Source organism: Sturnira hondurensis, unplaced genomic scaffold (genome assembly GCF_014824575.4).
Source record: "Sturnira hondurensis isolate 20B ecotype Veracruz unplaced genomic scaffold, ASM1482457v3 Scaffold0008196, whole genome shotgun sequence".
NCBI classification, from domain to species: domain Eukaryota; kingdom Metazoa; phylum Chordata; class Mammalia; order Chiroptera; family Phyllostomidae; genus Sturnira; species Sturnira hondurensis.
In genome coordinates this window covers 4,484,926-4,629,104 of record NW_028080827.1, presented here as the reverse complement: position 1 = coordinate 4,629,104, position 144,179 = coordinate 4,484,926, and the positions used below count along the sequence as shown (strand labels likewise).

The window sequence follows — 144,179 nt, the reverse complement described above, 5'->3', positions numbered from 1 at the left end:
GATACACTGTTTAAACTGTTTCATAGTCTTGTGGATAAAGAGATCGCCTGTGGACTAAATGGGCCCATAGCCTGATTTGGTAAATGAAGTTTCATGGGAACACAGCCACGGCCCTGCGTTTACACACTGTGGCTGCTTTTTTGTTGCAGCGACCGCAGGGCCCCGCGAAGCCTGAAATGTTGGCTGAGCAAGGCCCTTCGCAGGAAGTCTGCCCGCCTCTGACACCGAGATGGTGTCCAACTGCACTTCACGCTGTGTGATTTTCCTCCCAGTGCTTCCTTTTATTTCTGAGAATGACACATCTGCTATATGTTTACATACTTTAAAAATGCTTTACGCTTCACCCAGTGGTGGAAGGCACGTGGATGCCTGGGAGGGACACTGTCAGAAACAAGCCCTGTGCGCTCTGATCCTGCAGAGGCTCGGGCGCTCCAGCTCGGTCTCTCCATTTTCGACCACTCTGTCTGATCAGGCAAGTCCCTTGATCATGTGATTCTTAGCTTCTTCCCCACCAATGAGGGATGTACTGGTTGAGTTTGTTACAGAGGCCGGGTATTTGGATCCTCCTTGGGGAAACTGAGGCCATTCTTTGGTCAAGAATGGTTATGAGTTGGGCCAGGGCTGGGCACTTTGCAAAGGCCGCCACAGCCAAAGACTGCCAGCACCCCCAAAGTGTGTTGGAACCCAGAATGGGCCATGGTAATTAGGCCAATCACCCTTTTCCCTCAAAACTGATCTGGAGACCTCAGAAAGAGTGAAATAGGTGTGCTGAGACAGTAGAGAGGCCATGAGAACAACAGAGGAAGGAGCTGCCTTCTGTCCTGACAGCTTTGTGGGGTCTGCCTGTTCCTAGGTCTTTGATCCACACTGGTTTTTCTTAGTTACGGAGAGCTTGTCTGCTTTGGACAACCAACAGAGCTCTACGTGGGCGACTGAAATGTTCTTCTGCCTCTGTGGAGAGAGGGTTCATCATAAATGCATTGAGAACGTGCCACTCCATGGAGACATGTGCCGAGAGTCAGCACCCTGTCACGGTGGGAGCTGGGTGCGTGAAGGAGCGGGCCCAGGCCGGCAGCGGGGATGTCCACAGCTGGGACACAGGCTGGGTCAGGCAGAGCCCTTCCTCCAGGCAGGGCTACGGGGGCAGAAGCCCTTCAGCAGCTCCAGTGCCACCAGCACCATCACACCTGTACGGGATGTCCCCACCCACCTGGCCCAAAGCTTTGGGATCACCCTTGACCCCATTCCCTCTTACCTGTCAAAAAGTCTCTGCCACTTTCACAGAGAAATGTATCCAGAATCCAACGACTTTTCTCTCCTTCCTCTCCTCACTCTCCTGTCCAGATTGTTGCAATCATCTCCCCGTCCCCGCCCCAACTGTTTCATTCTTGTCCTGCAGTTGTTCTCCACACAAGGGCCCTAATGATCCTGCTAAACATCTACACAGATCATCTCTGTTCTGAACCCTGCCGTGGCTCCCACCTCACCCAGAGAAAAACGCTTTCCCGTCTGCAGTGACTCACAGGCCTATGCACTCATGTTAGTTACTCCTCTGGCCTCATCTGCCACCCCTCCCCCGCCACCCTTGCTCACTCTCCTGGCCTCCTCGCCAGATCTGGAACGGGCCAAGCATGCCGCTGCCTCCAGGCCTTTGCACTGTCTGCTCCCCCTGCTGGGAGGTTCATTGACCCTCTCCCGCACCTCCTTTGGGTCTTTGCTCTAGTGCACCTTCGCAGTGAGGTCTCAGGGGAGTTGAGGTCCACCCTGTCCAAAACTATAACACTCTTCACCAACTGATTCCCCAATCCTGCTCCTTCCTCATTTGCACTTATCCCCAAACCTGTCCTCTCCCTCTTTCCCTCTCTCCCCATTTGTACTTATCAAGCTCTAACTGTCTATTGACATTATCTTGTCTCCCTGCCTGCCCCGCTACTAAGCTCTGTGGGCCGGGACTGTCCTGGAACTGTTACTGCTTCAGCCTCCGTGGTTAGCACAGTGCCAGGCACGACATGGGCGCCCAGTGGATCTTTGTGGAATGGATGCACGAGAGAAGGCTGCGTGAAGTAGGGAAATCGGCCTCTGCCACGCAGCCGCGCACCGTGCCGTGTTTATAGTCATACCTGCTGACTCCCCGGCCACTCCTATTCTCTCACGTTTGTTCAGAGTTTGGGATTGCAGGAAACACTATCCTGAATCTCAAATAGAAAAGCCTCACCCTAGACTAGAGGATTCCTTGAGTTACTCCGTATTTAATAGTCCCATGTTGCTTATAGTTCAAATTATATAGTAAGTTTAGTAGCTAACGATTCCTATATGGAGGGAGGTGACAAGTTGGGCAACATTTCTATGAGACTGAGTGGGAAGGGGGCAGGAATGCACAAGCTGCTTCCAGTGTTTATAATGTTTTATTTTTAGGTTGTATGAGCAGGGTGTGCAGATGTGGTATATTATTAGTTATAATTTTATATGCTTGGAGTGTCTAATGAGAATAACCAAAGGGAACAGCCAGCTAAAATGCAGCCACTGTCTCTCCCACAACTAACTGACTTCCCAGGCTTTGCACTGTCTGACTTCAGAACACTGACACAGACGCTGGTGGTAGAAACGAAACTAGAAGTCAGTCTTAAACCTCTGTCTTGACTGATTTAGCAAATAGTTATGATGGGACAAGTAGCCAGTAGCTGCACATTTTATCTTTTTCCCTGAACCAGAAATCGTGCCACTTCATCCCTCCCCTGGCCTGCACCTCCCCGCGGCGATGAGAAATGTGCTCACACCTATGGCTCTCCCATCTGCTCTCTAGCTGGAGCAAGGTGCTTTCATCTTCATAGAAAGATGGAAGATTGTCTTGGCGACCCACTTATCCGGTTTCCTTAGTAACCAGAGCACAGTATTTAAAGTGACGGGGCAACTCTCACTCAGAATAGAAATTGAGTAATCCTGATCCTGGTGCCCCAGATCTGCTCAGGGCCGCTTTAACTTCCAAAGGCTCTTCCTCACCTGGCTATTCATGGGGGCAGACCTCTAACGGGGTAACTTCCTGCAATAAAATCATAGAGAGAGCTCTGGACCTGTGTCCATAGCCAACTCACTCTTGCCAGTTTTGGTGGCCCTGGAAATGTGGAACAAACTCTTTTCACTTAGGAATTTAAGAACATTGTTCTATGTTCTTGTAACTTTAGCAGCAATACGGGTAGGCTGCCCCCAGTTTTCATGCCATCTAAGCAAGAAGCAAGATGATGAGGCTACCCAGCTTTTAGGAAAAGCACAAAGAAAAAAATTAAAAGAACTTTGAAAGCAAATCACTGTTAAAGAACTATGGCCAGGCACCTATTATTTTGCCAGCTTAGTGCATCCCTTCTTGGTGGAATGGCTCTGCCCCGCCCCACCCCACCCACAGGTATGATTTCTTAATTGCAGCAGAAACAGTTAAATGATTCTGGAACCATTGATGGGTCTGGAATCCCGAAACACTTAATCCAGTCTGGGCCCATGGGTCTCATTCTTGGAATTTTCGGATTCGGTCAGGTGGTTTTGGGTGCCTGGATTTTATGACAGTGCCATCCAATGCCATCGGTGGCAGTGAAAAAACAGTCTGGGTCCGTGTTGAGCAGGCTTTCTGACCCTCCGGAGTTTTAGGGCCTCCAATAAATACCCTAATGCCTTTGACTCTCCTTGAGAGGAAACAGTCGTGGTAAGTCAGGCATCATTTCTCCTGTGTGCTGGGCTGTGGCACACGAGTTCTCCGTATTGACTCGGCCATGGAGTGTTCTCTCTATGCAAACACTATGACCATCCTGGGGAACTAGCTTTCACTCATCGTGCATCGAAACACGCTGCCTAAACTGTGAAGGTCCAGGAGGGTGGGGCCTCACTGCTCAGAGGTCCTCAGCCATGGGCAGTTTCTCCCCAGGGGAACTCTTGGCAAGTCCAGAAGTATTTTTGATTCCCACAGCTGGAGAGCTGGCCACTGGCGTCTCTCAGGTGGAGAGCAGAGACGCTGCTGAGTATCACAGAATGCACAGGACAGTGCCCCCTCTCTCCCCACAGCAGAGAATTGTTTGGCCCCAAATGTCAGTAGTACAGAGGTTGAAAAACTAGGCTAACTTAACACCAAGATGCTGGATTAGTCCTGAGTGGGCTCAGGGCCCCAAGTCCGTGGGCATGTGCTCACACGGTGCAGCCAAACACTCTTGACCTCTGCTTCTGGCCCATGCTTAGACATTCTCTAATGTTCCAGAGTGGACTTAGACAGACACATTCAGATCTGGGCAGAACAGGCCTCCCCCTACCCCACTTCCTGAAGAAGAGGATGAGGAGAGTTCACCTCGAGCTTATGATCACATGTCTGTGCCTCCTCCCACACCCTCCCCCCTTGTGTTCTCCCATCACATGTGGAGGCATGTGTGAGCAAATGTCAGGGACACGCCTCTGGCGAAGGCTGTGAGAGAATGGTCCGAGAAAAGTGTGAGTCTGGTACCAGCAGAGGCCTGGACAACCAGCGCTTTGGCCCTGGCCGCACAACTGAGTCTACCAGCAAGAGTGGTGGGGACTGCCTTGTAGGACACCATGAAGTGGATTCCGACCACCTGCCCTGGGGGCGACACCCCTGAGGCTGATGCAGTAAAGCCTCTGCATTTGCTTCAAAGGCTCCTCCAGGAGCCACGCCCTTGGGAGGATCCCTAGACAGGGTCTCAGAAGGGCCTGCGCAGCCTCTGTCTTCCTGGAGAGGAGAACGGAGCACAAAGCCCATGCCAGGCTAAAGAGGGTTCGCTGTCTTGTTAAAATCATCACGTCCTGGTTTGCACCAGAGTCAGGGGTTCCTCGAACGTGGGACTTCATTTTAAAACAAAGACAGTCCCAGATGATGTGTGAAGAGCGGTCACCCTACTGTTCAAAGACATAGGGAGACAGGTCATGAAAGAAGCACCCTTTGTCATGTTTTCATTGAATTACTGGATCATTGCTGCTTATGTGCCCATGACTGAGTTAGGTGCCCGGAGGACTGAGAGAAATACAGGCAGGCCTGACTCATGCAGTTGTGTGCACGGAGCTCAGACCATTTTACAGTGCCAACGATACTCCCAAGCTAAACCCCAGAAGCCCTAAATGTAGACCATGTGGGAGTTGAAATGATAAAATCCCTCCGCCCCGACACACACAACTACAGGAAGCAAGGCGTTTGCAAAGGTAGTGTTTCTGCTGCATGCATCAAAACTGGGCATGTGATTTCCCCTTTTTCCTTGGAGAAATTGCATAACTCAGGTCACTAGGTACACAGGCACAATTTCCTGGCCCCTCCTACCAACAACACATGCAAGTGGACACATACATGTATGCACACACGTGTGTGCACAAGCACACGTACATGGTCTGTTTCTTATCCAAACTCCCACCCCAGTGGGATAGTGAGAATCAAGGTACCCTGCTGGGATGTCAAGCCAGTGGCCTTTGCCCTGCTGGGCTGTGTATCTCTCAAGATAGACACTCTCCTCTCTGTGGCCTCCAGATGCTGACGGCAGGGACGAGGGAACACAGCAGATGCTCAGAGTCTGTGGAATGGAGGCCCAGGGCTGGCAGCTTGTGAGTAAGGGCAACGAGAGCTGAACGCCAGACAGAGTTTCTAGGAGGTAGGGTCTTTGGTAAGGCGAGAACAAACAGATGATTCACTTCAATTCCCTCATTTGCAGATGAGGAAACTGAGGCTTAGGGAAGTGAAGGGGCCTGCCCAAGGTCACTTAGACATTCATAGGCATGTTAGGGGAACCCAGATTTTCCGATCGCCAGGCTTTTGCTACTGCCTCCTCTGCCTCAGAAACTAGAAAATCCTCTGGGTTCTCTGCCACCCCCAATTCTACTTTTGAAAATAGATTCACTAAGGAAAGCTATATGTTCTGGCCAAAATAGCTATGCTTGCTAAATTGGGATCATAGAACTCCTGAGGCAGAGCGTGCAGGACTGTGCCACCCAATGACACTGCAGACACCGCACCTTCCCTGCACCTGGAATCGTCCTCCTACCAAGCGGAAAACAGCACCAGGGCAGCACTGCCAACCAGCAGCTGCCTCTACATCGTCAGCACACTTACCTGCACCAGCTGGAGAGGGTGCCTTGCTCCGGACTGTCTTCTTACCCTTGCAAATGTTCTTAAACCCTAAGAGCCAGGAGACTGCTCCCTGTGGGTGTGTGACAAGAGTCGGAAGAGGAAATATAAGTGCTCTGCAGAAAGATTTTATTCTGGTGTTCACACTGCTCCAGCCAGAGATGTCTGCTGAGTGTCCCAGCCTCTTTTCTAACCTCGAAGTGCCAGGTGTCTCTCTGAAGACCACGCTGCTCTAACCAAGGCCCTTGGGCTTCCAGGGTGAGTGGGCGTGCTCTGGATGTGCAACTATGATACAGCGATGCATTGAATGTGCAAGGTTGTTAGCACCTTGCAAGATGCTTTTGCATTGGATCCTGTGGCAAGTAGGCCAGATATTCCTATTTTATGGACAAGAAACTGAACATAGTTTTGATTCTTCAAATTTATCCAGTGGCAGAGATGAGATTAGAACAGGGGTCTCTGGATCCAGTATCTTTCCACGGAAAATGTAGCAGTCTTTTTTAAAAAGTCTAATTTCTTCGAAATAGACAATACCTACACATCATTCAAAATCCAAAGCGATTTTTAAAAAGCGTGCATTGAAAGGTACGTCTCCTCCCTGCTTATCAGCTCCCCACAAAAGCAATTCCCTAGAGACACGGCCTCCCAGAATTAATCTGCGCACCTATGTGAGTGTGTAAGTAGAATTGAGATGGCTTTTGTTCGCATAAATTTGTGTTTTCCACTGCGGCGTGCGGCGCTGCCTTGCTCAGGGGTCACGTTGCTCACGGGGTAGGGGGCGGGCCGTCTATCCTTCAGTAAAGTGCACCACCACCCCGAGTCAGGCCGCTGCAGGGCAGGACCGGCACTGATCCCATGCACGTGACATAACCTTTCAGACGTGGAAGCCTTGTCATCCGAAAAATGGACATAGTAACTCATAACACACAGGTGAGAAAGTGTGCATAACGTGTTTAATATATAATACATGTGTTTAATAAATGGGGACAGTTTCCTACATGCCTACTATGTGTCAGACACTGTGCTAGGTACAAGAGAAAGGAGATGAATAAAAGGGACCGTTGGCCCTGAAAGTGCTTAGAATTTAATATAGGTGACCCTACCCTAGCTGGCATAGCTCAGTGGATTGGGCGCAGGCCTGCGAACCAAAGGATCGCCAGTTCGATTCCCAGTCTAGTGCACATGCCTGGGTTGCGGGCCAGGCCCCCAGTGGGGGCCACGTGAGAGGCACCCACACATTGATGTTTCTCTCCCTCTCTTTCTTCCTCCCTTCCACTCTCTCTAAATCTTTTAAAAAAGTAAAATAGGTGGCTGTGGCTGTTTCGACTCAGTGAATTGAGTGCCAGCCTGTGAACCAAAAAGTCATCAGATCAATTCTCAGTCAGAACACACGCCTGGGTTGTGGGCCAGGTCCCCGGTAGGGGGTACTCGAGGGGCAACTACACATTGATGTTTCTCTTCCTCAATTCCTTCCTTCCTCTCTCTAAAAGTAAATAAATAAAATCTTAAAAAAATAAAGTAGTAGAAGGAGATGTAAGCAAACAAATTATAGCACAGAAGAATGGGTGGTAAGCAATTAATGCAGGGGGTAAGAAGGTAGGCCTTCGATTCAAACTTGAGAATTCCTTTGGGAGGACAGGCCACCAAGCCTTAGTGTGCACCTACTGATTAATTCATGGGCGTGACAGTGAAAAGAAGGGGATGTGCGGGATCTGGGGTTCAAATCCCATCTTGGACAACTTACTTTACTTGCCTGAACTTCCTTGCCTGTAAGACAGGATTAATGATTGTGAGGATTAAGTGAAATAATGTACAGCACTTAATACACTGCCTGGCTTATGATAGACATTTAATAAAGAGTGATTTTAGAAATTATAACATCTAATTTTATATATGAATAAATGCCGTAGCAGGCATATATACCGGGTGCCAAGGCAGCACGGGGCGAGGGTAAGCATTGTCCTGCCGCGAGAACCGCGACTGTGGCCCCTTCCCTGGGATCCCCACGCGCCAGCCCTGTCGCTGGCATTTCACCCGTGTCTCCGTGCTCACGGCCTCCCTCTGAGGATGGCATCACTCCCTTCTTTTTATGCATTTTTTAAAAGATTTATTTATTTATCTTTAGAGGGGAAGGGAAGGAGAGAGGGAGAGAAATATCAATGTGTGGTTGCCTCTCGTGAGTCCCCTGCTGGGAAGTGGCCTGCAACCCAGGCATGTGCCCTGACTGGGAATCGAACCTCGATCGTCTGGTTCACAGGCCCGCGCTCAATCCACTGAGCTACACCAGCCAGGGCTTTTTATGCATTTTTAACTTTATTGTATTTTATTGATTATGCTATTACAGTTATCCTTATTTTCCCCCCTTAATCCCCCTCCACCCAGCACTCTCCACTCCCCCAGGCAATCCCTCCAACATTGTTCACGTCCATGGGTCATGGGTCATGGGTCATGGGTATAAGATTTTTGGCTACTCCATTTCCTATACCGTACTTTACATCCCCATGGCTATTCTGTAACTGCCTTGTATTCATATTTCTTAATCCTCTTATCTCTTCACTAATTCTCCCCCAGCCACCTCCCATCTGGCAACCATCAAAATGTTCTCCACATCCATGATTCTATCTCTGTCCTTCTTGTTTGCTTAGTTTGTTTTTAGATTCAATTGCTGTGTAGGTGTGTATTTATTTCCATTTTATTGTTCATAGTTTTGATTTTCTTCTTTTTCTTAAATAAGTCCTTTTAACATTTCATATAATGGTTTGCTGATGATTAATCCTTTGGCTTTTTCTTCTCTGGGAAGCTCTTTATCTGCCCTTTGATTCTAAATGATAGCTTTGCCGTGCAGAGCAATCTTGGCTGCAGGCCCTTGCTTTTCATGACTTAGAATATTTCTTGCCAGTCCCTTGAAGTCTACAAAAGTTCTTTTGAGAAATCAGCTGACAGTCTTATGGGTAATCCCCTAGGTAACTAACTTATTTTCTTTTGTGGTTTTTAAGAGTCTCTCTTCATCTTTAACCTTTGGCTTTTTAATTATGATGTCTCTTTGTATCCATTTTGTTTGGGACTTTCTGTATTTCCTGGACTTGCATGTCTACTTCCTTTATTAAGTTAGGAAAGTTTTCTTTCATTATTCTTTCAAACAGATTTCTAATTTCTTGCTCTTTCTCTTCTCCTTCTGGTACCCCTATGATGTGAATGTTGGACCTCTCGAAGTTGTCACAGAGGATGCTTATACTATCCTTATTTTTGGATACTTTTTTCCACTGGTTGTTCTGTTTGGTTGTTTTTTGCTTCCTTATGTTCCAAATCATTGATCTGATTCTCGGCTTCATCCACTCTACTGTTGTTTACTTGCAAATTGTTCTTTATTTCAATTAGTGTCTCCTTCATTTCTGACTGGGTCATTTTTGTGCTTCTGTGGTCCTCACTAAGTTCCTTGAGCATCCTTATAACCAGTGTTTTGAACTCTGCATCTGATGGATCGCTTGTCTCCATTTCATTTAGCTCTTTTTCTGGAGTCTTGATCTGTTCTTTCATTTGAGCCATGTTTCTTTGTCTCTTTGTTTGGCAGCCTCCCTGTGTTTGTTTCTATGGATTAGGTAGAGCTGCTATGACTCTGTGACTTGGTAGTGTGGCTTAATGTACTAGGTGTCCTGTAGGGTCCAGTGGCACAGCCTCCCCTATCACCCAAGCTGGGTACTCGAGGTGCACTCTTCCTGTGGGCTGAGTACACCCTCCTCTTGTAATTGAGCTTTGGTTGCTGTTGGCCGGTCAATGGGAGGGATTTACCCAGGCCACCCAGCTGTAAGGACTGGCTGTGAGCACTGATCACCACCCTCTGCCCTCCTGGGAGGATCAGCTGTGCAGGGCCAGGGTGGGGGTGCTCTGACCTGGTCTATAGCTGTCCACTAGGTGCACTGGCCCTGAGGTTTCCCTGGTGATTCAGGCCAAGGTCAGCCCCGACCTGTGTTTTGCCTGGGTCACCCTGCCTATGCTATAAAGCAATCTGAGATGGCTGCTAATTGTGCTGGGCTTGGAGATTCCCAGATTAAAGCCAAGCTGTGAATAATCTAGGCTGGCTGCTGCTAGTGCAGGGCCTGGGGCTCACTGAGGCCCGCTGTTGCTTATTTGATAGGATTGAGGAAGTTGTGAAGCATGAACTAAGACCAGCCATTCATATGGAAAAGCAGCTTGAGAGGGCCCATAAATTGGGTGGGACAGAGTCTCCAGGGATCTCCAAGGCAGGTCAAACAGTGTTAGCCAGGTTGATGGAGTCTCAGGTATGTCACCAGTTTACTGGCTCCACGGGGGGAGGTTTTAGCTAAGGAACAATGGCCTCTGCTCACTCTGATGTCAGACACTTCTGTTCCTCCCTATATACCACTGGTCCCTTCCAAGCTGCTGCTCTAGTGCTGGAGCTCAGATGGAGTGAGTCTGAGTAGGTGAGTCCAGGTGTGGGTTCTTTAACAGGAACTGCTTGGGGCTCCAGAAATTTCTTCCACCAATTTAGTCCTTGCTGTTTTTTTGCAGCCAGAAATTGTGGAGACTTATCTTCCTGGTACTGGAACACTGGGCTGGGGGTCTGGTGTGGGGCTGGGACTCCACGCTTGAAATTGCCTCCTGAATTTTCATCCACCACATGTGGGTGTGGGACTAACCCATTCTCCATCTTTGCCCCTTCTACCAGTCTGGATGGTTGTGGTTTCTTTAATACCGTAGTTGTCAGACTTCCATTCAGTTCAGTTTCTGATGGTTCTAAGTGATGGTTGTTCTAGGTTTTAGTTGTAATGTTGATGTGGTCGTGTGAAGAGATGAGCCATGTCTGCCTATGCTGCCATCTTGACCAGATGTCCTACACGCTTTTCACAGAAGGAAACCTAGGCTTGGAGAACTTCTCTCAAGGAAGAGGCAGAAATAGAAACTTCCTTCTCGTCATCCTCTTATCATCTGGCTCCCCAGAGAGGAGAGTCACTAAGGTCAGAACATCAGGGGACTGGGACATTTCTGGGGCAACATTTACTGCTTGCTCTTCAGCCTATACTGACTCCTGTCCAAGCCGCTGCAGGGGCCTGGGTGATAGCAGGAGTGAACGGGCAGCTCCAGTCCCCTAGAACTACTCCTCCTGTGAGGGGACAGGCCACCAAGCCTCAATGCACACTCACTGATTCTCTGGCAGTTGTGATAGTGAAAAGAAGGAGGCGTGCTAGACCGCGTACAAACCCAATTCGGGAGGTTATGGGGCTCCATCTTTGCTCTTGCCTCTGCAACATCTGTCTAGGTTTGGTGGAAAGGCTGGAGGGAGGAGGGACAGAGGAGGATGTAATTGGGAAGCTTATTGAATGAAGTGGGCGGCCAGTCCCTTCTCAGCCCTGCACGCACAGGGCAGCCCCTCCGTGGGCCTCCCGTGGCTGCCACTGTGAGGAGCCCTGGATGTGAGCAGCACCTCTCACACTGAGGCTGTGAGTTGGGTGAGTGTGGCTCCTGCCGCCGTCGTCATCACTGTGGTTGTTATCCTTTGCATCACTTACACAGCACCTTCTAGCTCACCTTGCTTTTCCCATCCACCGTTTCACACAATGTTGATGTGCAGCTGGGGTGTGGGTGTCAGGGGGAGGTTGGGAATGGTTCCTCCCTGTTGCTACTTCTCTCACTCTATTCTCTGCCTTCTGAGGTGACTGGGTCAGTGTTGGTAGCCCCATTTTAGATAAGGAAACTGCATCTGTGAACATGTAAGTGACACGCTCAAGTTCACAGCTCATATACTGCTGAGCCAGAAGTTGCGTGTGTAAGATTCTTGTGCTCAAACACTGCGATGTCATGTGCTAATCCCTTCTCAGACCCTGCACAGGTTCTGCCCTCACCAAAGAGCCTCTCAACTCTACATTCCTTACTCGGTGAAACCCCCCATTAGGCCTGAGGGAGTAAGGTCCTCACTGGCAGAGTTCTCCTTCTCTATGTTCCAGGGACACACCTCCACCCCACCTTTGGCTCCTGTTTTGAACTGAATTGTGCTCCCCCATAATTCATATATTGAAGCCCTAACCACCAATGTGATTGTATTGGAGATGGAGCATTAGGAGGCAGTAAAGGTTCCGTGGGGACATAAGGGCGGAGTGCTAACCGGATAGGGCTGGTGTCCCTGTAAGAAGGGACAGAGACATCAGGAGGCTCTCTCTCTCCATGCATGCACAAAAGAAAGGCCGTGTGAGGGCGCAGTGAGAAGGCAGCCATCTGCAAGCCAGAAAGAGAGGCCGCACCGGCATCTTGATCTCGGACTTGTACGAAGATAAAAGTCCATTGTTTAAGCCACCCAGTCTGTGGTACTTTGTTATGGCAGCCCTAGCACACGCTTATGGCTGCCGTGACCTGAATGTCTGCCCTCCACCTCCACCTTAAGGCACTGAGTCTGGGTGATTCACCCAAGTGGTGACCACTCTGCCTTCTCCCATCACTGCTGATGCTCTTCTGTCCCTTGTTTCCCACCTTCTCAGTTCAAATCTCTCCCCTTCCAGTGAGCTTGACTAATTTGGCTGTCCTCTGTTATTTCATGTCCATCAGCTCTTCTCTGGCCCATTAGACATTATTTTAAGACAATAGGTCTCTCTTATTCTCTGATTCTCTTACCATTGCCCATGAGTTAATTACTCAGCATCGGTGGAGCCAGCGTACAGGTATAGAAACATCGGACTTGGAGTCTCAGCTCTGCCATCTTCTAGTAGGAGCCTTGACCAGGTCCACAGGATCGTTGGGGAGTAAATGATCGAGTGTGTGTGGAAGGGATGTGCCAGGTGTAAAGTGCTGATCAAACGACTGTGCCATTGCGATTGTTCGTGGCGAAGGGGTTTAAATGAGCTGCCCGGACAGGTGTCCCCACTGAGCTTCGCACCAACGTTAGGCCATCACTGAGGAGCTTCATGAAAAGCAGCCCGTGAAACTCACTGTGCTGGTAAAGAAAAGCGTGGCTGAGGCCCACAAAAGTGCAGTGTTTATTTTTACAAAAACTCCCTAAAGAAATTTTTTTTCTAAATTTTATTTGTTGGTTTTAGAGAGAGGAAGAGAGAGAGAAACGTCGATAAGTTGTTCAACTTATTTGTGCCTTCATTGGTTGGTTCTTGTATGTGCCCTGACCAGAGACTGAACCCGCCACCTTGGCGTATCAGGACGCCACTCTAACCAACTGGGCTGCCTGGCCAGGGCTAAAGAAATTTTTAAAGACATAGCTTGTGATCCTGAGAAGCGGGTTTGTTTTCATTAGTGAACACCAAAAATTGTTAGAGTGACCATGGTTGCCCTTTCTCCTGGCTGCTTGGGAACTCAGTCTTGAGTTGACAGCCTTCTCGCCCCTCTGTCAAACACTCTATGCAGTCATTGTCCCCTGGATTTCCTTCTTGTTTGTCATCCTCACTAGGTTCTTTAGTGTACAGGACAAAAGAGTAACTTCACAGTTGTTTGCATGGAAATAATAAAACAAATAAATAGATAAAACAAGACTATACTGTTTTGTGTGCTCGCAACTGTAAACCTACTTTGCCCACCCCTGTACTTATTTCACAAGTTACTGGAGGAATACATTCTTGTCGTAAAGATGAAAAGGACTCAGAATTACACAGAACAAAACTTGAAAGTACTCATGTCATATTCATGGTGTAGTACTCTATTTGTACAAACAGCCTCAAACCCATTTGGAATGATATTAGGAATAACGAAGTTCTAAAAATCAAACAGCAAACTTTAACTTTATTTGAAAGCATACTAAGATGCTGGCTATATTCACACATCTTTAATTCTAACAGCAGGTCTATAAGGCAACTCTTGTGTGCCCATTTTACAGATGAGGCAATTGAATGAGGTTGGGGCTTGTCCGAAGTCACAGACAGTAGGTGGCAAAGCTAGGAATGAAACTCAGGTCTGGGATTCAGAGTTTGCGTGTTGGCCGCTTTATTTGCTGTCTGGTTTTTAACTGTTTCCCCTCTCATAGCAAAAAGGAGGATTACAAACATTGCGGAGCTGGGGTGTGTGGATGTGGCTGGGGAGCCTTGTGAATTGCTCTGCCTTAGGGCTCCCTTGCCTCGAGCCACGGGAATTAGTTAGGTGATTCAGCCCAGAACGTTTTTTCCCTTCAAGTGCCAACAGATGGCTGATCTCCTGCCAGCTCCAGAAGACGCAGCAAAGGTCAGGTGGGAGAAAGGCAGCCTTTAACCTTCCACCGCGGACCTTCCCTGCTGATCCGCGGGCGGCAGCTATCCGGGCAGAACACTGCGGGGCATCTCTTTGGCAGAGGCAGTGCAGCGTCTGCGCCCCGGGAGAGCTGGGTAGGGTCTGGGGGCAAGGAATCTGATCACCTCGCATTCCTGTCCCACCTGCGCTCCACCCCCACCCCGAACAATGGCATATTCTTACTACTGTGTGACATGTTTGCCTGCGTCTCCTTCCAGGCCACCCCTTCCAGTAACTGGCACTGGCTTCCCCCTCCTCCTTGGCCCTGGTCAGAGGACGACTCTATTGATACAAACGCTGACCGCTGTCCCACTAGCAGGCAAGCACATTCTATTTTCATCTGAATTCCCAGCATCTTGGAAAAAGAACTTGGCCATTCCTGTCGACCAGACCCCTGACGAGGGAGGAGAGCCTGCAGGCTCCTTCTGTAACCTTCCTTTGACTTGAACTCCGAAGACAAAGGTGAACTTGAGTGCGGCAGGGACACAGCTTCCCTTTATGCTCCCACCAGGCCCCCGGGCGGTCCCCTCTCCGGCACTGAGGCCCTTTTGTCCTGGCGGGGCACCCACAGCCTGACTACCCACACTGTTTAAGTGCAGTTTCAGCGCCCTCGCCCCCTCCCGCGTGAGTCGCCGTGCCTGCACAAGGACTTTTGAGTTTCACGAACGCACACTGGCCCTTTTCTTCTCAGGGCGCCTGCAGCTTTGATGCTGCACGCCTGGCAGCCTGGCACTCCGCGGGTCTGTTTCAGGGAGGCCGTGCGAAAGCGGGGACAGGGCGCTCTTGCGACCGCCGGGCTCCCGGGGAGACGCGCACAGCCTCGGGCAGCAGGGAGCCCAGCGGGCGCTGGCGCGCTCCGGAAACCCTGGGTAGGCCGGGAGGAGCCCGCGCGCGCCCGAGTTCATCCGGGAAACTGATTGTCCCGTTGGAAACAGGCACCCACTGTGACCTAGCGGTGCCACTTCTAAGAACTCATTCTGTATACAGGGGTATCAATTTTTTCACTCTTAGAAACATTCAAACATGCAGAAAAGTTGAAAGAATGGTACAGTGGATTCTCATATCTTCACTATCTAGAGTGTGCCATTCACATTTTGTATGGAAGGATTTAGCTAGAAGAGCCAGCACAATCCGGTAGTGTGTGTGTAGAAACCTAAATGCTCCTGCCCACTGTCCCTGCTTAAATTATGGCACATCTGCACAATGGTACTATCTAGAAATTAAAATAATACAGTATATTTAGTGGAAAAAATATACTGGTGTTTATTTTTTGAATATATATTTTTTGAATGGAAAAAATGTGGTGTTTTTATGTTAAATGAGAAAAAATAAGTAGAAAACCATATGCACAATATTGTTTTTGTTTGAAAAAAAATTATGCATAGGGGAAAAAGCATCCTAAGGTTATATTTTAAAATATTAATAGGATTGCCACTAAATTAGGATATGAGTGGATTTCATTTTCAGCTGGCTTATTTCATTTCTTTCCATGAAATACTTCTGTGTAAAGGGAAAAGGGGGATTTAAAACGTGTCAGCTCAGGAGGCAGGTGGGTGTTATTCTAGCGCCATTTGTCTTTTTTTTTAAGATTTTATTTATTTTTAGAGAGAAGGCAAGGAAAGGAGAAAAAGAAGCAGAGAAACATCAATGTGCAAGGCTGTGTCCCACCCGTTCCCTCACCTGAGACCAGTATCATACTGTGGCCCCTTCGGTTTGCAGACCAGCAGGCACCCAATCCACTGAGCCACACCAGCCAGGGCAGCTCCACTCATCCTGACAGAAGTCCTGGGCTGTCCCAGCCCTTTTGACACTCTCCTGTACTACACTGTCCTGGCAATTCAGAGCTCTTTCAACCCTACACAGTTTTCCATATAGGAGCACCAAGCCCTCCTTCTCTCCGTCGTCCCCACTTTCCTACAGCAAACTGGATTCTTCTCTCTCATTGCTGACTCTTACTTAGGTCAGGGTATTCCTTAGCCACTAAAGAGGGAGAATCCTATCATGCTGTATTCTCTTTCCCCCAATGAAAGTAGAAATCTTCAGGGGTGAAATTACTCTCCTTAAAGAGAGGGCGAGGGGTTAACCCAGAGGCGCTCTGCTGCCCCTGGGCCCGGAGGTCTTTCTCTGTGAGAGGCCTGGCCCAGTGAGGCCCCCAGGGCAGTGCTGCTTCAGGGTGGACTTCCTGGGTGCCTTGAGGACCATCCGGACCATGTTTTCGTCACCACTCAAGCAGTGGCACTTTCAGAGACCACAGTAAACAAGAGCTCATTTTGTGCCATATTTTAGTTTACAAAATAGATTCACACACTCTCTTGCAGTGGTTCCCAGAGCAGTATCAAAGAGTTGGAGATAAACATGGAGTTGCCAGCTTTTTTTTAAAGGATTTTATTTATTTATTTCTAGAGAGAGGGGAAGGGAGGGAAAAAGAGAGGGAGAGACACATCACTGTGTGAGTGCCTCTCTCGTGGCTCCCACTGGGGACCTGGCTCACAACCCAGGCATGTGCCCTGACTGGGAATAGAACTGGTGACCTTTTGGTTCGCAGCCCATGCTCAATCCACTGAGCCACACCAGCCAGGGCGGTGTTGCCAAATTTGACTGCAAAACCGTCTAAAAGAAGCTACTGTTTATGATCACCATGATTTTAGAGTAAAATAGACATTTTACCACACACAAAGAATAGAAAAGACAATTTCAAAATACAAAACAGGTGTATTAAACTGAGGTAACATGGATTCGTAACATTGTGTAAATTCCAGGTATGTGACTTTGTAATCCGGATCTGTGTACTCTATAATTGTTGCATGGTAACCACCAAAAGTCCAGTCTCCATCTGTCAGCACATAGTTTACCCCCTTTACCCATTTCCTTTCCCCCCACTCCCTATCCCTCTGATAATCACCTATCAGTTCGTTATCTGTATCTATGAGTTTGGTTTTGAAAATACAGTATTTAAATTTAATTTTATAAAAACTCTTACCATAAAGTCCACCTCTCCCCCCTAAACATTTAAAATTACCACTATTTTTATATAAACTGACAAGACCTTTTCATAGACAGGCACTGGTTTGGGAACCAACGTGTGGGAACCTCTCCCGAGTGTTTTTGACCCCCATGATCGCCCACTCGCCTCTGTGGGGAGAGTTCCAGGCCGTCAGCTGAGAAGGGGTTGAATTAGGACTCAAAGTCAAGCCCATCTGCTCCAGAACCAGGGGTCCCCCCGTCCAGACTGTGTCGGTGTACCTGGGTTGCCTCCGTGGTTCTAGGGAATAGTTACTTTTCAAAGTCTTGGCTGAACCTGGGTTGCCAGAGTAAACCCAGGGGCTCATGTTTTATCTCTGATGTAAAAATCACTGAACTCACAAGAGGGTACTCACCTCTCAGCGCGATTCCTCCCTAGTTTCAGTTTGCTTTACCGGCAAAGCTATTGTTACTGGTGATTTTAAAGGGAAGAGCATATATTTGAATCCCTGTCTATTCTCATATATTTACTAATTGATTCCTGAACTTCCTCCAGTTTTATCTCATCTGTTGATGTGCTTGAAAAAAAATCATTAAAAAGTCGGAAATGAGGTAAGAAGACAGATCACAGGTCTTTTAAATTTTATACTGAAGCCTTGTTTTACAGGGTCAGTCAAGAATTATTTGATGACCCCAGGAAAAGGTAATGCCTTTATTTTACTTTTTACTGTTACTTAAGGGCTCAGACAGTGAAGTTACATGTTACCTGGTAGAGCTTGTCTGGAATAGAGGCAAATAGTTCTTGTCTGGTAGAAACAATAACCAAAAAGGTTACAGTTTCATCTCTAACTTGGCAAAATTACTTTATAACGCCTCTCCTGGTAGCCTGTAAAGTCCCACCTGAACCAGCTTTACCCTACGGCTGGTTCATTCCCCCTTTGATGAGCTGAATAAAATCTATTTAAAGGTGGTCACTGCCAATACCACTGTAAGATGTTATCAGTCGTCTCCTTCAGTGTGCGCTAACAGTCTGAACAGGTTTGGAGAAGTTGGAAAATGCAGTGTTTGAAATCTGAAGAAGATGAGGAGGGAGAGGGTACAAGGGGTGGAGGGATTAACCAAAATTCTCAAGACAGTTGCCCCAGAATACCTTCATTTTGTCATGTAATTTCTTTGTCCCCTAATATTAGCCGGTAGCATGGCTTACTAGAAGTAGGATTTCTAAGGAATAATGATTGGAAAAGAGGTTGAAAAGCTGGCTGGGGTTAGCCACGATGAAGGATTGGAATTTGACCCTGTGAATCATAGTAGTCATGAAAGATTTTAACCTAGGAACTGATGCAACCGTGTTTTTGAATTAGAAAGAAAGATAATTCAGGTAAGTGTGTATTGGATGGAGGGAGGGAGAGTCTCAGGGAAAGATGACCAGGGCTCAACCGTATGCGAAATTTTGTGGATGGAAAATTCAGGGTAATGTCAAAAGACAGTTTAAAGATGAAGTGAACAGACTTGGTGTTGGGACGTGGGGCACAGACGGAGGAAGGAGTCCGGGACGACAGAGGGCGGACTGGAAGACGCTGCTGGTGACCAAGAGAGGAAGGCTGTAGTTTTGCCCAGTTGAGTTTGCAGATGGTCTTGAAGGAGTTTGAATCTGGAACTCTGAGTCTGGGCTAGCAAGAAAAACTGAGGTTTAGGGGTGCATTGGTTATTCATAGAATTTACGGACGTGTGTATGATTGTTGAAGAAAAACATGCGCTGGGAAACCTCTCCACTACGCCACTGTCTAGAGAACAACGGTGTGGTTCCCCCACAGGCCCCTCTTCAGTTACAGTGTGCCACTGCCACAAACAGCCCACAGAGCAGTGAGCAGGCCATGGCTTTTTAGAGCCACAAATAGCCAACTGCCCAGGACTAGGGCAAAGAATATACATTCCTCACAGCCGTTTCACTTTGTAGAAACGGAGGCTCAGGAGAACAAAGCAAATTCCTTTTTTTTTTAATTTTTATTTTTTAAAGATTTAAAGATTTTATTTTTAGAGAGATGGGAAGGGAGGGAGAAAGGGAGGCAGAGAAACATCCATGTGTAAGAGATGCATTGACGAGTTGCCTCTCACACACTCCCAACCAGGGAGCTGCCCCATAACCCAGGCATGTGCCCTGACTGGAAATTGAACCAGTGACCCTTTGGTTCATAGGCTGGTGCTCCATCCACTGAGCCACACCAGCCAGGGCAGCAAATTTCTGAAATGCCTGTTTCAAAAGCGGAACATCAGACTGGAAACACCTCCCAGCATTAACCCTGCAGTCCTAACAAGCACGGATGACCTGGCCCACACTTCCCACCACTCACGTCCCGCCCTCTCCTGACAAGCCCCACAGGAGCAGAGAGTATGGGATAGTTTGTCTACCCTCTTTTGTGCCCTTCCCCAGCCCCGCTTTCTGCAGGGACCTCCGTGCTCCACCTGCAGGAGCAACGTCACTCCAAGCTCTGCAAATGTAGAGTGCTGCTAATTCCCACGTGTTCATCACCCAGCTTCAGCCATTATCAACACACAGCCAATCTCACTTGCTTCATTTGCACCCCACCTCCGCCACTTTTCCTCCCCTGCCAGATTATTTTAAAGTAAATTTCAATACTCACATCACTGCTTCACTCAGTACTTCCATGTCTATCTGTAAAAGATAAGGACTATTTTGAAAGTACAACTTAGGGAATTTTTAAAAAAGATTTTACTTATTTATTTTTAGACAGAAGGGAAGGGAAGGAGAAAGAGAGGGAGAAAAACATCAATGTGTGTTTGCCTCTCACACACCCCCAACCGGGGACCTGGCCTGTAACCCAGACATATACCCTGACTGGGAATTGAGCCAGTGACCCTTTGGTTTGCAGGCTGGCGCTCAATCCACTGAGCCACACCGGCCAGGACTAATTTAGAGAAATTTTTGAGTTCTGGATTAGAATGTATGGGCTCAATATCCATTCAGCCTCACTATTATTTGGTTCTTCTCCTCCTTTGGGCCTCTGCTCGAATACAATAGCAATGACTATCTCATATGATGGCCTACTGTGTGCCACACACCCATTTAGTCCTAATGGTAATGCCACATAGCAAGTAATACTGTTATCACTTTTGAGCAGTTAAAGAGAGACCAGGGCTTTGAGAGGTGAAGTCATCTGCCCAAATGGCGCAGATAGTGTGAAAGGAAGATTCAGAGACACATTTTGAATGGAAAAATTGTTTGCTGTGTAAGGAGGTTCTGCAGGGAACCCAAACTTTAGGAAGACTGGTGTGCAAAATATAAAACACAATGCTATTAAAAGGGAGAAACGCAAGATCGCCGAGTCCGCGGTTAGTCTGTTCACGGTGGAGGAGCCTCAGCGCTGGCCCTGAGGACGGCGTGTGCAGGGGCCGGCCCACAGCTTCACCCCACAGCCTGCAAAGCCTTCTGGTTGGGGAGTCTGCAAGTTACAAGACAGGCTTCAGACATCATGTATTTGGGGGGCTGGAGTTAGAGGGGGCAAGCCTTCTTCCCATTTATATATTTACTTATTTATTTTGGTTGTTGCTGAGGCTTATTTATCTCAGGGTGCAAAAATTCTTCCCCCTCCCACTCAGTACAAAGTATCTGTATTCGTTTCTATGGCTGCCAAAAGCAAACAAAAATAAAACCACAAATGGAGTAGATTAAACCACACAAATTTAATATTTTAACTTCCTTTAGGTAAGTCCATCCTCAGGCCACGGAAGTTCACATCTGTCCCACACCCAAAAATACATTCACCTCGTGCCAAGGTCCCCAAGGTCTCAACCTATTATAGCATCAACTCAGAGTCTGAAATCTCATCCGTTCCAAAGCCCCCAATCCATTGTCTGTATCAGGTGTGGGTGAAGCTCTGGGGAGGAGCCATTCTGGGGACCTGTGAACTGAGGGCACAAACCATCCGCTCACGAAGTGTAACAGTGGGACAGGCATAGGATGACAGTTAGAGGTGTTCCAGTTCAAATGGGAAGAAAATGGAAAGCAGAAAAAGAGGCATTTGTCTCAAGTAATTTCTAAATACAGTTGGACAAATCCCACTAGGTTTCAAGATCTTGGAATAATTTCTCGGACCTGTGGCTCCGTCCCCTGGGCCATGTTTCTGCTGGCAGGACATTCTCAAGAAGCTGGTGTGTCCCTCATTCATGTCATGGGGATTTACTTCATCAGACAAGTGTCTCATTCCCAGACCTTTGAGAGGTAATCCCACCTCTATTTTTGGCTTTTGCCGCCATGGCTGAGAGAACAGGCCTTAAGCTGTCTAGTGTGATGGAGGGCATTTGTGAGGCACATGCCTCATCTAAGAGCCTTTCAGAATGATTTTATACTCTGACCTTCTGATCTTTCAGAGGTGTCGCGCCCTTGGCTTTTCCTGTAGAGCATGTATTCCTGACAGCAAATCTTAATTTTAGCATCTTTTGAAATATAGACAGTCTGAGAGTTTTCAAAACTATCAAACCCTGTTTTTTTGCATGTGTAATGATTCTTTCCTCAGTTTCTGTCTTCCCTCTGATATTTTACTCCCCCCTGCAGTTGCAAGGAAGCCTGAGATGTTAAGTGTTTCGTTTTTCCTGGTAGAGGTGGGCAAAGGGAAAAGAAGGGTTGGAAATGAAGTTTGGGTTAGCTAACTCAGAGTTCAAATCGGTCCAGGGCCTGGCCTCTGCCTTTTTCTCTTGCCAGTCCGCAATTAGAATTGGATCCTGCTCCTGAGTCAGATGCCTCCTGATGACTGTACTCTGACCCCATGTCCAGCACCCACTCATTCCTTCCTGTGAGGTACCCCAAGCCCACGAACCACTCAGACTGCCATCAGCAGTGGCCTGGATGCACTTCCTGTCACTGCCTGATGCTGGCCTGGGAAGTACCTGGTCACTTCTCAGAGGCCTATAGACCCCACCAGTCTCATGCAGAGGACAGCACCTGCTTTTCCATGGGTCATTATTTTAAAATTAATTAATTAGTTATTTATTTTTAGAGAGAGGGGCAGGGAGGGAGAAAGAGAGGGAGAGAAACATTGATGCTCAGGAGGTATATCCATTGGCTGCTTATCACACGTCCTAACAGGGGACCTGGCTGGCAACCCAAGCATATACCTCGACAAGGAATCGAACCCACAACCTCTTGGTTTGCAGGCCGGCACTCAGTCCACTGGGCCACACCAGCCAGGGCTCCATGGGTGATTTTTAAGCTTCGTATGTGTGTATTATGTGTGTATAATAAAAGAGGATGATGGCCCACACTGACCAAGAATAATTTTATCCTATGTTGCCTTTACTGCACTTGATCTTAGCCAGAAGGCGGAGAAGCAACATCCTATCCTAGTGTTACAGTCCATCTAGGCAGATGGTCTTCTGAAAATAACATGACAGCAGAGGTGCTGCTGTCTCCCACAGTGTCCATTCCCCGCTCCTTCCCTAGTAATAGGCTGTGGTTTTGTGTGCGGCAGGCAGCCATGCGCTCAGACAAAAAGCTCCACTCTCAGATGAACACTTTATTTTCTCCTACAGCTTGGTGCAGCCATATGACTACGTTCTGGCCAATGTGTTGTCACTGGAAACACTCTACTGGGTTTCCAGGATGTGGCTTTAAAGAGAGCAGGCATGTTTTCTGTGTCCTCTCATCCATTTTGCTGCCTGGAATGCAGCTTAAATGGCTGGAGCTCCATCAGCCCTTTTGGGCTATGAGAAGAGAAATACTTTAAGGATGGCCAAAAGCTGATACTATGCCTGGACTTCCCACTTCCAGGGAAGTAAATTTTTTTTGTTTAAACCACTGTTCTTTTGGGTTTTTATGTTATTTGCAACTGAACCCGGCCCTAAGTAACTCATCTACTCTTTACCTGCGTGATGTCTAACTCTTTATATAGCACTTCCTAGGACATTATCTTGTTTTCCCAGGTGGGAAAACACCTGTTTCTAGCTGGTCCTGGTTCCAGGAGAGCCAGTTAGGGCCAACAGCAGCCATCAGAGGGCTGTTTACCTGCAAAGGTGGAAAACTGCAACAACTGTAAACGTTTCGGTCGGGAGGCAAAAGGAAGCATTGCTTCAGTGGCAGCTCTGGGGGACATGGACCTGCCTCCATTGCTGTGATGCGTGGCTCTGACTCTCACAGACTCACCCCTTCCACACCTGTCACTCCCCCATCCTCAAAATGCTCTTTTGGTCTCTGATAAGCGCTTCATATAAATATTGCCTTGTGGGCTTTTTCCCCCCTGAAATAGAGCTTCCACGGTGTTTTCCTCCCCTCACTGATGGGCTGTTGGACTCATCCTCAGGGAAACTTCTTCAGGAGTAGCTCTGCTTTGTGACAGAAATGGTACTCGGTGTCTGGTGCTATGGCACTCTGTTACCGCCTGCTCCGTTTTTGTTCCAAAGTAGCAATTGGCCTACATTCCCCCAGAGTTATTTCTGTCTGTTCCGTTTCCACCTGCCTATGCTCCCCAGCACACCCTTCCTCCACCCCAAATCCCACACTGGGTCATCTTCCAAGGCTGGACAGGCATTTTTGCCCAGGTCCCCTTCTCCCCGACTCCTCTAAGAAATCCTGGGGGGACCCGGCTAATACTATTGTGTCATGTCCCAGCCTGACCCAGCTCTTCCTTGAAGCTGCCTGTTCCTTCCAGGAAGCCCAGTCATGGCTGGCTGGTCCTTAAAAATTGGCATTTTTGGTTCATAGCAGGTGCCCTTGGAGCGGGGATGTCTCAAAGCAAAGGAGGCATATACCCCAGTGGTCGAAGCAGAGCCTTGCTTTCCAGGGAAATGATGTGAGGGGTTAATGGGGCTCTGATGGTTTAAGGACAATAATGCTTTTCTTATCAATTATTCATGCTTTTACTCCTGGCAATCCTGTGAGGTATTTAGGGTGAATGGTATAGATAAGATCTCCAAGGATTCTGAAAGAGAGAGCAAGCACTAACAGTTAGGGCCGAGTGTGAGTTAGGTTCTTGCATGTGCTGGCTGGTATCCCAGCGGGCAGGACATGCGGTTGGAGTGAGTCAGAGCTTGGTTTGACCCTAGACCTGCCCCTGACTGGCTGTGGGGCTGAGACAAGCCAGTAAACCTGGTGGCTTTCTGTGAACTCAGAACCTCCACTGTGGTCTCTCTTGCAGTGTGGAGAGGACAGTCCTGGGTCCTGGACTTGAGCTCTCTGGTGCCCGGGAGGGAGCAGAGCACAGTGGTCATGGCACAGGCTTTGCAGCCAGGCAGAGCTGCTGGAGGGGCCCCAGCATCAGTGCTCCGCCACCAGGGCCCCTGGGCCAGGTCACTGAACTTGCTCTGAGTCTCTGTCCACATGTATAAGGCTACGATGAAAACAGTCCCAGCCTCCAAAAATTATTATAATGATTTTGAAACAAGAATGCAGGTGTTAAAGGGAAAAACCTCCGCAGGCCTCAAATAGCATCAGTCAAGTTAAAAGCCCATGACGCCAAACCTAGATTTCACACCTGATCCAGTTGCAATTTCAACCTTTCCCAGAAACAGAATCTTAATCAACCGGTACGCAATGTTCTGGCCAAGCCCTAGTACGGAAACCTGTCTCACTGGCCCTCTCCATCCCCCATAGAAAGAAGGGGCAACCTACATAATAAAAATCCTTCCCCTTCCATTTCCTCCAAGAAAATATGTCCCCGCCCCCAAACAGTCCTTTCTTTTCTTTCTGGCTGATAGGCCCCTTACCTCACCCTGCATCCCAGAAAGACCCTCCATTTTGTAAAACCCGTGGGAGACCTTTCTCGTTGCTAGTTGGGATGCTGCCCAAATCATTTAATAAAATCAATGAGATCTTCAGATTATTTGGTTGATTTTTAAAAGATTTATATTTATTTATTTATCTTTAGAGGGGAAAGGAAGGAGAGAGGGAGAGAAACATCAGTGCATGGTTGCCTCTCATGCATCCCCTTCTTGAAACTGGCCTGCAACCCAGGCATGTGCCCTGACTGGGAATTGAACTGTGATCCTTTGGTCCTCAGGCCAGCTCTCAATCCACTGAGCTATAGCAGCCAGGGGCTGGTTGATTTTTTTTTTTAACACAGGTGAACTGACTCGCATTCCATAAATAGTAGCTTTTATTAATGTTATTTTCATCATTACTATTTGAAAAAGGTATTCTAATGCCCTGAAAAAAGGAGAAACTTCTGCTTTGCCCACCCACCTACCTGGAATAAAAACCCATCCAGCGAAGGGGCCTTTCCCCGGACTGCGGGGCAGTGTTTTAGCCCCGGCCTTCATGCTGAGAGCTGCCCCGCTAGGCTGGCCTTGAGGCTGTTCCCCAGCTCCCCAGGTGCAGCTCTGGGTTCTCTCACCCCCGTAAAAGGCCCTGGCAGAGCTGCCTAGGAGATACAAGGTCTCAGGGGTTCCCAGAGACAGCGGCAGCCGAGGTGGCCGTGGCTGCTTCTTACCTTATCTTGCCCCACCTGGTTCCCCTCCGCTCCAACCCTCCTGGGACTTACTTCACCCGAGGAATGTGGGCTGGTCTGAGCCCCTGGAGTGTGGTTGGTGAGGTGCACCCCTGGGCGCCCGGCTCCCTTGGGGACCCTCCCCTCCAGCCACAAAGACCTCTGCTAGGATTTATACCAGCCAGGTGGACTTCTATTGTTACAGGCCCACAAAATTGTTACAAAGTTATTTCTTTTTTGGACAATGTTGATGTTCTAATTTATGCAGATTTCTCTCTTAATAGCCTAGACAGGTGTACATAGACTGTAGGGGGTACGAGTACCAGTTTCAGGGGCAGGTGGCCCTTGTTCCAATGGCCTCCCTTTACACTGCCCGACAGGTACTTACGAGCCAGGCACTATGCGGAGCATGGTGCCAAGTGCTTTACCGGAATTGGAATGAGCTCGTGAACCCTCACAATATGTCCAGTAGAGAGCTACTCCTAACACCCGAGGGCATTCAGGCACAGAGTGGTAAAGTAACTTTCTCAAGCAGCGGAGTGTGGGGTTTGTGATAGTAAGGAGTGAGTCCCTGGGAGGGGAGGAGAGAGAAGGGGAAAAATGAAAAAGAGGAAGGTTACTTCACAGTCTTGCCCAGAGCCTGTCTGTTTAGCCCCAGGGATGTGCCTTACAGCTGATTTAACTACACCCGTCAGCTCTGCCAGGCAGAGGCATCTGGGGCCGGGAGAGGAGGTCAGTAAGAATTGAATGCAGGCAAGTTTTCTGAAGATGCAAAAGGGCCTGCCCAAGGGAAAACACATCCTAACAGGTTTGGCAGACAAGACGTGAAGAGGCACGTTATTTCTGTGGGGGAGCAGGAGGCCAGTGGGGAAGCCTTTTTGATTGGTCGCAAGCAACCACTTAATCCAGAACCTGTGTTTGGATCCCAGAAGAGTTCAGGCCACGAATGTCATGAACACACAGGAGCTGTTTGGAGCCTTATGGGCAATAAGATCATGAAGTCAGCGTCCCTGATTCCTGTGGTGGCCAATTTTCCAATGAACAGTTTAGGATGCAAGAGCCTTGGCCCAGCACGAAATGCAACCTTCAGCAGAGATTTTTCTGGTTTCTTCCGGTAAGTGATTTCCACATCCTCCCAGCATTTCAGCAGTTTCCTCTCCTTCATTCCTGAAAGAACCTGCATTTCCCCCTCCTGGCTCCCTGCCTGGCTTCCTGTGTGCTAAGCCTCTTGCAGTTGTCATCACGTCTCCAGAATGCATTTGATAGGTACAGGAAGTTGCACCAGATGGGAGATGAAACCAGCAATCAATAAAAAAAGAACTATGTTTCTAAGAAAAATGCATCACTGGCTTCCCACAGGAGTTATGTGCCATATGTCCTAATATCTGTAGAACAATGGATCTGATTTTTAGCTCTTCTGCTTGGCTTTCCTGGCCATCTCCGCAAAGGAGGAAATAGACCTTTAACCTGCTGCTGCCCAGCTGACTGCTGATTGATAGTAAATGTTCGCCTTTCCTTTTAACCCCTTCATCGGATATCACAAAACGGAATCTCTCCCTCCTCTCCCTCCAGTTTTATTTCTCCTGGCTACTAGCTTAGTGTATTTATGGTGCATGAGTCACCATGCTGCTGCCTGATTGGATAAAAACCAAGCACCCCTGAGCCCATCAGTCAATTACAGCTATTCTCAGCTTCATTCACAGATTTATTAGCTTGCACACACAGACAGAAATTCATTCAGCAATGTTCATTCATAAAAATTTCAACACTCTGCGTACCATCCCGCACATCTCAGCCTTCTGCTGCCCGTGCGCTCCCGCTGCCGACGGAGGCTCTGAGACTGTGCAGGAGGGAGGGGCGCTCTGAGCTCGGCGGCTGCGGGCGGGCGGACGGGCTGGGAGGGGGTCTGAGGAACACGGAGCTATCGCAAGTCCTTGAAATAATGCCGAGCAGCTCCGGTCACTAGTATTCCTGGCTTGTGGCCCGGACGGGGTGCAGGATGAGATCTTTCAAGAGAGGGCAGCCATCAGAATCAGCGAATGCAGGCAGAAGGCCCTTTGGCTTCTTTACATCTTTTCTATTTTTTCTATGAACAATCGTTGGAACAAATAAGGGGTTAATAGGCCAGTGGTTGCCCCGCCCTGTGGGAACCGGAGGGAGCAGGTTTGAAAGTTCCTGTGCGCAGAGGGGTGGCTGGAGGTGGGGGGCGCTAAATCATGCAGCTAGCTCCCTGCACCGCTGGCGATGCGGCGGGACCCGCTGGCCCGTGCTCGGCCGGTTCTGTGCCTAAGAGTTGGCCTTGAGTGATCCCCGCCTCTGCGAGCCTGGACACAGGCTTCCCCAGCAAGGAATCTGAGGCGAGAACACCGGGTGCTGCCGCCTGGGCCAGGGAGGGACTGAAAGCTGGGGAGGCGTTTTCCCTCTGGGCTGTCATCCCGAAGGGTTTGGGAGCAGCGCTGGAGAGGTGGCCTCCGAGAGTTGCACGGGGCGTCGAGGCATTTGTTTTCTGGACTGTGTATCTAGCAGACTACGAGAGGATTTATGCAACCGTATCCTGTTTCAACACTGCCAAGGCTATGCGAGAACGCGGTCAGGACAGCTTGGCAGGACTCGTGCTGTACGTAGGACTCTTCGGGCACCCAGGGATGCTGCACAGGGCCAAGTACAGCCGTTTTCGGAACGAGTCCATCACGTCCTTGGACGAAGGCAGTCCCGGAGGCTCCGTCGGGAGCAAGGGTTCACCGCAGCCTCCCTTCCCCGCCCTGACATCTCACTTGCCGGCTGAAGATGCCACCTTGGCGTCCCAGGAGAGCCCCACCCCACTGTGCACCTTGATCCCGCGTATGGCCAGTGTGAAGCTAGCCAACCCAGCCACCTTGCTGAGTCTGAAAAACTTTTGCTTGGGTACCAAAGAGGTACCGCGCCTGAAGCTGCAGGAAAGCCAGGATCCGGCTCCCAGCAGCCCAGCTTCCTCTGAAACCAGTCTAAATAGGTCGGGGTCTGCACCCCCGCCGCAGCAGGACGTGGTGAGGCACAGGACAACCGCAGTAACTCCTGATGTCTGCCCCCTTCCGGGCCCTGGGGCGCCAACCCCCGGGAGCAGGCAGGACAGGCACTTTCTGCAGCACCTGTTGGGGATGGGCATGAACTACTATGTGAAGGTAAGTCCATATCTATTCCCTTCTCTGCACTCCTAAGAACTCCTGGGGAACGGGGTGGCTTTTCCACTTTCTGCACGGGCTGCACATCATTTGACTGTGGACTAGCTTTGGACAAGACACCGTGCAGCTGGACCGAGGGAAGGAGGGGAGCTGGGCTTTCAGGTTCTGCAGATACCTGGCTTGTATTGGCCTTGGACAACTTTGATTCAAGGGCATGAGCTGGTGCTAACTTGCAGGGCAACTTCTCATAAGGACAGCTGAGTTGGGGCCTTCTTGTTCACCCTGGACCTAGCATTCTGACCAGGAAGGGTCAAGAATTTCAAATCTGATTAGTGACTGATACCTGGTAGGTAATACCGGCCATTGTATTTCTGTGCTAGAGGAATATGTGGTGTGTAAGGAACTTGAATTATTTAAAAACGTTAATTCAGCGTTTAATAAACGTTTCTCAAATCATGGCCAAGTCTGTATAGCCTTATATGAGGAGCTGGTCTGAGGTCTTCGGTGCCCTTTTTTGCCTTTATTGCCTGCAATGTGACAAGTAGGCCTTGTCTGTGAGCTGTGTGCAAAGTCAAGGTCCTTGCTGGCTTTGCATCTGGTCTTGCCCATTCCAGTTCTGGGGAAAAGAAGAAAAGATGACTTGGTGCCTGCCCTTCTGGAGCTCACATGTCAATTGGTATGTTGAGACCAATGAATGCATGTGAAATAATGAGAGAAATATCCTTAGCAATAGATATTTAGAAATTCAGAAACGGGGAAAGGTTGTGGTCTGGCATTCATTAGCACTAGAAACCCTTGGGAGAAGGTGCATCTTGGAAGAGAGGACAAAAATGGATTGGCAGAAAGGAGAAGCCTCCAGGCAGGGCAAGAGGTTGAGCAGAGCCCAAAAGGCTGGTATCACTGTGGTGGCTGCAGGTGAGCATCGCATAAGCTGGGCTTAACTGAAGAGAAGGGGGATGCTGGGGAGGAGCAGAGAGAGAGTGGCTGGTTCATAGTTGGTGCTCAAACAAATACCAGTTAGTAAAGGATAGGGGTCAAGGATAGGGGACCTATCCCGCTCCCCATGGATAGGTCTTGGGGAGGAGGGAGCGGTTGATGGAAGCTCTTAAGTGCTTGTGAGGAGTTTCTAAACACTGACTGGCAAACTGTGACTTGATGAAATTGGTTTCAAAAAGATCAACCTGATGTGGCTGGTGTGGCTCTGTGGACTGAGTGCCGGCCTATGAACCAAAGAGTCGCCGGTTTGAGTCCCGGTCAGGACACAGGACCGGGTTGCTGGCCAGGTCTCTAGCTGGGGCCATGGGAGAGGCAACCAATCTGTACCTCTGGCACATTAATGTTTCTCTCCCTCCTTTCCCCTCTCTAAAAATAAATAGATAAAATCTTTTAAAAAAGTCCAATTTGTGGATTTCTTTGAGATGGATTGAAAGCAGGGAAACATTAGAGATTGGAAGGCCAGTAAGAAAGATGCCCCGGAAGTTTAGGTAAGAAGAATGAAGACAGGGATGAAGGTGGAGGTGTAAGAAAGGAGATGAATGAGAGAGACTCTGAGAAGGCTCGGTTTGGGGGGACGGAGCAGTCATTTCAGGTCATAATACAAATGACAGAACAGACAACACTGATGCAGCAGTGGGCAGATTGGTGAGCTTGTTAGCGCTGTTGAGGGAAGTTGTGGATGACCACCGATGAAAGGGGTTGTAAAGAGTAACAAGGTACCTTCAGCCATAAGCCTCAGAACAAGATTAGTGATGCCAGTGATAGAAACGGAGTGAATTGGGGAGACTCATGTTATTTGCTCTTGACACGTTACATTTAGAGTAATGATATCTGAGTGGTACTCATTTGTAGGTTGGCAGTCATATAAGACTAGCAGTCAGGTGAGAAGTCTCATCTGAAGGTGTACATTTGAGAGCTGACCTAATAACTGCAGTACAGACAGGCAATCAAGATCTCTAGGAAGACCAATAACGAACATTGAAAGGGTTGCAAAGAGAGTAGGCTTGGAGCAGCCTCGGCAAATGGAGAACTAAATGTTCTTCCTTCTCTAAGGAAGATACATTTATGGGACACTCAGCTCTTGCCCTCCACCACAGTGACATGGATCATAGTAGAAATTGTTTCATGTATCTACTAAAAAAAAGTTCATGGGCACATTCTCGTTGGTCAGGCTTCAGTGTCTTCAGTGCTAGGTCCTAACAGGTCAGGCTTTGGTGTCTGCTAGGTCCTAACGGGAAAATGAGTGACTCTCCAAACCCATGGTCTTGGTGCCTGCCTTCCCATCACCTAGACATCCTCTACCTTCTAATGCTCATCTCCTTCCTCTTGTATTGCCTTCCGCCACCCCACACCCACACACCTGCCTGATTTCAAATGGGAAGAGAGTTGCTCTGTGATTCCCACTGTCCCTGGGCAACACCTCCACTGGCCTTTTACATGTGTAATGAGAATCCCAGCTGTCTTTTCCAGCGGTGAGAACTGACCCCAGGAAAAGTACTGGCCCGTGACCCAAGTGAGCCACACCATTTTGCTGTTAGTGACACAAGATAGCAGTTAACACCTCTGTCAGGATGTCAGAATACATGGAAGAGCCTACTTTGATACTTTTCATAGAATCCTAACTTTGAAAGATGTAAGGGTCTCAGAAGTTATCAAGTTCAATGCCTCTGTGGGGAAACTGAAGCCCAGACAAGTGATTTTTTTAAGGCCACACCGGAGCCCAGAGGACAGTTGGATCTAGAACCCAGGCCCCTTCTGTGCCGTTCTTTGCTCTTTCACTGCAGGTTTTCATCCTGGCTGAGATTCTCTTCCTCAGACTTTTTTGAGATGTGAAGCAATTTTTTAAAAAAACTGAAATGCCAACCCAATAATTTACAGTGGAAAAAAACCAAAATTGTGATCCTACATAGAAAAGCGCACACAGGAAGACTGAAACCAAAGGTTACTTGGTGATGATGGAATCAGGGCAGAGAAGGGAGAGAGATGTCCTTAATGGTGGGGCGGGGAGGGGCGGGCAGAGCATAGGGGCAAAACTTTGTGGGCAAAAGGCAGCTGCATATTCTACTTTCTTACACATCATACGACTGCTCCGCTCCCTGCCTGAACTCACTCGTTCATTCATTCACTCATTTGTTCAACAAGTATGTGTATTATGAGCTGATCACGTGACAGGAGCTGTTCCGGGCCCTGGGGACGCATGAATGAATAAAAGAGACCAGGTCTGAGCCCTGGTGGAGCGTGCACTCCAGGGAGGGGACACGGGCCCTGACTGAATAAACGAGCCAGTTCGATGCACCCCGTGTGGGAAGTGCTAGGAGAGCTGTACAGCAGGGGGTTCAGGAAGGCAGTGGTGGGTGCTATGTTTGGGGGACTTAAAAATGGCATAGTTCATTTTGTTTTCTTGCTTGTTTTATCTTCACAATAGCAACTGTGTCTGTCATCTGCTCTGACTTAGCATTGACTTTGAGTTAAATACGCTATTTTACAATGACTCTTCTTTTGGCCTTATGATGTAGAAGCAATTACACAGCTGAAGACACTTCATGAATCCCGAGCACCTATTTTTAAGTCATTTTTATTTAAGCTCAGGCTTTGAACCCCCTGAAGGTCTCAGGGAAGGTGAGTTAGTGAATCATTCTGTGATACATACTGGGCCGGAAATGGACAGCTAGGCCTGAGCAAAGTTGTGAGGTGGGTAAAGTCTATTCAGTAATGCCAAATGGTTTATTTTCACCATAAGATTAAGGCTTGTTTCTTTTTTTTAATATAATTTTTATTTAATTCTTGTTCAAGTACAGGTTTCTGTCTTATATTCCCAACGCTGCCCACCCCCTGCCCCATGCTCCCCGCCTCCCTCCCCTTTCCGCCCCCCACCCTTAGTTATTGTCCATGTGTCCTTTATACTTGTTCATGTGAGTCCATTCTCTTTTCCCCTCTCCCCTCTCCCCTGTTCATGATTCTCTCCCCTCTCTCCTCTGGACCCTGTCAGCCTGTTCCATATTTGAGTGTCATTGGTCGTATTTTGCTTGCTTGTTTGGTTTGTTTAGATTCCTGTTAACGGTGAGATCATATGATATTTGTCTTTCACCACCTGGCTTATTTCGCTCAGCATAATGCTTTCCAGTTCCATCCATGATGTTGCAAAGGGTAGTAGTTCCTTCTTCCTTTCTGAGGCATAGAATTCCATTGTATAAATGTACCATAGTTTTTTGATCCAGTCATTGACCGATGGGCATCTAGGTTGCTTCCAACTCTTGGCTATCGTGAATTATAAGGTCTTCCCAAGTCACTTCATCCATCAACAAACATCCACTTGGAGGTCTCCCAGGTGCCCCACATAGTCTGTGGTGAGTGTGGAAAACATATAGCGTGACCAGTGTGCTCATCTCTCAAATGAGAAGCTCATCTGTGCAGCCTTGAAGGCCCCCACCGCCCCCACCCCCCCGCGCCAGCATGTAATGACTCTCAGCTCCTTCCTCCACGTGGGAAGTATTTAAACTTTCCCATCCCCAACCCCCAAATTGCCTGTGTTCAAAGACTAAATTGAACCCCAATTCAAAGACTAAATGAAGCAGAGACAATGAAATTTACCCCAACTGAGCTGCTGCTACAGGTAGACACAGTAGTTCTCACACTAACCCTCCAAGGGAGGCTGTGTTCTCCACATGAAGACACTGAGACCCCCAGAAGTCTGTTATCCACCCTACACTTCAGCACATAAGTAGCAGGCAGGATGGATTCAAGCCCAGGTTTGTCTCCCCGCAGTGCTCGTCTTCCGGGCAGTCCTGGAGGTTGGTGAATGGAGTAGTGCACCCGCAGGACCACACTGTATGGGATACTTTGTGACAGGACAGCCCAGAGAGCTGGCTGTGTTGCATTCACTTGCATGATTTCAGTCTCCTCACTTCATCCCAGCCCAGCCCAACCGCTTGCTCAGACTGTATGAGTTTCCTAGGGCCGCTGTAACAAACACCACCAACTGGGTGGCTTATGACAGTGGCTATTTCTTCTCTTGTAATTCCAGAGACTAGAACTCTGATATCAAGCTATTTGCAGGGCCGTGCTCTCTCTGAAAGCCCTAGGGGAGGATCTTTTCTACCTCTTCTAACTTCAGGTGGGTGCCAGCAGTCCCCGGCCTTCCTTGGCTGGTAGACACATGAATAATCTATGTCTCCATCATCATGGCTTTCTCTCCTGTGTGTCCATATTCAAATTTCCCTCTTCTTATGAGGACACTAGTCACTGGATTAGGGCCCATATTAATTCAATGTGACTACATCTTAACTTGATTACATCTATAAAGACGCTACCTACTAATAAGGTCACATTCTTAGGTTCTGGGAGTTGAGACTTCAACCTGCCTCTCTGGGCAATATAATTCAATCCATAACAGCCCCCCCAGAACATTTATTGCCATGACTTTGCCCACATAGATGTTCTTGGGTGTTGGGCTCCTTGGCTTTTTACGCACATATGAATTTGTGTTGAGGTGTTTTCTTTGCTTCCTTTGTAAATCTCACAGTGTACTCATACTATCTATCCTTCCATGTCTAATGCCATGTCTCAATACTGAGCCAATAGATTAGCATTGTCTATTGTCTAGATGGGACTTGGCCCTCAGAGTTGCAGTGTTCTGTCTGCCCCAAGTATCTTTTCGGCAGAACAGCACGGGTCTAGGAGTGATGAGATCTAGGTTAGAGTCACCACTCTCACACCTTGAACAAGTCGCTTTACTTCTCTGGTCCTCATTTTCTCAGATTTAAAACTAGAAGTTCAAACAAAATGCTGTCTGAGATTTTGAAACTCTAGGTCTTCTTTTCCACTGGTTCTTAATCTGCTTCTTTTAGGATTTCTTGTGGTTAGAAAATAGATTCAGAACAGTTTCCTGAAGGAAATAATTTTTAACACCTCTCTGTTAACAGAGAGGAGAAGGAATGCCCTGAGTACCCTCTTCTTAACACTGAGCCTGCTTTATCAGTCAAGCAGAAAGGGGTGGGTTATATTGGCACAGGCTCAGGGAGACGGGAGTCAGGGTGTGGAACAGCAGGCGAGGGTAGGGTTGTAGGAGGGCAGAAGGTGGGCTGACCCGTGGGGCAAGCCAGGGTGAGTGATGGCTGCTGGGATCCTGAGAACTTGGCCTTCATCATGTGGTCTAGTCTAGGCAGGCCAGGCTGCGGCTTGCTGTCCAAGCTGAGGACTGTAGGGACAGCAGAATTAGTTAATCCTGCTGTATTTCCTGTAGACAAAGTGCTGAGAGGAAAGGCCCTGTCTCTCACATAGACAGTCTGCTAACTGTCCAGGACACTCCCCAAAGATAGTTCCAATGTTTACACAAAGTAGAGGTGGACCTGAGGTGGGGACCAGGTACTCACAGCTGATGGAGATGGCTTTCTGCCTTGATACTTTACCTCTTTTCTAAGTTATTGGTGGTTAAAAAGGAGGTAGAATGGGTGAGAGTAAGGAATTCCTGCTAAAACTGACAATTTGGCATTGAAGGTATTTTATTTTCCTTCCTGTTTCTTTCTTGGAGCAGATGTAGAAGAAGATTCTGCTAGAGCTTAAGAAAATCCTGGCAGATTTGATCAGTTGATCCTGTTATTCTCTTTAAACCCTCACACGTAGCTCATCTGTCCAGTCCTTGACCACCCATGGTCACTAGAGCATTAACTAGAAGAAAGAGTCTTAGAGATGACCAAGTTCAATACGTCATTTGTAGTTGAGAAAACAGAGGCTCGGAGAAGAGATGCAGCAACTTAGTGGTGGAGCCCAGACAAGAACTCCAAGTTCTGTGAACAGTGCTCTGTTTTCTACCCGTATCTTGCTTTACCATCCCTCACTGCCCATACTGAATGTGCCATGCCAAATGCGTCTACCTGATTAAAATGCTGTGCATGTGCTTTTAAAAAGACCAGAATGAAAACAACTTTTTTAAAATAGAAAAACTGTCTTTAAAAAGCAGTGAGAAGGGAGCCCTGGTGGGGTAGCTCAGTTGGTTAGAATATTGTCCCAATACGCCAAGGTTGCAGGTTTGATCCCCAGTCAGGGCACATACAAGAGTCAACCAGTGAATGCAACCTTCCATAAATAAGTGGAACAACAAAGTAATATTTTCTCTCTTTCTCTCCCTTCCTCCCTCTCTAAAATTAATTTATTTAAAAAAAGCAGTAAGAAGGGAAAAGAAAGCAAGAAAGGAGTGGCAAGGAGCTAAAAGTGCGTTGCTTTTTACCAATTCCCCCTTTTTGTTTGTGGCAGTCCCTGGGGATGGTAACAGGTCCACGGTGGACCAGTACCTGTGCAACATGTGTGGTTTGGCCCCATTTCATTCATCTTCCATGACCCTTTTGGGCGATTTCCCCAATGTGACTTTTCTTTTTCACTTTCATTTTCACAATACTGTAAAGCTGGTACCAGGTCACCACATGGGTTATATTGGACCAACCCTATTCCCCAATATGAGACAGTTCCCAGTGTCATGGTCTCATCATGAGGACAGTGATCTAAATGATGCCCACAGCTCATGAGGCAAGGCGATTCCATGCCCCTCCCCACCAGCAGCAGGATAGGAGGTAGCTGGGGTTTCTTCCCCTCTCCTAAAAGATGCCAGCTTTGGAGCTCAGGAGGTGTGGTCATATTTTCACTGATGTACCAACATCACAGTGACTCAAAGATGCAGGTCTCAGTGCTTACCTGAAACAGGAGAGTTTTGCAAAGGGATATATGGAAAAGTTGAGGAGTCACAAAAAAGTGGGTTTTAGACTGAGAATGTTGATTGAGGTCATAAGAAATTTATTGGTTTCATAGCAATGATGATACATACATATAAATTTGCAACCATTAACTTAGGTGCACAAGAAATGTCATTAAATTACGTACATTTTTAAATCACATGAAATCTAACACCAAGCTCTTTCTTATTTGTTTTTTTTTTAAATTTTATCTATTTATCTCCAGAGGGGAAGGGAAGGAGAGAGAGAGAAAGATTTCATTGTATGGTTGCCTCTTGTGCATCCCCTGCTTGGAACTGGCCTGCAACCCAGGCATGTGCTCTGACTGGGAATCGAACCTCGATCGTCTGGTTCGCAGGCCCGCGCTCAATCCACTGAGCTACAACAGCCAGGCAAGCCCTTTCTTATTTGACTGGCAGGAAATGTTCAGTCAGAAAAGCAAGAAGAAAAAAAGAATCCAAAAAATTAAGGGTAGGCTAAGGAGCCTCTGGGACAACTTCAAATGTACCAATATTTGAATCATAGGGGTGCCAGAAGAAGAATAGAAAGAGCAAGACTTTGAAAACTTATCTGAAAAAATAATGAAAGAAAACTTCCTAAATTTGATAAAGGAAGTAGACATGCAAGTACAGGAAGCACAGAGAGCCCCAAAAAGATGGATGCAAAGAGGCTCACTCCAAGACACACCATTATTAAAATGCCAAAAGTTAAAGATAAAGAGAGAATGGCAGGAGGGGAGGCATGGAGGTGCAAAAGTGGAGGATGCATTTAGGAAATAGCAATTTGATTTGTTTGGAGAGGGTGCAAAGTATATCTAGGAGTTCCGAGGGAAAATAAGATGGACTGATACTACAACAAAGTTGTATATATGAAAAGTTGGGTTTTCCAACAGAAAACCATTGAATACTTTTTAAATAGAGGGCAAAGTCAGAGGTATGTTTTAGAAAGATTATACAGGCTGCAATGCTCAGAGAGGATCCAAAAAAGGGGGACTGGAAAAAAGGGAGCTCAGGTGAGAAGCAGTGTGGGAACAAAGGCAGTGGCAATAACAACAAGGAAAGATGCAGGGCCCGACAGAAGAGGAAGTGGGGCAGCAGGAGGCATTTGGGGGTAGATTCCATTTTGCATGTGCTGCATTCAAGGTGACCTCCAAGCATCTAGGTGGGAGTCCCGAGTAGAAAATAGAAGAGTTAGGACTGAGGCAAAATTATTTCTGCTGCTGTTCTCATCAAGATGCAGGGAATAGACAAGGCCACAAAGGAGAGGGTAGAGCAAGGAGAGAAGAAGGCTTTGAGAGAGCCATATTTAGGTATTTTTTGGAGGCAGAGGATGAAGAGAGGATGGTCATCTAGGGCGGGAGGAGGCTTTCAAGGAGAAAGGTTGGACCAAACTATGTGAGAACGCATGGGGAATTCAAGGGGGATGAGAACTGAGAGTGATGGATTTGGCCTTTTATCTTTTTACTGCCTGTCTCCACTAAGATATTAAATTCGACGGTTGCAAACCAAACATGATTGGATGTGGGCACCCCCACTCCCTCCTCTTGCGTTCTCAGTGAGTGACATCCCCTAGTTGTTCGAGTCAGAAGTCCCAGTCATTCTAGACCACTCTCTCTGTGGTCTAAATGGCCTCCTGTCAATTCTTCCTTTATGACATTTGTCACACACATTCATTTTTATCCATCCACACTGGAATTCCTGATGTGGGGACTATAATAAGCAGCATTTTCAAACTTTTTGTTCAGCTTCATTCTGGAATTACTCTAGTCAAACACACTTTGTGAAACTCTCAGTTGAAACCAGGAGGTAGCTAGTCGTAACACATGGTAGAAAATGCTATTTACTCACAGAAGATAGTCAAACACATCCGTGTAACAAACTCTGAGAAGCAGAGACAACTTTTAGGTGGGTGATCATAAAAGGATTCTAGGGCACATTATGGCCTTTGAGATGGTCCCTAAGAATGAATAGAAGTTTAACCACAGGAAATGTATATTTTAAAAAGAGTATTACAGATGGACGGGGCACCGGTGAGAAACTATGGATTAGATACGAGGGAGAGCACTGGTTTCAGTTTGGTTAGAAGAGAAGCTGCTTGGAAAAGACTGATAGATAAACTGAGGTTTAAGGCAGGTTAGAGCCGGCCTTAGATACCAGGCTAAGAAGAGGTGTTTGAGCAGAGGCGCCAGGAGTCATCTGTGTAGAAAAGGGAGTGACTGGAGGTGGGGGATCCTGCTCAAAGGCTGTTCTAGCAATGGTCACGGTGAGGTGTCCATATCAGAGTCTTCATAGAGGACATGAAGTTAGGAAGCACCAGTGGGGGTGTTTTGGAGGAAAAACGTGATGCAGAGGGCACAGAGTAGGGCAGATTCCAACAGAAGGCACCTGAGGTCTTGGGGTAGCAAGGCCTGGGGCGCGATGAAAAGACTTGCCAGTGAAAGAGGTGAAGGAACACAGGAGGGGAACAGTAATGAGAAGGCAAGAGGTTTGATTTCCGTGACATTGAACTTGAAGTCACTGAGAGTCATCTAGAAGAGAGGATGGCTTCTAGCAGGTGGGCAGAGATCGGGAGAGCCTCAGAACTGGTGGGCACTTTGTGGATCAAGCCAGGTGACCGGGCGTCCTTCCTTACCTGACAATTGTCCTATTACAGCAGATAGATTTTTGGTGATTTTCGAGGGTGGAAGAATGGCGTGTTTCTTAATATTACATTGTAGAAGGCCTCTTTTCTGATGAAAAGGTTTCCTATGTTCTTTTGACACTTAAGTTAAACTTACATAAATGTACTTTTGTTTTGTAGAGTCAAAGTCTTACTCTCAGTTTTATAAATACAATGATTAATATCCCCCTTCATTGTTTTTCACATGAATTCTCCCCGTAGTTTCTTCTCTACCTTCCTCCTTTTAGTTTCTTTACAGTGAGCTCTCAGAGACATCTTCAATGCAAGCTGGGTGCAGAATCAGTTTTATTTTAAAAATCATTTAGAGTTGTCTTATGCACATCTAACATTATTTTTAAAAGCAACTTACCTTCATAAAGTCTTTCCAAAGCTTTTGACCTCATTTTTGTAGAAATAGCTGCCTTTAAAAAAATCCACACACAGCCTCTCACAACAACGCCAGTGGCTACACTGGTACAGAGGGTTCCTAGAACACTCACCTGGCCAGGGGAGCCTGTACTACAAGGGACCCAGGCTGCAAAAGATAATTCTGTAGGGGTTTTTTTTCTGGTCCTTCCTCTTACTTTCTCGGTTTGCTTAATATCTACTTAGATGGTGTGATTTCATTGGTTATTACAGTTGCCATATGTAGGTGTGGCACCAATACAATGGGATTCTTGATGAGTCCACAGTTCCAATGGTGGCAGCAGAAGGTGTGGACATTCTAGCAGCCTGGTGGCCACAGCGGACTGGTTAAGTGGACACCCCTTAGCAGTCCTATTGTAGCACTGTGTGCTGACAGTTCACCAACTTGATTTGTTCATACAGATCCCAGTACATGGCCGATTTTTGTCATCACTTGTAAATGCTTTGTTGCATAGTCACAATCAGTGGGTATGTTTTCTGTTCTGCAAGTTTCCCAGTACTTAACTTGACAACAACAGCCTGTCCTTGAGGAGCAGACAGCGTTGAAGGGATGGCGTTGTGCTTCGTCTCCACACGGTGTCTGTTCTGGAAGAATGATACACAGTGTCCCAAGGCAAACTAGAAAATGAAACACACAACTAGGGATACAGCAGATGTCCCCGCTGCCCTGCAGAATCCTGTCCAAGACCCTGTTTTCAGAAGATGAAGCTGAATCTGCAAATAGAAGCCTATCTCTGGGGATGGAGGTTTAAATTTAGAAACTCATCTATGCCCCTAAGCCTTTTCCTTTACAAAGAAAACCTGTTGCCTGATGTTTGAGTTCCCCCACGCTGTTGTCAACAGAACAAGGGGCTCCTGGTCCTCAGGCTGGGAACATGCTCTCCCACTTACTGGGTAGCTGAAGTGGCTGAGGTCCAGCAAGACAGACCATTTCCTCAAGGAAGGTAAGGGAGTCTCAGCCAAGATTAGCCACCTTAGGAGTGGGTGTCACTGTAAATGTGAGCATGTATGTTATTTCAGAAAACACAGCCTATACATTTGTCTGATGTATTTCTATCGAGAATAACACTGGAATTAAATGCATTCTGGTGTGCATTTTTGGCTGCTGACTGGTCCATTCTAGTGTACAGACCAGCTTATGTAGGGCCAGGAAGGATGGCATCTTTTTTAGGCTCTGGGTTTCTCTTTCACTATTGTACTTCAACGCAGCTTCTAGAAGTCAAAACTAGTCGCATATGAACAGAACTCCCCCCTTGAACAAATGAGAGAAGGTACAGAGCGAGGAAGGGTATTCCTGGGCCGGCGGGGTGTTCTGTCTGCTGCCCCCTGACCTGAGTGGCTTTGCTGGAGAGGATGCAGGCTTCGTGCTTTGGTCACAAATGGAATCGTGGGTGGGATGGAGGAGAACTCTGACAAGAGGCTCACCTATTTTTATTCTAGTTTTCTTTTGGTTTCTGAAATGATGCTAAAGATACTCATCCTGGCTAGATGAAGAGATGCTGGGAAAGAGGTTTTGATTTGAATATATCTTAGAAGTCCTGAAGGTTTGAAACAAATACTAGAACTTCTTAGATTAGCTTTAACTGCTCTGCACCCCAACTCCCCATCAGACACATTATGGATCCACAGCCCCCGGGAGCCCACACGAGCCCGTCTGCGTAATGCTGCCTCTGGGGACCTTGGTTCTCTCACATGTGTCTTCTCAATCCCTTCAAATACAGAGATGAGGTTTTAAAAATACGTTAACCTCTCAGGAGCAGCTACAAGCTGTTCACTCAGAAGCAAAGATAGCCTTATTCAGTACCAGATCTTCAATTCTTTATCTCTGTGTCAAGCAGTAATAAGTTGCAAAGTTCTGTGAACATAAAGACTGAGACCACAATCACCCTATCAGTGTTCAGTGATGGGAGTTTGAGGAGGGAATGTTCAGAACATTGCGCACAGGGAGTGAAGATGGTCACTGAGGAGGGGGAGAGAGCCAGGCAGCAAGGCCCAAGGTAGAACAAAGGAAAGCGATTCTGAGGAGGAAACGGGGAGGAGAGGGAGTAGCAGGAGGAGGAGGAGGAGGGAGGGCTGAGGTCGGCTCTGCCGCGGGAGGCCCTTGGGCCTTGGCAGGGAGCGAGTATTGATCCTGGGGGCCTCCAGGAAGCGTAATGTGCACACTCATGGATAATATATTTATTCATGATTTATAGCCTGCTGACTTCCAGAAAGCTTTTGATGTGGCTCACCTACTAGTGAGTTAATGCTTCCTACACACACTGAGCGACGCTGGAAAAGTGAAAGGGCAGACGCTCTGCGTCATTGCCCGACTGTTTAAGTGAGCTAAGTGGGGGCTGTTTTCTCTGAACGAGATGCCCACAGTTGCCGTCAGCGTCTTCTGGTAGGAATCCCGAGACAGTCAAGCTTGTTCAGTTGACATCACCGGGAAATGATTGAATTTTTCAGGCGATGGAAGCTTCTCCCTTGAGAAGTCTTCTTCAGCTTAAAATATTTTACATGAAAACCAATGTATAGTGAGGATTGTATGCTTCTTTCAAGATGCTTGATAACTGGTTGAAAAAATTCTTTTGAGACAGAAATGCCATAATTTTTCTCTAGATATATGTTTTATTTTTGAAACTTAAAAAAGATTTTATTTATTTTCTTTAGAGAGGGGAAGGAAGGGAGAAAGAAAGAAAGGGAAACAACAACGTGTGGTTGCCTCTCACACCCCTGGCACAGGAGACCTGGCCTGCAACCCAGTCACGCGCCCTGACTGAGAATTGAACTGGCGACCCCCTGGGTCACAGGCTGGCACTCAGTCCCCTGAGCCACACCAGCCAGGGTTGTTTTTGTAACCTTTACGGAGATGTAATTAATATACCATAAAATTACCACTTTAAGTGTCCAGTTTAGTGGTTTTAAGTATCTTTTTATGATAGTGCAACCATACCTCTATCTAATTATAGAACATTGTCATCACTCCAAAAAGAAACTATGTGCCCATTAGCAGTCACTCCCCATGAGCCCTCTTTAGGCCCTGGCAGCCACTGATCAACCTTTTGTCTCTAGGGATTCTCCCATTTGGGACGTTCATGTAAGTAGAATTACACAGTGCATTGTCCTCGGTGTCTGGCTTCTTTCACTTAGCACAGTCTTTTCAAGACTGATGTGTCGTAGCACATATCAGTGCTTCATTTCTTTTGGTAGCCAAATAATATTCCCTCATGGGGGTACACTACGTTTTGTTGATCCATTCATTAGTTGATAGATGCTTTGGTTGTTTCCACTTTTTGGTTTGTATAAGTAGTGCTGCTGTGAACGTTTGGGTGTATGTTTTTGTGGGAGCGTGTGTTTTCGACTTTCTTGGGTCTGAGAACCACCCATGAGTGGAAGCAGCTGCGAGGGAGCTTCCATTCTGGTGTCGTGCTGTGCCGGACCCGGGAGCCCTCTCGGAAGTGAAAGCAGGCTATGGGTTAGCTGCCCCTGAACTCCGAGTCCCCAGACAAATGAGACTTTAAAACTTGTGTCTATAGTTTTACAATCTCTCAGATTTTCCTTCCGCTTAGTCAGCTGTCACTCTTTGCCTTTGACACTGAGCCTGTCTCCAGGAGGACCTGAAACCTTACTTTGGGCTTCTGAACTCCAGAGCAGACAACCTGTTAACACTGCAGCTAAGTCAAGAGTGAACAGACTCGGAGTGAAGGACTGAGGTGCTCTCCTGAGAGAAAAAACACACGCGCAAGCTTTCGTGTTGACTTAATTAAAAAGTTCCACTTGGGAAGCTACTTCTGTGTTCTCAGTCATGTTTAGGACACTTGAAGTTGTCAAGTGTGAGACCTCCGGTTAAGGTGTTGTTGCAGAAAGACTCTACCTTCAGATAATAGGGATTCTTACCTTCGATTGTGACTTTTAAAGTGTTATTTTTGCTGGAATGTAGGAAAATCAATTTAAGGACTGCTGAACTGATTCCAGTCCCAAAGCTTTTCACCAAACCTTCGTTTGGTAGGAAGGAAGCTACGGGGGAGCCCTGACCTCTTGGCTGCCATCTGCAAAACAAGTTAAAAGGCCTCTGTGTGACTGAGGATTGGGTTATTATAAAGACTCAAATAACTGGAGTTTACACAAGACAGAGGTTTACTTTTTGGCTCGCATGAAGGAAGGCAGTAGGTAGGTAGGCCAGGGCTACGTCGTGCTCCCACAGTCTTCAGTACCGGGCTCCCTCCATCCTTTTGTTTGGCCACCCTTAACTCAGGGTTCCCTGTCAGGTTCATTCAGACTGCATGCCCATCACGCTCGTTTCTCAGACAGCAGCAAGGAAGGGCAAGAACGAAAATGGTGCCCCTCAGGGCTGAGATGGCCCTTTTAAATAGCCTTCCTTGAACCCAATGACGTTCTCTTACATCTCGTTGGTCTCTTGGCTTTAAGGGAAAATGGTGGTTTTTAGGGTGGGTGCATTGGGGGTTCCATTATTAAGGAAGAAAAGGGGAAAGAAAGCAGAGAAAGGATATAGGTAGGCAACCCAGAGTCTCTGCTCTGACCTCCTAGGTGCTCACGGTTTAAGACGGGTGAGACAAACGCAGGCCATCACTCAGTGTGATGCCCAGAGCTGGACCACTTCAAGGTCTGTAGGCCTAGGTTGTTGAAAAGGGTAATTTCTGGTGGTGGATGAATTGTCCATCTCATTTCTTCAGTGAGAGCCACAGAGGACTTTCTGGAGGATATGGAATTTCAGAAAAATGTTGAAGGGAATGATGCTATGAACACAGACCTGATGGGAATGGCTGGTCTTGAGCCATTTGCATGGTGTCACCTATTCTTGGTTTCCATTTGTGTACTCACTGATTGCCATTGGTCAGGGGTATTCAGGGCAGTGGTTGAAGGTTTGGAGTATAGGCAGTGGCTGGACCAGGAAAGGAGCTTATTGATTTCCATAGAATCTCAACTCTAACTAGACTCCCATTATTAGCTATTACCACCAATTGACCTCTTTCTACCTCTAGAATCTTCTTCACATTCCTATCCTTTTGAGTGCTTACACTGACTTACATGTTCTTGTACAAAGTTATTACTTAATATAGTAACCAAGAGTACTAATAATCTACTTCGAGCAAATAGACTTTAAAGAAAATAGAGATCTTTCTTGTATTCTTTTCTTTGTGGTCAGCTAAAAATGCTAAGATTTTGAAAAAAGTTCCAGTTACAAAAGAAGCAAAATAAACTTGAGATTCTATTTGAGTTGTTTTCTGAAGGTGTCACTTTAAGTAATCTATAGGCATTATTTGATTTTTATTCACAAATCTGCATTAGAATTTGTTGAGAACTCGGTATCTGTGATAGAGGAAACAGGTTAGCAATTTTCTATACTTGTTTAGAGCTTTGTAATGTTGCATGAACTTGTTGAAGTGATTTAAATGCTTCAAAAATAAGAGGGTTGGGGCAGACAGTCTTTCTCAATGCAAGGATTTTATGAGTCTAGGGTTTTCTTTTGAAATATTGACCAACAGGTCAGTTCTTTCTAGCTCTGGTCATTATACCTCTGCGATTTGATTCTGAAGCAACCAACCCTGTGGTCACCGAAACCATAAGATTTTGTTGCTATTCCACCATAATGTGTCCATTTACGCAAACTGATTATTTTTATAAATATTCAGGAATCTCCAAATATTATCCAGACATATGAAAAGGGCAAACGTTTCTTTCGGCATTGAAGGTTATTTGACTTGGGCACTTGGGAGACTCTGACTCATGATTAAAAAGTTTATTTGAAATCAGGCCTTGCACACTTCATGGATAGTCTCCACCTCTGCTTCCTCTGCGATCTCTCCATTGTCTCCCTTCTGCCACTGTCAACCTTTCTATCCTATAGAAACTGCGAGTCTGTTCCATCCTTTAAATAACCCCCTCCCCTTAGCTAATCTTTCATCTTTTGTTAAAATATAATTTTTTAGAAGAAAAATAAGAACAAATCATTATGCTCACTGGTTTACCTCTTCACCTCTACAGCACACACTAAATCCCCTCCTCTCTGGCTTCTGCTCCCCGGTTCTACTCTTCTTGTTCCACTGATGCCGACAGGTCAAGCCAGCAGTTGCCAGATTCCAGCGGCCATGTTCCAGCCCCTCAGCACAGTGGTCCTCTCTGTGCCCTCGGTTCAGTTAACAGCCTGTTTTTCCATGAAGCCGTGTGTGCCCTTGACTTTCACCACATCATAGTCTTCTGGTTCTCCTTGTACATTTTGGCTACTCTTTAGTGTCTTTGTGGGTTCTACTCCGTGTGTCCTTTAAATGCTAAGTGACATCTGATAAGCCACTTGATTTTTTTTTTTTTATCCATGACAAGTAGAGAGGTTGGAATGGATAATCTCATAAGGTCCCTTCAAGCTCTGATTATCATTTTAGGTCATATTATCAGGATTCAGAATTCACTGACTTGAGCTACAGAAAACTCTTGTGTTCCATGTAAAAAGAAGTGTAATGGGAGATGATTAACATTTGGGCTGTGATTCTGCAGAGGCATATTGTTGGCTGATTCTTTCAGAGAAGTCACAAAAGCTGAAAACCAGTACGACATCACTCACTCAGCAGTTTATCACCATGTGGAAGACTGGCTAATGCCAGTTGTGGTTTCAGCAGAACAGAACAACTAACCATTCATGCCCAACTTCAGCACTGTGACTTGGAGGGGGTGGTTTGAATGAGGTTCTTTGGCCACCACGACCTCTAGACACGACCACACAATGAGCACAGCTATAGTCCCAGAGAGCTGGGGAGGTTGAAACCACCACCATACAGGGCTTCTCCTGGGACATAATGTTTGACTAAGCATGGCAACCGATGACTAAGATGTTGACCTTTTCCATCGATCTATTTCAGTGACAGTTAAATGGTACCCAGTCTTTAATAATTTAGTGACGTGTATTACTATCCAAGATTTCAGATTATTCCCAGAGAATGGGATTTAATTTTGTGGGCATGGATAGGAACAAATGTATAAGGGAATTTTCATTTCTAAAGTGGGGTGGGTGCAGATACTGCTGGGTGGGGAAAAGGGGATAGAAGAGACAGGTTGATGGAGCTGAAAAAGGTTGTCTCCCTTGTGTTAGTGCTTGCACATGCCCTCATTTGTGGTGTGTATTGTTCCTCCAACACTGCTTGATTCAACCAAAAACTCTAGGTCCTGGTACAACCAAATACTCTAGGCACCCAAGGCTGAGTCAAATTTGTGTTATTTGGGGGTGGAGGGTATAATTTATTTAATATTTTTGAGGAGCTCAGAACTGAGAAATAAAGTCATGAAAATCCAAAGATATAAGATTTTAATTGCATTATGGGTTGGCAGGAGAGACCACCCCCCGCCCCATAGCTATTAGGTTAGATTACCTTTCCAGCTTAATTGGACAAGGATACAAAATGTAATTGGTAGGTCATCTGGTAAGCCATCTGCAAAGGCGTTGCCTTGGCTACAGCAGCAACCAAATTAAGGCCATAGTTAGCAAGACAGTGGATACGTTGGACCACTGAGACAGTAGGGAGGGTCCTATGGCATAATCTTGAGCGCACGCCCAGTGCACCTTTGTTAGCTTCTGTGGGGATGCACAGGTTGCTGCCTCTTGGCCTCTCTGAATGGGAGCCTTAGAACACCAGGCGGGCACCCAAAGGCAGGCCGGGGAATTGCATTAACTTTATCTGCACAGTGGTGGTACTGGCATTTTGCCTCACCTTTCAGAGCAAAGGACATCCAGCAACACTCTCTTGGGAAGCAGATTAACTTCTGTGAGTCACTGCTTTTCCATCTCATTTATGATTCATGACCTGGGCTGTATTTTTAGCTTGTATTTATTTGGGTCTGAAAAGTGGGCTGGATGCAAGTGTTGTTTGGAAACTTATGGAAAGATGAGGAGAAATTGGTATCATACTTAAGCTGAGGTATCCTGAAATGTGGTTATAGTCATCTGACATTCCGTGAACATTTACTGAGAGCATACTGTGTGCCACATACTGTGCCAACTCTAAGGATGCAAGGTAAATGGCACCCAGCTTCCAGCCCCCCAGAAGCCCATTGAATTGTGCAGGCAGACAATTAACTAGGTACTAAGGTACTGTAACTGCTGCCTATAACCCCAGCCATATCTTTGGACTCCAGTCATGTTGAAGAACTGGATGTTTTTGGAGCATCCTTTACTCTCGCCCTTACCTCTTGCACATGCTGTGCTCATTGCCTGGAAGTACCCTCCCCCGCTCCCCCCCCCCCAAGTCTCTCCTTAGTTGGCCTGTATGACTCACAGCAGCATCCCTTCTTCTGAAAAATCTTCACTGATTCCCAGAGGCTGGGCCAGAGACTCTCGTATACACCTTGTATCCCAGTGTTTATCGTGCTCCTATAAATAGTGCTCTGGATTCCGGTCCCTTCACAGTAGAGGCTTATCTATCAGCTCTCCAAACTGGGAGCCAGGTGAAACTGAAGAGGATTGGGAGAGAAACATTGTCGTTGCAGTGTAGTCACCGCCATTTGCTGAGCCCTTCCCATGTGCCGGTGCTATGCTCAGCACCACACACACGTTAACTTTTTTGAACCTCATAACGGCCCTAATGAAGCAGATAAGTTATGGTTCCTATTTTATAGACAAGGAAACCGAGGCCTTGAGATGTCAAATTATTTGCCCAAGGTTTCTCAGCTGGGGCAGGCAAAGCAGAGGTTCAGAGCCAGGCCTGCCACTCAGAGCCCATGCTGGTAGACTGTGGCACCGTCCTTCTTCCCTTTCATGGTGACTGTATCAGTCAGGGTGGACTAGGTCCCCCAGCATCTCAGTGGCTTACACAAGTAAGGATTATTTCTGGTTTATGCTATGTGCCCACAGCAAATGGTCTGGGGGTGTCTAATCTGTGCCATTCTCCCTTAGGAGTGAGCTGAGGGAGGCTCTGACTCTACGCTTCCCAGTTGCAAGAGAAAAGAAATGTGACTAATCACTCCCCCACTTCGAGAGCCCTCTTGACTATCCCTGATAAGTCAGGAACCATTCCCAACCTCAAAGGGACAGTAGAAGTCCAATCTTACTATGTGCCGGGAAGGTGAAACATTGGAAACATTTGTGGAACAGCACTAAAAATGCCCACGTTGCATTATATAAATACAGGACTAGGACAAGTATGCAAATAAAAGCAAATGAGAAAAATAACGTATATAGAGGAAGGAAGGCCTTCCAGGGAATAAGAGGAGGTTTGCCTTTTGACCCCTAGGTGTCTAATTAAACAGCTATTGGGATCAATTATTCAGTTGTTCTTCCTGTAAGCTGCAGCGTTAAGGCTTCCCCTCCTCAGAATGCATTAACGCTTTGACACAACCTGAGATTTTTCTGGCTCCATCAGGAGAGAGTTGCTATTTCAAAAGCGACTGAATCTGAATAGGTCCGTCTCCCAGCTCTCACTTCCCTTTTGGGGAGCCAGTCCCACCAGGTCAGAGGCTTTCTCCGAGAGCCACAGAAAGCAGCATCGCTGGTCTCCTGGGATCACGCCTACAGAGGGACAAAGATCTCTTACACGTTTCTCGTTTCTTGGTAGGTTGGGACGCACTGCCAACACGTGCTGCTCCCCACCAAGGGCTTAGCTTGAAGCTATTGGCTGTGGCTTTTGAAATTCAACATTAAAATTGGATATAAGATACCAGGCCCCCAAGGAGTTTCTGCAAAAAGCACACTTGGACAAGGCGAATTGGCACTTGTACCACACAATTCCTGTCTTTTGAGAACACAAAGGGTGATCGACATGGCGTGGAATGAGTGCAGTGCTCACTGCCTTAGGCGGTGCAGGCGGCGGTCCTTCTTCAAGTCACTCCCAGTTCGTACAGAGTAGAAGACACCTGCCACCTGTGGAGGCTGCCTGGCTTTACCATTCTATTGTTCCTTTTCTTCATGGAAAAGTAGTTTTATATATGGGGGGAGAGAGGGAGATTAGACGGCTGCAGGAGAGGTACATTGTAGTACATTCAGTGGGGAAGTTTTTATTTTCTTAAATTTTTTATTAAAAAAAGATTTTTTTTTATTTTTAGAGAGAGGGGAAGGGAGGGAGAAAGAGAGGGAGAGAAACATTTATGTGAGAGAGAAACATTGATTTGTTGCCTCTCATATGTGCCCTGACTGGGGACCAAATCCACAACCCAGGCATGTGCCCTGACCAGGAATTGAACTGGAGATCTTTTGCTCTGTGGGATGACAACCCAACCCACTGCACCACACTGGTGAGGGCTTATTTTCATTTTAAGTATCTCCACCACCTCTACCCACTGTGGAGCATGGATCACCGTAGGGCATAAGCATCGTGGGGAGACTTCTCTTACTGACCCAGGTACCATGAGGGAATTGCTGTCAGCAGATGTCTCACCCGTAGGATGAAATGCACTTGAATCTGCTCAGCCGGTGTTCACATCTCTGTGTCCTGTCCTGTACCTTTCATAGAGGCAGGGCTTGGCATCTCCCCTAGATGGTGAACTTCTCCAGGCCAGGCAGATGACACTGAAGAGCACGGGTGTAAGCGTCAAAGCCATCTGCGTTCTCTCCATCAGCCAGCCCTGCAGCCCCTGAGCAGACCACTGCATCTCGAGAATCAGTTTTCCCGTCTGTGAAAGGGGTACCTATTCTCATCAGTACTGTGCCAGCACTGATGAGAATAGGCACAGTGTAAATGTCTGTGCGGAAGCACAGGATCTCAGAGGATTGCCTCTCTGGCTGTGCCCAGTGACAGAAAGAGCCACTCATGTCTCCTGACACAAGGGTGTAAAGTTCTTGGGAGAGGTCACAGCCTTCCAAATGCTTTCAGAGTGTTTTTTGCCAAGGAAATGGCCTCCATCTGAGCACGTGTGTGTCTGCTCAGGGCTGCAGGTAGAGAAGAAGCCTCTCTCAAGGGGAGTAGGACTGTTGGTATGAGCTGCCACAGGGCCACCTCATGTGATGCAGATGGTTGTCATAGTTTCCATGCCCACAGACACCCAGTACTCTTTTCCAGATGAATTAGAAGGTTATTTCGGACACTTGTAGTATATTGGAGTGCCACTAAGGTGTCAACCAGACCAAGATTTTTCTTGTTTATCTGGGCCCTCAAGACACTAATATGTGAGATCCTGAGGCGTTCATTATCATTGTCAAAAAGAAACCTTTCTTCTGAGTCAAAACTTTCCTTATTTAATATCAAAACCCCTTGTACTCAGATGTTATCAGTTCTGCTTGCCTTGGAGGGACTAGGAATGGACTTTGAAAAAAGGGGGCGCTCTCTCCACCTGCTGTGGGTCATGGAGTCTGCTTAGCAGGGAAAGCACAGCAAGGTGCGGGTTTGGGCGGCATGACAGGCTTTGCTCCCTGCACGGCCCTGCTTTGGTTTGGTCAGGAAGTCGGAAGAGGGGGATCTTGCTTTTGGAGGAACGAGCAGAACACCCAACTTACCTTTAGAGGATTCCATCTTTGTGAGCATTAAGGACTCAGAGGGTTGCCAGGACCTCAACTATGAATGAATGAACAAATCCAGATTTGTAGGCTTTTGAACCTGGAGCAGAAGAAGGAGCTTTCAGCAGAGTAGATGTTTGGATTTTTTAAAGAAATGTTCAATTCAATCAATCAAAGTTTATTTTGAGGGGCTACTGTGTGTCACACAGTATTCTAGGTGGTGGGGATAGAGCAGGCCAGTTCACTGCTGCTAAACTTCTAGCGGGGGAGATGGCACATGCGTGCATTCACACACACACACACACACACACACACACACACACACACACACACGGTACTGCCAGCATTGAGAGCTCTGAAGAAAAACACAAGGGAGCAGAGAATAGCAGAGAGAGGGAAGGTGTCAGCAGCCCTGGGCGCTTGGACAGCAACTTTCAAAGGTGCTGTAATATCACTCGAAGGAACATCAGCGTTGGGCAAGACCACCTGTGCCTCTTCCACTTAGACCTGTCTCCCTGAACTCCCTCTAAACCTGAGCTCCCGTAGAGCTCCCCTTCCAGAGGCGGGGTCCCTCGTCCCCACTGTCTGCCTGCCCAGGTCTTCACTAGCCTGGTGCCGCACTAAAAGCGGAACGGACTTTCCACTCCCTCCCCACATGATGCAGCTTTTGACTCAAACCTAGCAAAAGGAGAGCTTTGACCAGCTTAACATCAGAGCTATTTCAACTGGCAATATATCCCTTTAAGAAGGAACACATTACAGATGGTCCAGTTAGGATGCAGGTTATTTTGAGACTTCCTGAACATCATTTCTTGGCTACTTCATTCAGATAAATCATTTATTGCCCTGTAAGAGGTTCTGGGGATAATGATGACTAAGTCTCGCTCCCTGCCCTTGAGAAGCCCACAGTTCAGCAGTGGGTGTAGACATTTAGATAGATAAATAGCCACACCACTGGGTGAGTGCCACCTTGGGGTATGACAGAGGTGCTCTGGGAGCCCAAAGGAAGAGCAATGAGCTCTGCCCCAAGGGTGCTGAAGGAGATTTCACGCAACTGGGACAATTTCTGATGTCTCACTCATGTATTCATCACTCATCCACTCACAAGTATTTCCTGAATCATTCCCATCAGGGCCACACACTGCCTACAGAAAGCAACCTGTTATTGTTGCTTTCTTGGGTACTTGGTAATAACTCTATTGAGAAATAATTCACATACTGTACAGTTTGCCCATTGAACGTGTACAATTCAATGCCTTTTACTGTATTCACAGAGTTGCGTGACTGCCACCAATATTAGAGCACCTTTATCAATGTCCAAAGCAATCTTGTACCCTTTAGCAGTCTTACCTCATCCCCTCAACCTTCCTGCCCTCCTTTCTAGCTCTATAGATTTATTGTTTCTGGGCACTTATATAAATGAAGTCATACAATATGTGGTATTTTGTGACTGCCTTCTTTCTCTTAGAATAATATTTTCAGGATTCATCCATGTGATAGCATGTATTAGTACTTCATTTCTTTTTATCAGCAAATATTATTCCATCGCATGATATAGCACTTTTTATTGATCCATCTACCAGTTGATGGGTATTTGGGTTGTTTCTACTTTTTGGCTATTATGAATAATGCTGCTATGTACATGTGTATGCAAGTTCTGGGTGGACCTATGTTTCTAGTTGTCATGGGTGTACATCTCAGAGCAGAATTGCTGGGTCAGATGATAATTCCAAGTTTCACCTTTTGAGGAACTGCCAACCTGTTTTTCCCAGTGGCTGCACCATTTTACATTCCCATCAGCAGTAGATGAGTGTTCTAGTTCCTCCACATTTTGCCAGCACTTGCTATTTTCGGTTTGTTTTTTAAATTATAGCCATCCAGAGAGTGTGAATTAATATCTCATTGTAGTTTTGAGGTGCAATGCCCTAGTGATGAACAGGACTGCGCAGCTTTCTTTTAATGTGCTTATTGGCTCATTGTATATCTTCTTTGGAGAAATGTCTATTCAGATCATTTGCCCATTAAAACATTAGGTTACCTGTCTTTACTATTGAGTTGTAAGAGTTCCTTATATATTCTAGGTGAAAGTCCTTTTTCAGATATGTCACTTGCAAATATTTTCTCTCAGTGAAGGAGACCGAGACACAGAAGAGTCAGAGGGTAAACGTGAGGAACGAGAAAATGCTCTCAAGACAACCAAGGAAAGAGAGGTTCAGAGTGAAGAGAAGGTGGCTAGAGGCCGTCGGTCGGCGGAAGCCCCCGACGGGGGAGCCGCTGGTTCACTGGCGTGGACTGTGAGGAGGTGGTTGGTTTGCTCGGGCAGTTTCAGTGGAGCCCGGAGGCCAGAACACCACTGTCATAAGTTCAAGCATGAGTGGAACATACGGACAATGTCTCAAGATTTTGAAGAGAATGTTCTGTCCCCTCTTCCTTTTTTTTTTTTTTTTTACATGGGAAGGACTGGAAGTTATTTAAAGATGGCAGAAAAATCTTGCAGCATCTTCAGGCCACCTTGGTGGCCTCTATCATTGTTGAATGCTATTGCATGAAGGTCATACCCTCGTCATACTGTCCTTGCGTACAGACCGGTCTCAGTGTTCTGATCGTTTTTAAGTGCCATTCCTTCTTGTCTGAGCATGCGCAGGGCCTGTGCCTCATACCTCCTCCTGAACAATTTTTCTGTTCTCCTGTTGCAGGGCCAGGCACATTCTCAGGGAGGCAATATGCCCACAGAAGAAGAAAAAAAGGGAGGATCTGCTCTGGCCGATGTAGCTCAATGGATTGAGCAAGGGCCTGTGAACTAAAGGTTCCCGGTTCGATTCCCAGTCAGGGCACATGCCTGGGTTGCAGGCCAGTTCCTTGCAGGGGATATACGAGAGGCAACCATACACTGATATTTTTCTCCTTCTCTCCTTCCCTTCCTTTCTAAAGATAAATAAATAAAATATTTTTAAAAAACAGGAAGAAAAGGGGATCTAATTCTACTTAGTGAGTAATAAACTGTGGTTCCTAGAGGTTAAGTGGTGGGCTTTATTTAATTTTTAACTCTAAATAGTACTACCTACTTATTTTTAAAAGTATAAACAATACAAAATGTGAAGTAAAAAATGAAAGGCTGCTTCTCTCCCATTCCCAGAGGTAGCCACGGTCAATATGTATCCTTCTGTATCCTTCAGACATTCTTTCTGAGGATGTAAGAATACGTCATTCTGTACAAGAGGCAGAATGAGAAGTTTCCATGTCTCTCCTCTTCTCTGAAAACCTCCACTAATTTCTTTTCTGGAGTGCAAAGCCCACGATATACTTGGCTGTGAATACAGGCTGTTCACCTCTCCCTGGGAGCAAGTGCTTGGCGCTCAGACAGGACAAAGATATTATTCCTGCCTTGGGGGCGTGAGGGAGAGTGAGGTGCGCTGTCTGTGGGGTGCTGAATGGGGAGGCTGTGTGAGCGCTGCGGAGCCCCGCCACATTCCCACCACCCCGTGTGTCTCTGCTAAGAACCTCCAGTGTCCTCTCCTCGTCACATGGTAAGGAATTAGGGAGTGTCTCGCGTGCCACCTCCCGCCGTTCCCAGAAGAGCCTGTGTTCACGCCTGTTCTTACCAGGTAGCCCCCAAGCTCGCCGCCCTCTTAGCCACCTGGGTGGCACAAAGAAAAGTCGGTGGGAGCCAGCTGGAGGACCCCTTCTGTTTTTGATGTCTCTGCTATACAAGACTTCTACAACGAGCCCTCCAAATGCACTGTGGACTCTAGAATAAACCGTGATGTAGTCTCACTGAACACATGAAACTGAGCCAGGGACTTCCTGTAACAGGCCTTAATTTCCTCATCTATTAAATGAAATTAACAACAACGACTAACCCCATAGAGAGAAAAGTCATCTTTTCCACACTTGCCCTGTCCTTATGGGGATGGGCTGTTTAAGAACACAGACCATGCCTTAGGTAGATCCACATTTAGTAAATGAATGAGGGGTAGTGTCACCCCCAGTTTATACCTAAATCAACAAACCTGACTTCTCCCTCAGGCCTTGACATTCAGCCACTGCCTGCTTTTGCAGGTGGAAAGAAGTGGACAGATTGTCGTTATGTGTTGCTCGTCCCTGCTTCCTCACAGCAGCGGTTTCTGAGCGAAGGGGACCGCGTAAGTCGACAGGGAGGCCACGTCCATTCTGGCTCTGGGGGTAATTGTGGCCACAATCAGGCTGTGACCCCCTCCCTGCAGTCTGCTCCCAGGGGCTTCGTCACATGTGCGCAGGGTGGAAGGGGCCAGGTACTCATGGTCACGATGACCTCAGGCCTTGCTACGGGTGGCGGGGTGAGAAAGCAGAGGCGCAGTTTGCCACCTCACGACTCGCCTTTCTTCAGAAACTTGTTTTTCTCAGTGAGGCTGGCAGGAGGTGTCACCTGTGCTGACAGGCAAGCATGCGAAGCAACGCAGAGGTTTTAGGGGAGGGGCATCCGAGGCGATGCTGCCTTCTGCCTTAGAAGGGAAGGCCCGAGGGGGGTAGCACCATGAAATGTGATTAAGGAAAAAACCTTTGGAAGACCCCCTCTCTCGCCTTCCTCTGCTCGCCCTCTCCACTGAAAATCCCACCATTGGCGAGTCACTAAGTGGGCCAAGAACTGCCCGGCTTAGGCACCGCCCCTCCCGTGGGAGGGTTCGTTGTCTTTCAGGGCTTCTCCCCACAGCGCCTGAGGGATGGTGCACTGTTCTCCCCTCCCCCCGTGTGACTGCAAAGCCCTCTCTGTTCAGGTCATTTGTTGCCAGTCTCTCAGATGGGAGGACAGCACACACGGAGGAGATGACAAAGGAATGTAGAAACCTTGCAAAGGTCATCTTCCTCGTCTGGAATTCCCGAGTCTCCCCGAGTCCCCTGCTCTGTACTCCTCACTTGTTCCCAGTCCAACCTGCCTTTCCCTCGGTCTCTTCTCCCTTCCTTTGCTCATTTAAAAGATACTATCGGAGTTGAACCGTAGAAGCCGTATTCATTCTTTCATTAGATTTCCGCGTCCCAGGCACTGTCCCAAGTGATGGGAAGACAGGGGTGATCGTGGTCCTTACCCTAAGGGTGCTTACAGCTAAGGAAAGAACACAGGTAACAGGTACATTAACAAGCAAACCTGGTGATCCGTCAGTGGTGACGCAGGTGACAGCGGGGAGATTCTGAGGCAGTGACATTGGAATTAACACCTGGAGGATGAAGAGGAGTCAGTCCCGCAAAGTAATGGGGGAAGAGCTGGGCAGAGCCGGCAGTGTGGGGAGAGGAGCAGCGAGTACAAAGGCCCGCCATTTGGAAAGAGCTGGGAGTATCCGGGGAGTAGAAAGAAGGCCCATGTGGCAGCAACGTGCACGGGGGAGAGTGGCACAGTGCGGTGGAAGGGGCAAGCAGGGGCCAGACAACACAGAACCTGGGTTTCTAGTATTGTACTTGTTTTGATAAATGCCAGGAATTTTAAGCAATGGAGAGGCACGTCCTGATATTCATTTTGGAAAAACCACTCTGGCAGAGTACGAAAAATGCAGGTGCTTGGTCACATTTTCAAAAAACGTGCCCTGGTGGGCTGAGTCACCTCATCTGAAATCGAGGATTTACACTGAGGGGAAAGGATGACAGCCTCCTGTGCACTGACGAGGACTTGGAGGCGCAGGTGCAGCCGGGAACTGTTTCCCATCCCGCCCGGGGAGCCCATTCTTTCCAGCATGGAGGCACAAGAAATAGGGAAGCAGGAGGCAAATGCTGGAATGGAAGAAGATCCTGAAAGGCAGGAGAAGCCGGAGCAGCCAGGGAGGTCAGGAAAACCATCCTTTCAACCCGCCTTGGCGTGGAGCTTGGACCATTTCATGACAATCTCATTTCGTGACGACTCTGAGGCGGGTGCTCTGCCGTACCCCCTAAATCTAGCTTTCCTGCCTTACCAAGTCTTATGCTTCATTGAACAGGAATCTCCACGCATCACTTACTTCCCTGAGTTACTCAAGCCTTGGGAGGACAGAACAGGACATCAAAACAACGTTTTTGTGCCAATACCAGAGACCCAAGAGGAGCGTGGTGAACAGGAACCTGGCTGGGAATCACTAGGTGGTTGTCCTGACCCAGGCCCTGGCCCCAGCCCTAGGCTTCAGGCAGTCCTTGGGGGACCCACGGGTGCTTAGGATGCTAAAGCCACAGAATTTGTTCAGAAATGTTACACAGAGTGTCTGGGGAGGCACCCCTGGTTCCTGCCATCTTTTCATAGTGCTTCTGCCATTTCCAAGCAGAGGGAAGCTGGATGGCTTCCAAACAGTAAATATGCAATTTTGAAGGAGCGGACAGATCACTTTCAATCAGAACGCTCTGCCGTCAGTGCTTCGAGCTCCTATTCTAAGAAACCCTTCTCCTCCTCAACTGAGGTTCTGCTGAGAGGATTGACTCCCACAGCCTCACCTGGCAGAGCTGCGCAGGCTACGACGAAGTCTGCATCCCCAGGCTCACTTCCTCTCCACGATCCCAGAATCCAATTTTAAGCTGCCGGCTTGTTATTTCCTGTGTACTCCACCAGTGTCTTTCAGTCAATGGGTCCCCAAGCACCTCATCTTCCCCTGCCCTGACTTTCCTGTTTCTGGTAGTGGAATCACTGTTCCCTCTGCTACCCAGGCTAGAAATGTCTGAGTCATCCCTGACTCATCCTTCTCTTATTCTCTACGGCAAATCAACCACCAAATCACGTAGTATCTATTTCCGTGATGCCACTTGAATCTGTCCCCTCCTTCCTACTGCCACCAGCCCCTTTCGGTGTGGGCTGTCATTACTTCCCTCCGGGCAGGCACATCTTCCCTTACTCCCTCACTATTAACCCACCTTCCCGCTGCTGCTGGCACAAGGCTCCTCCAACCCAGACTGATCACATCCCTCTCCCACCAGCAGGCTGACGTGCCTCCCACTGCCACCACGTTACGTATCAGCCACCTTTGAGCTTTATAAGTGACAGTTCCTTTTCTAATACTTCATGTTCGATTCGCTCATTCCTGGCATAGGATATGTTTTATCTTTTCTTGAACTCTCTTACATGATTTTGCAAAAAATAAGATCTTATGTTACTAAATCCTGTATTATCTGTATTTATATGCTTGTTTTATCTCTTTAGAAGATGCAGTGTTTCTGTGTTATTAGTCTCACATTTATTTTTACTTTCTCCAATAGTTTTACATACCAGGTGCTGCTCTTAGGACCCCTGTAAGAAATGATTTACTCTCACAAATATTCTAATTGTATCTAATTGCATTTTACTGGTGACAAAACTGAGATACAGAGGTGTAGAATACCTTACTGAGGTTCCATAACAAGTAGCAGAGCCTTGATTCAAATTCACAGGGTTGGACCCTGGAGCTCAAGATCTTAACCATTGAATTCATATTTGTCATCGTTACCTGCATTCTTAACGTCATAGTTTGGCTTTCGCTGATGTTGTATAACTGAGCTGAGGTTTAAGCCATAGGCCCATTAATGGTCAGAAATATCAATGGTAGGCAGGATTTGTAAATGTAACTTGGTAGCAGGAACTGATTAAAGGTGTTTCTCAGGAAATAACTCTAAAGCTAAGAGATATCTTTGTGCTGCTTTTCCCCCACCTGTTCTTTTTTTTCTTATTCTAGTACATGGGCTGTATTGAAGTGCTACAGTCGATGAGGTCACTGGATTTTGGGAAGAGAACTCAAGTTACAAGGTAAGAGAACAAAAATGGGAGGGGCTTTAAGGACTGTTTATTTTATTTTATTTTTATTTTTCATTATAGGAGCACGTTTATTTAGAAAGTCACAGAAGTAGAAAAAGTGAGCTAGCTGGGCTGTGTGGGCTCAGGACAATGAGTTACAAGTCAGAAGAACACTTTTTTTTTTATAAAGTCACAGGAGTGACTGGAAGGTAGAACATAGTCCAGTGACTTTGGGTACGTGGCTGTATCTCATAATGTGAAGGATTTTCCAGTTCTGCGTCAGAGCACCTGAATTTTATACATGAACCGATAAGATGGCATCGTCATGAAAATAGCTGCTCTCCCAGGGACCAAAAGCATTTAAAACCAGGCCCAGAAATTGGACCTGACAGAGGCCCTGTTGACCCGCTGGAGAAGTAGCTGACAAGAAGAGCAGAGCTGTTTCTCATCTTCCATTTTGAAAATGATGTTCATTTCACGGGAACTCCCCATTCCCTGCCCGTGTCCAGCCCCTGGCACCCACCCTTCTACTGTATGTCTGCGAGTGTGGCTGCTCTGGTACCTCACGGGAGTGGAACCGTACAACACTGGTTGGTCCGATTGGTTTCTTTCACATGGCATGATGTCCTCAGTGTTCATCGCTGAGCCAAACAATATGAACATTCTGAAGCCTGTTGGTGTGTATCACTAGGTTGTTCTGCAGAAGAACTATACTAGATGATACTCCCCCCTCCCAGCCATGCACTTATTTTTGTTGGGATCCATTTTTTAGTCATTGTAAACTTGCAAGTCTGTGTTTTCCTATTGTTCAATAAATGGGGAAAGGCTTTTTTTCTACGCTATGAAGTTTCAGTGTGTGACTAACGTTCACACCCAAGGGGAGGCCTCTGGCATTGTTTCTGGATATTGTTCTTTGTAGATGTGTCTGTGCTTGATTTGGGCTTGGCTGATTGTGCTCTGGGCAGATTTGTAGAAGCCTGAGGTTGGTGGTCTTTTTTTAAATTTGGTGGTGCGGAAGGCCTCCCTGAGGAGAAGCCATTTGAGCTAATCCTTGAATACAGCAAGGGATCAAGCCACAGCAGTGTTCGGAGAACAGAGAGCAGGCAGAGGAGAGATGGCCCCGCGCCCTATCGGTCCATAGCATCAGCACGGATGTGGCCTCAAACCTGGGTAGATGGTTTGGTAAGAGTGTGAAGAACGCACATTTTTTCCCAGGAGTGGATACAAAAACATGTCCAGTTTGGCTCCAAGTCAGAGGAGTGAGAGGCTGTCTGGATGGGAGATTCGTAGGTCAAGATGCCCTGTGGTGCAAGTAGCTTGACCTGAAGTCAGCAGACGCCAGCCCCGTTAGCCCAGGGGCCTTGTCTCTGGCAGGGCTAGAAAGCAGTGGAGCTGATTTCTGCACATCAGGGTTAAACACCAATCTCCCTGCTTCAGAACTGCGTGTTCTAGCCAGTCCACTCCCAGCTCCTGACCTGCTTCTCTGGAGCTGGATGAGTTTGAGATGCTGTATCTGGTAGCTACCTGGACTCAGCGGGGATTCCCTGACCCGGATGGGGGAAGGAGAAAAACCACCAAGGAAAGAGAGGTAGAAGACAAAGAAGGCACAAAATAGGTATGATCCACTTTAAGGAATCAACAAAAATGGAAATTTACTGAGCAGAACAGTTATCATGCAGAATTCAACTCCGAGTTTCTTTAAGTAATGAATTCCATGCTGGTATTTCACAGAAAACTCAACATGCAAAGGAAAGTTTTATACTTTTTTCCCACAGGAGCTCACACATGTATTGCTGACATTGGGAGTGATCTTTGCAACTCTTGGAGACTCTAGGTCTTCTAGGACCTTCTACAAGTGGGTATAAGCTTAGGTTTAGTGCACAACAATAGGCCTTCCTATATGTTACCCAGGTGGGAACATTTTGGGGGGATCGGGATCTTTTCTTTAGGCCCCTCTCTCCTCTTAGTACTAGACTGGTGCACTCAGAGAAGGATGCAGCTCACAGCCATGTGCGTGAGAACAATGTGACCAGCATTAGAAAATGGTTCAAGTTCCCCCAAAGTTCTAATTTCCACCCTGCTTCCCAAATATTTATTCTTCTTCTGTCTCTTAATGTTTCTTTCTTTATCTCATTTTCCTCTCCTCTCTCAGCTTCTATGTATTTTGACATTCATCCACTTCTCAAGTTGCTTTATTACCGGTTATCTTAAATGTTATCATTAAAACATTACTGCTGAATCAAATTTCCAGTGATTTCAAGTTTAATTTTCCCATCTGGACTAAGTTGCATTTTGCTCATAATTTTACATAGTGCAAGAAAAAACACTTCAGTGGACTAGTTAGAATTCCGAGGGAAGGAAGTTTGTTCCGAGGGACCACAGGTGTCAGAGAGACATAAGGTCCATCAGGCGTCAATGCTAATAAACCTGTGTAATGAATTGCCACTTCGACATCCAAACAACTTATCCAGGCCAATGTCCCCCACTGGTAAATGGTCTTACCATCCCTATCCTAGTTTACACATTTTTCCAGATAACAGGGAGAGGCAATGTGAAGTTCCTGACAAGAGGGGAGGAGCTATGATTAAGACCCACCAAGGTGACTCAGCATCTGAAGCCTAGGGGAAGGTAGAGTAGTTTTTGTTTTCGTGAGGGGCCTGTCTGCCACCGGTTTGAGGGCTGGATCTCCGGCGTCTAGAACACAGAAAGCACTCAAGCAGAGTGGCACAGGAATAAAAAGGACAAGAGGAAAGGGCCACTGCACTTTCGTACCTCAGCCCAGATTTAGTCCTGAGATAGCCCTGGAGTGGCCGTTACCATCATTCTGCCCTCGATTCCCACCCAGGCATTTAGCTTCTTGACTGAGTGAGGACCAGATCTCAGTTTTTAGTATTTGAGTATTCATGCAAAAAGGCAAAGCAGGAGGTTTTTCTTAATAGTAAAGAGAAGCAAGATCATTAGGAAAACGAAGGTTCACAGCCACAGTTGTCCTGAAAATGACTGGAAAACGATACTGAAAGGAAATGAGGGAAGGGGGAAGATGGAAATCGTGCTGAGGATGATACAGTCATCTGTACTTTCCTATAAAGACCTTCTCCTTGTGAGTTTAAAAACAAAGCTAAAGAAGACAAAAAACCTCATTTGATCCAAAACACACACACGTGCAAGAAATCAGGTCTCTAAAACCTAAAGCCTGAGTACCCTCCCTTGAGTAACCATCCGTGTCATGCAAAGAAGTCTCTCTCCCCCTAAGGATGCCTCCTTATCTGTGTTTATGTGGGGACCTGCCTCAGGCCCTGAAGGAGGAATAAACCCGTCAAAGGCAGACACTGTGCATGGAGCTGGTGGGACAGGCTTGGCTTCCAACCCTGAAGAACATACCTTCATAGCAAACTGTCAGTGGGGACATTTAGTTCACCACCACAGGGCATTACACAGGGCAGGGCAAAATTGGTTTCTGCTTGCTTGTAGAAAAATAACACATTGGCTAATAAATAATACAAAATAATAAAATAATACAAAACTAAACTCTGTGTCCTGCATGCTCACACCTGGACCTCCGTTTGCCCCACCCTGTATGCCACAAGGGGTAAAGCACGTTGTTGGTGGGAGGCACCTCCAGGTCACTGGCTTACTACTCGGTCATTCTCCATTTTTTGCCTTATATGTGTAACTCTTATTTGTTAAAAAAAAAGAAAAAAAATCAGACAGACAAAGTGTGAGGCACCAGCACAGAATCTGTCTGCATCGTGCTCCAGGACAGCTGGGAAGATGCGGCTGGCACGGAACTCACCTCCTCCTGTGATTGTCCCTGGACGTCTCTGAAGAAAAATGGAGAGCGGTTAGAGAATGGGTAGTGAGTGTTCACTTTTGGAGTCCTGGCGTAAGATTCGCTTTCTGTAGCTGATCCTCAGGGACTGCGTGGCGTGGACCATGTATTGCATCCATTCCATGGGGGACTAAAATCCTGGCTAGCATTTTTTTTGTACTGCTGCTGTAGACGCTGCAGGCTGTGTAGGCGGCTTGGTACTAGGTAAAACGACAAGGACTCGGAGACCCTAATTCAGAGGATATTGTAATTGGACTAATTTCCTGTTTGAAATGTTATTGCTCCTGAGCAGTGATTCTGCAATTTAGTTCATGAGCTTCAAGTTGTGATTCTTTGGCTTCAACAGGACATTAAAGGCAGTTCTTCAGAGACAAATGCATATTACTTGTGTGTGTATGTGTGTGTGTGTGAACAACCATTAGATAGATTCAAAGCAGGTCCAGGATGCAGCTAAATGTTTACCCCAAAATCTGTGCTTGTGGTTTCTCAGATATGTGAACATTAGAAAAGAAAGTATTCTGTAGAGGTCAAATATGTTCCTGTAAGGTAGCTACATTAATAAATTCATTTGAGTGCAGGCTGGCCTTTATCTAAATCTGAGAATTGTAGTAATGGGATTGGTTGCAGCTATGCATGGGTAAGTGTGCCTTAAACTTGGAGGAACTGTGTGGCATCTGGTGTGTATGTGTCTGACTTGTGAAGAGTCCGTGGAGTTGGGAGCAGGGTTGCTGCCCACATGACCTGCAAAATGAAGACCATCGGAGCGGGGATAAAAGGCTGAGTCTGTTAACTTGCCGGGCAGGGGAACATTCCCCAGTGAGAACTTTACTGACAAGAGTAGTAAGCATAAGCAAACTGAGGAGTTTTAAAGTTCTAATTCGTAGTATTCATGCTAAGAATGGAAAAACATGTACTTTGGCTGAGATGGGATGTACATGGTTGGAGAAAAAAAAGTTTCACTGTTCATTGGTCAGGAAAGAATGTTAAGATGCCAGTAAAGGTCTTGTGTTCTAGGGTCAAGGTTCATGACCTTTGTCAGCTAGTGAGAACAAATACGGAGGGGGGACTCCCCCCAAAAAACCAGAATAATCTCCTGGAGGGAAGGTCCTTGTAATACAGGCTTCTCCAACTACATGAGTGTTCTAGGAACCCATCTGTATCAGTTTACCAGTTGGCGCTGTTGCGAGAGGCTGTGTTTGGCTTCAGTGAATGTTTTTTGAAGAATCTTTCAGTGCATTTGCCCATATCATGATGAGTGATTTACCAGGGTACCTGCCCACGTGGTATTGAGTGTTCAGCAGTTTTGGATCAAAAACAGCATGACCCTCATGCCCGACCTTCCCTGTTCACCTGGTCTCACCCTGAGTGACATTTTTTGTTTCCCTGGATTAAAAAAGTCCTCAAAGGGAAAAGTTTTTCCAGTGTGGAAGAGGTGAAACAAAAAACAGCAGAAGCATGAAGAGGCATCAAAATTGACAAGTTCAAAAACTGTTGTGAGCAATGGAAAAAACATCTTGATAGGCATATTGCATCAAATGGAGAGTACTTTGAAGGTGACTGAAGTTTAAACATCTAAGAATAAAACCACAAATTTTTATAATAAATTTTGGCTTTGGGGCTCCCCCCTCATACAATAAGACATACTAGTCGAATACTCCCAGGTAAACACTGGTGTTAGTGGAACAACTTCCTTTCACATGAGAGTAGGTGTCAGGAAGACCTTGCTGGAGGTTTTGGTGTGTGTGTGTGTGTGTACAATAACCACCTCTTCTAGCTTCATGTTCTACTGCTCCTCAGTTCCTCACCATCTGTTTAGGACTGGGATCGCACTTCTCACATATCTAAGGTGAAGTGGCCAATTCAAGTCCTTTTAGAAGACTTCAAAGATCTTGTAGTACAAGGCATTTCTAAGCAATTGGGGAGAGTTCTGAGAGCACGACAGAGTCAAGTGAAGAAAGAGAGGGCGTGAAAGGCAGCAGCACCCTTCTCCTCATTTAGCATGTCTTTCACATACAGGGAAGTGCACAGTTACTATGTGAATGGACAGGTCTAAGGCCAAGAGTATGGTTCCTAAAGCAACCCATAGAATGTGAAACATATTTGCAAGCCATATATATGATCAAGAATTAGTATGCAGAATATATAAGGAATTGTTACAACTCAACAACAAAACCAAAAACCCTATTAAAATTGCGGAAAGAACTTGTATGGACATTTCTCTAAAGAAGACACACAGATGGGCAATAAGCACATGATAAGATGCTCAGCATCACTAATCACCAGGGAAATACAAATCAAAACCACAGTGAGATAGGATGTCACATTCATTAGAATGACTATTTGAAAAAAGAAACAGAAAATAACAAATGTTTACGAGGCTGTGGAGAAGTTGGAAACTCTTGTGCATTACTGGTGGCAATGTAAAATGGTGTAGCCACTATGGAAAGCAGTATGGGATTTTCTCAAAAAAATTAAAAATAGAAAAATTAAAAATTTTCTCAAAATTTTCTCAAAAAAATTAAAAATATATGGTCCAGAAATTCTGCTTCTGGGTATATACCTAAAATAATTGAAATCAGGAACTTGATCAGATATTTGTATACCTATGTTCATACAATAGAAGCATTATTCACAATGACTATAGATGGAAACAGCCCAAGTACTGATTGACAAATGAACGGATGAATAAAATGTGGTGGCCCAGGTTGGTGTAGCTCAGTGGACTGAGCACAGGCCTGTGAACCAACGGGTTGCCAGTTCGATTCCCAGTCAGGCACATGCCTGGGTTGCAGGCCAGATTCCCAGTCGGGGATGCAGGGGAGGCAGCCACACATTGATGTTTCTCTTCCTCTCTTTCTTCTTCCCTTCCCTTCTCTCTAAAAATAAATTTAAAAGTATTTTTAAAAATAAATAAAATGTGGTGGATGCACATGCACATGCACTGGAATATTAGTTAGCTTTAAAAAAGGGAATTCTGCTAATTGTGACATGAGCGAAACTCTAGGGTATTACGCTAAGTGAAGTAAGCCAGACAATGCATGGTATTACTTTCATGTGGAATCTAAAAAAAAGTTGGAGAGAAAACAATAGTTTAACTTGTAGCAACAGAATTGTATGGCAGCTGCCAGGGTGGAGGATGGAGGAAATGGGGAGACGCTGGTAGAAGGGCACAACTTTCGGGTACATGGTGATGGAGGTTTGTGGAGCGTGGTAACTGTGGATGATAATATGTGTTGTATAACTGAAAGTTGCCAAGATGCTAAATGTTAAGTGTTTTCACACACACAAAAAAATGATAAAAAGGTGATAGTGTTAATTAACCTGACTTATGGGAATTTTTTCATAATGTGTACATCAAGTCATCACCTTGTACCCTTTAAATATTTTCCCATTTTATTTGTCAAGTATTCCTCAATAAAGCTGGGGAAAGGGGGAAGGAAATCCTGACACCTGCTACGGCATGGATGAACCTTGTTCTCTCCCTCGGGTTGTGCCGCTACAACAAAATGCCATGGACTGGGGGGCTTATAAACAGCAGAACTTATTTCTCACAGTTCTGGAAGCCAGAATGTCTTGAGCACATGACCAGACGTGTGCCCAAGCTGCCCTTGCCCCAGCTGCACACGTCTGGCCATGCTCTCCTGTGGCAGATGGGGCTGAGGAGTTCTGTTTGATGAGAGCACTGGTCTCATTCGTGAGCTCCTAAAGACCCACCCACGAATAAGGTCTGCGGTTCGGATTTAAGCATACAAGTTTTGGGGAGACTCACACATGCAGACCACAGCAAACCTTGAAGACTAGCTTACACCAAAAGGGGGATTTCTTGAAAGGATGTTGGGGCAGCTCATGGGACCTGAGGAGCAGCGAAGGATCCTGTGGAAGGATGGGGTCTGGGCTCCCTGAGGCCTCAGCAGCCACGGTGCAGAGACTCCCCATCTCTGGTTCTCTCAGTGCCAAATATCAAATGATCAGGTGAACTGGTGGTCAGGGTCTAATCCTGGATCCGTCGTCTTTGGCCAGGACAGAATTGCACTGTGGCAAAGCGGTAATTCCCTAAGTCATGTCCTAGGAAGGGGACTGGCTGAGGGAGAAGGAGGCGGAGGAGAGGAAAAAGCAGGAGGAGAAGGAACCTTGTCAAATGGAGGTAGTAGATGTGGCTCAAAATGGATTTCCACCTCAAAGGGCAATGAAGAAATTAGATCCATTTCTTTGGACAAGACAGAGATAGAGCGCGGGAGTGGGGAGATACTGGGACTGAGACGACTTAAGTCATCCCCCAAATGGCTCATTAAAATGTAAAGTTGGCAAAGCTGTTGCTCAAATGTCTCACATTATTATAGCTAGTGCATTAATTTTAGAACATAATTAGAAGGAGCTGTGTTCTGTGTGGTGACAAACACATTGAGACCACACGGGTAGCATTGTATTTGTTTTTGCCCTTTTTCTAAGATGTAGGGCATTTTAAAAATATTTTAGTTATCTGTAGAGGTTTATAAAATGATTATTATTTTTTGTTCCATGACAGATGATTTACAGTTTCTATATTTTATTTGCCAAAAAGCCATTGGTCAGGAATGAAATTCCCAATGATAGCATCTTTTCCATGGAAAATATGATCCACTTTATGGAGTGGTTTCTAAAAATATGTTGTAGCTAAAATCAGGGCCTGCTGGTTTATCCATATGAATACATAAAAACTCACAGATGTGTAGATATTATCACACATATGCGTACACTACAAACACACATTCTCGAATAGATGATATACATGCATACATTCACTGGCCCGAGTGAGAATAGTTAGCTGTCTGTCCCTGTCCGAGTATGGGTGGCAGTGAATGGCCTCAAGTGTTTGAGGAGAAACAAATTAATTCGGTGCTTAAAATGCATGCATGTTCAAGCCTCTGCATTTTGGGGAGACCTCGTTATTTTTAGATCTGACTACAGAATGAAATAGCTTTATCCAGTGACTCCCCTCTACTCCCCCTGCCCCAGGCTGTCTTCACAGCGCGTAGAACCAGATGAGAATGCATTCAAGTATCTTTCTGCCTTTCGTGGTGTATTTTGGCTTCGTTTGGGAGTTAGTACTGAATATTTGTAGCACACCAAGCAGTCTCAATTGTAGTCTGCAAACATTCTCCAGGAGCAAGAGAGTGGGTTTCCAGTTTTGATTTCGATGGACACAGTGCTCACCTTCTGGTCTGATAATTTTGCAGTGCAAGTAGAATAGGCCTTTGGAACCATTGTTCTGGAAACTCTCATGCTGCAGTTGCATGGGAAGCTCTTGAGAAAACTCAGAGAGTGCCCTAGACTGTGTCTGGCCAAGAAGGGCTTGGGTCCCCTGTGGTTCTGTTTCAGTGGAGCAATCATGAGGGCCCCCTCATGCACCACCTTTGGGCTTGAAGGTTTCCCGATCCTTGGGCCTAGTCCATGGTCTGGCAGTTGTCAGAGCCACAGTCCCTGGGGCATAGTCAGATTAATAAATATTTATTATTAACAGAGAGGCTTCAGGGCTTCTCCCAAATATTGACATGACTCTGGGGGTGTTGAAGGCCCCATGCTCACTGCTGGTAGTCAGAAGAACTAGACAATCTATAAACATGGAATCTGGTATCCTTAACTAGGCCAAATTCCAGAATGAAGAGCTCTTAGACAACTGAGTCAGGTCCCTGGTTCCATGATAGACTGTCTGGCACATGGGTACCATTTATATATATATTACTGAACAAAGGACTAAAATTAAATTCACCAAAGATGCTCCTTTTGGTTCAGAGAGCCTTGAGGGTCCAAGGAGTTGATTCAGATGAAGAGTAGGATTTCTCAATCCACATAGAACTGGCTAAACTTCGACTACTTTCTAGTTCAGGGACCGGAACATGATTTTCAGTTATTAGGAAAAAATGTATAGAGCAATTTATTATTAATTAATAGCTACCATCATCAGCATCATCATCATCACAGAAGTTAGCATTTATAAAAGAGATGTTCCTATTAAACCTATTGTGCCCATGAGGATACTGAGACATTGCAGAACTCACCAAGGTCTCCTAGCAAGTTAATACGCGGTGGATCCCGATATCGTATCTGTCTGACTCTTGTGTATTGTGCCTCAATCAGAATGAAAACATTAAGGAACAAAACTCAGGGAGATGCTGAAAGCCAGAAGAGACAGAATAAGGAAACACTACATCCTCAGGCAGGAAATGGGCCTGATTCAGGAAGCCAGATCCCTGGTTTGTGAGTTCCCTCTGGGAGACTTTTCACCCAGCTGCTCATGAATCAGTAGGTATGGACACTTCCAGTGTCCTTTTCTGATCTCTGCCGAGGGAAAAAAGATATCGTGTCGGACGGTGGTTCCCAAATTTTGGCCTGCCAGAGAATCAGTCAGTCACCTGGAGGGCTTGTTGAAGCAGAATGTTGGGCCCCACTCCCGGTTTTTTATTAAGAATTTGCATGTCTGGCAAGTTCCCAGATGTTGCCACACTTGGAGGCCCCAGGTGTAAGGGGAGCCAACCCTGGGGTTTCAAAATGTGGTCCCCAGTCAGACCACAAATCATACGGACACCCCTGGTTTTGAAAAGCTGGTTCCCCAGAACATCCCAAACAGCGTGAGGTTTTTATTTTGTTTTGGAGAGGACAGGGGAAAAGCCTAGGGAATTCCAGAGCAGCAAGTTTTAATTCTGCTATATGCATGTGTATATGTATATGTATGTGTATGTGTATATGTATATGTATGTGTATGTGTATGTGTCTATGTATGTATATGTAGCCAGAACAATCAAGATACAGTTTTTTTTGGGAAGAACGAGCTAGGTAGAAGGCACTAAAAATTCATTAAGGGCTAATCTCAGCCTGAGAGTGTCTTAGATAAAAAGAGAGCTTTGTGGCCGAATAAAAATGCAGGACAGTTGGTGCGTGTCTTCACCTGCCATGCAGATGTGTCATTTCCTGCCGGCATTCTCCTCAGTAAAGCTGAGAAAGGCCTGATGGAGTAATGCCCAGCTCGGACCCCTTTAATTAAACATGGGTTGTGTCTTGTGAGAGCTGCACCTCGTCTAGGAAAATGTGTATGTTCACGTATGTTTGCACAGTAAGAAGGTGGATCTTTTTGATCCAGATCATCTGAAGTGCTTATGAAATTTCTCTGCAGATGATTTTTACACTGTCATCTGTGACAACACAGATTCTTGAAAAGAAAGTTTTGATCACTAAACTTACCTGCTAAAGTTGGACTACAAAAAAACAACAACCGTGTCCTTTAATTAAGTGTGTGTGCCAATGTAAAGTATCCTACCTAATTCAGGCAACAGCTCATTAGCAAGAGTTAGGCTTGTTTCTGGACCTAGAAAGAGACTTTAGATGGAGAGTTAAATGCAAAAAGTTTACTGGGAGGGCTCTCAAGATCTCGCCGGAGTGGGGGGGTGCAAGACTGGGCAGGAGGCCGGTCGAATGCTGATGCTGTCTCAACAAAGGCTTCAGCAGATCTGGTGGGCAAACAGACCAGGCCTTAGAACCCCATATTGACTGGTCACTGGTTGCCTCCTGCTTCTGGGGAGGGGACACATCTGTAGGCAAGGTAACTGCCTCAGAAAGAGGACACTTTCTGGGAACTCAGCCATGAGCTACTAGCAGTGAACACTGCAACAACTGTGAATGAGGACTTCTCTTCTGAACGAAGTGTGGGTTAGAGAGGAGGACAAGGATCGTACCTACTTTCATGCCATAGAGCTGTCTAAACGTTTACGTACTGAACACACAATATGTCCAAGGAGGCCTGCCATGTGCCATGGGTTATCTAAAGAAAATCAGATCGGCCTTCTACCTTTCTAGAAACTTGTACTAGCCATTACTGTTTGCATGACAGGCACAGTTAGACCTCTTGTACAACGTAGTGTCTGAAGCATTCCGGCTATAACACATAAGAATAATCTGCTGGGTATAAGGTGTTGTAAAAAGCAGGTTGGAACAAGTTATTTTTTTTTACTTTTTATTGAATGTATTGGGGTGACATTGGTTAATAAAATTATAGAGGTTCCTGGTGTGCAATTCTATAATACATCATCTGTGTGCTGTATTATATATTCCCCACTCAAAGTGAAGTCTCCTTCCATCGTCATTAATCCCCACTTCACCCTCTTCTACCTCCCCTCACCCCAGACCCCGTTGTTAAGCAGGCAGAAATTATAAGGATAAAGCAATGATAATGGCTAGCATTCATGGAGGCCTTGTTTAAAGCACTATTATTCATATTTTATATATTTAAAAAATGGAGACATAAAGAGCTTTAAAAACTTGCTCAAGCTCACAGAGTTTGCAAGAAACAGCTAGCTTTTTAGCAACGGCTGTTTGATGGCACAGCCGGCTAACCAGCTTCCCTGCACTCTCTGTTCTTCTAGAGCAGTTACAGATGAGCGAAAGCCCCTGACTTCTTTCCTTTTGTCATTTACTGTAATCTTGCACTTTTGTTTATGTCGTATTTCCCCAAGCACTTTGTGCTGGAGTATGCACATCATGTCACATAAGGAAGCTTAGTTGGTATTTTTTAGAACGAATTTTCATGCCCCCTCTCTCCCGCCACTGCATGATGGCAGGAGGGAAAAAGAAGGGAAGATACTAATTTACAGTTTGTGCAAGGAGTTCCATAATCCTTCTATCTGCATGGCACAAGACTCACGTCTTATAAAATCTAGCTTCCCGTACCAAGAAACTGAATAAGACCACGTCCAAAAGACATATGAATAATCTTCATCTGTAAGGATCGAAAGGTTGTGTCGTAACAGGTTTCCTGCCATGCACAAGTGAACAGCAGACCTGACCCCAAAGCCTCTTACATTCATTTCCTGTCTTTCCAGAAGAAGGGCCAGCGAGCCACAGCCTGCCAGCCAAATCCAGCCTGCTGCCTGGTTTTGGTTTTGCCACCTTTTGAGCCAAGAATGGCTTTTGGCATCTTTATTTGTTGGGGGGGGGGGGGAATCAAAAGAAGAGTATTTTGTGAATGTGGAAATTACATCAAATTCAAATGCAAGTATCTACACATGTTATTGGCATACAAGTACACCCATTTGTTTATATATTGTTTGTGGCTGCTTTTGGAACTACAACTGCAAAGTTGCGTAGTTGCAGCGGAGACTGTATGGCCCACAAAGCCTAACATTTTTACTGACTAGCCCTTTACAATAAAGGCTTGTCCAGTGCTGGTATTGAGTGTTTCGCAGCCCTCGCTCCATTGGAAACACTTGCGGGAGCTTTTAGAACTCCCAGGCCCCAAGCCCCACCCTGTACCAGTTAAGTCAGTGTGTTCAGAGATGAGACCCAGTCTTCAGGATTTGTTAAATCTCCTCCATGTGTCCCCATTGTCCAGCCAAGGTCCAGAGCCACTGCCTAGAGCATCCGTGCATTTTGAGGGGCAGATGGACTAGGCCTCTCACCATCCAGGCTGCCAGGTGGTAGAGAAAAAGCAGGTCACTCATCACAACCTGTGTGTGCCAGGGGGGTGATGTGAGCAAAGAGGTTCAAGACCTCCAGATGGTTCACTCCCCAATGAGAAGATGGCAGGGATGAAGGGAACCAAGGGAAGAGGAAAGGGTGGATTATACCAAATATTTATCCCAGCGTACCGAGTGACTAAGTTGAAGATAGATTTGTGCCAAAATAGAACACCATCCAATGTGTGGGTGATGTGGCCTTCCTCCCTTACCCTAGCCACTAGAAACAGGTGACCTAATTCTGTAGCACCCACTAATGCAACCATCCGGCCGGAGCTGTAGGGCACAGCACCAGGCCTCCCGGGTGGTGAGTGCAAGTGGACGTGTTCATCAGCTGTGTGGTCCATGAACTGATCAGCTTCAGCGTCACCTGGGAGGCTTGTTAAACTGCAGATTCCCAGGCCCCAACCCAGAAGTATAGAATTAGAATCTGTAGAATCAATCCCAGGAATCTGCATTTTAACCAGCATCCCAGTTGACTCTTGAAAACTTTAAAGCTCGATCACCACTTACCCAGGTGCTTACACCAGTGAATGCCTAGCAGGTGTGCAGGCGGCACCCGTCCAGCTGTTACTTCCCACAGTGGACGCAGCTGGGTAGGCCTGTTACTGATTCCTTCCAGAGGTGCACACGCACATTAAAAATGGTGGAATAAATAAATAAACTCAAATAAAGTCGTGTGTGAGTGTGTATATGCCAAAAGGCCCTTAAGGTTTTTCTTTTAACAATGGTGGAAGTTGTACACCAATTCCACTGACTTCTGCCTCCCTCAGTACCTCCATGGCAAACTGTTTTAAATATCCAAATCACTCCAGTCTTTCTTTTTTGACGATAGGCCTAACTTTTGTAAGTCGATCAACATTATTTGTAGTGAAATGTGGTGAATACAGTGAGTGGCTAACTTGGATCCGTTTTGTTTTTTAAAAAATGAGCTTTGACTCTTAAGTGACCACACTGAATGATTAGTACACTCTCCAGCTCCAAAAGATGTACTTTCATAGTATTTAGAATGTTTTATCTAAAACAGATTAGTTTTAGAAAAATCCAGTTTATCTTAAGGTAAAGGAGAAATCTTTTGGATTTACAAATTCCAGTGTGTTTCATATGAAATCAACCCCATTTCTCTGGCATCGTTTTCATAGGGCTTACATATTTTGAAAGTGTATAAGTCATCAGTTCGCAGAAACAGGTGTTTGCGTTTTGAAATATGTGATTCTACTACAGCAAATTGTTGTGAGGACGGGAGAAAATGATTCTGTTTCTGTTCGCTGGAGGACACTTGTTGGGGAGGCGCCATACGGCGGGCCGCGGGGGGGGGGGGGGGCGGGTGTCCGGCATGATGGTCTTTTTGCTTTGTTAAAGCACGATTGATGGGTCTGATGCATCAGAGCCAAAGGGCAGAATGATGGAGTGGACAGAGCAACCCGTGTTTTGCGATTGTTGGGGCAGGTAGAATTGCAAATGTACTTTAGAATCAGATTTTAAATATGATTCAGGCTGAATGGAGCGGTGTGATAAGTTGGTGTGAGAACAGATGCTGTGGGCAGCACTGGAGGGTTTTCTTTGACCACCCTGGGACCCAAGTGCCCTTTTCTAAAATGAAGGGATGTATTTTATGGGCCGAGTCTACCCTCCTAGAGTGCCTGGGCGATGCCCCCGATAGCAGCACAAAGGGAGTTTGAAGCTTTCCGTTTTCAGCCGTTCTCTGGGCACTGACTGCGTTCATTGTGTGCTTATCGCCGTGGAGGCCGGCTCCTGTTCCAAAGGGCCCTGTCCCAGGGCTCGCACAAAGTTCTGGGATGACTTCGGTTTCACCAAGCTGAGTGAGGCTGGACACATGGATCACTGAGCCTGGATGTTCTCAAGGCAGAGACTTTTGAAAAAGGTACTAGTTTCCGGAGAACAATAAGGACAACCTAATACCATGCTGATGTGCAGTCTGATTTACAAGTCCCCTCACTTATCACTATGAAGGCTGTTCGAGACCTTCAAGTGACAATTGTCCCTTCCCTATTGGTCACTGATGTCTTTAAGGATTCACGTTGGAGATGACAAGGGAGGGGAAGTCCCCTGGGAAATATGGGTAAAATTGGGAAAATTTAGGCTTTGTCTGCCTAAATCTTTTTGACCATTGTTTTGGAAAGGCTCTGGCTGTGATGAAGATTTATTCTCATTTCTGTTGGCCTGGACAAAACTAAAGCCGCTCCTTCACTGTGAGTGCGTGCATGGGTGGCGGGAGGTGGAGAGCGCCGCCTGTAACCACTCCAGTGGGCCATTTGCCTGGTTTCGTGTTACACATTTTCCGGCTTTCCTATTTACTGAAGAAGTGCATTTTGACATTCACTAGAAACAATTTGTCCCACAGCCCCAACCCCCAGTAAATGCTCCACTTTGTCTTGGATTGCGATATTGCCTTCCAAACTTAAAAATAAAGGCGAGGGGGGAGGAGTTAGGCAACACTGCTTCCACAGGAGCTTAACCGTTTAAGGGTTAAAGACACAGAAAAATTGTGACTTCAGTACTGTAGCGACCGTGGGTCGACGAAGAAAGGTGGCTTTGTTTGCATGATCAGTTTGGACTCTGTGAAGACAGACAAAATATCTTTTTTTGGTCTTATGGTGTAGGCAGGGTTTTATATGCTTAAAAGCAAATCTTCAATTGCATTCTCATTCTCTTACATCAGCCCACTTCTCCCCTCCCCGCTCATGTGGCCAAACAATAAACAAAGTGGCCACTGTTGGTGTTGTGGGCGTTCCTCCCGTGCTCCCTCTAGCACAGGCTCCCCGGGTGGAAATCTTCCGCCCTTTAAACTCCGAGAGTTCTGCTCCTCTAAGGGAAGGTGTTTGCTGAAGGTTTGCTAGCCGGAGCATATCTCAGAGCAGGTCACTCCGAAAAAGGGTTATGCAGACATGCAGGCTGCTTGGGCCGCTGGGGGTGGCAGGGGCACCCTCAGTCCTGGAAGAAATCCCTGCGTGGGGTTCTCTGTTTTCTTTTTCCTCAGCATTTGTAAAGTCAGTGCTTTAGGTCGGAGGGGATAGCTGAAACTTCATAAAAGCATTGAAAGTACTATTTGTTCTTGAAAATATTACAATCTCTTGGTCCTGGACTCAAGGAAAGAAAAGATCTTTGTAAAGAAAGGCAGTGAAATGCGGGCATGTGTCTGTCTTCCCCGGCTGGAGTTTCAGGAGATGTGTTAGCCCTGACATCAGCAAAGAAAGCAGAATTCGAGAAGTTATTTTAAAGCAGTGCTTCTTAACAAGGGATCTGTGGACTCCCAAGAGGCTCACAAATGGTTTTCTGGGGGTGATGGGTGGGGGAGGGGTGGGCCGTCTGACTGAAGAGTTTGTAGGAACAGGCCTTTTACTGGAGAGAGAGTGTGCGACTCTCTTCAGAGTCTCAAATTAATAACTACTTTTTGATATTTTTTCTGTGTTCATTGTGGTAAAATACATATAATGTAATATTTACCATCTTAACACATTTGTAAGTGTATAGTCAGTGCTATTAAATAAATTCTTACTGTTTTGCAGCCATCATTACCATCCAACCCCATCATTTATTTTACCTGACAAAACTGAAAGCCTGTACCCATTCCACAGTAACTCCCAGTTCTCCCCTCCCCTCAGGCCTCTGGCGACCACCAGTCTCCTCTCTGTCTTTATGATTTCGACCACTCCACATACCTCCTATAGGTGGAATCATGTATGTTTGTCCTTTTGGGACAGGCTGTTTTCACTTAACATAGTGTCCTCAAGGTTTACCCACATTGTAGCACATTGCAGAATTTCCTTCCCTTTTAGGGCTGAGTAATATTCCACTGTCTGTATGTACAGTACCACAATTTGCTTATCCATTCATCTACTTATGGACACTTGGGCCGCTTCTACGTTTTAGCTATTGTGAACAGTACTGCTAGGAATGTGGTGTACAGTAGAACCACTTTTTAAAAGCAAGTTCATAAGCACAAGTTTCCTCTTTTTTCTTCTGAGCAAAGTTGTCTATCAAGAGAACTTGAGTTGCAACGGCAGAGATGAGTCGTTGCAACAAGTGAACTCTAAAATATTTCCTGTCCTTTCCTGGAGAAGTTTTCAGACTCTGGTGAGCCCTTATTCACTCTTGCTCTCCCTCACTTTACAGTCTAGCGAGTCACAGAGGACTTGTAGTTCCCCTCATATTGTGATCATTTACGTTTTGGTTTCCTTGCACAGAATCTTCCTTCTGTGCAGAATTTCCAAACTCTACTCTGCCAGGTAGGTCCATCCTTCCAAACTCTCAAGAGCTGCTCATGCTATAAAGCACTCACTTTAATTCAAATTCACAACTGTACTTTTTGTTAGAACATATTGACTGTTGGTATGAGACTAAAAAAAATAATGTCTGGGAAAGTGCTCTATAAAACCACAGGGTACTATATAAAAAGTAACAACTTCTAATAATAGCTATTATTATACTTAGCAGCATCAATGCCCACCTTTGTTTCTACTTTTATTGCAAACCTTTACAAGGAACTTTTAGACCAAAGCACTCCAGTAGACCAGTAGGCTCTCATGGAGTAAAGGGCCCGATAATACCATTCTTATAAATACTTCTTTATTAAATACCAAAACCAGAGTGGGGTGCCTGCTCTAGCTATTTTGGTACCACCAGAGCCCAATTTGGACCACTTACATATGCTTCATCAATTATTGATTAATCATTAAGATGACTGAAAACATCAACCAACCATACAAAACAGTCCAACCCTCTATATTATCCTCTGTTTTGCTGCAGAGACAAAGTTTGGAATTCTAGAGAAACAATACCTATAAAATCCCAAGAAAATATGCTAAATCAAAAAGTCATTCTGTCTTTTGGTTGCAGGCAATTTTGAAAAAAAGCAGACAAAATAATACCTTGGGAAGAGTTTCATTTATCCAGAAAAAAAAAAGAATGGAACTAAAACATACATTATAAATCAGAATGATGCCTAGAATTTGGGGGAATTCTGCTAATCTCTCTCTCTCCCACCCCTCCTCTGACTGCTCCTCCCTTCTAAAACATCTCATAGAAAATATTTTCATGAAATACAATATATATATATATATATATATATATATATATATATATATATAAACATAGTGTGTGTGTTAACATAGTTTACTAATTTAAACAGTGATCTCTAGGGGATCTGGAAAAGAGCTTAGAGATCTCCATTTGCTTTGTGAAAAGTTTAATAATATGTATCGAAAGCCACAGGACGAGGGTTCATGTTACGCGAGTGAAAGCTCGGAGGTTATGAATGCTGAGTCCCAGACACAGAAGCTCTTAGCTCTAACTGCGTTTCTGGAGAGGAGGGCGCCAGCGTGTTCGCCACTTCCATTAAGGAACAACTACTTATTTTAGTGGTGCCTTTCTCTCAGGAAGTCCAATATACAGTAAGGCAGAAAAATAAGCAAAGGAGGAAATTTGTTATTGATTTTCTTTTCTTCTGTGAGATTACGTGAGAGCTCGATGGCTTGTTGTAGTAATTTAGTCAATAAGGCTCCATGGGAGACCACCCGGAAGTTCACTTCTCTCCCTATCCTTTCAAACTTCCTCTAATGCCCAGTTCTTAGATCTATTTAATTGTCTTTGGTGCTGAGATACTATGAAGCTTTTTATTCATAGTGCCCCAGAGAGGATTATGCTAAAGGTAAACTGCAAAATATTCCCGATCAAATTCTGCCCCTCCTTTTTGCTTAAAAATCAACAACACTCAAAACCAAACCTGAAAATACAAGAGTGAAAAAGAGATGAAGGTGAATGGTGGAACTGCTTCCGAATGTAGAGCAATTTTTCAGCATTAGGGTGTTGCTGGGTTTTCTCAGGTTTGAACTGCAGAAGTACCAAGCATGATATTTGCTCCTACAGCGGGGCAGGGGAAGGCCGTTTACTTCAGAATCCCCATTCTATGTGTGTACATTTCATTCATAATACTTGCTAACATTTGTTGAACATTTGCTGCGTGACAGATGGTACGCTAAGTCTTTCTATGGTTTTTGTTCCCTAGGGAAGCAATAAGTCGCCTGTGTGAAGCTGTCCCTGGGGCAAATGGAGCCATAAAAAAGCGAAAGGTAAATATCGGTGTGGTTTTCTTGTTTTATATTTTCCCAACTGTGGGAAAGAGGATATCAAAATAGTTGTTAGTCCGTCCCACCAGATGACTTAAGGTCCAGAATGGCCTTTATTAGTTGGCATGATATTAGAGATGCAACTCAAAGTTGCGCCCATCCCTAAACTTTTCCCGGCTTGCCCGACACTGTCTTAAATGGCAATGCCGAGAGTGGCAGTGGAAGAAGCACCTGGTTACGAGTGGGAAAATCTGGGGTCCAGGCCTGGGTCTTTGTTTTCATTTTAACATGGTCCCTCCTCTCTCCGAGACTCCATTCTCATTCCTGTAGTTACAGTGCTGAACCAGATGACCAGTTGCGTGCCTTCCAATTTAGACTTTTAACATCTAGACTTTTCCAGTTCCTTGGCCTATTTTCAAATGGGAACATGGGTGCTGGCAGAGGTGAAATGAGAACACAGCCGTAGAAGAGAACATGGTGAAGGAGCACAAGTTTTGGTGTCAGACAGACTTGGGTTTAAATCCTGCCTCTGCCTCCTCCTTTTAAAAGAACAAAAGTTCAATCAAGTAAATTTGAAGATGGAATTGGCCTTATTGAGTGATTCATCAGTTGGGCGGCATCCCATCTGATAAACAGAGAGGACCTCTGAGCATCTCTACAATTTAGAAGGCTTTTGTAGGCAGAAAACTGTGATGGAAAAGAAAGCTATTAGCAAAAAAAGACCAAAAGAAAGTACTGTTTTAGGCAAGGTTACCTTCCACTAGGGAAAATCAGGGGTCTCATCAGGCAGATTGCCTCAGTTTCCTTTTCAGGGTGCTGAGGGCCCATGTGAGAGATTACCTCATTGGGACTCACCAGGAAATTTCAGATTGGCAGATTAAGATGCATTTCTGGAGAAGGTCTGAAACTGCAGTTAGGTCAGGCATCAAGTTTAGGTTCAGGGTCATGGGCTTTAGCACAAGTGACTCCATTTGGGGCCTGTGGTTCTTCTCTTTAATACTACTAACTAACTGTGACCTTGGACAAGTCACTTCATCACTTTCCCCTTTGGGTCCTTGGTTTCCTCATCTGTAAAGTGGGAGAAAATAACACTTACTTTATACAGTTGTGTACGAATTAAATAAAATGGTATCTACAGAGTACTTAACATAGTGTCGGACACATCTGAGACTTTCAATAACAATGGTAATTAGAATTATTGTTATTAAGCTTTTAAACCTAGAATGTTTAGTTGCTTTGAAAAGTCCAAAAGATATGTGAAGGCTCTTAAGATAACTATATAAATCATAGAAATGTGAACTGTTTAAGAGGGAAAGAATTTTTAGGTATTTTCTAGTCCAGCCATCTCATTTGGCCAGCTTCTAAGCTGTGGTTCCGAGAAGGGACTTACCTTGTGTCATTAGGATGATGACGATCAGAGCATGCTGTCAAAGCCAGGTCTTAAGATTCCCATCTTCGTGCTCTATTTCCATACTACCCTGCCTCGTTATCATTCTGCATCATTCCTCATCATTTTGCATAGAGCTGAACCCAGAGTAACTCAGAATGACTCAGATGAGCCCCATGGTAGGGAACACTCTGAGAGACGGCCTTTGAAGTGGGACTGCCTATTGCTCGTTTCTTTGATGGAACCCATGGCCTCCAGCATCCTCCTGATTCTCAGAATTTCTATGAACAAATGCGTCAACCAGATGATCCCAAGAAACAGGCTTGTTCACTTAAGACTTTCTCATTTCAGGAGTAGGGAGCCCACACACCAAAACATAAGACAAAATAAACCACGCTGTTATTGTTCCAGAAAGTACACTTTTAAAGAATAAAATAAGAGAATTTTAATTTTTATAAGCTAGCATTTATCGAATAATACATGCCACGGACTCTCCCAATCATTTAAAAAATGTTTTATATTTTCTTTTCCCCCAATTAAAAAAATTATGGTAAAATATATATAAAGTTTACCTATTTTTAAGTATACAGTTTAGTGATATAAAGTACTTTCATGTTGTTGCGCAGTCAACACCACCATCTCCAGACCTCTTTTCATCTTGTAAAACCCCCACTCTTTACCCAGTAAATAACTTCCCATTCTTCTCTTTCTCCATTCCACTGTGTGTGTGCATGTGTGCTGGGGGGAGGAGAGAATGAGAGAGAGAAAGGAATTCTGCTTTATTGGGATAAAGAAAATAGGCAACAGGAATCACACTTCATCCACCATTCTACTTTCTGTCTCTATGATTTTGACAACTAAGTACTTCATGTAAGTGGACTCACCCTGTATCTGTCTTTTTCACTTAGCATAATGTCCTCAAAATTCATCCATGTTGTAGCATGTTTCAGAATTTCTTACTTTTTAAGGCTGAATAACATCCCATTGTATGTACATAATGCATTTTGTTTATACATTTATATGTTCATGCCCACTTGGGGTGCTTCCTCATTTAGCTAACGTGAATCATGTTGCTAGGAATACAGAGATCCAGACATTTGTTCAAGTCTCTGCTTTCAGTTTTTTGGGATGTATCACAAGAAGTGGAATTGCTAGTCATATAATAATTCTATTTCTAGTTTTCTGAGGAACTGCCACATCGTTTTCTATGGTGGCTGCGCCATTTTACATTCCTAGCAGCAGCGCACAGGACTTCCGTTGCCCCAAGTCCTGGTCAACACTTGTTTGTCTGGACCAGTTACAGGTCTATCCAGATTTTCTATGTGTTCATGATCTGGTCTTCGTGGGTTTAATGTTTCTAGGAATGTGTCCATCTCATCTAGGTAATCCAGCTTGTTGGCATCCAATTGTTTATAGTACTCCTAATTCTTTTTATTTCTGTTGAATTGGCAATAAGGGCCCCACTTTCATTTCTGATCTTAGTTATGTAAATGTTCTTTTTATTAGTCTAACTAAAGGTTTGTCAATGTTGACCTTTGTGAAGAACCAACTTTGGGTTTTGTTGATTTTTTCTTCTCTTTCTATCCTTCATGCTCCAGTCTTCATGTTCTCTCCTTCTGCTAGTTTTAGGTTTGGTTTATTTTTTCAAGTTCCTTCAGTTGTAAAGCTAGGTTGTTGATTTAAGATCTTCCTTCTTTTTTCTTTTAAGATTTTTATTTATTTATTTGTTTATTTATCTTTAGAGGGGAAGGAGAGGGAGAGAAACATCAATGTATGGTTGCCTTTTGTGCATCCCCTGCTGGGAGTTGGCCTGCAGGGAACCAGCCTGCAACCCAGGCATGTGCCCTGACTGGGAATCGAACCGCGATCCTCTGGTTTGCAGGCCCACACTCAATCCACTGAGCTACACCAGCCAGGGCTTAAGATCTTCCTTCTTTTTTGATGAGTTTAGAACTATACATTCTCTATTTAAGCACTGCTGCATCCCATACGTTTATGCATATTGTTTTTCATATTCTTGGTCATCATAAGAAACGTAGACAGCAACCTTTTCTTTTCTCAACACTCATGGTGTCCAAAAGGACTTGAGAGTGCAGTTGGTCCAAACTGTCACAGGAATTCCTGTCATGTACACCAGGCCCCGACTCCCAACACTTGGGGAGAGAGGAATGTATGAGAAAAGTTCTGAGGGCTCAGATTTCACTAGAGAATTTACTGTATTCTAATTTTTAAAAACTTTTTATAAAAAAGTCATTTCATGTCATTTGACTTATTTTTTAACATTTAAAGAACATTAATTCTGTAACAGAAATTCATAACTTAAGAGTGTTGTGTGTTCTTTTTAAAGCCTCCAGTTAAGTTCCTATCAACAGTTCTTGGCAAAAGTAATCTTCAGTTTTCGGGAATGAATATAAAACTGACCATCTCAACATGCAGCCTCACCCTGATGAATCTTGACAACCAACAGGTAAGATCATGGATGTCATTTATAGATTAACATGTTATCTATTTCTCTGGAGGAGCCCGGGCATAATAAAGAAAATAAAGTTTCAGACAGACCATACCTAATTTACTAAGGCAGAGGGGAAAAAACCTGCAAAGGATTTATACATACCAAAAATTGGAACAGCATTCCTAGCCCATCACAGGGCCATCTGACTGCTTGCATACCTTCCCTTTACCTAACTAACTGCAATAAGAACCAAGGTGCAAAGAATATAGCGAATATCATTTGGCAGCTTCTGTCTTTGAATCAGCCATTTATTCCTCTCCACCAGCCCTCTGTGAAGAAAGAGCAATTTCATTATCAGAATTAAGGACAGAGGAGGGGTGATATTCGGGTTAATGTTCTGGCTAAGTGAAATTTAAGCAGAAAACATTTTCTTACAACCCTTGAGGTTGAACGCTTTAAAAAATGTTATTGTAGAAACATGATTTTCTCATCTCTGATGGTTTATGGTTCGCCTGAGTTTTCACTGTTAACCTTAGTTCTCAAAGAACAGCACTGTTGATGTACAAAGGCGCTGGGCTGTGTACCTTCAAACAGGACACGTTTTGACCTGCTTTTTACTTTTTAAACGAACTTCCTTATATCAGCTTATTTATGTGGGTTAGTCTAGTTTTTATCTAATTTGCAGTGATTTGAGATTTTTAATATTTAAGCTTTACTGTACAAAGTGCTGTTGATCAGGGACTCATGGAAGGTTTAATGTGTACTGGGCAGTGCTAACACAGCAAGCTTTTGAGGTCACATGGGTTGAAATCCTGGCTTGGCTTTGCTATGAATGAGCAAGCTACCCTACCACTGAACTTTCCTCATCAGTGAAATGAGAGTTACAGGACCTGCTCACAGAGATTCTGAGGGGATGGACTTAGCAACTGTACGTCTCACAGGGTCATTTAGGGGATGAAGTAGTATCATGCGTGTAAATCACTCAGCACAGTGCCAGTCATATGATACCCATTATTGTTATTATTTATTCCAACATTCTTCGAGACCTTTTCATATACTCAGTACTTAACAGGGGAAACATACTGTATAAAATGATAGAACTGTCAGTAATATATAAGTATAGTTATATACATTCTGACTTTCATTTTTTGCCAAAAAATTCAACTGTGGTTTTGAGGGTTGCTTTATTCTCTAACTGCAAAAGCAGAATAAGATATATTGATTACACAGTAGTATAAATCATCATGGAGGAAGTGCTTAACATGAAACAGGTCAAAGCAGATTTCTGTCCAGTTGGGCCCTCACTGATTATTCAAAAAGAGGTGTACATACCAACGGTAACCAGCGTTACCGTTGGTATGGCGACAGCAGAACATTGGGGGCTATACTTAAAGGTGCAGTGTTTCAGGGTGGAAGGTAAGACATTCGTTCAGTATTTCAGATGCTTTGCCTTCAAGACATTTGTAGATTTAAAATTTATTTTTAGTTTCCACCCATGCGCATGGCACCAGCAATGCTTAATCCTTTTCGTTATGAGATGTCATTGAACAGGGGAGCCCTCGAATTATGAGTATTGTATGGTAGGAGGTGGAGCTGGAGCCAATATGGCCACAGCCTGATGTGTGGAATCTAATGAACATTTCAAAAACTGGCTTTTTGCAGTGTGCCTGTGGAATGAGGAATTTAGGAATAACAGGGTTGTGGTCGGTATAGTTTCCTCTCAGAATTTCTCCTCCACTACCTTTTTCTCCAGGTCACTGCAATGAGAGGTGGCGTTGTCACACGCCCATAATCATTCTGGCAGGACAGAAGGGATGGTGGGCTTGGGGGGCTTCTGCTACCGGTAGTTGTGGCAATGAGGTGCCTTTGGGAATGCATCACACCTTTTCTTCACTGGTGACATGGAATAGGGTTGTGATCAGCTCACTGCTGGAATGGGGCCTGAAATTACAAAAATTCAAGTAATAGGATTCCTTGACATACTTTAATACAGTATTTTAGGGCCTTAAGCAACACTGTCAGTCTCAGTAATTTCCAGTTACTATTTCTTTATTCATTTCTACATCACCTACCACAAACTCTAACAGCTACTGAAACTGAGAAGGGTAACAAAGAGATAAGGAGGGTAAAACAAGCAGAAAATAGAGACGTCCGTTAGCCTCACATATTGACGAGGCCAGGCAGGTAGTGCAGTGTTTAGGTACGAGAAAAAGCAGTGGTGCAGACGCAGTGGTAACTGCCGAGTGCCACCTGGACTCCGTGGCAGCAAGACGGTGGAGAACATGGCCAACCGAAGACCTTCCCTATATAAGGGTGAATTGGACGCTTTCCCATGTCAGTATAGGTCAGGAACTGCCAGATGTCCCACTCTGGGGGGTGGGGGGAAAGGTAGGGACAAATAGAAACGTGTGAGTTTTACTGCTTTCTTGATTATGAAGTGTTGGTTTTTAATTAAGAAATAAAAATTATCAAAATGGATGAAAGACTTAAATAGATCATAAAAATCCTAGAGGAAAACATAGACAGTAAAATTTCAGATATCTTCTCTAGCAGTATTATCTCCTAGGGCAAGGGAAATAAAAAGAATAAAATAAACAAATGGGACTACATCAAATTAAAAAGCTTCTGCACAGCTAAAGAAGCCATCATCAAAATAGAAAGGGAACTGACCGCATGAGAGAACATACTGGCCAATGATACGTTGAACAAGGGTTTAATCTCAAAAATACATTAAGAATTATAAGAGTCAACACCAGGAAGACAAAGAATACAATTAAAAAGTGGGCAAAGGACCTGAACAGACACTTCTCTAAGGAGGACACTCAGAGGGCCCAGAGATGTGCGGAAAAAAAATGCTAAGCATCACTAGCCATCAGAGATGGAGATTAAAACCACAATGAGATACCACCTCACACCAGTCAGAATGGCCATTGTTAAGAAATCAACAAGTGCTGGCGAGGATGTGGAGAAAAGGGAACCCTAGTGCACTGTTGGTGGTAGTGCAGATTGGGACAGCCACTAGGACAAACAGTGTGGAATTTCCTCAAAAAAATTAAAAATGGAACTGCCTTTTGACCTAGCAATTCCACTGCTGGGAACATACCTGAAGAACCCTGAAACACTGATTCAAAAGAATATATGCACCCTGCCCTGGCTGGTGTAGCTCAGTGGATTGAGCACGGGCCTGCGAACCAGATGATCGAAGTTCGATTCCCAGTCAGGGCACATGCCTGAGTTGCAGGCCAGTTTCCGGCAGGGGATGCACGAAAAGCAACCATACATTGATGTTTCCTTCCTCTCTCCTTCCCTTCCCCTCTAAAGATAAATACATAAAATATTTAAAAAATATATGCACCCCAATGTTCATAGCAGTGCTATTTACAATAGCCGAGATTTTGAAACAGCCTAAGTGCCCATCAGTAGATGAGGAGATAAAAAAAAACTGGTACATTAACACAATCGAATAATATGCAGTACAAAGAAAGGAATGCCTACCTTTTGCAACAGAATGGACGGAACTGCAGACTATTAAGCTAAATAAAATAAGCCAGTTGGTGAAAGACAAATACCAGATGATCTCACTTATAAGAGGGATCTAATGAGCAAAACAGAACCAGAGGCACAGAATTATGGGACAGACTGACACCTGTAAAAAGGGAGGGGGGAAGCAGGGACTGACTGAAAGAAGGTGAAGGTACTAGTCAAAGAACATACATGAAGGACCAATGGACATGGATAATGGTGAGGGGACTATGGAAGTAGGGGCAGGCAGGGTGGAGGGGGGCAATGGAGCAAAAAGTGGGACAACTATAATAGCATAAACAATACAATAATTAAAAAATTAAAATTAGCCCTTGCTGGTGTGGCTCAGTGGATTGAGTGCTGGCCTGCAAATCAAAGGGTTGCTGATTTGATTCTTAGTCAGGGCACATGCCTGGGTTGCAGGCCAGGTACCCAGTAGGGGGTGCGCAAGACGCAAGTGATGTTTCTCTGCTCTTTCTCCCTCCTTTCCCCTCTCTCTAAAAATAACTAAATAAAAATCTTTAAAAAATTAAAATTAGAAGTCTGAGCCAAACAAAACAGACTTGTGTCCTTATGGCAGCTGATGTGGGATGTCTGATTTAACCAAACATTTGTAATATTTATGAACAGATCCTGAAAATGCTCCTGAAATCACACTACATACTCATAAGCTTCTTTAAGTTCCCTCTCCCATCACAAAATCAGGAACAGAATTTCCCCAGAATCCTTTTAGTTCCCATTTAATGAAAATACACATATATCTAATTATCCCTGTTTTCAATTCAGGGCCATAAGGAAGAAATATTAGATAATTTACCTAGTTACAAAGCTAGTAAGTAGTGGAGCCTAGATTTGAATCAGGTAGGTTGGTTCCAGACTGTGATAAATATATTATAAGAGTACACCCCTAACAGGGGTGTTCAATATGTTACCATTTTCTACCTTCAGTAAATTACCAAGTATTAATTTCAGTAGTCTCTCAGTTCACTGCCTATTTTTAAGAGCAACAATCAACCATTCCATGTCAACAGCAGAATGCAGTTCTTTTTCTGCAAACAAGCCTTCAAACCCAACAGGGAGTGGTTTTCTTTTCCCCTTCTCTTGCTCCTGTCAGTCCAGAGAAACAGAATCACACCTCCAGGTGTGCAGACCTGTTTTTTCTGAGCCTATTTCCTGACATCTTTATCTGGAGGTAGATGCAGCTGGTCAGTTCATTGTGTACTGGCATCCTCTTTTTCTTCTCAGAGTACGGTTAATTCACATCACACAAGTAACTGACTCTTCATCCACAGACTCATGTCACTGCAGCTACAGGCTGTCTGAAAGTGTAACCAAAGAAGTGAGACAGGATTAAGTTTGTTACCTCCTATCTAGTCTCCCCATCTCTCTCTTCCTCCCCACCAAACCAGTGATTATGCTCATCCTTGTCAATCTCCATGTTTTAGAGAAAACAAATCCCCTCTGTAAGGCTCTGAGTTGTGTTGTATTGGATGTGTCTTTTGCTATCATAATGGAGCAGGAACATCTAGTACCTTTTTACTGATCATATGACCTGCTAATATACTGTTTTACTGGTCACAGGCTTCTGACATAATTATCAGAGAACTTTAGAACCCTAATAAAATAACCATAGCAACATGTTCATTAATTTCCCCAGGTTAGCAAATTCTCGTATAGGAATTTACTAAATTTAGTTTCCACAAATTAAGTTGCAAATCATGTATTTGAAGCTGGAACACTTTACCTTATAGTGGTTAAATTTAAATAATAATGTGGTTGCAATAATACATTGAAAAAGCAGGATACAATAAAAATAGTATATATGGAATACTATTAGCCAACCAAAATACACAGAACAAGAAATTTTATTGTCTAAATGCTGGTGAATAAACAATAACAAGCTTAATTAAAGGAGGAGACAGAGGGAAACTTCAGAAATTTATGGACAGGTTTAAAACCTTTATAGGTTGACGGCATAATTGTTCATAATGTCTTTTTTCAATGTAGGACATTCCTTTTACTTGACAATTTCCACTTAACCCTTCTTAACACTTCTTTTGTTATAAAGTTCAACCAGTTTTTTTCCCTGTAAAGTTCAATGGAAACCAGAGAGCTAAAACAAAATTTCCCTATTAGAAATAGTTTGTTTTCTTTGTACTTTTACATATATTTTTAATGTCTGAATCTGAAAATTTAATAAGGATTTATTTCATTTCTGACTTTTAAAATATGATCAAGATAATGAATTTTCTTGAATTACAGATCACAGTAGCTTTACTATTGATCAAGATATATGTACAAATACAATTTCATATGCCCTTGGAAACATGTTAAGATACATTACACAAGATACATATTTCTTTCTGGGTTTGCTTACCCTCCTGGAATACTAAGAAGGGTCACTTGTCACACACTAAAAATTTAGCCTTTGATAAGTGTAGCTTGGACAGATCACAAAGTGGAACCTTCAGAGTTTACTCAATTGGCTTTCTGTCCGAATAACTCAAAGACATCTGGTGTTTTCAGTTGGACACACTACTTTTCCTCTTGTAATTACTATCAGTAATTAGCTGTTGTACTAGCAATTTGTCTTGGTCTTGACATATTCTTGGGAAATCACTTCTTATGGATATATGGAATTTTCCACAATGCAAAGAAAATATTCTGGATGGATAACAAAGTCAAAGCCATAGTGTTTAAGGATACTCTTGAAAACCAGTTTCAACAGTCCTAAGATCCTTTTTCTTTAACAATTTTTTTCTTTTTCGCAACTGTACAGTCACTGCCTAGTCTATTCCGCTAAACAGGAAAACATTTTTTTTTGAAGATCAACTTTCTCATTGGCACATGACTATTTGAAATAAACCCGAGACAGTGGAATTTTGGATCCCTCCTCAAGTAGTTTCCTCCTCTTCAACTGCATTTAACTACTCTCTATCAATAATCTCATCACATCCCAGTTCTTCGGTCAGACGATTGACAACCATAAGTGAAAAAAGCTCTTCGATAAAAGCCAGCTGATCAAAAGGGGTCTTCTCTTGATGCATCTGAAAACCACCGTTCAGGGCTGATTCTCCCGCTCTGGGTGTTCTCAGAAACATCTTGTTAGCTTCTTCGAGGGCCGTTGATACTCTGTAGCCTGCAGCATTCAGCGGCTCCTCTTCTGGATAGTTGTAGTCATCCTCCCAGTCATCGAAGTCCTCACCCTCGCTCTCGAAGTCAGGACCAGCAGCCTGGCCTGGCTGCTCCCCCGGGCCGGGCTGCTTAGCAAGGCCTGGGTCGCCCACCAGCCCCGCCATTGGCTGGGCCCCCTCCTCCTCCATTAGGCCGTCCTCCTCGAGCTGTGGCCGGGCTCGGTTGCTGGACGGATATTCGGATGGCGCCCGGCCCGCACTGCCTACCTCCATCCGCCGAGGGTTACTCTCGCCAGGCATCACATCCATCTGCAGGTCATTGCTTTCTTCATACAGCTTGGACAACTGGTGCATTTCCGACATGGTACGTACGGGAAGCTCAACCTCCTGCAAGGCGTTTTCAGCTGGATCCGAGCAATGCTGCCGTGTGTTTGTGCGCGTGCGCAAACGGCGCAAACCTCCGCGTCTGCGTGACCCCCACACTCCGCCGCCCACTCCGCGCGCGCTGCTCGGGATGGAGTGGTTGGCTTCTGGGAAAGGAATCAGCTAGGCTTGGTGGTCTATGTTTTGTATTTTAAGATTGTGCAAAGCAGGAGCGTCACTTCGTCTCCCTTCTACTTAACCCCTGTGCTGCTTATGATGTTACAAACCGGGAAATAGGTGCCTGCTGTAACTCACTCTATCGTCCTCCTTCCTCCCTCCACCTCTGACCATCGCGTCTGCTCCGGGTTTTAACTACCTGTTGTCTGTGGTAGTGGCTTCTAAATCCACACTTCCAAAGCTCCCAGTGTTCTCAACCAGAAATCAACATGTTAAGAACGGATCCTCATTAGAAAAAGTTAAATTCATATCTAAGCATATTATCCGTGCTCTTTTAAAAAAGTTGTAGTGAGGAAATACTCGGTCCCATTTCTTTTTACAAGAGAGAATTTTTCATTATTATCAGTTTGGTGTGTATTGTTTAAATCCTTTTTCTTTGCATTTACAGAGATATTAAATTCTCACCGAAAAATCCCGCTTTTTTATGATGTCTCACGTAACTGTCTTCAACTTGCAAAACAAACATCTCAGCGTTGTCTTGAAGTTATAGCTTTGTTAGTATATGTATTTTTTTCATACCGTTCCCTTTGTGTACCTATGCTATGGTTGACCTGTGTAAAAATAATTTCTGATTTTTTGATACTATAAACTGGCTAAATGAATGTCCACGTTTGCCAGTATTTCTCTAGAATAAATACCTAGAAGCAGAAACGTGGAGTCAGAGAGTATGCATACTTTAGTTGTAGTAAATACTGTCAAATTGCTTTCTAAATTTGCTGTACAAATTTAAGTTCTAGCCAACGGTGTTTGAGAATATCCACACCCTTGCCACACTTGATTGCACTGAACCTGACAGTTTTGTCAATTTAATGTCTCTTGCTTTATTTTGAATAGTCTTAATTTCTTGAAGATTATTTTTCAATATATTTATTGAGCATTTGCATTCTAAAAATTAACTGGTCTTATTTTGAGTTTATTTTTTTCTTATTGATGCATACAAATTTCTTATAAACTCTTATATTGAATACTTTGTTTTACATGTTACAAATGTATTCTTATTTACTGTTGTTTGTCCTGTTTAGGGGTCTTATACAAAAGTTTTAAAAAGAGTCTTTATATAATCTAATTTAAGGGATTTTTTTGTATGTTTTTTTCTGTATACTAAAATGGGTTTTTCCTGTCTCAAAGATCAGAAGCATAATCTTTTATCGGTATCCTGGTATATTTATAAACCTTTTATGAATTGAACATTTATATAGATTATATGAAGACAGGGTTTATTTATATTTTTCCCTTTGTGTGTGTGTGTATGTGTGTGTGTATGTATGTATCCAACTCCACTAATCTGATCACTTGTACTTCGTCTGTGTGATGCAACATTTATTATAGACTAAAAACCCATGACTGTGTGAGTCTGTTTTTAGACTTCATATTGTAATGAATTTCTAGTTTTATAATATGCTTTGCTATTAAGGAAAAAGTCTAGTATTTTTGTTCTTCAAAAAAATTTCTTTAGCTTTTTTGCACCTATATTGTTCCATGTAAATTTTAGAACAGCATGAAACATTCCCTGAAGGCATTGGTGGAATTTTTATTGGAATTGCATGGAAATTACACATTAATTTAGGGAAGAATTGACATCTTTACAATATTATCTTCTAATCCATAAAGGGAATATATATCTTTTTACTTTTTAGTTGTTCAGGTAATATTTACACCCTTTGACGAAATTTTCAAAAAATCTTTGAGCGATTCCTCTAAGATTTATACATAGATACTTTTGTAAAATGTGCCTCCCTCTACCCTCCAAGTACAGTGTCTAATGGGCTATTGCTGATGTGGAGGAATGACATTGATCTTTGTGTATTGATTTGTTTTTAGTAATCAATTTAACTGAAATGTAAATAGAGAAAAGTGCACATGTCAAGATTATCACGAAATGAACATAGTTGTGTAACTACTTCCCAGATGAAGCAACACCATTTCTTCCCAGAAAACCTCTTGCCGTCTCTCTTTTGCCCAGAAGTAACCACTGTCCTGACTTCAAGCAGAATAAAATAGTTTTGCCTGTTTTTGAATCTGTAAATGAAACCATGCAGCCTGTATTTTTTGTGTGTCTGGTTACTTTTGCTGAAGAAACATACTGTTGCTACGTGGTAGTTCATTGCTAATATCACAGTAGTCCCGGTTGGGACCATTTACATTTGTGCTCTGTTATGAAAAGGGCAGTGATTATTTTCCTTAAGCATGCCTTTGGTGCACATATTTATACAGTTCTGTTGGGTATACATACATGTGGGAGTAGAATTGCCTGGTCATTTTCTCTAAGCTACTTTAGTATATTCTGTTAAACACCAGTGAAGATGAGATTAGTAAATAGGTGCACAATTGGTATTTAAATGAACCTTGAACAGTTTGACAAATACAGTATGACAAATACATCTCTGCAAATTGGTCGTTACACATTGGGTATTGCAAACAAGTAATCCTAGGATATCATGTAAAAGAGATAATCTTGGCTAAGTTATGCAGTTCACTTGAATAATCTTACTTCATATTGGAAATCTTAATGTTAGTTCTTCAGGATAATTTTCATGGCAAATGACTGAAACCCACTAATTTATATAAAGATCCACACTAATTTATATAAAGATAAATTAATTAATAAAAAAGATAAAGGGAGACAGGAATTGTATTGGTTAATATGATAAAACAATGTTACCATCAGACTTTATTCTATTTTTAATTCTCAGCTGATTTTCTCCAGAGGTAAACTTCATTTTTCCGGTAAAGTTTTCCCATGTGTCCGCCAAAGATGGCTCCCCCAAATTCTGGGCTTACATGGTCTTTAATGGCAGAGAGAGAGATACCCTTTCCTTTTGTCCCTATCCCGTTTCTCCTCAAAGATACTGATTGGCTCTGATGTGTTCAAATATTTTCTGATTGGCTAGACATGGATCATGTGTCCACCTGCAAGGAGAGGGCCAGTGAGATGGGCATGTCAAACCCACCTGAATTTCAGGGTCAAAGTGAGAAGATTACAAAATGTGGGTGGGGTGGTTTCAAAGGACGCCGTCCGAGCCAAAGTGAAACGTGTGCCTGTTACTGTTAGATTGTGTGTAGCTAGGACTAATTAATTTATAGCATCGTACATGTTTAATTTGTTATGTTTTCCAGATTATTGCAAATCATCATATGCAGTCTATTTCATTTGCCTCTGGAGGGGATCCTGTAAGTATGGATTCATAAAAGTTCTTTTTATAAGAGGTAAAAGAACTTCCACGTAAAGCATGTTAGCCACTACCTGTCCTTTCCAAATCTCTCATTAGAATTTGTGAATAGCTACATGTAGCAGGGAGTCAAAAATTTGGTTTTGACAAAATATGTCCTGTCACTGATTTTTAAAATATTTGGATTAGTAGGTAAGCTAATAATAATACTCCATTGTGGTAGTAGCTACAGAGTTATAATCTGAGGAGCTTTTCATAGATAACATCACAATCAGGAAAAACAAGTATGTCATACATGTGTTGCAGTCCTTCCTGAGAATTCTCCACACAGAGTTCCAGGCAGATACTACTGAACATTTGGATTTGGCCTATGAGGGGAAGCTGATCTACCATACATGGCAACTTAGTCTAATCTAGAATGAGCTACCAGGGTTGCAGAAATTTACGGAGGTAACACTCAGGTGGGATGAAAACAGCAATTTCTCTCTACCGAGAAGAGCAGTTTGTCTCTACCAAGAGGCCACGTGGTGCTCATATCCCGTGAATGGTACTCTCTCTGCAAGCTTACTTTGCAGAGTGGAGGGTCATTCCCTGATTTGATACCACATCATTTCCAGACTAGAGCAAAAGCAGAGGGGTGTTAAAGCTAAGAAGCCTGTGGCCGAACAAAAAATCTGTTTAAACTGAGGGACTCGAGGGAGGACTTTGCTCCTCTGTGACATCATGGCATCTTTCTACCTGTGAACCTAGAGAAGGCTAGAGGCGGGCAGGATCTGACTTTTGTAATGATCGAACATCAGTAATGCCAGGAAAACACGGCGAACACGTGAAGTCCTTGTCCTTACTGACAATTTGTTGCCCTCTTCTTTGCACTTATTATTAAAGAGTATGTCCTTCAGAAATGAGGCAATGAAATCCACTTTTTAACAGTTCATTTTTTTCTCTCTCCACCACATTCGGTTCTTTCTTCCAAATGAGGAATAAAATTTAGGGCCATAAATGGTAGGACACATATCTTAGAATCCCAAGAGAGGAATGGAATGGTAGTAAAAGCTAAATCTGGCAGCTGGTGTCACTGCGGGGTTTTGACTGATTTGGATCTCGAGGCTAAATATTTAAAGGAAAAAAAATCTATCCTAAAAACAAATGAAGTTCTGAAGTTTCTCTGTGTAAACATTGCTTCCTTTACCGACTTCTAATGTTTAAGCAAGTTCTTCCACTTGGACGTTGGCTGTTTTGTATGTAAAATAAATACAAAAAAGAAGTTAAATGCTGTTTAAATCAGCTCATTCTTTAAAACATTTTGGTAATTGCTGGCCTCCCTATTGGCTACCAGTGACTCACAGTACTTACACATGTCAGACCTGACAACCTGCTTTTAGAGCTTCCTCGAAACTTGTGGGAGAAAAGCAACCTTTAAAGGATTTTAAATCATTGGGTTTTTGTTTCTTTTATTAGTGGATACTTAATTTTCCCTTTAGGCTTCACTACTTCCTCACCTTTCAGCTTTAAGTATGGTTATTTTCAAGTGAATGTTTTAGTTCCATGGTGCCACCCCTGAAAAATAAACCAAATTGTAGAGTTCCCCCTTTTCCCCAAGAGACTTCACAGATGGCTAATTGTGGATTCACTAGCAAATGGGACATGTGGGGTGCTGCCACTGAGCAGCTGCAGCGAGAGCCCAGGACCGAATCTGAAGTCTGATCCTGCGGCTCTGTAATCAGGCCCCACGGCGACACCAAGGACGTGTTTGGTAGCAGAGAGAGTTGATGGAATCCAGCCTGAAAAGGCCTGCACTGTCTTTTCTCTTTCTAACCCATTATGGTTTGATCATCCATGAAGGAACAAAAATACGTTCCTTAAGATGCTTTAAGTAATGAGTCCTATAAATGGAGTGTGAAAAATAATTGTTGCTGTTTGCCTTAAATTTCCCTTTTCAAGTTTGAAGGGTTACAGTCCTCATATATAGGATTGGTGTCCAAATCCTTTTATTTACCATAAGCATTTCTCATAAGTATGCTCTCCACGATGTCTGCTGTAGTTCTCCAGAATCTGAATTATTTTGAGACTGTCTTCATGTGCCTTTAGTTCTCTAGTTCTTTCAACCCACCGAAGCATTGCCCCTACCAAAAACGAACTGTAAAGAATTCGTGGTCCCTGTGGGAAGGTTTTTCGTACTGAATGGAGTGGGACTTTGGTGCTTTCTACAGCTGGGGCGACAGCCTGCTGATTGAAATCAAAACCGTGGCCACCACAACCTTAGTAGTAGAGGTCTCCCAGTGAAGTGGCACCCTCAGGTCAGGGAGGTAGTAGGGCAGAGTGCCAAGCTTTGGAGTCCAGTAGTCTTGACTTACTTATCCTGTTTGGGCTACAGGGTCCTCCCCTGTAAACTGGGGAAGGCTTACCCTTGCCTTGCAGTGTCTTGAGAATTGAGTGAAATGATGTGTGTAACTGATCCTGCCTGGCACAGAGTGATAATGGACAACTATCACCAATGTTGCCAACACACGCCCATATTTTTTTAGGATACTCACTGAGATAATGTGCAACTTCACAGCTAACTGGGTACAAAGGGTCAGAAGCTGTCTCCATGGCCTAATGGAGAGCTCTTCTTTCTACCCGGTTTTCTCTAAAGTTTAAAGAATGCTGGGTATTCTTCCTTACTTTTCATGACCCTTGCTCATCCTCACCCTTGCTTTCTCCTCAAAAACAGTTTACTTATCTTCCTTCTATCAGCCCTGAAGACAGTTCTTGGTAATGCTTCTGTATCTACATTTACTTGATCCATTTCAAAATGTATTATGAGTAGGACCATATTAAATGCATTTTCATAGAGTTTCTCCCACTATTTGTGCTTTACTTTTAACATTCTTTAAACCCTCCCAGACATTTACAAATACAGAATTTTAGAGCTGTAAGACAGTTGGATACTCTCTGGAAGATGTGGACATGAAGGTCTGGAGAGGTGCCATGGACTCGTTCCTGGCGTCTAACACACCAGACAACATCGTGGGCATCCCCCCACTCTTGTAATTTTAAAAACAGCAGCCAAGTCCCCAGGGATTGTGGCTTTCCTTCTAAATTAATATCGAACAATGCCTATAGGTAGGAACTTATTTGTATATAAGATATTTCAAGCCTTTTATCATTTTACATGAGAGAAATTCATTTAAATGTGTTATTTTTTAAATAAGTCAAAACAAATTATGCTGATCCAGAGACCCTGTTCCTGTGTAGTTCGTTGTGGATTATTAAGTGACTGTCCTTGAGGGTATCAGAGACATGGGCTTCTATTTCCTGCCAGTAGATGTATCTTCCTTCTGGAGAATTATACTTCTGATCTTCAAATGGCAGTGTGTATTTTTTCCCTGAGAACTGAGATAAGAAAAAGCATCTTTAATTATTAAAATCTTATCATTCATCCATCACCTTACTCCCTTTAGTACACATCAGAGTTACCAAGGGGCTTTTTATTTGTTAGTTTTTCCAAAGTTAGCAACACATCTTTTTTTAAAAACATTTTTAAAAATATTTTATTTATTTATTTAGAAAGAAGGGGGAAAGGGAGAGAAACATCAATGTGTGGTTGCCTGTTGCACAGCCTACTGGTGACCTGGCCCAAAACCCAGGCATGTGACCTTTTGACTCTCAGGCCAGCATTCAGTCCACACTGAGCCACACTGGCCAGGGCACATCTGTTTTTTGTTTTGTTTTTTTTTTCCCCCCAAATGGCTTTTCTTTATCCTGATCAAATAAATGCTTGTATTTTTGCTTTATTGTTCCTTAAGTTAATTTTCACTGTAAGTGCACTTAAGGAGCAAGCTAATTACCACAAAATCGAACATTTTTCTTTAATCTGTTTTTTTGGTGTACGTGGTATCTACTTGGACAGCTGGGAAATCATGATCCCACGTCCTTGTTTATGAGCCTCTGTGGTGGTATAAGCCCTGGTGTTTCACCCTTCAACACAGGAGAGAACCCCAGTCCCTAACCGTTTTTAAAGCATCTATGTCCTATTATATTTCCCACTTCCCTTTTAAGAGAAGTTCTCTTTTAATCTTAATGATTAAAAGGCACGGTCTGCCTCTAATCTTTAACCTTCAGATTCTCTACTTAAGGGGCAGAGAACATGGACCCCACAAGTACTGAATTATATAGTGTATATTTGTTTATGCTTCCTCCTAAGATGCTTTTCTTTTCTCTTAATATTAATATTTAAGTCCTTGCTTCATTTGCCTCGGTATCATGTCAAATGTACTTTTATCTTTCAACAGTACAATCCATTCATTTTAAATGCAATTGTTTTCCCTTTTTTATAGGATACTACAGACTATGTTGCCTACGTAGCTAAAGATCCAGTTAATCAACGAGGTATGGAAAGCAACTTCTAGATTTTCTTAAGAGCTGATATATACCAACTTTAAAAAGTAGTGAACAATTATTTTTAGTATACAGAGTGATAAGGATCACCAGAGTGCTGTATTGGGTTCTGGAAATATTGTGTAAACTTGAATTGGAAATGAATCACTGAGCACAGTGGAAAAAATACACAGGAGGAGTTTAAATCCCAGTCACTTGAGAGACCCATAAACCAAAGTCTTATCTATTTGTTTAATCAAAAGGAAAGCTGTTTTGGCTCTGACAGGAAGGGCCAGACATCTTCAGTGGACAAATGAATTACTGATGAGACTCAGGCTTGTGGGGTTATTGGCCTGCATGGGCCTCAGTGTGTGTGTGTGTGTGTGTGTGTGTGTGTGTGTGTGTAGCTTATGCACTTGCAAGGGCCTGGCACATCCCTTGGAGTGTTTGACTTCTCGTCATTTTGATCTCAGTCTGAATATCTCTTCTCCAGAGAGACCGTCTTTGGTTGAGAGCAGCTCCTATTTCCAGTTTCCGTATCCCACTCTGCTGCATCGTAGCTCTTTATTTTTTGTTTTGTTAACACTTCTCCCACATTTTTATTTTATCTACTCACTTATTGATGTGTTTACTCACTAAAGGCTCCAGGAAGGTGGGAACTATTTACCTTTTTCAGTATTTTTTCCTCAGGCTCTCATCACAACGCTTAGCACATAGGTGGTACCCAATAACTATCCTGTTGAATGGCTGAGTGAATGGGAGAGTGAGGTGATTGGATTTCTCATCTCAGGATTTAGCACGGTAGCCCAAGAAACTCACCTCCTAGCAGCACTTTGGGTCAAGAACCATAAGTTCCTTAGGTCATTGGACTTCTCTGTGCAGACATGGTTATTACAGGTACTTATCCCTAACTCTGGGTCATTCGGACTCCTCTTAGGGATGAGTGTTAGGACACTTCTCCTCCTTAACTAGAACCTATTAGCCGGGCAGCATTGTCTGCCATCCCAGGAATAGAGTTTGCCCCAGGACATTTATTAGGTATATATGGAGTGGAATTTGGAAATTCAAAAAGCTGTAAGACACAGAGGTTGAGGTTGAAATGTATATGGCATGCTCGGGAGCAAATGAATGGAACGTAGTAGAATGCAGATTGCATATGGAGAAAAAGAGTCCAAGAGGCACCCAGAGGGCACATAATCCAGTGGGCAAATGGGTGGGGCATGCCGTCCACAAAGCAGGCTGCAGCAGATGGATTCCGAGAGAAGCCTTAAGGCCGGGAGATCCAACAGCAGGAACTGTTGAGATGGTCGGAAATCAAGTGAGGGCCAGCTGCTCGCACAGAACCTGGCATGTACTAGGTGCCCAGTAAATGCTTGCCAAAAGATCATGGCCCTGACAAGGTGGAGAGGAAGGAGCAGGTGGTGGATACTAGGCAATACTTCATTGAAACTGACTCACTCTTGAGAACAGGTTATGGTCAGAGTGGGTAGAGAGACAGGAACTAGTGAAGGGGAGGCGGGGGTGTGGGACTGGAACAAAGGGTGCCAGAAAAGAGCCACCTCCTTTGAATAAGCCTGAACCTCCCTGAAGAATAACTGCATACTATTTTTAGGAAGGCCTCTGAACAACAAAGTCTTTTATCTTTATCCGGAAAAGGACAAGGTGAAAAGAAGAACGAATCAGGAAATCTAGATGTTTAGTGACTCTGCCATCAGTCACTGACTATCTCTGGGCATGTCGTTGCCCTTCAGTAAATGGTGGTGCGAAGTTCAAAGTTAAGGCAGGTGGCTGAGGGTAGTGGCCAAAGAGGATCTACATGCTTGCAAATATCCCCTTTGCTTAAGTGAAACAGGAGAAGCAGAGCAAATGATGTAGCTCATTTACTTTGAAAGGTCATGTGTTGGTGTTTGAGTAATTCTTCAGAGCTAAGCTGCTTAAATGGGATCCACAGGGACCCTGGAACAGGGATTCTGAGAAGACATTTATGAAAACTGTGGACTGAGTTTATGGATGGGATTTGAGAGACACTAACTCTCAAAAAGTTCAGATAGGTTTCAGGGGTTTTTTTTTTTCCCTCTCTCTAGCTTCAGACCAAAGAGAAAGTAAGAAAGATGTTGGAGCCAAACAGACTGATAGGAATCCTAATTCTTCTAGCATCTCACCATGCAACCTTTGTCAAGTTGTTTCCCATCCTGGAACCCCAGTTTCTTTAAGTGGGAGTGATGGTAACTCCTCACTGGTGGCGTTGGAAGGAGTAACTGAGAACACAGAAAACATCAGTTTCTTTCCTCCCTCAGCTCATCTTCTTTAAGACAACAGGTCTGTTAGTAGACAGGTGACTTGAAGACATAGTGTAGTTTTCTTGGATTAAAAAGGTTGTACCTCCCTATCACTTGTTGACCCTTTTCCTGTCCCCTTGACCCTTCTCTTATCTTGTCTATTAAAACTCCTGTGAGTAGCCACTCTATTCTCAACATACCCCTGCTTGTACACCCCTCTGGGTTTAAATCCTTTCCCCTTACCCGAACCTCTGAGCTTGAATTTCTGCACAGAGGTACTGACACAGCTTTCAAGGTTATAAACAATTAATTATGTACTAGTATACAAGAAACTGAGCTAATCACTGTGCAAGAAAAACAATTCCTGGTGGCCACCGTGGGCTCATCATTCAGTGGTGGAGAGAAACGTAACCCGTGGGATGTGCATGGGGAACAGGGAACCCGAGAACAGTGCCTGGAACACAGCTGGCACCAAGTGCAGGAGAAATGAAGGAAGACACAGGTCACAGAGCCATGTGACGAGAGCTCCGGGCTGTGTGTTTGGATGATGTGCATGTGCACATGTGCCTGTGCTGTGTGTGTGCACATGTGAGTAAGGGTGGGGGTACACAGGAGGGAGGGGCTGGCCAGATAGGCCGGAAACAGACTGTGGAGGGTTTTGAATGCTGGTCAAATGGTCATTGGGAACCTTTACAGATTCTGAACTTCATAAAAATTATTCTGGCTTTGGTCATTCCATTGCAATTGTAAAGTGACCATTTTCTGGCATTTGTATCTGCAGAAGTGAAATTGGGCAGAGAAACAGTCTGGAATTACAGAGTCCAGTTCAGAGGACACCTCACAGTTCTAAATGGCCTCGGGGGAGGGAGGGACCATTTGGACAAATTTGTAACCTAACCGTACTTGGGAAATGCTGAGATACTCAGTTGGTGAAGAGATAGAAATCAGTCCGGAGGATTTAATGAGGTACTGTATGCAGTACACATAGCTCAGTGTCCGGCCTATAGTAAGTATTCAGTGAATGGTAGCTATTATTATCTCATGTGATTTGGAACAGGGATTTTTACAAATAGGAAAAAGATAAAAACCCTATGGAAATCTAGCCGCCCCCATCAAAAAAAGAAATAGCTACCATTTACTGTATGCTCTTATATGCCAAGAGTATTTTGTCTGCATCGTCTCATTTCATCTTCACAGCAGCCCTGGAGGGTAGGTATGAATACTGTTCCTTTTTATAAATGCCAATGCTGGACTTGGGAACAATGGGCTGGCTCTCCGGAGCTCGCCCAGCCAGTTAGCACCTGGGCCGACTCCAGACCCTGAGCACAGTTTACAAAAGAGCATTACAAAGCACCAAGAAGTATTTAATTTTTTTGTTTCACCTTACCGCATTCAAAGAAACATAAATTATAATTAGCTATCATATTTCATCATCAACTCTCAGACATGGATGAAATGGGGTGTAGAGTAGTAGGTACTCCTGAACACTTCTGGTGGGGGGTGTGGTCCGAATGTTTTGGAGAGCAGTCTGACAGTTTGCATCAAAACTTTAAAAAAAGGTAAATACTTTTGGACCAGCAGTTTCATTTTTAAGGAAATAATTAGGGCAAGAACAAAGATTAAGCAATAAAGATGATTGTCATATATTATTTATGTAATGGAAAAATAAAATTAATTCAGTATTCCTGAATCACAAAGTATTTAAATAAATTCATAGACTGTACAGTACTACACAACTATTAAAGCTAGTATCCTAGAGGAATAAATAATGGCATGGGGAACATATTCACAGTATTATTAAGTGCAGACAGCAGATTCTGAGACAATGTATGTAGTATGATCCCAGGTAATTTTTGGGAAGTAGATCTACGTGGAAAAAGGGCTGAAATGGCACATGCCAAAGTGTGAGTTGTAGCTATCTGTGGATAGTGTGACTTGTGTAATTTTAATTTCTTCTTGGGGTCTCTTTATCTAAAACTCCTACAATGGATAACTGTCACATTTCTAAAAGGAAAAGTATTCTAAATCTTTGAATAAATACAGAAAATAATGAAAACAAAAGGACGATGTTATAAAATCTCCTTGGTGACTTTGGTTCATTCAAGGGGAAATGTTAGCAGGCAGGAGGAGTCTGGGGGTGAGAGGGTGATGGTGGTAGGCAGAGGCAGTGAGAGAGAGAGAGAGAGAGAGTGAATGAGCGGAAATACATTAGATCAGGCCTTCTGTGGGGGGTGTTGGGAAAACTACAGCTTGTTATCCCTAAGGGGGAGTGAGATCAGTAAAGGAGGAGCCCAGAAAGAAGAGGGTTGAGGGCTTCAGGGAGCAGAAGAAGAAGTCAGGGGAGCCGGTGGGGAGCCAGAGGAGTAGTCAGGGTGAGGGGAGAAAGCCAGGAGGTGAGTTGAGCACCTGAGGAGGAGGAGGAGCAGGTTTCTCTGGGAGAATACACTCTAGAATGTCCCATACTAGAAAAAGAGTTAGGGGAATGAAAGTGGAAAATGCCATTCAGTCCAGCAGTTGGCAGGCCATTGGTCACCTTGGGAAGCGGGTCATCCATGGACCGATAGAGCCAGGCCTCAGGGATGAGGAGGCGAAGCTGAGAGGAAGTGAAGATGAGCAGGGGAGACCGGGCTTCCTGCTAGTGATCCTTCATGTCCCCCTGTCTCCTCCTTGCTTGCTTCACTTTTAGCATCAGTGCATTCAAGTTGGTGCGGTTGCCACTTTTTTCCATTTTGGCTGGGACCCTTTAGGGAGCTCTTCACTTTGTAAGAGGCCTTTTCTGTAGGAAAGGGTAAGTTCCAGAAAGAATGTTTTTAGTTTACTCAGTGACTAACACAGACTGCCCCTGTAACTGCCATCAATGAGGAGATCTCATCACCTCTTACTCCAAATGTGTAGCAGTCCAGGAAGGTTTAAATATTTTCTCTGAATCTACTCTGTGAAGAGGACCTGGTTTACCTGGACTACCTAGATACAGGAAGGCCATGGTTCTGAGTCTCTGAAGAAAGTTGAAAAATAAATATAAAAGATTGTTAAACCAATTTAAGTTAGCCCATCCATTTAGATTTATGATTATAGTTATAAAATACATGATTAGTGTCCTTGGTTACATTAGTTAAATGTGGACTGACTTTTTAAGGGGCGGTGGACTCCATACTTCAGTCCCACTGCACCATCTGGTGTATAACTTGAGGAACTGCACTTTGGAATTTCTTGTTTTCTTGTAATAGCAACAACAAAACCAGGAACATTTTTTATTTAAGTCTATTAAAAAACAGCCCTGGCTGCTGTGGCTCAGTGGATTGAGCACTGGCCTGCGAACCAAAGGGTCGCCACTTTGATTCCCAGTCAGGGCACAAGCCTGGGCTGTGGGCCAGGTTCCCAGTGGGGGGTGTGAGAGGTGGCCACTCCACAATGTTTCTCTCCCTCCCTTCCCCTCTGTTTAAAGGAAAATAAACAAAACCTTTTTGAAAAATTTAAAAAACAAATATAACAGTAAAGCAGAGACTGTTATCCTCTAGGAATAGTGACTACAAGTGACCGCCTCTTGTTCATGGCTCTCATTAAAAAACCAACTGTAAAAGATGGAAGAATTTGAATCTAAGGTTCTCTTAAATCCTGCTTAGTATACGTAGTGCCTGATACCCAAGGGTTTAAGTGTGGGTCTGTCTGGCTATCAGGATGAATGAAAAGAACCCAGACGTGCATCTGATTCTAGACTTGGACGTCAAAGCTCAGGCCCCCAATGCAGTTACTATATCACTAGAAAGTCACATTCTTTTGGGAATTGGGACTTTTTATACTTGTCTTTCTTCCTTTCCATTAGCCAAAGGTTGGACAATTCTTGGCCAAACTGGCTGCTTATCTGAGTTTTTGGAGATGTGCTAAGAAAATGGGCATCCCTAAATGTGATTTAGAGCCTGTCCTATGCTGGCCCATGACCACCTTAAAAAAGAACCAAGGCTGCGTCGCAGAGCAGCGCCCTCTGCAGGTGGGGAGGCTGCACGGAGCATCTGCATAGGGCCAGCCCCTTCGTCCAGTGTCGTTTCTTTCGTGGAGACGGGCATCACTTGTTTTTCTTTCCGTTTAGTCTTCTCAAAAAAGTAATACGGCAGTAGCAACGTTATCCAAAACAAAGCAGGAAATTATATTGCAGGCATCATCCAGGTACAAGACCTAAACCTCAAGTATCAGAATCATAAAAATTGCCCTGGCTGGCATAGCTCAGTGGATTGAGCACGAGCCTGCGAACCCAGATGATCACGGTTCGATTCCCAGTCAGGGCACACGCCTGGGTTGCAGGCCGGTTCCTTGCAGGCTAACTACCAGCAGGGGAGGCCAGCAGGGGAGGCCAGCAGGGGACGCACAAAAGGCAACCATACATTGATGTTTCTCTCCCCCTCGCTCCTTCCCCTCTAAAAATAAAATCTTTAAAAAAATCATAAAAATTGAGGGAAAGGAGTGTATGAGGGGAGTGTATGAGGAGCAGTAGCACAAGGCTGTGGGGCTTAGTTGGTTCATTCATTCCTGTGAGCCCAGAGTGCCCTGCTCCTCAGAGGGTTTAAGGTCCCGCGATAAGATTTCTGTAAAACAACGAGGCACTTCAAAGATCCTCCAGTGCCCTGTCTCAGCAGGTGAGGACTTTGCTGTAGAGCAACCTGCATGGGGTCACACAGATTGTGGTGTCATTGGAACCTGAACTTAGATCTGAACCTTTTCACAGAGTTCTTTTAAACAGCCTTGTTCGCTTATCCCTCTCTTGGGAGGCACACTTGGTCTCCCTTCCTCCCTCCCTTCCATCCATCTGTCCATTCATTTGTGTTTGAATTTTCTGCCTCTCATTATCTTCCCCATGCTTATCTCTAGACAAAACCCTTGATCCTGAGAAAAAATAAAGTTACAAAAATATTTATGTCCATTTTGATATAATTTCTGGGCTTTTCTTCATTTTCAATTGGATCAGGAACTCATGAGATGAAAAACAAAATAATTCAAGTGAATTTCTTTAAAAAAAAAATCATAATGTACCACAACTTTTTTTGGCTCAACTGGAGGCTGCATCTCTAAGGGCACTTTGTACATCTGAGGCTATGTGGCCTGCCCGGGAGGGAGGAGACCATTCCCACAAATGGCCCAGGCAGCCATCTGTTCTGGCCCATGCTGGAAGCACACGCCTCACCGTGGGGGCTCCCTGTAGGCCTTATTTTAGTACAATTGAGGATGATGTCTCACAGTAGAATCATTGATGCGATTCAGGGAAATCAGTATTTACTCAATCAAATCATATATATCTTTTCAAAACAATTTTAGAACATATACACATGGGTCACTAGGTGAAGCCACTGTAGAGAAAGAGAAGGGCTATATAAAATGTCAGGCTACAGAAGGGTATAAATTTATAGATAGTACCAATTGGGTTTTCAAAACTGTCATTAGCTCCTAGTCTACTTTAGGATCCAAGTTGCTTCTTTGAATGGACAACTTTATAAGAAATGGTCAGTAACTCTGGGAGTTTAACACCTAGTGTTGTTTGGTTTAGTCATAGCACCCGGCCCCCCGTCCCTTCCAGAACTGTTCAAAGGCATAAATTCTTTAAATCGACATCAAGCTAACCTGAAATGACTATTATTTGATTTTTTAAAAAATCTTTATTTATTTTTAGAGAGTAAAGGGGGGAGAAAGAGAGGGAAAGAAACATCAATTGGTTGCTTCTCGCATGCCCCCAACTGGGGACCTGGCCCCGCCACCCAGGCATGTGCCCCACCCATGAATCAAAACTGGTGAACCTTTGGTTTGTGGGGCGATGCCCAGCCCACTAAACCATACCATTTAGGGCCTTATCTGATATTTCTCAATATGATTATCAACATAAGACTACTGTAACCTGCTATTATAGGCTTTGCAAGCTCGATCAGATGTGAATGAATCGGCTTACTTTTGATAAATACAAAATTCTTTCCAAGACAATGCAAAGCATAAAATTAAGTTTCCAACTCAACACAGTTAAATTAGTTTGTAAAGTCAGGTATTAGTATTGTGTCCCAGTGTTGGTGTTAGGGTCCCCAAAACCCACGATGCTTCCCCAGTGTCTAATCTGGTTTCCTATGCACTCACTTTCCTATTCTCAGAGAATGGCTGACAGTTTTTACAGCATTCTTACATGTATTTGACCATTATTAAGCTGTTCCTCATCCCTCAATTGCTCAGGCTGCGCAATCCTGTATGTGTGTGTGTATGTATATATATATATATATATATATATATATATAGGATTTAACATTTCTCACAAGACGTTGCTTCTATCTTGAAGTCATCCTCAGGACGCTAAGTCATTGTTACGAAACCCCAGATTCAACTAAGCCTTCATATTGCAAGGCCCTAAGCACAACACCATACTCCCACACTCTATTCAAGGCAAGAATGACATTCCTGATGGTGGAGAGATGATCTTACAGTTCCCAAACACAAGCTCCCAGTTTTACATACGGCAGCAGATTTGCTAATTTGTTTGTGATATTCTGTCAGCCGCCCCTTCACGATTTATTTCTCTTGTTTGCTTGTGAAAACTAGCCCTTCCCAGTAACTGCTTCTCAGAGAAAGTGTCTAATAAAATTGTGGTATCTTCTGGTAATGTCAACGTCACAAAATCTTGATTTCGATGCTTATTGGAGACAGATGTTTCATAGGGTTTCAAGGACCGGGGTTACCATAGCATCACTGCCGGCGACGAGGGGGCAAAGGGATTGGCTAGAGGAGGGGTCTTCTCAAGCCTCCGTTCACCAGTAGGTCGCACCCCTTTGCGGGGAGAGGGCTGGGGAGGTGTGGAGAGTTACCTTTTCTCAATCTTCTGTAGCATACTGTGTAACGACCAGACTGAAAACCTAATCTTCCCTGAAGGTTGCTGTTCTAAGCATTTCTTGTATTAAATTTGAGAGCTAACACTGAACTTGAGTGTTAGTCAAAATTGTCCCACTTTTATAAAAACGTGGTCTCAAAATACCTGCCGTGAGAGCAAAATTTGTGTTTTGAGATATTTAGATAGAAAATCTGAATGTCTTCTCTTCGTTGCATGTGAAATGGAAAGTATTATTATGTCATTTCATTGCTGGGTAGAGCTTGTAAACCTCACCCTTTTCTTCAACTACCAGTTCATGCCTTGGAAGGATTTTGTTTTTATATAATCTGCTTTTATGAAAAGCCTGTTACACTTTTCTCGTGTGTCCTTTTGCAGCCTGCCACATACTGGAGTGCCACAACGGAACGGCCCAGGAGGTCATAAGTACCATAGGGCAGGCTTTCGAGCTCCGGTTTAAACAGTATTTGAAGAATCCTTCTTTGAGTGCTTCTTGTGAAAGGTCAGTCAGGGGTTCTATAATTAGTTGACTTACTATATCTTGTTTACTTTTAAAATTAATATGGCACTTTAAAGTTGACTAATGAAATGGGTAATTTTCTTCTTATAAATAGGCAGCTTCAGTACAAACTAATCGTAACATTTTATATTTTTGTTCCATTCGTATTTGTCCAGATAGTTCCTCTTGATCTGTAACAAATTTAAAGGAGACACTAAAAGTGAGAGGGGATCAGCCGTGTTTCTCTGACGTTACACAGGACCATGAATTGATTAAATAGCATCATAAAGTAATAAACATCAATAAATTTCTCAGATTTGTTTTAACTCCAAATCCCTAGCGTATCAGTAAAAAAAAGTCAAGAATAAAGAGCAAAATAATGAGTCTGTTGCAAGGATTCCTGTTAGTTTGTTGGTTTGCAATGTAAATGTAAATCAGCCCCGGTGCGGCCCAAGGTCCCAGTTGTTCTGAGGCCCAGACAGGCTGGGGTGAAAGCCCGATGCTTTCAGGCCAGTGGGATGCGTGAGGCCCCTGGCTAACAGAAATCCCACCTGGGAAATGGAACTCTAGGGCACTTTTACATCCATTTCTCCCAGTACTTTGTCACTTTGAGTGGCGGTGCCCTTTATGGGGTGGTCAGTGTAGCACAGGAGAGGTGGTGACCGGGAGGACTAGGCGTTGACTCGCCCCCAGGGCAGCGCTCTCTGCTCAGCGCTGCCCCTTCCTGGGCGCGTAAGGAACCCAGCAGAGCTGTGCCTGTCCTCGCAGAGGCAGTTCAGTCTAAAAGGACTGGATCTGTTCCTTTTCATAAGAAACTTTTACTAATTCCGGTTTGGAAGACAAGTACATTTATTTTTTTGCGCTGTTTCAATTTTGAAAACAATGCATGTTTACATCAATCTATCCTCTTGCCACATATGGTTGTAGTACTTCTTAATGTCTGAATCCTGTATTCTCCTCTAGATCTGTGCAGACGAGATAGCTGGCCATAGCCCTTTAATTTTTTCCATCTTGGTTTAAAAAACTGGGCCATGTCCTCTGCCTAATATCCACATTTTCTTTAGGCAAAGCATTTATAGAATGGCACAAAGCATGCTGCAGCTACCCAGGAAAACTGAGCATTTTTATATCCGATTAACAAAGTGCCTTACACTCAAGGATTTCATACATATGTGTGTGTGTGCGTGTGCATATATATATGTATATATATATTAACTACTGGAGGGGGGAAGACACAAAAGCATCACCCTTGGCATTTTGGTTGGCTTACCCCACTTTAATTGTCTGCAGAAATCTAAACAACTCAGCCATCTGGTTGCTTCCACCCAGATGGTCAACATGACTTAAGCACATCTGTAAATTTACAACAGGAATGCAAAGTTTTTCAAGATGATTTGCATGGTTCCGATCCCTCTGCATCCCCTACAGCATTTGAATCCCCACCCCGCCTCTTGGGGATTCTTGTTTTCCCTTACAGGGGGGAGGTGCACGTTGACGACCGCACGGAGGAGAGAGAAGATCACGAGTATTACAATGAAATACCAGGAAAGCAGCCACCTGCGGGTGGCATTTCAGATGTGCGGGTCAAAGTTCAAGCCACAGAACAAATGGCTTACTGCCCAATACGATGTGAAAAATTGTGCTATTTGGTAAGTGGATGTTTTATTATTATTGGAACTAGCAATGCGATTCTGTCTGTATCATTAGAGAGCTTAATTTGAGGGTTTCCAAATGCTATTTTAGAGAAAATATCATCTTCCTCAGCACAGAGCCAGAGGGTGAATCATTGGTGAAGCCTGGAGTAGATCATTTTGACTCCTAATTCCCCAGCCTCAGCCCCAGCAGCTGACCTCACTTCTCAGTTCGCTGGGAACCATAGGGCAGTTCAACGTGTTATCCTCAACTCCACGCTTTCCCATCTCCAAGTCTTCTTGTGTTCCCTTTGCTTCCCTTCCTTAGTTACTGTCTCCACAGCTCATCTTTCCCCTGAGCTCCTAATCCCGTCCCTTCCTACCAGTTCTGTCCGTCAGCCTCTGTCTCAATCCTTGTTCTCCCTTTGTCCGCCAGTTCTTTCTCTTCTGTTTGCCAATGACTGGACTCCTCCAACCCAGCTAGTACTGCCCACTGCCTCATCTGCCCTCTACCCACAAACTTCTAGGAAAAAAACTGTCTTTGCTTCTGTGTTCAAGTCTATATTACACTTTTAAGATCTGAACTCTACTTGACAACTTGATAGAAATTTAGTTTTACAGTGGTCACCAATGGTTTATTGCTAAATAAATTTCTGTTTTCAATATTCTGAATTTGTCTCCAGCATTTGATACCTGATGCTTTCTTCTTCTTCTTCTTCTTTTTTCGACCTCTCCTGTTAGCCTCTAAAATGTTTTCATTGTGTGATGCTGATCTTGCATCTCAAGTTGCTGTTTTTCCTTTTTTGTCATGTTTTCCAAATTTTATTATGAAAATTTTCAAACATACAGAAAAGTAAAAAAAATATACAGTGAACACTCATATACTCATCATCTAGATTCTACAATTAACATTTTACTCTAATTGCTATGTTATCCTACGTAGCCATCTACCATCCGTCAGTCCATCTCATTTTTGATGCATTTCAAAGTAAGTTGCATCTTTTTTGTGTGTCTTGTATTCTTGCATCCATCCCCTCTTCTGGGAGTCCAAGCCCCTGCTATACCAACAAGAAAGCTCCAGTGCCCTGCCCTTGGCCCTGACTTCTCCTGAGGCCTGAAACCTATGTCTGCCCTCCTGCAGCTTCTCTGTTTCTAGCTACTGCCTCTCCAGCTGTCATGCCACAAACATTGCGTTGCTTGTGTATGTCAGAAGTGAACTGAGCGTTTTCTCCTGGACTCCAAACCAGATTTCTCTACTGATTCACTCATGTAAACTACAGCATCGCTGCCCTTTCCGTAATCTACACAGCCTTTCGTGTTTCTCACACTCTGAGTGCCATTTCAACAATCCTCCAGACCTAGGGTTCTATCCCAAAAATATCTTCTGAACATACCCAGCCTTTTGCATTCCTATTGCCTCTTTCTAAGTTCCGGTCCTTACTTGCCCGGATGATTCTGAAAGCCCCTTATGTCTGATTTTACTCCCCCAAATGGTCCTGCACGAAACTGTCAGATTCATCATTCTAAAGCAAAGACACTCCTTCTTGAAAGCATCAGTGGATCCCATTCCATTGCTGAAAAGAGCATGAGATTTTTAAGTATGGAAGGTGAGCCTGGCACAAACCTCAGCAGAGCAGGGCTCCGATCTGCCACTTGACGGTTAGAAAGAGGTTTGCTACATGGCCAGCGTTTATGTAAGTGTCCTGGAAGTCGCCCTTTCTTGCTGAGGCTTGGACTGCGTCCTGGAATGTGACCTCCCAAGCAGAGGCAATGTCCCTCAGGACGCGAGCCCCACAGTGGCAGCCTTGATGACCCTCGGCCCGATCTCCGCGGCTCCAGAACAGTGCGCTGTTGGAAGGAGCCCAGCCTTTCCCCACCCCACACCTCACTTTTCCTGTCTTTTTTTAACCACCATCAGACACTCCCTGGGTCAGAAAGTGAAGTTGTCTGCTGTATTCTGCTGGGAGTATTATTAGAGTTGTGTTTGTTTTTTGAAGTTGAGGAACATATGCTACGTTTGTACATGTTTCACGATGTGTCATCCGCACAGCCCGGGAACCCCCCGTCCAGCAGCGTGTATGAGAACTGTTTGGAACGACGCGGGGCGACAGGTAGGTGCGGGCACTCGTCCCTGGCCGCCCCTCTCCTTACTCCTTTATCCTTGCCTAAGGATGTTTTTTTTTTTTTTCATTGCTGAGAGAAAGAGAAATGTGAAAGAGAAACATCAATTGGTACCGGGGGGTGGTGGGGGGAGATGTGAAAGGGAAACATGGACTGGTTGCCTTTCTGTACGAGCCCTGACTGAGACCGAACCTGAAACCTAAATATGGGTCCTGATGGGGAATTGAACCTGTGACCTTTTGGTTTACAGGATGATGCTCCAACCAACTGACCCACACCAGGCAGGGCATCTCCTTATTCTTTTTAAGGGATGTGGTCATGTGTGGACCCTCCTTTTAAACACTTCATGGGACAGGGAGGTGTATGTAACTAAACACGTACTAGTTCAGCAGCAGGCTTCCCATGGGCTGAGAGACGCTGACTGCCATATGTGTGTCACCTGAAGGCCTGTGTTCCTCCTTCTACCACGCCGTCCTTCTGCCTTATGGGGTCTTTCACTGCCTTGACATCATGAAAGCTCTTACTAAAGAGGTGCTTTCTTTGCTCAAAACTTTCTTTGCTCAAAACTTTCCCCGCTTCAAAGATCAGACAGTAGGCTAATGTGAAAATTAACGCTTGTCAAAGCCATTAGGATCAATATAAAACCTTTATTTCTGCTTAGCAGAGGCAACAAAAAGAAATCTGAACCGTGAGAGTCCCGATTATAGTTTCTGCCCGCCCCCCTCAGGCGTGCTTTTCCACAACACCCGATGCAAGGCAGCAACTATCAGACTGGAAATATATTTTCATAAAAACAAGGCATACTGACAGGGAGTCCTTGGAGTCTTATAAATCATTGGAAATATTTATTTATTTGGGAAGGAAAGTTTCTCAGCTTTACAGGGGGAGATAACTGGGCAGTGTAAATAATACAGAGGACGGTAGAGTTGGATAACCACTTAGGGATGCTAATTAAACTAGCAGGAACTGGCCGTGTAGAAGGTAGTTGCTTCCAAGGATACTTTTGTATTTCTTAAGGAATTGTGCCAATGTAATCTATTGTTTTTTTACTTTTATACAGTAAGGGAACATGAGGATTTATTGTTTTTTGGTGCAGCTCTAATTACCACTTTCATCCAACCTGCAAAAATAATAGGAGTAGTGAGCTATTGCAGTATTTAAAATTCTTCCAACACATGGCTTCTTTTGATGAAATGAAAACTTCATGCCATTCTTTAAAGTCACGTAAAATTTTAAACTAATTCTTAATATTAGTTTATTGATGGTAAATGTAAATGCCTTTTTAAAACTGCTCCCTGAGAGGCATCGTTCCTCCCTCGCCCTCTCTCCCTTTCCTTGCTCTGGAACCCCTCACCCAAGGACCCAGCAGCCAGGAGCACAGCGCACGTGCCTTGTTGTATTGTAACATTTTCTGCCTGCTGATGCTCTCTTGGAGTCACACCCATGCCCTGTTTTTATCTCATTTTATATTCTTTATTTATTCAACAGTCCACCCAGTGACTGTTGTCCAGTGGGTCAGGCACTGAGCTACAGCACTGTTTCTTTGAATAAGCAGGCCCCCCACTTCTAATGGGAACCATAACGCTAGGAAGCCCACTCCCCACACCTCAGTCGCTGAGGCTCTGAGGGATAGAAAGACTGCTCCAGGGGCCACAACACCTGTGTGGCTCCTCCCACTGTGACAGGAAGGACTTTCCTGCCTCCGTGTCCTTTCATCCACAGACACTCAGACACCAGGTGTCCTGTCTTGGGGCCCTCCCACGACTGCTTGGGCACATGTTTAAACAGTGATCTGAAACTCTCAGCTAGTGAGCAAATTCATAGCAGTTGCTAGAATAGCAAATAGGTATTTTATGTCTTTTCCCAGAGATTCATACATAAGCATTTGAGAGACACCTATACAAATATTTTCAATACGGTTTCGCTTTTTCCTCCCAAGACATTTTCTCCCACACTTGAATTCCAGAAGCAATAGGCTTCTGGTTGTTGAAGGAGTTAATGGTATTTATTGCCAGCTGTATAAAAATATCCCTATCCTTAGTAACAAATTCCCTTATGGAAAAAATAATTAGCAAAATAGAATAATGTTTCCCAGCTTTCAAGTTAAAATGGAAATGTTGGTATTTTTAATCAAAAAGATGTTAAATTCCCACAAACCCTAAGGGCTCATACTTAAAAACATTGGTACTTACAATATATACACTGTGCGTGTATTTATTTCCAGCCACAAATCTTCTCTTAGGCTGGTTGGGTGTGTTCTCAGAGGAATGCTTGGCACAAAGAACTTTTGGAATGCATCATGGGTGGCACGTGTGGTTAAGCCTCATCCACCAGACGCTTCACCCTGGAAAGATTTTAAATTTGGGTACAGGGTGAGATATCTCTTTTTTATTTTTTAAATTTAAGACAAGACTGTTGACTTAAATATAATGGCACGTTTGAAAAAAAAAGAAGGGAAGTTTTAAAGACAGACCGGGTGTCAACATTGGCGCTTTTGTGCAGCCCCCTGGACCGGCACACTTGATGTGGTCAGCTCGTGTCAGGACCCTGCAAGGGGCAGGCGGCTCAGCGCCTGGTGCTGAAGGCTGGCTCAGGGTCTTTAGAACATGCTGGGGTCGAAATGGCGAGACACTCGTCATCTGTTCACTCAGCTGGCACACGTTTTCCTTCTGGGCATCTACCAGGCCTTGTAGATGAAGAAGATACATGGATGAGTCAATTCTAGTCTCTCCTCGAGGACTCAGGGAGTCTGTAGTCCCAAGGGCGAGACAGACAAGTAAACAGGTATCTACAGCATGTCAGAGACTGGCACCTTGCCCAGCCTGGGGGAGGGAGGAACTTAGGGGAAGCCTTCCTGAAGGAGGAGGATCAGAGAAGAATCTTTTTTTTTAATCCTTACCCAAGGGTATGTTTATTGATTTTAAAGAGAGAATAAGGGAAAGAGAGAGAGAGACAGACAGACAGACAGACAGACAGGCATTGATTGGTTGCCTCCCAAATGTGCCCTGACTGGGGATTGAACCTACAACCTAGGTATGTGCCCTGATTGGGAATGGAACCTGCACACTTTTGGTGTACAAATGGCACTCCTACCAACTGAGCCACCTGGCCAGGGCAGAGCAGAATCTTAAAAGGTAAGTGGAAGTTAGGTAAAGAAAGGAATGGGGAGCATGTGACCGCCACAGATATGTATCAGGTGCAGAGGTCCAGTATCAATGAATAGATACACAATTGAGCATTGATAGGGAGTATTTACTGAATGCCTACTGTGGGCAGGCACTATGCCAGGGGTGTCAAAGTCATCTTCACAGGGGGCCACATCAGCCTCATGGTTGCCTTCAAAGGGCTGAATGTAGAGCTCCTTGCCCCTAGTTAAGGAGTAGTTACATTTATATAGTTCTAAAATTACATTCGGTCCTTTGAAGGCAACCGTGAGGCTGGTGTGGCCCCCGGTAAAAATGAGTTTGGCACACCTACACTATGCTCTCACCACATTCTTTCACTTAATTCTCACAACTGTATTTTAAGCTAGGCACCCCCATTTTACATATATGAATACTGACACTTAGGTTAAGTAACATGCCTCAGGCCACACAAATACCACTGGGTTTTGAAGTCAGGTTCGTGTTAACTTAGAAGCACACTGCTTGCAAACCCTTCAGATCATATTCCACTTTCAGTAAATTTTTATGAGCAGACACTCCTAAATAAATGATAATTCAATTATGTATAAGTTATCAATACATACACTAATATATTATGCATATACCATAAAACATACAAAAATGGAAAGTTTCAGAGTTAATGATAAACATTTTTTAAAAGTCTTGCTAATTACATTGGCTGAATACCATCAATAGATAATATATCAAGGCTTCATATACATTTAAAGCATTTATTGATAAAGAAAATTGATATAAATCTACATTCAAATCTTAATAATTTTAACTTTTGGTAGGTCAAAGTTTGGATCAGGTTAGATTATTCTTATTCATATGTTCTAATACATCTAAGGAGGAGATCGTACTAAGAAAAATAATCTTCAGTCCTTGATTTCTTTACAGTGATCATTTAGCCATGTATCCATTTGTGAAAGTAAGTATAGTTTAAATTAGATAACACATTTCATAGAGTAACTTGACCAAGCAAATGGGAACTGTCATATGTTGTAAAATGCTGCAAACAAATGAGATGACTGGTCAACCTTTCCTCCGTAGAAAACCTGGTCCTTTCTCAGGGTATCCCATAAACAGATTATGACATGCCACAGGTGACACAGCATGCTGATAGACAGATGGGGTGGGAAGGAGGACCAGGTAGTAAGAACCATTGTCTTCTGATTGGGCTTCCCCTAGTGGCTGTTCTCCTGGGTTGCCATTCTATGCGTTACAAGAATCATTGCACCATGTGAAATTCAATATGAGGTCAGTTCTGTTTGGACCACGTGGAGGGGTTTTGTAACTGAAACAACAGAAGGATAGATCTTGCTTTACAGTGAGACAATGGAATGTCAATGCCACTACTTCATGTCATCCTGTAGTACACACAACCACAACTACAAAATGTACTAGTTGCAACAGAAAAGCAAAAATATTGGATCCTGGCATTCTCAGGACAGAACCATCTGGATGGTACAAAGTACTTTAACTACCTGCCATCAGGTAGTGAAATATGGTGCTAATATCCATTCATCCAGTAACTATTTGTCGATGCCATTTTATATGCCAGGCATGTGCTAGGATCAGGAGTCTGCAACCATGAACAAGAGAGACAGGATCCCTGTCTTCATGAAATGTGCAGTCTAACATGTAGCACACATGTTAAAAAATTATAAGCAAGAGAGCTTGCTGCACTTGTGACACGGGCTTCAAAGGTCAAGCATAAACTGCTCGGAAAGCAGAGAGACTTGGTCTAATCTGAGAAGGTGAGAGAAGGCTCTCTTGAGAAAGTGATGTTTAAACTGGTACCTGAAGGGCGAGGATGATGGAAAGGGGGAGAGAAGAGCATGTCAGTCATAGAAGATGGCCTCACGGTGGAGATCATACTGCCAGAAGGCCAGCATGAGCCCTAGCACACACTAGGGAGAAGAGTTACAAGGAAAGCTGGGTGGCCAGGAGTAGGGCCTGGGGCTTGTTGATGATCATGATCTTTATTTGAAGATGCAATGGAAAGGAATTAAAGGGTTTTGAACCTCTGAAAAATATGATCAAATTTTCAGTTCTAAAATAGTCATTTTTCACACTGGCTGTTGTGTCTCAGTGGATCGAGTGCTAGCCTGCAAGCGGAAAGGTCACCGCTTCAGTTCCCAGCCAGGGCACATGCCTGGGTTGCAGGCCAGGTCCCCAGTTGGGGCATGCTAGAGGCAACCAGTCAGTGTATCTCTCACATGTTGATGTTTCCCTCTCTTTCTTCCTCCCTGCCCCTCTGTCTAAAAAGGTCACCCCTTGGGGGTGTGTATGGAAGGCAACTAATAAATGTTTCTCTCTCAACACCTATGTTTCTCGCCCTCTTTTTCTCCCTTCCCCTCTCTCTAAAATCAAAAAGAAAATAAAATGTAAAGCAGTTATTTTGGCCATAATATGTAGAAAGTGGAGGAGGAGAAGACAGAGTAAGGGGGGAGGAGGACATAACCTGAAGACTGAATGCTTGTTAAGTAACAGAGTGAACCTCAGGAGTTGCTGCAAGGCTGAGCTGGGCAGGATAAAACTCTGGGCATAGAGAGAAGAGAGACTTCCCACTCTTAATCATTTAAAATGAAGTATTCGGTTTTTTGACAAGGAGTGTAAATGATTGCTATTCATGTTCCATGTGGAGGGGGTGTTTTCTTGCTTCCTGGACTGCAGCTCAGAGCAGTGTCGTCTGTGGGTTGGTGCTGTTTGCTGGGCAGCTGGCCTTTTCCTGCCGGGCTGCTCTTCGGGGCCTTCTGGCCCCCGTTCTGTCTGTCGTCAAAGCAGTGGGGCAGGGAGACCAAGGAGAGGGAGCTTTCCCTCAAAGACCAGAGCTTCTCTTATTCTTACACATCAAATCTAAAGGTCAATATTTGATCCTTTTAGGGGTTGGGGTGGCTTTTTGCTTCTTATCAATTCTAGACTGGAAGATGATTTTATTATTATTTACAAAGCAAAGCATCATGCCCTGATCACGACCACTTGCACAGGTAGTGCCCATGAGAGAGGGGTGCAGCCCCAAAGAGACACCTCCCTGCTGAAGCACTCGTGTCGAGTGGATCTCTTCGACGACCCCTGCTACATTAATACACAGGCTCTTCAAAGCGCACTCAGTCCCGCCCGGAATCAAAGCTCAGCTCAGCCAACAGGCAGCCTGTGGTGCCGTGAAAGTAAGTAGCAACTTTCTGTCTGTATTAGTTTCTTGTGGGTGCTGTACAAATTGCCACGAACCCGTTATTGCCAACCGGGTGTCTTAAAATAACAGGTATTTATTGTTTCATAGTTTAGGAGGCTGGAAGTCCTAAATCAAGATGTTAGCTGGGTTGGTTCCTTCTGAAAGCTCTGGAGAAGACTCTGCTCCATGCCTTTCCTAGTTCTTGGCTCGTAGACATATCCCTCTGATCTGTGTCTCAGTCTTCACGTGGGCTTCACCCCAGGGTCCCAGAGCTCCCTCTTCTTTCTTGTGTAAGACAACAGTGTCTGAATGTAGGGTCCACCTAAATCCAGGAAGATCTCATCTCAAGATCATTAATGACATCTGCAATTACCCTTTGGTCACCCAAATTAGATCACATTCACAGATATCGGGAGTTAGGATTTGAACCTGTCCTTTTGGGGTTACTATTCAACTTACTACACTGTACAGAAGACTCATTTTCAGGGAACTAAAAGGACTTTTTCTTACCTTAATCCCCCACCACAATAACTGTTAATAACAGCTATTAACAAAACTTTGTGGAGATGTTAATGGATTTCAGGGTTTGGGGACTTGGACTTTGAACCATCTTTGCAAGTACCTTAAATTGACTCCCAGATTTTGGTTCCTACTCTGTGCTCTTGCTAAAGGAAGGATGACTGTCAAAGCCAGGAGATACTTTCAAAATTGTTTGTTTGCATGAGGACCAATGGCCATGATTTCAGTTCTGTTTATTGATGGCATTAATTTTATTCATTTCAAACCCCCTTGGTAAGTCTTTTATGTAGACTAGAATAAGATGGCTTCTTTTAAAGACCATATTCTGTGAGTAGAAACAATAAGATCTTACTTAATCTTAAAATATATCACTTGCTTGCCAAATTGCTTCCAGGGATAAATGCAGAAACGTAATATAAATAAATAAAAGGAAAAACAAGCCAAAGCCTATAATCAACTGAGAAATAAATAAACAAAACATGCTTTTCATAACATATTGAAGCATGTTGGATTCAGAGATTGGCTAAGATGTCAAATTCAGTTAATTACAAAGATGGAGAACCTGTCACTGAACAAGTCTTTTCACTAGCCCAGGCAGCCTTGCCAGAACTGCCAAGGGCAACTTTACAGCTAGTGTGGCCAGACAGCAAGGTTAAACTTAAAAGGAGATTTTGCTGAGCCTTGCCTTAGCCAGGTCACCCTAACTGTCCAGACTAAGAAACAAAGGTCCTCGTTGCCAGCCAGGTGGCAAATGGGCCATCTCCTTGCCAGGTTTCTAAGGTCACTTCTGGCTCCCAAACATCCCTGTAGGGTTCTCTGGAAGTAGATGCTGGGTTGGGGCTTGTCATGCAGGATCTTATTGGGACCCAGGATTCAAGTGCAGAAAACTAAAGCCTCAAAACCTCTGGCTGAGAAAATGTGTAGGGATTGCAGTGGCAAGAGAAACTCCCAGCCTCACAGGAGAGTTTGTTGGAGAGACCCACCAGGTCCTAGAGTGTACACAGACCCACCCACCTGGAAATCAGCACCAGAAGGGCCCAATTTGCTTGTGGATAGTGGAGGAAGTGACTGAAAGCCAACTGAGAGCCGAACAAGCAGCATTGTTCCCTCTAGGACCCCTCCCCCATATACAGTGCCACAATGCAGTCACATGGGTGGCCCCACCCTGGTGAATACCTAAGGCTATGCCCCTTACTACTCAACAGGTACACTGAGACAAAGAAATATGGCCCGAATGAAGGAACAGATCAAAGCTCCAGAAAAAATACAACTAAGCAATGAAGAGATAGCCAACCTATCAGATGCAGAGTACAAAACACTGGTAATCCAAATGCTCACAGAAATGGTTGAGTATGGTCACAAAATAGAGGAAAAAGTGAAGGCGATTAAAAGTGAAATAGAGGAAAATATGCAGGGAACCAACAGTGAAGGGAAAGAAACAGGGACTCAAATCAACAATTTGGAGTAGAAGGAAGAAATAAACAATCAACCAGAACAGAATGAAGAAACAAGAATTAAAAAAGATGAGGAGAGGCTTAGGAACCTCTTGGACAACTATAAACATTCCAACATCTGAATCATTGGGGTGCCAGAAGAAGGGGAAGAGCAAGAAATTGAAAACCTATTTGAAAAATTATTGAAAGAGAACTTCCCTAATCTGGCAAAAGACTTCCAGGATGTCTGGGAAACTCAGAGAGTTCCAAAGAAGTTGGACCCAAGGAAGTACACACCATAGTTACATTATCCGAGATTAAAGATAAGGAGAGAATCTTAAAAGCAGCAAGAGAAAAGGAAACAGCCACCTCCAAAGGAGTTCCCATAAGACCATCAGCTGATTTCTCAAAAGAAATCTAACAGGCAAGAAGGGGCTGGAAAGAAGTATTCCAAGTCAGGACAGACAAGGACCTACTAGAACAGGAAGAGAATCACAGAAATGGAGATCACATGCAGGATTATCAGTGGGGGAGTGGGAAGGAGAGAGATTGGGAAAAGATACAGAGAATAAGTAGCATAAGTGGTAGCTACAAAATAGACAGGGGGAAGTTATGAATAGTATTGGAAATGTAGAAGCCAAAGAACTTATATGCACAACCCATGGACGTGAACTAAAGGAGGGGGGAATGCAGGTGGAAGGGGGTGTGCAGGGCAGAGGGGAATAAAGAGGGGGAAATGGGACAACTGTAATAGCATAATCAATAAAATATATTTAAAAAAGAAATATGGCCCAAATTAGGTGATCTGATTTACTCCTTCATTCTCAGCTGCTGTTTCTTTATCATCAAGTCTCTAAGGTGAAAAATGTTCATAACTCAAGCAAAGAAACTTTGCCTTTTGTCATAAATGATTTAATAATGGGAAGAGGCAAAATTAATCCATAACATCACTCCTGCCATTGGTGGAAAGTAAGTCCTGCTGTATCCAAAACAGTAATGTCAGTATGTGCCTCCACTGACTCTAGCCTTCTTTGTCATCCTTTTCTGCTCTCCCTGACTTAGTGGAAACAAGTTTAATAACCTAGGTCTCTAGTAGTCTTTCAGTCTTTATTTCTTACTAGGATTTAATATGCGATAGCCCTCTTGGGCTTCTTGCTACCCACCTCAAGGTTAATTTTAGCCTATCGTTACTCCCTCCAAAAATTGAAATCTGGCTCCAAAGTATAAGTAATGTTGACTTAAGAAAATTTAGTATAGATAGAGTGGGGATAACTTTGTACATACTTTTCTGCAAAATATCTTAAGTAAACTTCTAATGTTTCCTTCTATTCATGTATAGCTTATTTAGGCATACTTAGCCTCTCTTATCATGGAACTTAGTCACGTGGCCATACCTAGCTTCAAAGGTGCTAACAAAGTTGTTGTAGTTGCATGGCCATGAACCCAGCTACACTATCATGTAATGGAAGGGAAAGTAGACATCGGTGAACAACTGTCTCTGCTGCCTTTCTGCCACCCAAATATTCATGAGCTCTTCTTTTCACATAGAACATATTTGCCCTTTCCCAAAGGAAGACATCGCAAATATCCCATACGATTACAGCATCCAGGTTAAAAGTCCATGACATTCAAGTGATGTGAATCCTCTCCATCAAGATTGGATAGGCATTCTTATAATTTAACAAGCTGTCTGCCCTCCTCCACAACCAGTAAGATAAACACAGTACATAGTAACGTTTACAAAAGGGAAGCATGCAGAACACACAGTGGTCGCTGGTTTCTGGTGATGACCAACTCCTGCCAGGCAGTAAATGTGCAGGCTCCCTGAACTGGAAATAGGAGGAGGTGATTTACTTGGACTCTGGTTCTGCTTTGGGAGAGGACCTCTTTGTAGTTATCCGCGGGCTGAAACTGTGCCTTCTGGGATATTCCTGCCATTATCCTCCATGTGTACATTTAGAGTAGATGTTGGAGAATGTGTCTTTCCTGGGGGCTTCACGACTTTTACAGCCTGTTTCTTGTTGGATGGACTTGAAAGATTGGGGTTTGCTTTGTAAGCCAAACAGCCAGAGACCAGAAGAGATTGTTATTTCCGTGGCAATGAAGTTTACCAAGAAACTTAGTAGGATTTTGCTTTATTCACTGAAGAGTCAATTCTGCATGAAATTTCCAAAATATTTCTTTATTATCCCCTATTGCCTGAAGGATGACCTCTGTCTTTGTTGTTATTGGTATTTTCCATCTTCTTTCTTCTTTTCTTGATCAGTGTTCATTGAGATTTATTAATTTAATTCATCTTTCCAATGTTACACAGGTTTTGCTTTCTTTTTCTCCATTATTTTTCTTGTTTTCTGTTGTATTTATTTCAATTTTTATCTATGTCTTCTGTTTTTTACTGGATGTCCCCTTCTGTTTTTTTAACTGGATGTCCCCAAATAGAAGATGTCCCTTCTATTTGCTTGAGATTAAATCTTCCTGTTCTTTGTAGAACTTCTGCATTTTCTCCTTTATTGTTTTATTTCTATAATAAAATATTTATTCCACTTGAGCTTTGTATTTTACATGAAGTGGACAGGGGTCTAACAATGTTATCTGTGTAAAGGATTTAATTTTCAAAACACCATTGACTACATAATCTCCTTTTCCTTTAATGCCAATCTGTATTATACTAGATTTCTCTGGTATGTAAATATGTTTCTGAGCCTTTTATATAGGTTACTATTTTTTCTATTGGTCCATTTGTTCTATAACAGTATAGTAATTAATTTATGGTAATTAGTATGGCTTTGTAACATATCTTAATAAACATGTAATTATTTCTGTACATTACAGATAATTTTTCTGAACTTTTAGATATCTTGTTTTTTTAAAATAATTTATTTATTTTCATAAAGAGGGGAAGGGATGGAGAAAGAGAGGTAGGGAAACATTGATGTGTGGGAAAAACATTAGTTGGTTGCCTCTTGCATGCCCCAAACTGGGAACCTGGCCTGCAACCCAGGCATGTGCCCTGACAGGGAATTGAACTGGCAACCTTTTGGTTCATAGGCCAATGCTTAATTCACTGAGCCACACCAGCCAGAGCTAGACATCTTATAGAATGAACATATTTTCCCCTCAATAATGCAAATAAATTAGTATTTTATAATTTTCTTGTGTGTGCCCAGTAATCTATAATGATAAATAATATACAGTTGATTATGGGTTTTGGGACTTCCAGCCAAGATGGAGGTATAGGTAGATGCACTTTGCCTTCTTGCACAACCAAAGGAAGAACAACACACATTTAAAAACCAAAAATAACCAGAACTGCCAGAGACTCAAACTGTGTGGAAGTCTGACAAGCAAGCAGTTAAAGAAGAAACATTCATCCAGACTGGTAGGAGAGGCGGAGAAAGGTAGCTGGGGTTGAGAGGACGTGTGACAAGGCAAAGGCTGGTAGAATGAGTGCGTCCACATTTGTGTGCAGGTAAACTGGGAGGAACAACTAGTGAATGAGAGAGACAGAGTAACCTAGGGTTCCAGCATGGGAAAATAAAGCCTCAAAACCTCTGACTGAAAAAACCTGTGGGGGTTAAGGCTGCAGGAGAAACTCCCAGCCTCACAGGAGAGCTTGTTGGGGAGACCCCGCAGGGTTCTAGAATGTACAGAAACCCACCCACCTGGGAATCAGCACCTGAAGGGCCCAATTTGCTTTTGGGTAGTGGGAGAAGTGTCTGAAAGCCAGCAAGAGCTGAGCAAGTGGCACTATTCCATATCAGACCCCTCCTCCACATACAGCACTACAGCACAACCAAGTGGGTTGCTCTGCCCTGGCCAATACCTAAGGCTCCGTCCCTTACAACATAACAGGTGTGCCAAGACAAAGAAATATGGCCAAATGAAAGAACAGATCAAAACTCCAGAAAAATACAACTAAGCAACGAAGAGATAGCCAACCTATCAGATGCAGAGTTCAAAAACACTGGAAAACAGAATGCTCACAGAAATGGTTGAGTATGGTCACAAAATAAAGGAAGAAGTGAAGGCTATGAAAAGTGAAATAAAGGAAAATGTACAGGGAACCAACAGTGAAAGGAAGGAAACAGGGACTCAAATCAACAGTTTGGAGCAGAAGGAAGAAATAATCAACCAACCAGAAATGAATGAAGAAACAATTCAAAAAGATGAAGGGGAGACTTAGGAACCTCTTGGACAACTATAAACGTTTCAACATCTGCATCATAGGGGTGCCAGAAGAAGAGGAAGAGCAAGAAACTGAAAACTTATTTGAAAAATTATTGAAAGAGAACTTCCCCAATCTGGCAAAGGATTTCCAGGATGTCCAAGAAACTCAGAGAGTCCCAAAGAAGTGAGACCCAAGGAAGCACACACCAACACATCATAATTACATTACCCAACATTAAAGATAAGTAGAGAATCTTCAAAGCACCGAGAAAGAAGGATACAGTTACCTACCAAGGAGTTGCCATAAGACTGTCAGCTGATTTCTCAAAAGAGACCTTGCAGGCGAGAAGGGGCTGGAAAGAAGTATCAGAAATCATGAAAAGCAAAGGTATACATCCAAGATTACTCTATCTAGCAAAGCTTTCATTTAGAATGGAAGGACAGAAAAGGTGCTTCCCTGATAAGGTCAAGTTCGAGGAGTTCATCATCATCAAGCCCTTATTATGTGAAATGTTAAAGGGACTTATCTAAGAAAAAGAAGATGATCAAAAATACAAATAGTAAAATGACAACAAACTCACAACTATCAACAACCAAACCTAAAAAAAACAAAAATGAACTAAGTAAACAACTAGAACAGGAACAGATTCACAGAAATAGAGATTATATAGAGGGCTATCAGCAGGGAAGGAGAGGGGGAGAATTGAGGGAAAGGTAAAGGGAACTAAGAAGCATAATTGGTGGGTACAAAATAGGCATGGGGGAGGTTAAGAATAGTGTGGGGAATGGAGAAGCCAAAGAACTTATATCTATGACCCATGGACATGAACTAAGGTTGGGGAATGATGGTGGGAGGGGGGTACAGGGTGGAGGGGAATAAAGGGGAGAAAAAATGGGAGAATTATAATAGCACAATCAATAAAATATGCTTTTTAAAAAGGAGGCGCTCTGTCTCCCCGGTGGTCAGAAAGGCCCCACTTTTCACAGCTGAATGTTCTCTGGGCTCCTTTCCTGCTCTGGTGCTGTAGGCCAGAGAGCCAGCCTGGGGTTTAGACCCCACACTTCTCAGGGGGAACCCCCAGCCACTGAAGTTTTCTTCTGGCACTTCAGCTGCCACCCGTGGGAGCCCAGCCAGTCCTCTCATGTCAGCTTCGCACTCCATACCAGTCACATTGCGGTCAAGTGTTTTCTTCCATCTATCCATGGTTATAAGGCTTCTCTCCAGCTGGTGGTCAGTTGGTTATCTGGGCTAATTTCTCTACAATTCAGTTGAAATTCCAGATTGGCCCTGGGAGGAGGTCAGTGTAGCTTCCACTTACTCTTCTGCCATGTTGGCTGTACTTGATCTCAGTGCTGCCTTCACAATTCACATTGGGTTGCTTTCTTTAAATGTTTCATCCTTCCTTTCTCATTGGTACTATTTGCAAAGGTTTATTCTAGATTTTATTTCGTTCTGTTTCTTAAGCTATATTATCCTTCTCAGAGGTTTTGCCCATCAGATGCATATGGGTGTGGATATTCATATCTGTCTTGTGCTTTCCTGCAGTTTTGCTTATGAACAATTTGTCTCCAGTTGCTAATGGGAACTCTAGGATGATATGATTACTTTCTTCCATGGTTCTTATCACTTTTGTCTTTTTTGCTCTTAGTTAAATCTAGAGTGGCTTTCCTTGTTGCTTCTTTAACCTTCTCTACTTCTGAGAAAATGTCAAGTCAATAATTTACTGTATTTTGCCATGTATAATGCTCACTCATGTTCTTTGACCAAACTTTTAGGAAAAATATCTCTCATTTTAATTTTTAATTCAATTTATTTAATTCAATTTAATATAATTTATTTATATTTAGATACTTGCCTTTTGCATTATAAAGGAATTTTAGCATCTATTTTTGAACATATGGATATCATTATCATTATTGTTTTCTAGAGTTACACTTTTACCGCATAAGCAAATAAAAGAATTAAGACATTTATATAGATATGGAATTAGTATTAACCACATATAATGTTCATCCTTATTTTTCCCTCAAAAATTTGGACAAAAACATGCACATTATACATGGTAAAATATGATATTAAATATTGTGTGGGTATTACATATAATATCTATATTTCAGTTATGATTATCTTTTCAGTTAACTTTCTGTAAGGAAAGGACCATGATAGTAGATAATGCGCCACCGTGTTAAGAGTGGTTATCTTTGGTGACAAGACCATAGGTAATTAATTTTCTTTGTTTTTCCAAGATTTGAAAGAATTAGCATGTGTAACTTTTTAAAGGAAAACAAAGATTTATGCATGCCTGTGAGGTATTCTCTTTTAGTAGAATTAGATTTTCAGCCAGTGTTTGGATGATTGAAATCTAGCACATGTGTCTTGTCCTTTTGCTAATTTGGGGAACTGTGTTAGGAAAACATTGTCCAGACCCTTGGCTGGCCTGTGATTTATTACCTCTTTTCAAGATGATATAATGTCTCTTCTTCTTTCGTTGTGAAGCTCCCCATCATAATATCAGAATAAACCAAAAGCCATCATGCACTAAGAGGTGTGTGCCCACACACATGCATGTTTCTCCCTCACACGCAAACACTTTCTCTCTCCCTTACATCAACACGCATAGCCACTCATTGGAAGCTCCCTATTTTGCCTGAAAGCAGGCAGCATGAAGACCAAGTACAAGTGTTATTTATCAGATCTAGACGCATTACTTCAGGTTTTCTCCAGCAAGGATAGAAAGACTTGATTGTAGGGGAGAATATTTATGGACACTAGATATAGACTAAAGGTGTTTTTAAAAGATATATTTGTGAATGCTGCAGTATAACTGTGTTATATGGAAATAAGTTCTTAAGCAGGGACAAAACAATAACATATTAACAGGAAAACTGGATTATGTTGCAGAGCGTTGGTTTCCTGTATCAGTGACTTCACAGGACTGTCATGTGTAAGTGCTAAACTCTGAATCCAGTGGGTTTCTTATTTGCGAGACCCTTGCATAAGGACGTGTAAACAGCGCTTTGAATTTATAAAGGTGAAAGGTAATATATTTTTTTGCGAGAGGTCCTTTGCACTTGAGAAGACAAAGTCTGATTTCTGTGTTGTTTTTTTGGTAACTTTTCCATGATAAACATGACTTTTACCTGGGTTTAGACATAAGAGTTTTGTTTTTACTTCTGGAGATGCTGTATGTCATCCTGATAGCCTTGTTATCTTCTAAGGACCTTTGTGGGTACTACAGAAGTAGAGTGGCTAGGCCAGCTGTGAAAATGGAAAGATTTTCACATCCAAGGTAAGAAAGGGCCTTAGAATGTGGTGATTAATAACCTAGCATTGAAGTCCTATCTCATTTCAAATCTCAGATCTACAACATAGGAGCAGTGTGACTTTGGGTAAGTCATTTAATCTTTTTTAAAGATCCACTTTCTTGCCTATCTAATTTTGAGAGTCAACAAAATAAAATGAAAGAATTGAGCAGTACTTGTCATACTCAATAAATGGGAAGTTTACAATGATTATCACTGAGTATCATTAGTATTATTAAATGCTACCTGAATGTACTTTGTCATCCCCCAGTGCTCTCTCGCTGGATAACATTTACTCTGCAGAGCCTTGGGGAGCTGCTCAGCCCTGGCCTTCCTGTGTTTTGCCTTCTTTTACCCGACTGACTCTTTTTTTTCCAGGCAAGTGAATGATACAAACAGCAGAGTAGTCCTTTACTAGGAATACTATGAGGTTCAGCACAGGTTTGAAGTATTTGGTTAGAAGTATCTCTGAAGCAGACTAGTAATTTGGTTTATTCTTAAAGTTAAATGCTAAAAAATTGTCACAGCCCAAATTAGGCATTTCAAAGAGCTTGGGAAAGTCTTAGCAGTTATCTATAATCCAAATAAAGCATAAGTCTCATTCTCTTCAACATACAGCCCCTGGGACATAAGGAGCCTCTGGCCACGGTTATAAAAGCAGTTCTCATGGGTCAGTTCCATGTCTCATCTGAAAGAAAAACTCCTGCACCTGGATAAGCCTTTCATTTCCTGCTAACAGAAGCCAAAGGCAATGTTTGGATCTACCATTAAATTAGAGGTGGTTGGAAGTTCAGAGCACAAAAACCTGATTTGTTCCAGCAACAGCATTATTTAAATAATGCCTGGCACATAGTAGGGCCTCAAGTTATAGTTGTTGAGTGAATAAATGATTGAAATGGATGGATGAGGAGGTGACTTGGTGATGTCTCTTTTTGTATTTTGACTTCAGAAGCACCAGAAACTGTTCAGCCAGGTGCCACGGCGCAGCCCGCCAGCTCACTTTCTTTGCCACACATTAATCAGCAGCTTCGGGATGAAGACTGCTACCATGGCAAGTTGAGCAGGAAGGCGGCAGAGAGCCTCTTAGTAAAGGACGGGGACTTTTTGGTTCGAGAGAGTGCAACGTCTCCTGGCCAGTATGTGCTGAGTGGACTACAGGGAGGCCAGGCCAAACATCTTCTTCTGGTGGATCCTGAAGGCAAGGTATTACGGACTCCTCATTATAGTCTTTACAGGATGTTGTGAATACTCTGAAGGATAGACCCCAAACCGATGTTGGAGTGTTCAAGGCTAAGGGCTTACTTTTTCTTGAACCCTCCAACTGGAGCAGCAAACCCTAAGTAGAGGTTAATGGAGGGGTTTGAGGGGAGCCACCCTGTGGGGATCAAGTAGGGCGCAACCTCTTTCTGCCCCTCTCAGTTCAATTCCGTGAATTAAATGAGTACTTACATGGAAGTACAGGGATTCACAGCTGGCCATTGCTCAGTGTTACATACTTTGTCCTTGCTGTCAGGGTGCTTACAATTTCATAAAATAGATGCTTAGAGCATTATGTGGATGAATGACACAGGATGGTTCAACCGAAGCATAGTTGTGTTTCTCAGGGTAGAGGAGTGCTGCAGGTGGAGCAAACTAAAATGCTTCTTGCAGGGTCTGACGTGTAAAATGAACCCTGAAAGAGGGCAAAATCCTACAACAGGGGGCATTTGGAGTGTAGGAAAGGAACCACGGGAGCAGACAGAGCAGTGGAATGGCATTAAGCTGCTGAAAGATGTGTGACTGGGGCAGAGGATGCCTGTAAACAGAAATGACCCCGGACTGAGAAAAACAAAATGGCAATAGTGAGTTCTTATCAGTAATTACTTAAAGTGTAAACAGTTTAAGTCTCCAATCAAAAGCTATAGAAGAGTTCAATGGATAAAAAAGAAGACTTAACTGTATGCTTTCTGTAAGAGGCTGTTTAGATTTAAGGCCACACATAGGTTGAAAATGAAAGGATAAATAAAAATAATCCATGCAAATGGTAACCAAAAGAGAGCAGGGATGGCCTTTTTTTAATCAGACAAAACAGACTTTTAGTCAAAAACTGTCAAATGAGACAAAGAATGACATTATATAATGATAAAAGAATTAATTCACTAGAAAGATATGATAGTTATCAATATATATGCACCTAACATCACAGCACCCAAATATATGACACAAACATTAACACAACTGAAGGGAGACATAGACAGACAAACTATACTAGTAGGGAATTTCAGTACCCTAGTTTCAATAATGGATAGAACATCCACATAGAAGATCAGCAAAGAAACCGAAGACTTGAACAACACTATAGACCAAATGAAACCAATATACAGATCATTCTACCCAAAGCAGCAGAATACACATTCTTCTCAAGCACCTTGGAACGTTAATGTTAGACCACACAACCTGGCATAGGTTATATGTTAGATCACAAGATAATTCTTACTAAATTAAAAAATTATTGATTGATTTGAGCGAGAGAGAGGAAAGGAGAAAGAGAAACACTGATGTGTTGTTCCACTTATTTAGGCATTCATTGGGTGGTACTTGTATGTGCCCTGACCGGGGATAAAACCCACAACCTTAGAGTGTTGGGACAATGCTCTAACCAGCCAAGCCACCCACTTAGGGCAAATCTCAATAAGTTTAAGAAGGCTGAAATCCTACAAAGTAACTTTTCCAATCACAGTGGGATGAAAGTAGAAATTAATGACGGAAAGAAAATTTTAATTTTTACAAATATGTCTAAGTTAAACAACATACTCTTAAATGACCAATGAGTCAAAGAAGAAGTGAAAAGAGAAGTTTGAAAATATTTGGAGACAAACTAAAATGAAAACAGAGCATACGAAAACTATGAGATGCAGCAAAAGCAATATGAAGGAAAGTTGATAGTGATAAATGCCTACATTAAAAAAAAACAAAGGCCTCAAACGAACAACCTCATTTTACACATGAAGGAACTAGAAAAAGAAGAGCAAACTAAGCCTAAAATTAGCAGAAGAAAGGAAACAATTCAGATTCGAGCAGAAATAAATGAAAGAGAATAGCAAAATAGTAGAAAAGAATCTACAAAACTATGAGTTGGTTTTTTGAAAGGCAAACAAAATTGACAAGACTTTAGCTTGGTTAGCTAAGAAAACCAGAGGGAAGACCCAAGTAAAGAAAATAAGAACTGAAAGAGGAAGCATTACAACTGATGGCAATTTGCAACAGCATGGATGAATCTTGAGAGTATCATACTAAGTAAAATAAGTCAAATGGAAACGAATAAGAACTGTATGATTTAACTTACATGTGGGCTATAAAAAAAAGCAACAAATGAACAAACAACTGATGCCCTGTAAATTTAATCATGAGGGATTACCAAGAACAATTATATGCCAAGAAACTGGATAGCTTAGAAGAAATGGATAAATCGTAAAAACACAGTCCACTGAGATGGAATTATAAAGAATTAGAAAATCTTGGCAGATGAATTACTAAGAAGGAGATTGAATCAGTAATCAAAAACTTTCCAATAATGGAAAATCCATGACCAGATGGCATATTTGTGGATTCTATCAAACATTTAAGGAAGACTTCATGCCAGTCCTTCTTAATGGAAGAGGAAGAAAAGGAAACACTTTCAAGCTCCTTTAATGGAGGTAGCATTACCCTAATATTTATTTGTTTATTTATTTAAAATTTATTTTATGTATTTATTTTTAGAGAGAAAGGGTGGGAGGGATAAAGAGTGGGAGAGAAACACTAATGTGTGGCTGCCTCTCATGTGTCCCCTACTGGGGACCTGGCCTGCAACCCAGGCATGTGCCCTGACTAGGAATCGAACCAGCGACCCTTTGCTTCACAGGCCCATGCTCAATCCACTGAGCTATACCAGCCAGGGCCCAATATTTAAAAAGTAAAAAAAGATACTATGAGAAAAGAAAACTACAGGGTAGTATCCATGATAAATATAGATGCAAAAAAATCCTCAACAAAATACTAGCAAACTCCATTCAACAGTGCGGTTAGAGAATCATACACCATAACCAAGTGGGATTTATCCCTAGATTGCAAGGATGGCTTAGCATATGAAAATCAACATGACACATCACATTAGCAGAATGAAGGATAAAAATCACATGATAACCTCAATAGATGAAGAAAAATCATTTGACACAATTCGGTACCCTTTCATGATTAAAAAATACTCAACAAAGACCAGTAAAGGCCGTAACATAATACCCACAACTAATATCACATTCAACAATGAAAAACTAAAAGCTTTTCCTCTAATAACAGGAACAAGGCAAGGATGCCCACTCTTACCTCTTTTTTTCTAATTATAGTATTAGAAGCACTACCCAGAGCAATTAGGCAAGAAAAATAAAATGATCTTAGATGATAATCTATCACTTCATACAGTGATACTGTATGAAGAAAACCCTAAAGATTCCATAAAAAACTTAGAACTAATAAAAAATTTCAGCAAAGTTACATAATACAAAATCAGCATACAACAACCAGTTGGATTTCTGTACGCTAAGAGCAATCATGAAAAGAAACTAAGGAAACAATCCCATTTACATTAGCATTGAAAGCATTGAAAAAGGATAAAATACTTAACAATGAATTTAACCAAGGATACAACAGACTTTTACACTGAAAACTACAAAAATATTGCTGAAAGAAATTAAAAAAGATACAAATAAATGGAAAGATGACCTATGGATTGGAAGATTTAATATTGTTAAAATGTCTATACTACCCAAAACAATCTGTAGATTTAATGCAGTCTATATTAAAATCCCAATACCTTTTTTTACAGAAATAGAAAAGCAATGCTAAAATTCATTTTAAACCGCAGAAGACCTCCCAAAACCGCAATAATCTTGAGAAAGAAGGCCAATGCTAGAGACATCACACTTACTGATTTCACACCATATTACAAAGCTATAGTAATGAAAACAGTATCGTGCTGGCATAAAGACAGACATATAGACCAGTGGAACAAGATAGAGAGCTGAGAAATAAACCTATGTATGTGTGGTCAAATAATCTTTGACAGGTTGCCAAGAATACACACTGGAGAAAAGACAGTCTTTTCAACAAAGGTGTTGGAAACACTGGATACCCACATGCAAAAGAATGAAATCAGGCCTTTATCTTTAAACCATACACAAAAATCAGCTTGAAATAGGTCAAAGACTTAACTGTGACACCTGAAACTCTAAAAATCTGATGAGAAAGCATAAGGGAAATGTCTGGTTTTGGTCATAACATTGGTCTTTGCAGTGATTTCTTTGTCATGACACCCAAACACAGAAAACAAATGCAAAAAACAACAAGTGGCACTAAAAAGTTCCTACACGGCACAGGAAACAATCAGCAGGGTGCAAAGGCGACCTACAGAATGAGAGAAAATGTAAGCCATATGTCTGATAAGGGATTAATTTTCAAAATACATAAGGAACTCCTACAACTCAATAGCAAAAGCAAAACAAAAACAAGTAGCCTGATTTAAAAATAGCAGACAACTAGAATAGACATTTATCCAAAGAAGATGTGCAAATGGCCAACAGGTATATCATCAATCACACTGTCATTAGAGAAATGCAAATCACGTTCATGGTAAAATATCATCTCACATCTGTTAGGATGGCCATTGGCCAAAACCCAGGAAAGAACAAGTGTCGGTGTGCAGAAATCGGAACGCTTGTGCACTGCCAATGGGAATATAAAGTGGTGCAGCCGCTGTGGAAAACAGTATGTAGTTTCCTCAAAAATAGAAAGACAAAACTCCTATATGATTCCAATATCCCACTTCTGAGTATTTACCCAAAAGACTTACCCCCAGGGAATGGCCTTTCCGGGGAGCAGTCAGACCACACATTTATCAGTTAGGTTCTCCATTTTATATGGGTGTGGCTCGTGTTACTCCCAAACAACCATAGTAACATCAAAGGCCACATAGCAGATATAATAATAACAAAACATTTGAAATATTGTGCAAATTCCCCAAATGTTACACAGATGTGAAATGAGCACATGATCTCGGAAAAATGGTGGTGGTAGAGTTGTTTGACACAGGATTGCCACAAAACTTCAATGTATAAAAAATGCAAATGCATAAAGCTCAGCGAAGTGCAGTAAAATGAAATCTTTCTGTACAGCGTACACTTACAATTTTGTTCAGAGGGTAATTCTGTCACCTGTTTGTCACCACACACCCATAAAGCCTATGTGGCTGGAGTCACAGCAGCTAATGTCTGCAGGGCCTGGTGAGCACGTTAAGTGTGTAAAGCTGGGCAAGTAATGGGTGAGTATAGGCGGTGCAGGGCCGTAATGCACTGGAAAGTGCATGTCCTGTGTAAGGGGGACAGTCACAACTCGGCTCCAGTCAATCACTGCTGTTTGGAGTAGGGACCAGTAGAGCCAGATTCGATTTTTCCAAAGAAACCACAAAACCAGATTGTATATGAAATGTCTCCATTTTTCACTTAAGAACTTATTGGGCACTTTCCACCTTACTTCCCAGGAAACTAAAACATCTCCTGGGGTGTTTTGCCAGAGTAGTTAGTTTATAATCCTTGACCCAGGAAAATTAATTTGGCATTTGTATGCAGGATTAATTAGAGAGAAGGGGAAAGACCAGGGTTGGAGGAAGTAATTAGGGAATTCTAGGTGAAAACTAGCGGAAGTTTGAACCAGATGGAGGCAGGAGAAATACAGAGGAGGGCCAGATTGAGATACTGAGAACACAGACTGGCAGGACTGATCAACTGATTTGACTTGGGTCGGGGATGAAACTGAAGAGACAAAACCTCTCTAGGTGTGGAGCCTTTTGACAATAAGTTGGAGACATCATTCCCTTTTCCTTTCAATTTTCCAGTGTGTATTTTCTTTTTTTTCCCCAATTTTTTTATTTAATTATTTTTCAAGTACAGTTTTCTGTCTATTACTCCCATCCCATCCCACCCCCCATCCTCCCCCCTCCCTCCCATTTCCACCCTTCTCAGTTGTTGTCCATGTATCCTTTATATAGGTTCCTCTAAATCCCTCCCTTATTTCCCCTGAATCCAGTGTGTATTTTCTAAGAATAGGGATGTTCTCTTACATAGCCATAGTACATTGACTGAAATCAAGAAATTAAAACATTGATATAATACCACTGTGTTACTCACAGTCCATATTGAAATTTGGCCAGTTATTCCAATAAGTGTGTGTATTTAACATTCTGAACAACCAACATCTAGGCAGAACTCAAAAAATCCCTTGTCAAGAAGTAGTAGAATTATATAACACCTGACTGCACACCTTCCCTGTCCTGGGCAGTTCTCAGCCACCTCCAGACAGAAGTGTGTTAGGCCAGGCCCCTGAGCCAGTGGAGCCATAATGGGAATCAGTGTCTCGTGCCCAGGCCCAGGGTGAGGATACGATAATCCTAGGGAGGAAGTTCTCAGGAGAAGGTAGGCCTGTGGTGATTGAGTGTCTTTGGCATATGGACCAGAAGTTCTCTGTAACGAATATTTATGAATCACGACCAGGAAGTCTGCAGGAAGGAAGTACAGATACCAATTAGAAAGGTCTGAGGAGGCTTCTTGGAGGACGCAGGGTTTGTGTTGAGTCTCCACAGAGAGGTGGGAATTTTCCAGAAGGGCCTCCTTCCTACATAGATGGAATATTATGAAAGCACCCTGCTTGATGGGATTTGGTTATAATTCTGAGATTCATGCTTGTATGCAACCCACTTAAATATTTCCAGGAATGGTGACACGAATATATCCAACAGTAATGTGGGAAAGAAGTTGATTGCAAATTTGGATTGGGTGACAAGTGCTTATCATTTTCCTAACTGGGAGGGATACTAGCTTTACAAGGTTTTGGGGAATGAAAAAATTGTTTGTTAAAGATACAAACTGAAAAAGTACCTTTTCCTCCTCCCTCTCTCTCTCCCTCTCTCCTTCTCTCCCTCCCTCTCCCTCCCTCTCCCCTCTCTCCCTCCCTCCCTTTCCTACCCCTCTCATCTCCCTTATCTCCTTCAGAGATATGTCTGTGTCCCCCCCAACCCTGCCCCAGTTAATCGCCTGTCGGGAGAACTATAACCTAAATTTTTTCATCTTCCTTTTCAAGGTGAGGACCAAGGATCACGTATTTGATAATGTTGGCCACCTCATCAGATACCACATGGATAATAGTTTGCCAATCATCTCTTCTGGAAGTGAAGTAAGCCTTAAACAACCAGTGAGAAAAGATAATATTCCAGGACTTTTGCATTTAAGCAAATGATAATATCAAATACCATCATGCTGATAATTCAAGAAAATCTGTTTTGTGGTAAGACACAAGGATAATTCAAATGTGGTTTCTAGATGAATGGAACACAAACTATGAAGTGCATCTTTTCGAGACTGTCATGTACTAACAAAAGTTGATCATCAGAAAAGGGGAAGAGGATTGGTCCATTTGAAAACAAATTATAAATATGCACGGATGTCACTTTGTAAGGCCATATTGCATTAATAACAAGCTAAAAGCACAATTAAAATCTCACATGCTGAAGACAACTTCAACGAACTGCTAGGGCAGTGGTATGTGCCTTTTAACTTGATAATTTGGGGACATTTTCATATTGGGGAGATTAGTTATGAGTCTTCATGTTCTATAACTACAGAACCATTTGCCAAAAAATGTTTTTCATTGTTACAAAAATTAGAAGCAATTCACTTGACTTCACTGTATTTTCTGTTCAGTAGCACTTTCACTGCAATGTTAAAATAAATTTGACATTGAGTTTGGACTGTGTCTGCCAGTCCACTGAAGCCACTGAAAGCATTGGTCTGTTTCATTGGCCTGTCCCATTCGCTGGCTAAAGGGTCACGGCCTGAGTTGTTTGGCCCAATATTTCTGTTTTTTGCTACTTGGAGTGTATGCAGTAAGTGACAAGCTGGAGAGGCCAAATCTGTCCGCCATTTCTGATTCCATTGTATTTGTCCCTCTTTCCCACCAAGATTGCTAGAGTACAGGGATTTAAAAGATGGAAAACAAACCAGTGTTCTTCATATTTAATAATCAACTTGGTTCTATTACTATTGAAAATACTGAATTTATTTGACAGTATGTGGAGATAGCCTCCTGGTTGGCTGCAACGGAACGATACTCCCTCACCTACATGAATCCATGGCACCTTTTCTAGAATATGATCACACAAAATGCAGAAGGGAGACACAGGAAATGAGACATTTGGAAAGCCGGCCGCGTGGAGACGCACCGGCACACCGGGGCCCAGGGAAGCCTCGTCGGGGAGAAGCCCCCGTCAGCGGGGTCACATGCGCAGGAGGCGGAGGCCGTCTGCGCTGCAGCTTCCTGTCTGTCAGACGAGAGAGCTGGGCTGGGCGGATTCAGGGCTCCCTGTCAGCCCTAACGTAAGATGGGTCTGCAAACAGCAACATTCCATTTAGTAGGGGTCAATGTTGGTTACAAGTCTGTATAGTTAAGGTGAAGACTTCAGTGTTTTCCTTTAGTCTGTGTCTGTGCTCAAAATGAATGGCAGAACTGAGATCCGCATTCAGGTAGTGGACACCCCAAGTCTTTTGGTCAAAAACATTGACACTTTGGAAGAATGTGAGTAAATGTGGTAGAAATGGGTTTGGTGGTTTTGAGCAGCGGAAAACCGCTTCAGCCCTTTACTTGCCTTTGCACATAGAGATACGGCCACTACTGTAGAGTGCTTTTTATCCTGAGCTGCCTGGATGACAAACAGCCTTAACTCCACTTCATTTTGGCTCTGTACGTACAACTTAACATTTGTAACCGTGATATATTTGCTACGTTTTAAATAAGATATGGGAATCTTCTTTTGGACAGGAGTAATCAGAAATCTAGCATATTGAACTCTAATATTTTTATGAAAAGGTTTATGATTTTATTTCTTCTGCTATTGATTTCTTAGGTCTGTTTCCTTTTGTACAACTAGGAAATAGTGTATTTTTCATCCATTTTGCATATACTTTAGGAGAGGGATAGATCATAGAAGCTCACGGGTGATCTAATCACCTTTATCAGAGACAGAAGAGGCTGTGGTCTCAGTCTGGCTGAATGGTGGTAACTGGGGGGCAAGAAAGAGTTCCTGACGCAAATAGATTCAGAGAGTGTAAATGCCAAGAGCAGTACGTGCAGATGGGCTTTATTTGGCTGTGTTGTATGGTACTTGGATGAACAAATACTGCACTTACAAATGCCACAGACCCAGGTAGAACAAAAAGAAACAACAAGGGAATTGTTTGATTGCATGTTATTTTAATAACACACTCTTATCTTCATTGGTCTTAAAGTGGAACTCGATTTGCCTATAAATACCTGTAAATGACTTTTCAAAAAAAAATAAATGAGTACTACTTTGTGACAATCGACAGTACGTGTCTGCTGTTTGGGTTTGGGAAAATTTGTCATCTGTAGGATGCGTCAGGGTCCTGGCGGGAAACAGATGGCTCCCTTAAGTTGAGTAACTTGATGTTTTAATAAAGGGACTCTGTTTCACAGAGGTGTGGGCAGAGTGGGAGACCACAGCGGAGGATGCAGTGCGGGCCGTGAGGGTGAGAGGACAGTAACAGGGTGAGCACGCTGGGTGGAAGGGCTGCTCTCCAGGAGCCACAGCCTACAGTGGAGGGACTCAGGCACTCGCGCCAACTCCCAAAGTGGGATGCTGGGCCGTTGGGCCGGTGGTGCCGGAGCAAAAGAATGGACCTCACACTTCACCTGAACATGAACTCAAATGCATTATGGACTTGAATGTAAAATGTAAAACTATGAAACTCTAAGAAAGAAAAACATAGGGGCCAAACCTATCTTCAGGATATAGGGCTAGGCAAAGAGTTCTTAGACTTTGCACGATCAGTTTTTAAAAAGCTGGTATATTGCACTTTATGAAAATTACAAATTTTTGCTTTCTGAGAGACTGCTCAGAGGATGAAAGACAAACAATAGGCTGGATGAGAATATTTGCAAACCACATGTCTGAAAAGGGGCTAGTATCTAAAATATACTTAAAAAACTTTACAACTTAGGAGTAAAAAGTCTGATTAGAAAATGGACCCTCCCCCAAAAAACAAAATCCACAGACGTTCCTCTGAAGACAGAGAGATGGCAAATAAGCACACAAAAATACATCCAACATCATCAGCCAGTAGGGTGATGCAAATTAAAATCACAAGGAGAGAGTACTACATGCCTATCAGAATGGGTACAATGGAAAAATAGCAACAACACTAAATGCTGGTTAGGGTGTGGTTAAAGTGGATCATACACACATTTCTGGGGAGAATGTGAAACAGTACAGCTACTCTGGAAAGCAATTTGGTAGTTTACTACAAAGCTACACATGCAACTAACACTCAACCAAGCGATTGTACTCCTGGGCATTGGTCACAGAGAAGTGGAAATTTATGTTCACACAAAAACTTCCACAGGAATATACATGGTAGCTTCATTTTTAACTACCTAAGACTGGAAGCAACTCAGATATTCCCAGGTGAATGGTTAAACAAACTGTGGTACATCTATACCATGGAGTACTACTCAGCAATAAAAAGGAATGAGATACGGATACACCCAACAAATTGGGCAAATCTCCAGAGAATTATGCAGAGCCAAAAATGCTAATCTCAAAAGGTTACATACTTTAGACCTACATTTTTTTTATCCTCACCTAAGTATAGGAGACCATTCTGCGTGGTGTGGGAAATGTCGCCCAGTTCCCAATCTGAAAGGCCAATGGGGAGTGAGGTCTGGCACACAGGACCCACACCCACGGATAGGTTCTCCTGTGGGGAGTCAGGCCTGCCTTGTACCTAGGCCGCTTTGAGACTTGCTTTTTTGCTAAAACTCCCTCACCCTGAATTGAGGCAGCAAATATTTACTGCATATCTTTAAAGTAACTTCCTAAAATCTGTGCTAAACAGGAGGAGTATAACCAGTTCAACCACTTTTCCCTTGACATTTGCAAGTACCCTTCTTTTCTGATGTAATTAGCAACATCCTCTCCTTTGTTTTCTGTAAAAGGTAACCACCTAAAGTGAACCTATGCACAGTAAATGAGGGCCATCCTCAATGTAATGTGCCCAGAAAAGCAATAACAGCCTGTCCAGGTGAGCAATGCAGCTGGGGGGTGGGGGGGCTCCCTTTCCCTGAGAGAGCGGCTGTGTCATCTCTTTTTCTCCACAGGACTTCTACAGTCTGTATGAATTTGTCTCATCTCATCCACAAAGCCACGAACACTGTGGCTGGTGTCCACATCACCCAAGAACATTTTTTCATTGCCTTTTATAGAGAGAGAGAGAGAGGAAGGGAGATAAGGTAAGGAGGATAGAGAGAGAGGGAAATAAACATTGATTTGTTGCCCCTCCTGTGTGCCCTGACCGTGGACTGGAACCCACAAACCAACCAGGAATCAAACCTGCAAACTTTTGGTGTGCAGGACAATGTTCAACCAACTGAGCCACACCAGTCTGGACTAGAACTACATTTATATAACACTGTTGAAATGATAAAAATATAGAAATGGAGAACAGATTAGGGGGTCAGGAGGGAATAGGAAGAAGGAGGGAAGTGGATGCAATGAGAAAAGGGCAACATGAGGGGTCCTTTTGTGATGGAATTGTTTCAGTCTTGAGTGCATCAATATGGATATCCTGGGTGTAATATTGGACTCCAGTTTTTCAAGATGTTATCATTGGTAGCAGCTGGGTAAAGCTTACAGGAGATTTCTATGTATTATTTCTTACAACTGCATGTGAATCCACAATTTTCTCAAAATAAAAACTTTTTTAAAAGTTTGGTGGTGAAACTGAGAGGTGTCAGAAGATTTTTAGGAAGGTGGCTGCCTTACTGACTCTTGGCAGTTTCCCTGAATGCACAGAATGTGGTGGCATCCTCTTGGTTGTCCTAGTTTCCAGTATGCTAGGACTGGGTGGGGTCACTCTGAGGAGCTGCATGACGCCTCAGCCCTTGAAGAGCCTCAGAAGCAGTTGTTCAATATCACCTGCAGAGATACTGCGACAAGGTCAAAGGGTGGCAAACACAGATGTGGGGGGATACCGCAGCTGTGCCCAGACCCCAACGGGTCCTTGAACAATATGTGTGTGCTCTTTCGTTGGCATCTGCATTTTACTTCCAATTACCTGAGCGGGGACTGCTTATTCTGAGGTTGCCTCAGGCTAGGGTCCTTGCTTTGAGCCGCTCAAAGCCAGAAGCGCCTGTGATTGCCCCTCCTCCCCTTCCCAGCCCCCATCACCGGTGCAGGAGTGGGAAGCTCAGCTCCTTGGCCCCACCTGCCCCAGCCTCCACAGCTCCCTGTGAATCAGGCTGGGGAAGGGGGGCATTTGCCCCAAAGCACAGCCCTGCAGGGCCTCCTGCCTTTCCCTGAACTTCTTCCTCCCGGGCAGCTCTCTTCGGGAAGCCCTTCCTTAGTCAATCGTTGGTGCTCAATTTTCATCCCAAGGTTCACTTCTAAGAACCTGACCTAAGACAGAAGAACATCCAACAACTCTAAATGTATATCCATTACTGGACTATACTATCTTAGTTTTCACAACCATTAACATTTTAAATAAATCCTGTAGTATTTTTATGAGTGGTATGATTCCATTATGTTGTTTTTTGTCAGCATGCATTGAATGTGTTATCTAAGCTTTAAAAATACACACCGATTTGCCCTGATGTGTGGCTCAGTTGATTGGGCATCGTTCCACAAAGTGAAGGGTCGCTAGTTCAATTCCTGGACAGGGCACATGCCAGGGTTGTGGGTTCAGTCCCTGGTTCAAGGGGCAACTGATCTATGTTTCTTTTTGTCATTGATGTCTCTCTCTCTCTCTCTCTTTTCCCCTCTCTGAAAATGAATAAATAAAATCCTTATAAAATAAGAAAAAAAAGTACATCAATTTAAAATCTCATTTTGGATACTTCCTTTTCTGTAATCTATTGAGTGTTTCAAGAAACGTAAGTGGAATGGCCTTTGGGGGTTTTTACATTTCAAGTTAAAATATATTACTTTTTTTCTTAAATGTTATTTATTGATTTTCAGAGAGAGAGAGAGAGAAACATCGATCTGTTTCCACTTATCCATGCATTCACCATTTGATTCGTGCATGTGCCCTGACTGGGGATCAAACTTGCAACCTTGTGTGTCGGGACAACTGAACTACCCAGCCAGGGTTCAAATAATTCTTGTAGATATATATCTTTATCACATGGTTGTTATCACTGCTTCTGATACCATTCACTGGTTTTCTGATTAAAAACCCTGTGATTTAAATTCCTAAACATTAAACCTAGGCAATTGGTTCTCACACTCTTTTGGCTAAAGACAAAGAGTTTGCAAAAGACCTACCATGTCACATGTATTTCATCCCCAAATTCCTCCTTTTCGGGGGTGGTGGTGGTAGGGAAAAAGCAACTCAGTAACAGTAAAGAAAGGGAAAGGAACACCAGGAATTGCTTATTAACTTACCTTTAAGGGAAGAATTTAATCTCATTCATATGATTTTTATATTCCAAAATACACCCTGTACATTTTTCAAAACACTTGTTATTTTTATCGCTATTAACATCCTTCTTTCCACATTGGAAATTTCATTATTTGCAAGTATATATAACAGGAGCTTTGCAATGTTGTGCATAGAAATTATGAACAACCATTCTTGATAAACTTAAATAAGGTGCTAATTTTAATTTATGAATTCTAAACATTAGTAATTCCTAATATCTTACTTGGTAGATCCCTAACACATAAGCTTTAATTGTATGTGAAAATAAAAACATGAAATTGCAAGTTACATATTTTTTTCATGAGAACTAAAAAAAAAGACTTATTTGTTTGTATCATTTAATAGCCCATCAGAAGATCCTTGGGTTCCAACAGTGCACTATGGATGATACTGGGAGAGTGAATTGTGATCAGGGAACTTGGAACTCAAGAGTTAAAGATTTTAGCTTCAGTCATAGTTGATAAGCTTAAGTGATTAATGCATGTGGCAGGTTGTTATTCCAGGAACTGGAATGCATGGCCACAAGGCTTCAGGAAGTCAACAAGCAATTCACCATTTGTGTACGGGGTTGGGGGGGTGGTGGTCTGCAAGCAATGGAGATGGTACCTGAGCCATTGTGTTCCAAGGAGGGAACAGATAGAGAAGTACTAGGAAAACTGCCTCCGGACGGCAACTCTTAACTGATTAACCTTTTCTCCAAACTCTTTACCTACCCTTTCTTCTCCTTATAAAAAGGTTGGCTTGAGATGAGGTGTTTAAGATGATTTTTAGTGTACATAACCTGCCATCTTCTCTGATGGCTGGCATCTAAATAAAGTGCCCATAAAGATTCAATCCTTGTCTCTACTTACTGGTTCTGGTAGTGACAGGCAGCATGAATGCCAACTTTTCCAGTTTCAGTTGGTCTAGACCAGTTGAAATATAGTCTATCATCACAAATACATCCTAGTCACAAATACTTGCTTGCAAGGAATGGAAACCCATCTAGGTGGCTTAAAACGACAGAAATTTATATTCTCATACTTCTGGAGACTAGAAGTCTGAAATCAAGGTGCTGACCACGACCTCTCAGGCCACGCTCCCTCTGAGATCCCTTCTGCAGAATCCCTCTGATTGCACAGAAGAACCATTCCTTGCCTCTGTCAGCTTCTGGTGGCCCCAGGTGTCCCTTGCATGTGGCAGCATGACTCCAATTTCTACCTCCATCTTCACGTGGCTCGCTTCCTTCTGTGTGTCACTCGGCCTCCTTTCTTTTTCTGTTAGGGACACCAGTATTTAGATTTACTGAATCCAAATTCTCACCCAGTATGACCTCCTAACTAATTACATTTGCAAAGAACTTATTTCCAAATAATGTCACATTCTGAGATTCTGGGTGAATATAAAACTTTAGGGGAAACTATTCAACACCTACATGACCCAAGCCAGCTCAAGTCAAAAGATGTTTTAAGGTTCAGGTATCACTGAACCCGAGGAAAAGCCAAAGAGTCAGCCTTTACAAAGTGTAGGAACTAGCACTGACTGGCATGGCTCAGGTGGTTGGAGCATCGTCCCATGAACTGAGAGGTCATGGCAGACTCAACTCTTGGTCAGGACGCATGCCTGGGTTGCAGGTTTTGTCCCTAGTTGGGATGCGCGGGAGAGGCAACTGATTGATGTTTCTCACATAGATGTTTCTCTCCTTCTCTCTCTCCCTCTCTCCCCCCTCCCTAGAATCAATGACCATGTCCTCAGGTGAGGATAAAAAACAAGTGCAGGAACCAGATAGATCCATGGCTTTGAGTGACAGAGGTTCATTCTCTTCAGTTTAGGTTCTACCATATACATGACACAGCTATGGAGGTAGCATATGTCCCACAAAATACAGACGTGTAATAAAAGTGCTTCTCCTCTGTATGGTTACCACCTGACTCGGTTTCATGAAGTCTTATTTTAGTTATCTGGAAAGGGAACATGACTGGCCCAGTTTGGGTCTGATGCTCACCTTTGATCCAGTAGGGCATGGTCAGGTCTCAGGGTTGTGGGGAGGTGATGATGGTGAGGTCACAGTGGCTCACCATCTGTGGGCAGGAGCAGATTTGACGAGAAGGAGCTTGATCAGGCCAGGCATTTTGACCCACGTGCCAGCATTACGTGAGGCTCTGGAACACCGCAGGGCACAAAGTAGATGCTCCCAAAATATCATTGATTGAATAGACTGCAAATAGTGGTCTGTTTTTCCTCAGTTTTTTCAAGTAACTCTTTCACCATCCCTAGCACTTCATATTTTTGTCTTGTTGTTACAAAGCTCTCTCTCTTGAATAAACTTCTCTTTGGTCCCATTCCATAAGCTCCTGCTGCCCTTTGCACACACTCACACCGGTATATTTCTACCATCCATTCTCAGCTCACTGTGGCATTTGGGTTCCGGCAATTATAACTTCCTGATTTTTCCTTACTACCTCAGATCCCGGTATGTACTCTAGTCCGATCAGCCATGACTACAGAGAGACAGAATAAACATAATTGATCTTGAAATAGTATCCCCACATTTCAAAAGCTCTTTTGCACAACGCTATTTCATCCTGTGATGTAGATAGCATTCCTATTTTCACATAGGGACTTGGAGACGCAGAGGGTTTAAAGAAATTGTGTGGACAAAAGTTAGTAGTTAGGAGAGCTGGAAGATGAACTCTGATCTTAAGTTTTGTTTTGTTTTTTAGGAGAGCACTCATTTCATGATGGCTTCATATTGATCTGATAGCTTTGGCACCAAAGAATAGGTAGGAAAAAAAGAGAAATGATAGCTTAACTCCACCTTTATAAATGTTTCTTAATTAGAAGGACCACATCTCATCAACAATGTGACATTTACACTCAAAATATAAACAATCAGGAAGGGAGAGGTAGCCCCTCCTAGCTCACAGGTGTGTTTAAAAAAAATGCAAGCTACCCCTGGCTGGTGTAGCTCAGTGGATTGAGGGCAGGCCTGTGAACCAGACAATCACGGTTCGATTCCCAGTCAGGGCACATTCCTGGGTTGCAGGCCAGTTCCCCGCAGGGGCCAGTTCCCAGCAGGGGATGCACAAGAAGCAACCATACATTGATGTTTCTCTTCCTCTCTCCTTCCCTTCCCCTCTAAAGATAAATGAATAAAGTATTTTTTTTTAAAAAATGCAAGCTAGCCCTGGCCAGGAAGCTCACCTGGTTAGAGCGTCCTGATTTCTCTCTCTCTCTTCCTCCCCCCTTCCTCTCCCTCAGTCTCTCTTTCTTGAATCACTAAATTAAAAAAAAATAATAAAAAAATGGAAGATAAACTCTGACTCAACATTCCACAAATAATCTTTCCCAACATTTAAGGTCTTTGCTAGTTTTTCTTTCTTCCCCCACATTTGTCTTTATTACCCCAGAATACCTCTGTCTGTGTACCTCTGGGTGCGCACAATAAATGATGTGCATTAGACCTTATCTTTGTAGAATGCCTTTTCCATTCCTCCAGGTCTCAAGCTTTTCCACCGGCTACCTTCTATCTGCTGACTTCTCCAACCTTAGCTCTCGATATGAGAATCCTCCATTTTTGCTGGTCTGGTCTTCACCTTGCAGTCATTCATGCTAATCACCCTGCCTGTTCACTCTCTCTGCCTCTTCCTCCAGGAACCTTCACTCACAGAGCCTTCATT

The 144,179-nt window shown here is 43.9% G+C and overlaps 2 protein-coding genes across 2 annotated transcripts; one reads left to right on the top strand and one right to left on the bottom strand.

The window, feature by feature from the left end:
* The first annotated feature begins 27,680 nt into the window (after window positions 1–27,680).
* On the top strand, window positions 27,681–136,376 carry SHC4 (SHC adaptor protein 4). Its single transcript, XM_037054589.1, has 12 exons — window positions 27,681–28,877; window positions 58,733–58,803; window positions 78,134–78,197; window positions 81,929–82,048; window positions 92,407–92,460; window positions 96,779–96,830; window positions 106,326–106,449; window positions 107,924–108,095; window positions 110,128–110,188; window positions 116,356–116,535; window positions 126,912–127,165; window positions 134,111–136,376. Exons 1-12 carry the CDS (start codon window positions 28,293–28,295, stop codon window positions 134,264–134,266), a joined length of 1,893 nt encoding a protein of 630 aa, XP_036910484.1. The 5' UTR covers window positions 27,681–28,292; the 3' UTR covers window positions 134,267–136,376.
* On the bottom strand, window positions 87,405–89,184 carry EID1 (EP300 interacting inhibitor of differentiation 1). Its single transcript, XM_037054590.1, has one exon. The coding sequence runs from the start codon at window positions 89,050–89,052 to the stop codon at window positions 88,483–88,485; it is 570 nt and encodes a 189-aa protein (XP_036910485.1). The 5' UTR covers window positions 89,053–89,184; the 3' UTR covers window positions 87,405–88,482.
* Window positions 136,377–144,179: the final 7,803 nt, after the last annotated feature.

Bases quoted from the DNA above. Each gene is read 5' to 3' on its own strand.
- EID1 (XM_037054590.1), bottom strand. From the start codon at position 89,052: ATGTCGGAAATGCACCAGTTGTCCAAGCTGTATGAAGAAAGCAATGAC.
- SHC4 (XM_037054589.1), top strand. From the start codon at position 28,293: ATGCGAGAACGCGGTCAGGACAGCTTGGCAGGACTCGTGCTGTACGTA. The intron at 92,461-96,778 runs GTAAGTATGGAT...CCTTTTTTATAG, and splicing joins TTGCCTCTGGAGGGGATCCT to GATACTACAGACTATGTTGC. The intron at 108,096-110,127 runs GTAAGTGGATGT...TCATCCGCACAG, and splicing joins GTGAAAAATTGTGCTATTTG to CCCGGGAACCCCCCGTCCAG.